Genomic DNA, 144,179 nt, shown 5'->3' with positions numbered 1-144,179 from the left:
CAGTAAATACTAGACACAGTCGCTTTATTAGTAAAACCAAAACTTAATAAACTATGCAATGACCTGACTTTCCCCACGGTGGCATATGTAGGCAATTTTGAGCTCGGTCGTCATAAAAGAAAAATTCAGAAGCAACTAGCAAAAACCCCAGAGACAATAAAGCAGGATAGAATCGATGAGATCAAACCACAAGGCCCAATACAAGAACTAACCAGCGTCAACCCCACACTGGGGCAGAACAAGACCCTACACTGGGGTAGAATTTTTGAGTGAACCTAAACAATTCCTGTATGATGAGAAGTAGCAGGGGCCGCTCAAGGCAAACCCAAAACTGAGACAGAATTTTGAGAAAGATCTTAAGATTCTTCCATGAAGTTCAGAAATCAGCAGTCATACCTCCCGGGGGATCCGAAATACAGCGCTCAAAGTCACATGTCATGACAAAAAGATTTTTTAAAAATAATGATAATATATATAAAATAATGCGCTTCACAAATTTTTACTATAGATTTTCAGAAAAATGTATATGCACACATTAGTAGAAGTATGTTCTAAAAACCATCGCTCAAAATACCGAGCCCAAGAGGGTTCGGAAGAACGTCAAGAGGAGCCACTAGACGGGAGGACAACAATGCTAATCGGCCTTTTAGGAAACTCACAATTTTTCTGTGGATGCAGGTTTAACAGGTGAACAAAAGAACTATAAAGACCAAGTCCAGGAAGAACAACTTGTTTGACCGACAGGTCCATAACAAGGATACGAGAAAGGATACATCCGACAAAGAAGGGTAAAAATGAACGAGTCTAAAGGCCATATCCGACCAAAAGGGTCGCACAAAAGCGAAAGACAAGGCATATCTAACTGAAAGGGTCAGAACGACAAAAAAAAATAAAAAATGAAAGAGGCATATCTGACCACAAGGGTTAACAGCCAACACAGCGAACGGAAAAAAGATTATCCAGTCTAAAGGGCCATATCTGTCATTTCCTTTATTTACTTTTCTGCTGTCGAGAGGGCTATTGCACGTTTACTTTTCTGTTGCCGAGAGGGTCATTGCACGTTTACTTTTCTGCTGCCGAGATGGCCATTGCACGCTTACTGTTCTGCTGTTGAGAGGGCCATTGCACATTTACTTTCCTGCTGCCGAGAGGGCTATTCATACATACTGCCGAGAGGGCCATTCATTCATACATGTTACCGAGAGGGCCATTCATACATACTACCGAGAGAGCCATTGCACGTTTACTTTCCAGCTACTGAGAGGGCCATTCATACATACTGCTGAGAGGGCCATTCATTCATACATACTGCTGAGAGGGCCATTGCACTACTGCCGAGAGGGCCATTGCACGTTTAATTTTCTACTGTCGAGAGGGCCATTCATACATACTGCAGAGAGGGTCATTCATTCATACTGCCAAGAGGGCCATTCATTCATACATACTGCCTAGAGGGCCATTCATTCATACATGTTTATTTTCCTGCTGCCGAAAGGGCCATTCATACAAATATCATAAAGATATCAGCAATATTGCTAAATTTCAAAAGCAGGTGCACAACCTCCCAGAGAGAGCTAATCTGCTAAATAAAATCCAGATGAATTGCGGAGCAAACATGGAACTTTTTCTTATGCAACCGGACAAGCTAGGGTGCCCATGAGAGTAAAGCTCTCTGGACAGGTCTTGGAGGCCGTCCAATCTCAGACTCAGTCACAATCTGTCTATTTTACAAAAAAAAAAAAAAAAACCGCGACCACTCAGATATGCACCGGTAAATACCGAAGGTATTCCTATAAAAAGCGGGGTGCTCTTCCCCAACAAGTCAAACTACATGCGGCGTAATTCCCAGAGAACAGAGATATGTAGGCAGACTCAAAACTCAAGAGTCGGCCGCACTCTAACCCCCGTCCAGGGAAACCCCGATCACAACTCTGAGAGTCTCAGGATTTTCCTGCTCAGTAACTTAAAGTCTTTAATGAAGTCGAACTACAGGTGGCCTGAATTCTCGTGCACCCCGAGATATGTAGAAAACCCGAAAGCTTGGCTCCAGCCACACATGTGCGAATTACTTGAAATTTAAGGGCAAGATAAGTCGGGTTCGTCAAAAATTAGGGTTAGTCAAATTTCATTGCTCAGGGATGGTCCCGCCATCCCCGAACACCGAAAGGGAAATTGTTGACACCTAATTTTTGGCCTCCCGTAATTTATTTTAAGTGGTCGGAGTCCTTGGACAATAAATAATATTAGTTGTGCACCCTAAAAGGTCTAGGTAATTTTAATGAAATTATTTGGGATAATATTTCACCCTGTTAAATTGATAAAGAAATCTCCACGGTATTTTTAAATTTTTGTGGAAATTGATGATATTCAAGGAATATTTTTATTGAAATTAATCAAAGGGCAAAAAATCGTTTTTGGATAATTACTTGCTTAATTAATTAAACAAAGAAAAATTAGATTAATAGGTAATTTTATTCCATTTTATTGTCCAAGGCACTTTGAGTAATTAAAAGAATCGAATGTTTTACCCTTTAAATCTTGATTCTCTGTGCGTTTACGTAGTTGATTAATTTTTCTTTTATCTGGTTAATTAATTCGAAACCAGTATCTGCAAAATTATTTTTTTTATTTATGAGTCATGTTTTAAATTAATTAAGTCCTAATAGACTAATAATTAGTTTTATCTTTTCTTATTTATTATTTCATTTTTCCCTGACCCTCTGTACATATATATATATATATATATATATATATATATATATATATATATATATATATATATATATATACAAACCATGTATATGCCAATATACATGGCGCGTGTATATATATGATAAAAAAGGACCAGGCCCAGTGTTTGAAAGGACCAGGCCCTGTCCAATATGAACTAGGACCCGGTCCACTAAGCGAATTAAAAGGGAGGGAGTATATACTCCTCTCCTCCGTCCATTTCCAAGACCCTAGGGGTTTGTTAGCAAAGAAATAAGAGGGGAGGCGGCTAGGGGTAAAACCCTAGCGTCGCCCCCTGTTCCACCACCTACCCCGCCCCTTTTTGCAGTCCTATATGTAGCGTGAGGAGAGAAGGCGAAGCCCTTAATGCTTCATCCTTCTCTCCACAAAATCAGGCCAAACAGGCCCTTGAAGGTACAATCCCCCCTCCTCCTCTTTTATATTTTTCTGTCATTATTATTAGTATTGAGGCTTGTAGACCGTTGATTTCATTTTTGTACCTTGAATCTGGCCGTATGTTGGATTTGTGAGTGAGACTTGCATAAATTTGCAAGTCCCACATCGTTGGTTGCAATTCTAAGAGACATTCTGGGGTTTCTATAAATAGAAACCCTTATTTGTTCGAGAAACGGTGTGGGAAATGAAAAAAGGCTGAAAATGTCTATTTTTAAGTCTTAAGAGTTCCATAAGTCAAAAATTTTAGTTTTAAACCTAAGGGTTTCAGTTTTCTAGTTCTAAAATTTGTCTTTTATTTGTTTGTGTGGTGTTTTGGTGGCCTGAGTTTGGCATTGGAGCACAAAAGCCTCCAAGTCCATTGCTTGACCCTGGTTACACTGACAAAAGGTAAATACGTTTTAGTTTATTGCTTTATATTTAGATTTATGTTATGTTTAGTTAATAAGATTATGTTGGTTTTATGATGAAGTTTAAGTTAGTATTTTAGTTTATTGCTTTTATTGTTAGACTCTGTTTATGTTATGTTCAGTTAGTGAGATTATGTGTGGTTTTATCATAAAGTTAGTTTATGGCTTTTATACTTAGATTCTGTTTGTGTTATGCTTAGGTAGTATGATTATGTGGTTTATGATAGGATTCAAGTTAGTGTTTTAGCTTACTACCTTTATATCTAGATTGTGTCTACATTATACTCTGTCAAGGTGATTATATGTGGTTTAGGATAGAGGTTTGAGTTAATGTGCTGGGTAATTATCTTTCCTATCAGTTGTTGTCTATGCTATGCTTGGTTAATATGATTGTTTGTGGTTGAGGACAAAAGTTTCAAACCTGATGTGCTTGTTGTGATTCCTTTTTTTTTAGAGTCTTTCTGCATTATGCTTATTTGAGGTGCTCCGTGTGTGGTTGGAATGTAGTCTTAAGCTGGTAGATTGGTTTGACTCAGTCTTTTATTTAAGATATTTGGTCATATCTTGTGACTAGTTGTTTCTTTTTACATATAATCTAGACTATAGCATTAAGCTGATGAACTTGCTTGACATGGACTTCCATTTAGCTTTCCTGTTTGTACCATTGTTTTCTTAGTTGTGACTAAGGGTCTTTAAGCATGGTTTAGAACTATAGTTTGAATTGAGGAGTTTGTTGATATGAATTTTCCTCTTGACTTTCTGCTCTGTCATGTTTGTCTAAACACCACTAAGTGCTTATGTGAGGCTCTGGGATGTGGTTTAAGTTAAATATATTTGCTTGATGTGTGTTATAAGTTCTGTGTTTTAAATTAGGGTCAAAGTAGGTCTATTAAGGTCATAAGTGGTTTGGTCTTATGTGTCCCGTGTGATAGGCTTGGTTTAGTGGGGGGGGGGGGGGGGGGGGGGTTAGTGTTACACCTTGGAAATTTCATGTCGTCGTGTAGTAAATGAACCAATGCGAGCATAAGGGTAACAGGAAGTTCTTAAGACTATAAGACGGATATTTAGTAGTCTTAGAATGCATACGTTAAGATTTCGAAGTTATATGAATTGATGAAATAAGGATTAATAAGGACAAATGGAATATAAGTGGGGTTTAGGAAAGATTTCGTAAATTATTGCGTTAAGGGCTGTTTGGCAAGGCCTTGAGGAAGAGTTATAGGGATGATTAGATTGTTAATGAAGTATTAAACAACTGTCAAGAAGGTTCCATAAGGATTGGAGATCAAACGAGTCGACGAGAACGAGACTCAGAGAGCTGGGCATTATACGGCTAAACATACTGGTCTGTATATTTGGTGCAAGAGGAGAATTCCCACTCAAGGCTTATTCTTCCATTATCTAAGGTGAGTTTTATGATCATTCCATGTTGTTTAGGGTGTTGAAAAGTTAAAACACTTGGATTGTAGAAGGACATAGAAAATGGGTCATGAATGTGGAGTAGTATCATTGTTGAATAGTAGTTGGGGTGAATTATAAATATTGATATGTTGTGATAATAAGTACGCTATAAATGACATGTAGAACATGGGGTAAGTATTATATGTGAGAAAACGCGATAGTGAACTATAACCACAATTTTGGAGAAATTGAAGTGAAATTGTGAAATGCGGATAATGTAGATGAATGATGATTGTTGCCTATTATATTGTGAATATTGTTATGGATGTTTGGGAGTTGATATATGATATGGAGAAAGTAGTAGAAACAAAGGAAATGCTGCCTAATTTTCCCTAGAAATAGTAACACGTTCTTGTAATCGATTAACTAATGTTGATGCGAATCCTCTTGAAGGTAGAAACGCGAGCATCGAAGGAGAACGATCAAGCAATAAAACTGTTAAACGAAAGAGGTATGTAAGGCTAGTCCCTTCTTTCTATGGCATGACTCCTATGACATGAATCTTCTAAATTTCCCATAATCTTCCTAAACAAAGGAACTATGAGTCCATGATTGTAATGAGCTATATATGTATGAGGTAAAGAAAAGAGATACGACGAGCAAGATAATGATGACGATGAGTTAAGTATAAAAAATCCTAGAGTAAAGGAAGAGGTCCATGAAGCTAATGATTCTAAGTATGGTTTCATTGATGTTTTTTCTTGTCTACACTCACCTTAAAATGTTAGTTCCTTCAAGGTGAGATACGATGTTGATGATTACTCCATAATATAATCAGGGGTTCACGACCTTATGTCACCCCGACATAGCCACAGTTGCCTTCAAGTTCCAATGTATGTTTTGATGATAAATGTATAACGATGCTAAGTCATGATATGTCTATGAGATACACAATAATGTAAGTTTATGATATACCTATGCAATGTATGAAAATGTTAAGTTTCTGATTGATCATATGACGATACGATTCCATCGCGCCTAGTTGGCCGGGCATGTCACTGCTAAAGCGGGCTGCATACGATTTCACCGTGCCTAAATGGCCCGGCATGTCACCCTATGGCGGGCTGCTATGTTTACACCGAGCCTAGAGGGTCGAGCATGATCACCACTAGTGGGCGGCATATGATGGTTACTCGGACGTGAGTTAACGATAATGATTATAATGCGATGATATATGCGCTATGATGATACATGTACTATGATTATATAAAAATATGATATATGTATGAAACGTATTCACCCATAAAACTCACGCAGGTTATATCTTCCTCGTATGATTTATGATCCCTCTATTATGGTCATTTCATTCATGTCTTACATACTCAGTACAATGTTCGACTGACGTCCGTTTTCTTTGGACGCTGTGTTCATGCCCACAAGTAGACAGGGAGGTGATCCAGACTCGTAGGAGCTGTCAGCTGACTTGAGAGCACTCCCTTGTTCTGGAGGTGCTATTTTGTTTATTCTTTTGTGTGTGTGTGTGTGTGTATATATATATATATATGTGTGTGTGTGTGTGTGTGTATTTTGGGCACGACAGGGTCTTGTCCCGTCCATATGTTTAGTACTCTAGTAGAGGCTCGTAGATACGCATGTGTGGGTAGTATGGTCTCACGATGTTACTACTATATATGTATTATCATTTTGATAGCTGAAAGGCTTATGTATATAGAAGAAATTATTTTTTCAAATGAAAAATGGTTGTCTTATGATTATGAGTATGATGAATAACAGAACGAGTGGTGCTTGGTGGTTAACCTCGGGTGCCCGTTTTGGCCCCTAGTCGGGTCGTGACATTTAGTTTGAAGTCACAGGCTCCATGAGTGAGTTACTTGCCTTACATTATGGTTATGTCTATTTGAAAATGGATCTTGGTCTGAAGGTCAACTAAAGAAGGAGGCCAAAAGTCCTGTTCAAACTGGGAAGTTGAAGTCTTGTTATGTGTTGGACCTAGTCTAGATATTGGCTGTCCTTTGCAATTATGTGTCAATTGGGAATTTGAAGTCTAGTTATGAAAGTCTTTAGTCTGGTTATTGTTTGTCCTATGTGTCTTATGTGAATGTGTGTTAGTTAGGAAATTGATGTCTAGTTATGAAAGACTTTAATCTTGTTATTCTTTGTCCCATGTGTCTTATGTGATCATGTGTTAGTTTGGAAGTTTTGAAGTTTTGAATTCAGTCTGGTTATTGTGGTCTTACCTGATCATGTACTTATTAGAAAAGTTGAAATAATAATAGGAACTGCACCTAGTCTGATCATTACTTGTCCTCCTTAATCCTATTGTTTATTTTGAAGTTGGAGTGTTGATATGCCTTAGGCCTAGCCTGATCATGCCTGTCCTATCTAGTGATGTTTTGATTCTAAAAAAGCGTGAAAGTGTATTGTGTGTGTGTGTTTTTTTTGTGTGTGTGGAATTCTACTTGTTTTACTTGGTAACGTACTTGGCCTTATGGGTGTTGGTGGTTACAAAGGAATTAAGTGCCTCTATTTGGCCTGATCTCTGCTGCTTCATCTAAGTTATATCTATTTGGTTAAAAACTTGGTATTTTGGGTCACATTAATTTGTATTGAAATAAGGGTCTTTAAAATGATTCTGGGGAGGGGAAGGAATTTAAACTGAATCAAAAGTGTTTCCTTTGGCTTTGCCTTTGTCTGATTGTTTTGCTTTTGATAAGTGTGAAAGTTTTCTGAATCTAGCTCTGAGTAAGACCCGTGGAGTGTTATATTTGTGTGGTGGTTGCGTAAAAAAAAGGGGGGGGGGGGGGTCTTCAACATTGTTAATATGAACTGGTTTCGGGGCAGTTTTTTTAAGATGGTCTATGTTTGCTAAAAATGAGCAAATCACTTAGTCTAACAGGAGGAGCTCATAAAGGATAGGAAAGACGTATTGGGAGAGTGAAAGGTGAGCCTGAGCATGAACTGTAGGTAATGAGCAGTGGAACCCAGGATCCTTTTTGCTGAAAAGAGATTTAGGAGGAGGAGATGGGCAGATGATAACCCCACCCTATCCTGTTTCCCTTTCCTTACCCTGAGACCCCATCCTTTTCTTTTAGAGATTTTTTTCATGACCTTGGGACACACAAAGGCCATACGTGGTTTGGAACAACCTAACCATGGGGAAGATACACCTAGAACCAAATAAGCTACTGTCAATACTTGTCAAGTCTAAGTGTTATGTCATTCGCACCTTACCTTATGAAAATTCCTTTTGTCTGAAAAGTATATAGGTTTTTGAGCCTTATTGTTTAAAATTGGTTGTGTGTAAGGGAAAATGGGGCTGATGGTTGTGTTATATGGCATGAGTCCACCTATAAGAAGACTGAGTGTCCACTGGGTTATTTGCCATTTACTTTTGCTACTGGCTATGTGTCTTTATCCATTTTCCCTGACTTGTTTATCCATAACTGGTGTCTGAGACTTGCCACTTGGTTTATTGATTAAGACTTGCTTACTGTGATGTTTGGATTCCTTGTTTGCCAAAAGCTGTGATCATGTTATTGATCCACTTCTTGCTTCCTCTTCCTCTCATTTTTTGGTTCTTTGAAGAAGCTTTTGGCTAGTTTAAATCTGTTCAAAGACCACCTTTAGGAACCAAAACGGTCTTAAGGCTATCATGACTGAGTGTCCATATGACTTGCCCAATGGGAATCTCTTTTTTCTTTATCAAAGGCCTGCAAAACTTATTTAATTTTTCAATAAGTGATCCTGATTAATGAACCAGCTTAATATGTGCTTGAGTTAATAAAGAGGGGCAAATTTTAGAACTGCCAATTTTAAATGTGTGCTTTAAAAAAATCCTAAGTGCTGTCAGAACTTGTTTCACCTGGAACAAGTGACACTAACATAAGTCATGGTTGTCTGTGAAACCTTCCCAGGCCCTTTTTCCTGTGACTGCTATGCTTGTTTTTGGAGTTGGTTGTGTGTAATCTTCAGCTTAGTTAGGGGAGGGTAAATGCCATCACTTGAATTAGTGTAACCATGTCCTGTTTCCTCTAGGAAGTGGCTTGAACCCTGATAAACAGATAGGTCTGGTTGTCTGAATATGTGTATTTGGAATATTTTTTTTATGAGTCCTAGGCTAAGTGATTATCTGAAAAGAGACAAGCTTGTATTTGCTATAAAACCTCCTGTATTTGTTTTGATATGTCTTAATTGTTCCAGCTTATTCCTTCTGTTACTATGATTATCTTGACAAGTCCATGTCTAGACTGATCATTATCTGTGTTCCCTCTAAAACAGTTGTGTGCTGATTATCTGGTCTCATGTAGATGCTATTATTTGCTATGTTTGATATGAATGTCTGTCTTTAGAGTATGACGCTTGACTGCCATTTGTTTGTGAGCTTGCTTGAAATCTGTTGCCACTTCTAAGTTCTGTACTCTCTTTTCCTTTTGTTTGGATGCTTTGGTTGGGATAAACTATAATAGTTCGGGGTCGTCCAGGCCTTCTCGGTGTTAGCCATGCCTGGGGTTCTTAGAAGGCCCTTGGACCTTGTGCGACATCGGGAATACAAGGCAAGGACTTAGTCCCCATGCCATTGCAAAATCTCTGACCAAAACAAATCCACTCAAGGAGAAATGGGGCAAGTATAGAGCAATATGAGTACTTTTCATGTTTTTATACTATGCATAGTTTTGTTATTTTAGTGATAAGAGCAGTGTTTATAAACTAACCGGGTTTCTTCTTCTTTCCCCCCCTCTCCTCACTCAAATGACCATTTGGGTCCAGTCAAAGCCTATCTATTAGGCCCAATAGGAAATTAATTCAAAATCAAGTCTGCGAAGGCGAAACAAATAGCGAGGTGCGCAGAAGGCCCAACCATGGGTGAAAATGGCTAAACTAGGGGCTTGGGATGCCCCTACTCCAATTCTACTTCATTATCATTTTACATTATTTGTTTAAAGCTTTTGATGTACTGATGATTTGTATCGAACACATATTATAGTGGAAAATGTTATGGTTAGAATTAGCCGTCTTAGGACAACGGTGCTTATACCGTTTAGATGACTTTAGGTCCCTAACGAATTTTTTCAAAACCCCGAGCAAATTCAACAATTTTTTTTAGACTAAGTGTAACAAAATGAGATTTTTTATAAACTCCTTTTGATATAAGTTTGATGTTTTTAAACTCCAAATGGTTAAAAAACGGCTATTGGAGATAAAAGGCAAATGTTTAAGTGTAGTAACTCCTGTTATAAACTCCTCTTTAAACAAACTCGCTTTTCTTAAGTTTTTACAAAAGAGACCCTTTTTTGAAACACATTTTGGGCCTCAGCCTACGGATAATCTCTAATAAAAAAGGGAAAATTTGTATATTATAAAATTCCATAAAAATAGACCAATTCCGTACTGGAACCTTTTAAAACAGACAGGGACCAGATTTGATAACAGAAATATGTTACCACTCATTTATTCATGAAAATCAAAACAGATACCAAGCCTTTTTATATATGCCTACAAATTATGGGCTAAGAGAAAGGCCAAAAATGAGTATATACAGCCAAGATATACTCCGTTGAAACATATAAAAACGCCTTTTTCATAACATAAAAACCAAATTGTAATATAAAGTTTCGGATAAGGGTAAACGTACGAAAACGGATTGACATGAGCTAAAGTATGAGTATAACATAAACTTAATTCTGTTAAAAAACCAAAACCTCTCTTTTTCCTTCATTTATGAAACAAAAATATATTCCTTGTGTATAAAAGGAGACTATTTATACATGGATATTGTAAATCCAAAAACTACGATACCCTGTATATAACGGGAATATATTCAAATTCTTTTTCCAAAAATTGATATGCAATTTACAAAATGACAGTTTCTGTTTGTGAGAATAAACACAAAATAGACAGTTCAGGCAAATACTCATACTTTGGAATTCGAAAGTCAACTGTATAGTATGGATCCTTAATACTGGGGTGCATAACACCTTCCCTAGGGGATCATCAAAACCCTTACCTAGATCTCTGGATTACGAAGGTTTTTTCACGGTATTTGAATAAACCTTTCAGAATCGATTTTCCTAATTTCCTAAAAATTAGGTGGCGACTCTTTTAAAATAAAGTTCGAAAGAGAACCAACAAGTTCGTAGCCTTTTATACCTTAATTTCAGCGTAAAAAGTGAACCATTACAAGTGTGAGTTCTGGTTGGAGTCTATGGCATTCTTGGGCCATGTTGTGTCTAAGGATGGGATTATGGTTGACCCATAGAAGATTGAGGTTGTGAGGGGTTGGGCGAGGCCCACTACTGTTACTGAGATTCGTAGTTTTGTCGGTTTGGCCGACTATTACCGTCGCTTTGTGAAAGGTTTTGCTGCTATTGCTTCATCTTTGACCAGGTTGACTCAGAAGGACGTTCCCTTCCAGTGGTTAGATAATTGTGAGGAGAGATTTCAAAAGCTCAAGCTTCTTTTGACTATAGCCCCGATCTTAGCATTACCTGTGGAGGGTAAGGACTTTCGCGGTTTATTGTGATGCCTCTCGTGTGGGGTTGAGTGTTGTGTTGATGCAGAAGGGTAGAGTGATAGCTTATGCTTCTCGTCAGTTGAAGATTCATGAGAAGAATTACCCTACCCATGATTTGGAGTTGTTGGCCGTGGTCTTCACTTTGAAGATTTGGAGGTATTACTTGTACGATATCCATTGTGAGGTTTTCACCAATCACCATAGTCTTCAGCATGTGTTTACCCAGAGAGATCTTATGTTAGACCCCGTATCATCGAAGAAGCACTTTTCAAATTTGAAACATAAGTACGTTGAGTTATAGTTAAGTAAAACCACTTTGAAATATAAGGAGCAAGTATTATGAAGTATATTTAATGAGTGAAAGATGTATATAAGGTATACCGGAAGGTTTTATAAGGAAATGAGCGGAAGAAATGGAGTGGCACGACTTTGGAGAAAGGATGGGTAAAGTTTCGTGTGAAAATTTTGGTCCAACTTGAGGGAAGAATATCTCTTAGCATATGAAGTGTTTTGAAGTGAAACAAAATCCTAAAATGAAGTTCGTCGAGTCTAGTTTCCAACTCAATAAACCGCTTATCGATAGGACATCGGAGTAGAGAATTATGGATGTTACAAGTTTGTCTGACAGAGCAAAATGCGGCTACAGTAACTGCTACAGTACCGACTTGCTACAGTAACTACTGCAGTGACCCCCGACTTTTGAACCTTATAAAAGGGTAAAACCCCATATTTTTCACCCAAAATCAGATTTCAAAGCTCAGCAACATAAAGGGAAATTATGTCATAAAAAGTTGAGGGTTTGAGTGATTTTCAAGTGGCGGAGTATTAATTGAAGCTCGGATAACGCATAGATGTGATTCTAGTATGGTTTTGCGGTGGATTCAAGGTAGATATTGAAGATATCAGTGTTTTAACAAAAAATAAGGTATGAATCTTTCTGTATTAATATTACTTTTGGTTTATTTACGAAGATAGAGTGATTAAATGGTTGTATAATAAAGTTGTTGGTTGAGAAATTGGACAAACATCGTGTGGGATGTTTTATGCAATATTTTGGTATTGATAATGATGTTGTTGATGTTGGTGCTGTTGTAGTTGTTGTTTTGTTGGTATTGTGATTTCTGGCTAGGGATATAAACAGGGGAGATGCTGCCTGAATTTCGGCAAATTTTAAGAGGATTTAATTTGAAGGCTAAGACAAGCATATGATAATGAGCCTAACAATAGTATGAATGATATTATGTAGATTGCAAGATAGAAAGTAAGTTGGAAAAGTCGAGAAGTAAGCTTCCAGGTATGTTAAGGCTACTTCCTTTCTTACTAAACGCGTGATTCTTTTCCCTATGAACGCCTACATGGATTCCATAAAGTCCTTATTTCTAAAAAGCTCGAAGTTCATGATTCTCAAAGTTCTTGTGATGCTAAAGATAGATGTTTCTGTGATGGTAATAATGATGATGATTCCATTTCTTAAGATTCCTACTATTGAGACCTCTTTGACTATTCGCACAAAGATGTGCTATTCACGAAGATTATTCTTGGGTTACCATAACCCTAGTGTAGTACTCCTCTCTAGTTAAAAGCTAGTATAAGAATAGTTGAGTTACATAAGATGATTGAATGTCAGGAGGTATAATTAGTGTATATGTTGTTTATAGGCTATTATGTTGCCTTCGAGTTATTGTTATATGCATACGCCTGGCCTACGGGTCATGGAGTTATTGCCTGGCCTACGGGTGATGGAGTTGTTGCCTGGCCTACGAGTCATGGAGTTATTACGTGACCGACGGGTAACGGAGTTGCGCATACCTGACCTACGGGTCATGGAGTTGATTATACCTGACCTACGGGTCATGGAGTTGATTATACCTGACCTACGGGTCATGGAGTTGATTATACCAGACCTACGGGTTATGGAGTTGATTATACCTGACCTACGAGTCATGGAGTTGATTATACCTGACCTACAGGTCATGGAGTTGATTATGCCAGACCTACGGGTCATGGAGTTGATTATACTTGACCTACGGGTCGTGGAGTTGCTTATACCTGACCTACGGGTCATGGAGTTGATTATACCTGGCCTATGAGTCACGACGTTTTATTTATGGAGTTACGTTATCTATGCCTGACCTTCTCGTCATGAAGTTATATCTATAGAGTGATGTTATCTTGCCTCATATGAGAGGCAACCCAGGTAGAGCACCTCCAGATGCTTTCATGAAATATCCAGAGTATAGTTTGTTATTTCATTTCAGTTGTTATCTTACTTTACATATTCAGTACATTATTCGTATTGACGTCCCTTTGTCTGGGGGCGCTACGTTCATGCCCGCAGGTTCAGGTAGTCGGACAGACGATTCAGCTCAGTAGGCCTTCCACTCAGTGCACTCCACTTGGTCCGGAGCTGCAGTCCCTTTGGTGGTATGCTATTTTGACATGTATATATGGGTGTGACAGGGCCTTGTCCTGTCCTTTCTGCAGCTCATGTTCCCTAGTGGTCTGTAGACAGTTTTATGTAGTTGGGATATTATGTAGCCATGTTGGCTCTCAATTTCGTTGTTTAGCTTACATAGCAGCCTCGTCCGCTTGCTCAGTTGCTTATATATGTTTTAGGTGTATGTGTTCCTGGTTCAGACGAGATAGACAACATTTGTTTATATATATCAAGATTACGGCCTCGCCGGCTGGTTGATATTATCGGTGTACAGGTAGGCCTTAGCAGAGTTTAAGATTTAGAGTGGTTCGCTCGGGGCCTGGTTTGGCACCGAGTGCCGGTCACACCGCTCCAAATTTAGGGCGTGACATCTTAATTCCAGGCAGCGCCGATGGATGGAGCTTCTGAAGGATTATAACATCTCTATTCTGTACCACCCTAGGAAGGCCAATGTGGGGGCTGATGCCTTGAGTCGCAAGCCAGTGAGTATGGGGAGTTTAGCTCAATTGATTGTTTCCGAGCGTCCGTTGGCCATGGAGGTTCAGATTCTGGACAACAGTTTCGTTCGCCTTAATATTTCATCCCCAAGCAGGATTTTAGCTTGTGTAGAGACGAGGTCGTCTTTATTGGATTTGGTCAGGACTCATCAGTTTGAGGATACTCAGTTGAGCAAGATTCCAGATAGAGTTTTTAGGGGTGAGGCCAAGGAGGACGTGATTGATTCTGAGGGATTTTGAGGATTAGAGGACGCGTGTGCATTCCTTGTATTAGTGATTGATTCAGTTGATCTTGTCTAAAGCTCATAGTTCTGTCTATTCTATTAATCCGGGGGCGACTAATATGTACTGTGATTTGAGACAACACTATTTGTGGCATCGGATGAAGAGAGATATAGTTGATTTTGTGGCTAAGTGTGGAAATTGTTAGCAGGTAAAGTATGAGGACCAGCGACCTGGTGGGGTGCTTCAGAGGATGCCCATTCCCGAGTGGAAGTAGGAGAGGATTACCATGGATTTAGTCACAGGTCTTCTGAAGACCTTGGTTAATTTTGACTCTATTAGGGTGATAGTTGATCGGTTGACTAAGTCCGCTCACTTTGTGCCGGTTCAGGTTTCTATACCGTAGAGAAGTTAGCCAAGTTGTACATTCGTTATATTATGAGATTGCATGGGGTTCCTATTTCTGTTGTATCTGATCGGGGTACTATTTTCATTTCCCGATTTTGAAGGGCGTTTTATGAGGAATTGGGTACTCGATTGGATCTTAGTACAACTTTTCATCCCCAGACCGATAGCCAGTCCGAGCGGACCATTCAGGTGCTGGAGGATATGTTGAGAGCGTGTGTTATTGACGTTGGTGGTCATTGGGATCAGCACTTACCGTTGGTAGAGTTTGCGTATAATAACAGTTATCATTCGAGTATTGGCGTGGCGCCTTTTGAGGATTTATATGGTAGGAGATGTAGATCTCCGGTTGGTTGGTTTGATAGATTTGAGGCTCGACCTTGGAGTACGGATCTATTGAGAGAGTCCTTTGATAGAGTGAGAGTTATTCAGGCCAAGCTTTTGGCAGCTCAGAGTCGGCAAAAGATGTATGCGGACCGGAAGGTCCGAGATTTGGAGTTTGCTATTGGTGACCAGGTTCTATTGAAGGTTTCACCCGTGAAAGGTGTTATGAGTTTTTGTAAGAGGGGCAAGTTGAGCCCCAGGTATATTGGTCCATTTGAGATTGTTGACCAATTGGGTGATGTAGCTTATGAGTTGGCATTGCCGCCAGGCTTGGCAGGAGTTCATACGATTTTTTATGTTTCAATGCTGAAGAAATACCATGCCGATGATAACTACATTGTTCGTTGGAATTTTATATTGCTTGATGAGAATTTGACTTATGAGGAGGAGCCTATTGCGATCCTAGATAGGCAAGTTCGAAAGTTGGAGTCAAAAGAGATTGCTTCTATGAAGGTGCAATGGAAGCACTGCCCTGTTGAGAAGGCTACTTGGGAGACTGAGTCCGACATGCGTAGCCGATATCCCCAGTTGTTGACTGATTTAGGTATTTCCCGATTCTTTTCTTTTCTTCGCTTGAGGACGAGTGATGGTTCAATTGGTATCTGATGTAATGACTTTTTGATAATTTTTCCCCTTCCCGAGATTGATTAGCTCACTTTTGACTCGACTGGACCCGTTGACACACTTCCCGAGGTGTCTAGATCGGATTTGGGTAACTTTTGTGAAATAGGGGGTTTAAGCGAAAAAGAGTTGACCTGAAGTTGACTTTTGCGTAACCGGACTTTTTTTTGAAAATTTGTTGATTCCGAGAGGTCTGGATGGTAATTTAGAACTTGTGTGTATCTGGTTCGGTTCCCAATGCACCCGGATGCATTTTAGGACTTGGGTGGGAAATTGGAAATTAGGTATCGGGGTTTGACTCGGTCAACGAGACCTTCGTTGGGAATTCTGAGGCCACGAGCGCATTCGTAGCATATTTTTGTGTGAGTCTGTGCATGTGGTTTTCGAGCAGATGGCCTCGGGAGTGGTTCAGGATTTGTTTTTGGCCATAGAAAATTTGGTGGGATTCTGGTACCTAGTACCCGCATTGGCGGCACCAGTGCCATCCCGGTGGCACCGCTGTTGCGGTGTGTTGGCTGCTATGTTTTGGCCCAGACCGCTGGGACGGTCTATTGAACGCTGTTGTGGCGCCACCGTTGCAGCCCCGTCACCGCCACTGTGGTAACGAGCCTGTTATTTCATTAAGTGTGTTTTAAATAAGCCCTTTGTCTATCATTTGATATCATTTCGAAAAGTGAGCTCTTGGGGACTGTTTTAGAAGATTATTAGAGAAAGCTCTTGGTGGTAAGTTTTGCTAATCCCTTTACTAATTTCTTGTTCCTAATCATCATAGATTCCTTCTTCCTTAGAAATTCCTTAGTAATGGATGATGAAAGTGGGTTTGATGAATGTTCCATCTAGGCTTATTAATGATGAAATTGATGGGGTTTATGCTAGATTTGATGAATCTAAGTTTGTTAATCATATATCTTCCATTATTAGAGTTGAATTTTTGAATCAAGGAGTTAGGGTTTTGTCACGCCCCGAACCATGGCCTGGGCGTAACACAGGACTCGGTGCCTGTCTACATGTAACCGAGCGAATCAACTGGTTGGCTGGATCAACATATGGTATACTGATATCTAAGTGTGATAAATACATGCTAATGGAGTGAGAATAACTGACTGAAATATATCTGTGCGGAAGAGATACTAAAAGTCAGCAATATTGAATAAGTAGTAGCCAAAAGGGCTAACTCAATAATCCAACAAAATACTGAAAGATCTGACTGACTGTAATCTATGAAGCCTCTACTGAATAAGGAAATATTGACTGACTACTGGGACAAGGCCCCCGGCATATCTTAAAACTGAAATACTATTTGCTAATTGACTGAATATAAAGATAAAGCTAGGGCCTTGGAGAACTGAGGCTCACCACTGACTAGCTGAATCTGAAAGCCTCCTAGCGAGCAGCGTCTGCACCCTGTATATCGGTATCTGCATCATGAGAAATGGGACGTAAGTACACTTGAATTGTATTGATATGTAAAGCAACTGAATGAAAAAATAAGCTGAACTGAAACTGAACTGAAATGTTGATAACTGGACTGAAAAAGAAATGTAAAGATATGGATACTCCCTCTCCTGAATAATGAATAACCTGTTACTGTCTGTGACCTTAGGTCTAATAATAATAATATGCATGAAAAGGCTATGGCCTGATGCCTAAGTATACATAATCTTTGACCTTAGGTCCATTTCTGTGGGCTTGATGCCCTAATACAGGTATTCAATAACAAGCACTGAGACTGAGATATAACTGATAACATGATACTGATTACTAATTATGAAGATAAAACTGGTAACTATCCATAATAATTCTAAGTATTCATACTGAGACTCATGAGATGCAATTCACAAGTCTATATTGATTACGTACTAAGTTCATGATATTCAAATTAATCACCATGAACGAATTCAGAAACTATAAGCATAGAAGGTAACAGTTCTACAACTATTTAAGAAACAAGGGCTAAACTGTATTCTGAGTCAATTTACTGATAAGTATGAAGAATGAGACGTAGCGAGAATCATGAACATTCCCTAACGTAGAGAGTTAGCCTCACATACCTTATTTGCATCACAATCCTCAATCCAAAATTCTGAATTCTGAGAAGAACCCAAAAGCTTGTGTCTTAAACCTTATCTGTGGGTTTTCATGAAAAACCTAAGTTAAGAACAATGAATTATATCTTAGATTATCTAAATACATGATATAATTTGATTGGAATGGGTAGAACTTGCTTACCTTTGAGTTCTTGGGGTTGGAGAGGAGAAATAAGTCGTGCTAGGGTTTTAGGAACTTGTAAAAATAAAATTAGAACCGAAACTATGCATTTATTGTTTCTGGTGCTGGCTGAGAAATACGGACCAAAATACGATCTGTATTCTGAATTACGGTCCATAAACCTGGACGGTAATTAAGCATGTTCAACAGGACAGAAGCACTGTAGCACCTCCTTCCCAAATACGACCATCAAATACGGGCCGTATTTCAAAATACGGTTCGTATTTAACTATGAAATTTCCTGAGCCAATTTTCAGAATGCACAGTGATTTAGATGCCAAAATATGATTTGAAATAAAGGCCGTATACTGAAATACGGTCCATATTCTGGGGTGTAAGCCCCAATCTGACAATTGAAAAGAAATTTCCAATTCCAATATTTTTATCTGGTTTTGTAAGTCTAGAATCATGGTCAAAGATTAAGTTAAAGGTCTGAGGTGTTATAATATCTCCCCTTTGGGATCATTCGTCCTCGAATGATAGATTTTGGTTAAAAGTGACTACTGAAACATGTGCACCCTGACTAGCATAAGCACATGCAAACTGAACTGAAAGGTGTTGAACCGAATTATCTGCTGAATTGAATAACTACTAAGCTGACTGTCTAACTGGCTGAATACTGAGAACGTGGAAACTATCGAAGGATAAATCTGAGAGGAGAAAGTACGTTTCCTTCACCAGTTTCTATTGACTCTTCAAAGAGATAGGGGTATCTGAACTTCATATCTTCTTCGGCTTCCCATGTAGCCGCTTTGACTTTCTGACTTCTCTACAAAACCTTTACTGATGCTACTTCTTTAGTTCTCAATTTGTGAACCTAACGATCAAGGATTGCAATTGGGACTTCGTCATAAGTCAAACCATCCTTAACCGTAATGCTATCAGTTGGGACAACCAACGACGGGTCTCTCATACACTTTCTCAACATGGACACATGAATCACTAGGTGCACAGAAATCAAATCCTGTGGCAATTCAAGCTCATAAGCCACTTGACCAACCCTTCTCAGGATTCTATATGGTCCAATATATCTGGGACTAAGCTTCTCTTTCTTCCCAAATCTCATAACACCCTTCATAGGTGAAACTTTTAGGAAAACCCAATCATTAACTTCAAATTCTAGATCTCTCCGCCTCACATCTGTGCATCTGGCGACTCTGAGCCTTTTTCAAACGCTCTTGAATTAACTTGACCTTCTCCATGGCATGATAGACCAAATCTGGTACTATCAATTCTGCTTCACCGACTTCGAACTAACTAATTGGTAATCTACACCTTCATCCATATAGAGCTTCAAATGGTGCCATTCCAATGCTAGTATGATAACTGTTATTATAAGCAAACTCAATAAAGGGTAGGTGATTCATCCCAATTGCCTTTGAAATCAAGGACACAAGCTCTCAACATGTCCTAAAGGGTCTGAGTGGTACGCTTTGCCTGACCATCTGTATGAGGATGAAGAGTTGTGCTGAGATTAACCTTGGTACCTAATCCTTTCTAAAAGGTTCTCCAGAAATTTGCTGTAAACTGGGCACCTCGATCTGAAATGATGGACAACGGGGTCCCATGAAGTCGGACAATTTCTCGAATATACAACTTAGCATAGTCCTTTGCTGAATCTGTCGTCTTAAATGGCAAAAAGTGTGTTGTCTTAGTAAGCCGGTCAACGATCACCCAAATAGAATCATACCTCCTGGTTGAACGAGGTAGACCTGATACAAAGTCCATATTGATTATTTCCCATTTCCAGACAAGAATGTCTATATTCTGTGCCAAACCACCAGGCCTTTGGCTTTTGGCTTTCACTTGCTGGCAATTCAGATACTTCGCAACAAAATCTGCTACATTCTTCTTCATGTCATTCCACCTATAAATCTCCTTAAGATCATGATACATCTTCGTGGAACCTAGGTGAATAGAATACCTGGAATGATGAGATTCTGACATAATCCTCTCTCTGAGCCCATCAACATCTGGAACGCATAATCTGCCTTGGTATCTCAGGGTACCGTCATCTCCCCCTTGTTCAAAAGCTGTCGTTTTATTCTTGTGAATCCCCTCCTTCAGCTGCAACAGGTAGGGATCACGAAACTGCTTCTCTTTCACTTCAACGACTAGGGAGGATTGAGATCTATCTTGAACATCAACACCACCATTCTCGAAGTCCAAAAGTCCAACCCCATGACTAGCCAAATGGTTAACTTCCTTGGTTATAATTCTCTTATCTGCATCAACATGGGCTAAACTTCCCATAGAACGCTGACTGAGAGCATCGGCTGCAACCTTCGCTTTCCCTGGATGATAGAGAATATCTACATCATAGTCCTTAAGCAATTCGAGCCATCTTCTCTATTTAAGATTCAACTCTCTTTACCTGAAGATATACTACATACTTTTATGATCGGTGAAGATATCAACATACACTCCATACAAATAGTGACAATATATCTTAGTGACAATATATCTTCAGTGTAAAGACTACTGCAGCCAATTCTAGATCATGAGTCAAATAATTTTTTGATGAACTTTAAGCTGTCTAGATGCGTAAGCTACAACCTTACCATGCTGCATTAAAAAACAACTGAGACCAACTCCTGAAGCATCATAATAGACTACGAACTCTTCGATTCCCTCTGGTAGCGTCAAAACTGGAGCAGAAGTTAACCTTTTCTTCAAGTCTTTGAAACTCTGCTCGCATGCATCGGACTACTGAAGCTTAACCTTTTTCTAAGTCAACTTAGTAAACGGAGCTGAGATTGAGGAAAACCCCTCTACAAAATGCCTGTAGTAGCTTTCCAGACCCAAAAAACTTCTGATATCTGGTGCTGATGTGGGTCGTGTCAATTTTCTGAGAATCGTCTTTAATACCCTCTCCTAAAATTACATGGCCTAAGAATGCCATTGACGTTAGCCGAAACGCACACTTTGAGAATTTTGCATAATGTTCGCGATCCTTGAGTGTTTGCAATACTATTCTGACGTGTTCTGCATGTCAGCCTCACTACGGGAGTACACTAGAATATCATCAATAAATACACTGACAAACAAGTCAAGATACAACTTGAAAACCTTGTTCATAAGATCCATGAAAGTTGTTGGTGCATTCGTTAACCTAAAGTACATGACAAGAAACTCAAAATGATCATAACGGGTTCTGAAAGCGATTTTCGGGATATCAACTTCCTTAACCTTTAACTGATAGTAGCCTGATCTGAGGTCAATCTTGGAATAACACTGAGCACCCTGAAGTTGATCAAATAAATTGTCTATTCTGGGAAGAGGATACTTATTCTTAATGTTGACTTTGTTCAACTGGCGATAGTCTATGCATATACGTAAGGACTTGGCCCTTTTTGCGAACTCTCTGTCTTATTATTTATTTCTCGCCTCTGCTACTTTCATATCATCTTCATTCTCATTCACGAAAGTGAACATCTTAGTGATGGTCATGTCTTTGTTCTGAGCCGCTATCTTTGCAGGACCGTAAAGCTCTGGACTAAGTCCCAACACAAAGGCCCGGACTCGGGCTCTCATGTCTTTGACCATGTGAGGAGCATACCTAGCCAGTGATGAGAACTTGACATAATATTCGGTCACACTTATGCCATCCAATCTCAAGAGCTCAAATTCCCAGGCTTTAGCCTCTCTAGCTTCCTCTGACAGAAAATAGTCAGTGAAGGCGGTCTCGAACTCCTCCCAAGTAGCATGAGAAGCATCCTCACCACGGGATATCTCACATGATTCATAAAATAAGTGAGCCACATCCTTGAGTTGGAAGGTACCAAACTCCACTGCTTCCCTGTCTGTAGCTTGCATGATCCTGGAAATTTTCTGCAACTCATCAATAAAATTCTGAGGGTCTGCATATGGGTCTGTTCCTGTGAAATCCTTGGGCTTCATGCGCAAATAATCTTGAGTCCTAGAGTTGGACCCTGATGACCCCTGACGCTGAGCTTGAGCAGCCACCAACTGAGTGAGCAACTGAATAGCTCCGCCAACATCCGTCTCGGAAGAGCGGGGAGTCTGAGCTGGCTCTTGAGGAGGTGTAGTTTGGGGCACGGATCTTGGAGGTTTCCCTTGAGCTAGGAGGTCTGAATCTTGAGCCCTAGTGCATGTCCCTCGAGCCTGTGAATCTGTAGTTTGATCGGCTTCAGTGAAAGCCTCCTGACTAGTAGCTGCAGTCCTTTTGGTGAACTTTCTCTTTGCAAGCATTTTTCTGAAATAGGTAATTTGGCGAAGTTAGAAAACTTTCCTGAGGTACTGTTCTAATTGTCGGTCTAGAGTATAAAAGAAGTGAAACAATCCTACATGTCTTGGTGGCCAACTATTTACGTGTGTGGCGCGCACACACGCATAAATGAGACCCCACTAGATAAGACTTCATAGAATCCCTACGACTCTTGGACCTAGGCTCGGATACAAGATTTGTCACGTCCCGAACTATGGTCTGGGCGTAACATGGCACTTGATGCCTGTTTGCATGTGACCGAACGAACCAACTAGCTGACTGGATCAACATGTGGTATACTGATATTTAAGTATGATAAACACATGCTAATCGCGTGAGAATAACTGACTGAAATATATCTGTGCGGAAGAAATACTAAAAGTCTGCAATACTGAATAAGTAGTAGCCAAAAGGGCTAACTCAATAATCCAACAAAATACTAAAATATCTGACTGACTGTAATCTATGAAGCCTCCACTGAATAAGGAAATACTGACTGACTACTGGGACAAGGCCTCCGACATACCTTAATACTGAAAAACTATATGCTAATTGACTAAATATAAAGATAAAGGTAGGGCCTCGGAGAACTGAGGCTCACCATTAACTAGCTGAATCTAAAAAACTCCTAGCGAGCTGCGTCTACACCCTATATATCGGTATCTGCATCATGAGATGTAGGCCCCGAACAAATGCGAAGTCAGTACACTGGAATTGTATTGGTATGTAAAATAACTGAATAAAATAATAAGCTGAACTGAAACGGAACTAAAATGCTGATAACTAGACTGAAATAGAGAAGTAAAGATATGGTACTCCCTGTCCTGAATAATGAATAACCTGTTACTGTCTGTGACCTTAGGTCTAATAATAATACTATGCATGCAAAAGCTGTGGTCTGATGCCTAAGTATACATAATCTATGACCTTAGGTCCATATCTATAGGCCTGATACCCTAATACAGGTATTTAATAACAAGCACTAAGACTGAGATATAACTGATAACATGATACTGATTACTAATTATGAAGATAAAACTGGTAACTGTTCATAATAATTCTAAGTATTCGTACCGAGGCTTATGAGATACAATTCATAAGTCTATATTGATTACGTACTGAGTTCATGATATTCAAATTAATCACCCTGAACTAATTCGGAAACTATAAGCATAAAAGATAACAGTTCTACAACTATTCAAGAAACAAGGGTTAAACTGTATTCTGGGTCACTTTACTGATAAGTATGAAGAATGAGGCGTAGGGAGAATCATGAACATTCCCTAACGTAGATAATTAGCCTCACATACCTTATTTGCTTTATAATCCTCAATCCAAAAGTCTGAATTCTGAAAAGAACCCAAAAGCCTGTGTCTCAAACTTTATCTGTGGGTTTTCATGAAACCCTAGGTTAAGAATAATGAATTCTATCTTAGATTATCTAAATACAGGATAGAATTTGATTGGAATGGGTAAAACTTGCTTACTTTAGAGTTCTTAGGGTTGGAGAGGAGAAATAAGTCGTTCCAGGGTTTTAGGAACTTGTAAAAATAAAATTAGAACCGAAACTAGGTATTTATAGTTTCTGGTGCGTGCTGAGAAATACGGACCAAAATACGGTCTGAATTCTGAATTACGGTCCGTAAACCTAAACCGTAATTAAGCATGTTCAATAGGATAGAAACACTGTAGCACCTCCTTCCCAAATACAACCATCAAATATTGGCCATATTTCAGAATACGATACGTATTTAACTATAAAATATCCTGAGCCAATTTTCAGAATGCATAGTGATTTATATGCCAAAATATGATTTGAAATATGGGTCGTATACTGAAATATGATCCGTATTCTGGGGCGTAAACACCCATCTAACAACTGAAAAGAAATTTCCAATTCCAACATTCTGTATCTGATTTTCTAAATCTTGAATCATGGTCAAAGATTTAGTTAAAGGTCTGAGGTGTTACAGGTTTATACCCTTAATTGGGAGGTTTTTCTTGAAATAAACAATTAGGTGAATCCATGAGTTAAATTGCAATTAATGGTTGGATTATGATCTCCTAGTACTTAATTTGATATTTTGCTTCTGAATTTCCTGTTTTGACCTTGTGGGCCCCATTTCCCTAATTTCTAGGATTGGATTGAGCTAAATTGAATAGTAGCAATATTAGTGTCGTTCTTCATGATTTCTAATCTAGATTTCGATTATGCTTAGACTACTTTGGTTCTGAGGCTCAGCGGAAAGGCAAGGCAAATGAGTGAGTTGCTGGTGTTTGCGGTTCGGAAAGGCAAGGCAAATGAGTGAGTTGCTGGTGTTTGCGGTTCGGAAAGGCAAGGCAAATGAGTGTGTTGTTGGTGTTTGCGGTTCGTCCATCCATGTAGGTTATGGCTTACCCTTGGTGAGACTTCATGTAGTAAAGCATATATTTGGATGATATTGTCGGAAATAGCATGTGAACCTTCGGGTATGAAGTTAGGATCGATATATTGTCTTAGGTTAGGCCCGGTTGTATGTTTTGGCTAGCCATCCCGTTGTGTTGTGATTTGATTGTTCTATTGTGTTGGCTTGATGCCACGTGTTGTTAGTAGATATTGGAATATGTTGTTTAATCTTGATTGTAATATTGTTTGGCGTACCCACTGTTGGTACTTGTGACTCTGATATATTGTTGGCGTACCCACTGTTGGTACTCGTGATTCAGATATATTGTTGGCGTACCCGTTGTTGGTACTTGTGATATTGAGCATGATTATTGATGTTGATACATGCATTGCACGCACTCTCATTCTTCATGATATATGGTTGAGACACCGGTGATACTTGATGAAACATTGTTGTCACGCCCCGAAATCATGGCCTGGGCGTAACACGACACTCGGTGCCATACTGCATGTGACCGAGCTAATGACATGGCTTGCTGAATCATCATGAGTCATACATGAGCGGAAATATAATATGAATGTGATGATATTTTATAAAACATGAGAATCATAACATTAATAAAATATTGATTTAAAACATGAATGCGGAAATATCGTAAATTGAGCCAAAGATGGCTAAACAACTTGCATGTCTGACATAACTAAACTGGCTAGTCTATGAAACTTCTAATCATGACTCTTAACTGGAAAACGTACTTGCTGGGACAAGGCCCGTAGCATACCTCTAAATGCATAACTAATAAAATAAAGATAACTGACTAAACATCCCGAGTGAGATAGGGCTCACCAGTAAGCTGATATGAGCGAATCCTACTGAGCAGATGTGGCGTCCTGTAAATCCGTACCTGCATCGTGAAATGTAGGCCCCCGGATAATAAAAGAGGACGTCAGCAGATTGACTGTACTGGTATGTAAAGCAACTGAATGAAATAACATGGGACATGGAAATAACATAATAGAGACTGAACTAAAAACATGATCATGAACATGAGTACATATACATATATAGCATGTGTAAAGTATCGTGAGTAGGGAGAGCAGTAAATATAACCGACAACATGGTCTGGTAGTTGCTTCCTACCAGCAGAACACTCATACCTTGCCAGGGACATGAGATTTAATAATATTATGAAAGGATCCAGTCATTATCAGAGTTGATCCTAAGCATGGGTGGAACGATCCTCATCCTACGGTGGCTACATAGTTTCAGGTTGTTTGAAGCCTTCTCAGCAATTAATACATTCAGGTTGTTTGAAGCCTTCTCGGCAATTAATACAACTCCTAAAACATGAACATGGAAAATAAATGGCACTTGCTGCCCATGGCTTTTCATGAATCAGAACTTGCATGTACATGGATATCATTAGCATTATTCTTGCATGAACTTATAAAACATATATAGCTTTTCTTGAAGATATCGTAATAGTTCATAAACTTGCATGTAAGAACCCATTGAATGTAAAGTATGGGTTTTCATGGATTACGGATAGATTCTCAATAATCATAATGATGTATCAAGAGCACAAAGAAGAATTTATAACAATTTAATACATAATGTAACATGGGGCATGGACCTAGGGTTATCATGAACATGGTTAAAAATCCTAGTTTTCGTAAAGCTTCATAACTTATGGAAGAAGAAGCGTGGGGAAGAACAATGATGTTCCCACACATAGATAGCAACCATACATACCTGGTAATGCTCCAAGCTTGAAATAAAAAACTGAATTTGGAAGAAGAATTCTAATCCTTGGTTTTGGATTCCTTTAGGTGAGTTTTCTTGAAAACCCTATGTTAAGAACATGAAATTCCTACTTAAAATTCATGGGTAATTGATGGAATTCACTTAGGATGGTCTTAAGGAGCTTACTTTGATGCTTGGAGAAGTTGAAAGGAGAGAACTTTTGTGTTAGGTCTTGAGAGGAATGTGACTTATGAAATAAAAACTGAATTCCCGTCTTTTAATTGTTGCAGTCGCGGCACTATTACGGACCGTGTTACGGTCTGTAACACAGGACCGTAATGCGTGTCAAAATTCCAGAGAGGGTCTAAGTTCGAGGTTGGGTTATAGACATGAGATACAAATCATATCTCGTGTTACAGTCCGTAATGATGAACCGTCCTTTGGTTTAAGTTATGAGACGAAGATATTTTTGAAGCCTTACCCATTACGGTATGAACGACGGGCTGTAACACATGTTACAGTCCGTCCCTTCAAGTGTAACGCTGAGTTTTCTGAACTGAAACATATTTTTCATTCCAACACTCTCCTTCTTGGGTTTCTAACCTCCTGAGTCATGAATATGGTTTAGTACGAATTTACGAGGTGTTACAATATCTCCCCCTTGGGTTCATTCATCCTTGAATGATGGGTCATGGTTAAGATTTGGACTGGACATGGCTTAAATACATGAACATGAAGGAAACATGACATGAAACATGGGACATGAAATGACGTGATTACATAGAAACATGAATACTAATGTATGAGACATGAGTTGTAGAAGCATGAACATGAAACGTGAGAAGTGAACGTGTATGGAAACACAATATGACTAGAAAAGGTATTTACCTGGAATGTTTTTGACTTGATCTTTGAACAAATGAGGGTATCTTGATTTCATATCCTCTTCTGCTTCCTGTGTAGCGTCTTCAACGTTCTGACTCCTCCACAAGACTTTCACTGAGGCTACTTCCTTAGTTCTCAACCTGCGAACCTGAAGATCAAGAATGGCCTCCTATAAGTAAGGCCATCATTTAGTGTTATGGTGTTAGCAGGAATACCCAATGACGGGTCACCCACATACTTTCTCAACATGGACACATGAAATACAGGGTGAACAACAGCCAATTCTTGGGGCAACTCAAGTTCATAAGCTACTTGATCGACTTTTCGCAGAATGCTGTAAGGTCCAATATATCTGGGACCAAGCTTTCCTTTCTTCCCAAATCTCATAACACCCTTCATGGGTGATACTTTAAGGAATACCCAATCATTAACTTTAAATTCTAAGTCTTTTCGCCTCACGTCTGTGTAAGACTTCTGGCGACTCTGAGCCGTTTTCAAATGCTCTTGAATCAACTTGAGTTTCTCCATAGCCTGATGAACCAAACCCGGCCCTAACGACTCTGCTTCACCAACTTCAAACCAACCAATCGGTGTCCTACACCTTCGCCCCATACAGAGCTTCAAACGGTGTCATCTCAATGCTAGCATGATAACTTTTATTATAAGAAAACTCAATAAGGGGTAAGTGATCATCCCAATTACCTTTGAAATCTAGGACATATGCTCTCAACATGTCCTCTAGAGTTTGAATAGTATGCTCTGCCTGGCCATTTGTCTGTTGATGAAAAGCTGTGCTGAGGTTCACCTTGGTACCCAATCCTTTCTGAAAGGATTTCCAGAAGTTCGCTGTGAACTGAGCACCACGATCTGAAATAATAGACACTCGGGTCCCATGCAATCTGACAATTTCATTAACGTACTGTGAAGCATTTTTCGTGGGTGGGGTTAGCGCTTGGAAAAAAGGTACTTCAAAATCGTTGGTGCACTTTCGGAATATGTTTTAAAAGAGTCTCCACCTAATTTTTAGAAAATTTAGGAAAACCAGTTTTGAAGGGTTTATTCATTCACCGTGAAAAATCCTTCTTAATCCAAAGTTCTAGGTAAGGATTTTGGTGATCCCCTAAGGAAGATGTTAAGTACCCTAGTATTAAGGATCCGTAATATAAGGCTGACCTTCGAATTCCAATGTGTGGGTATTTGCATAAACTGTTTATTTAGTGTAAATTCCCGTAAAATCTGTCCTTTTATTTGCATATCAAGTTCTCTTCTTTTGTTTTTTTGTTTTTAAATTTGAATGTAGTTCCCTTATATATGGGATATTTTTAGGTTGAATCTATCATATACCAACAAATATGTTTCCTCTGATATATGAGGATAAATGATCTTTTGCAAAGAGGGAAAATGTTTTATGATGAAGTATATATGTTTTTAGTTCATGCCTTAATCCACACTTGGTTCGGGTTAAACGTATACGTACGCTAAGAACTCCTTACCTATTACTTCTATTAAAGGACATTTTAGTATGTTTGAAAGAGATTATTTTGATTCGGCATTGGGCTGCAAAACAGGTTGAATTTGTGAAGGACAACAACCAACTATATATTTTGGATTTGAGAAGTTTTAAAATCATATAAGTTTATGCCTATGTAAAGGGAAACGTATAATGAAAGTGTTAATGGACTCTGGCCCAAAACTTATCTCTGTTGGTCTTCAAACGAGGCTGAAGACCAACTTTGAAATTTAAATATGGTTTTGTAGCAATTTAATGGGCCGCGGCCCAAAACTCGATTTTTTTGTTGGTTAGAATTTATCAAAAATTATGCCTGTTTTTTTTAAAGCAAGGCATAATATACATTTTGATTTGATCTTGAGTTCACTATGATACCAAAACCTTTGTTATTGTTCTTTACAAAACTGGTTTTATTATGAAAAAATGAACCGTGTCCCTTTTAATGCTAAGTGAGGACTTTGACAAACAATTCTGATAAAAATCGCTTAGGTGCTAACATCTACTCGATTTTCTACATCCAATTTATTTTTTGTTGGAAAACATCTGTTTTTCTTTATTTAGAAATTCTCTTTGAAAGTAAGAAAAAAAAAAGGGTTTTGGAAATTCGCAAAAAAGGGGCCAAAAGTTCAACTAAACGGCTTAAGTATTGTTTGCCTAATACGTCTAGTTCCAACCATTTGGTTTCCAATAATGTTGTGAGTTTTTCAAATACAAATATGAAGATAAACAAATCATATAACAGGAATGAAACAAACTTGGGGTGTACCAAGCCCCTTAACCATTTTCACCCATGGTTGGGCCTTCATGGATATATATTAGCTTCCCTTTTCTTGTACTTGGCAGAATTTGAAAGAATTGTCCTATTGGGCCTTAGGCCCAATATGGAGGCTATATCTTCGGCGCAAGTGGCCATGCGAAGCGTAAAAGAGGGAGGGGGGGGGGGGGGGGGGGAAGAAAAGGAAATTGATTAGACTAAATCCAATAAAAATTCACATAATATACATGGAAGATATAAGCATATAATAATAATATTGAGATAGCAGTAGCCAAGCTATTCTAGCATGATGTTTTTTCCTCATAGTGCATTTTAGTGATGTGTGGGCTAAGTATTTTAGAGTGATGTTAGGGTGGTTGCCACCCTCCTTGTTCCCAGTGTCGCAAAAGATTCAAGGGGTTTCATCGAACTCCAAACATGGTTGGCACTGGGGGAAGGTTTGATCAACCCCAAATGGTCCTCAACATTACCACAATCAAGCACAAGTGCATAGTTAGGATCCAATATCATTGAATAGTTTTAGCCTTCATCCCAGGATAGAGTGCAAACATAACTCTTAGGAAAAATAAACTACTTTACTCTACATTCATTACTACCACTGAATAACACCAAGGAAACAAGAGCATATTCATCACACTGTGTATCGCTTTTAGGCTAAGAGTGGTTTATGCCAAGTAAAGTTATCAGTTTTTTCATAAAATTGTATAGTCATAGCAAGTTTCAATACGAAATTCAGTTACAAACACACACTTCCCATGTATAGAAAACCAAACAGACCGCGCTTCGCAAGAGGTAAACTTTTTACTCAAGTAGTAGATGGCATGTTCCTTTTTTGCCCTCTTCATCATGTTAGGCGAGCATACATCTAAATGCTTTCTCCGATAATGACAGATACAGTAACAGAGGGCTCCCTGGCCTGGGTGGTACCAAGACGGGAGGATTTGGAAGGTATCTTTTGATCCTATTGAATGCCTCTTGGCACTCTTCTGTCCAATTTCTGGGAGCGTCCTTCTTGAGCAACTTGAGGATGGGCTCTATAATAACAGTTGACTGGGCTATGAACCGTCCAATGTAGTTTAACCTTCGTAAGAAGCTCATGACCTCCTTCTTGGTTTTGGGAGGCGGTAGTGTTACACCTCGGAAAATTTCCCGTTGATGCATAGTGAATAGACTAGCGGAGGACACGAATTATGTGATATTTCAATAAGTAAAAAATAACATTTGATGACCCTAATTGAGATTTCAAAGACATTCGAGGTAAGAGAAGAAAGTATGCCAAGGAAGGCAAGGTATATGTTAAGTATTGGAAGAGATTTACGAGTAACAAGTTAATGATGACTTAATGATGTTTTGGAGAAGAGTTATAGTGTCCCTTAGATTTTTAATGAGGTGCTAAACAAGTGTTAAGAAGGTTCCATAAGGATTGGAGATCAACGAGTCGACGAGATCGAGTTCGGAGAAACTGGCCGTAACGGCCCAACATACTGGCCGTATGTGATGCCGTATATTCAGCCCAGATTGCCAGCCTCACTGGACAAAATCTACGGCCAGACATACGGTCTTTCCATGTTGTTAGAGGTATTGAGAGGTTGCAAGACTTGGATTGTAGAAGGAGATAGAAAATGGGTCATGAATGTGAGAATAGTGATATTTTTGAGTAGTAGCTTGGATTGAGTCATGATTCTTGATATGTTGTGATTGTGATTATGTTATAAATGACATTAAGAACATGGGATATACATTGTATATGAGTGAACGTAATAGTGTGCTATGACCATGGATATGGATGATTTGAAATGAATTGGGAAATATGGATAATGTAGGTGAATAAAGACTATTATTATGATGTTGTGAAGGTTAATATTGATGTTTGGGAGTTTCTATATGATATGGAGGAAGTTGTATAAATAAAGGAGATGCTGCCCAATTTTCTCTACCTTTTGTTAAGTAGGCTAAGCTATCGATTTTCTAATGTTAGTATAACTGTAATGAAGGTAGAAACGTGAGCATTGAAGGAGAACGTTCAAGCGATAGAATAGTCGAACAAAAAGTTATGTAAGGCTAACCCTTCTTTCGATAAGGCATGGTTATTTGGCCATATATCTATTCTTTTATGAGCCTATGATGTCCTCTAAACGATTCTATCTCTAAAGCTACTAAAGCTCACGATTCTCGTTGTGTTACGATTCTATGAAATTCCTTATATGATGAGTGATCCTCTAAGGATAGATGTAATAAAACGATGATAGTAATGATGCCAAAGATGCTTATGAGCTCTTATGTATATATGTTTATGCATGACTATTATGTAACCCCGAGCTTATATGGACGGGTATGATGTATTGCGCGTGCACAACTGCAGTTTGGTACGGACAACCTTGAGCCTTGGTAGGGCCAGGTATGTATTATCACCGAGCCTTGTCATGGCCGGGTATGTGAAACACTGATCCTTCATGGTGGGGGTATGCTATGAATATGAATATGTAAATGAGTACGAATACGAATACGGATACAGATATGGATGTATGTACACAATCACGCATTTGAAATGGAAGGTCCTTATGAAAAGCAATTAAGTGTTTATGACGATGGTTCTTCTACCTCCCATCTTATGCTATTTCTTATGATTTTTATTATGCTTCTATAATGATGTTGATCATGCTTTACATACTCAATACATTCTTCGTACTGACGTCCTTTTGTTTGTGGACGCTGCGTCATGCCCGCAGGTGGCCAGGGAGACAGGCTTGATCCATAGTTTTATTACTCAGGGACTACGTAGCGGAGCTCCATTTCATTCGGAGCTACAACTTTTGGTATCTATTCTTTTGTGTACATACTTATGGGCATGGCGGGGTCCTGTCCCGCCTATATGATAGTACATACTTTCCTTAGAGGCTCGTAGACATGTGTATATGGTTAGATGTATTTGGCCTTGTCGGCTTATATTTTGGATATCATTTTGTTAGCCTCGTCGGCTTATGTACATTGTTGTGGGAATAGTTGTTGATGGTGATATAAATGTATTGTTGCCCAATGGAAATAGTATGATTAATGGATAGAAGCATGATTTAGCTATATGGGTCACCTAGATGTAAATGTGAATGTATGATAAGAGGTGCCCGGGTGGGTTAGCACCGGGTACCTTCTTTCTTCATAAGATCGTGCGATAGAGATATGATATAAGAACTTCCCTTTCCTTAACTGTGTATTGTGTATTTCAGAGATGCCTGTGAAGAGAAAGGCTACGGCAGCCAAAAAGGGCAAGACAGTGGCAGAAAAGCGGGCTGAAAGAGCACTGCCAATGGTTGTAGGGGAAAGTGAATCCCATAATATGGCTCAATCTCGGTCCTCTCATTTAGTGCCTATTTCTGAGGAGCATGAGAGAGCCTCTGCCCCAGCTCCAGCGCCTTCAGTTCCTCCACTAGATGCTTCAGGCCAAGACTCAGCGATAAGGTACAGGGCAGGGTGATAGGGCTGTTAGTGCAAGGGCCCGTGATTTTATTAGCTTGAATTCTCCGGAATTCATTGGATCAAAGCCGGATGAGGACCCTCAGAATTTTATTACTGGAATGTTGAGGACACTTCGGTTGATACATGCTTCGGACACCGAATCGGTAGGGTTAGCATCCTATAGATTGAGGGATGTTGCGGTTCATTGGTACACGGTATGGGTGGATTCACGGGGAGCCAATACGCCTCCCCCGGTATGGAAAGAATTTGTAGATTCCTTCCTCCGACATTACCTGCTTCTAGAGGTTCGGCGAGCTAGAGCCTATAAGTTCTTGAATTTGAGGCAAGGAAGTATGAGTGCTTTAGAGTATAGTCTCCGATTCAATTCTTTGGCTAGGTATGCTTCAGCCATGGTAGCAGATATGGGTGACCGAGTGCACCAATTTGTGAACGATCTAGGGCCACATTTGATGGATAGGTGCTTGACTGCGTCCCTTCAGGACAATATGGATATTTCATGCATTCAAGCCCATGTTCATAATTTAGAAGAAAGCCAATAACAACAAAGAAGTGAGCGTAAGCATGATAGAGGGTATAACAGGAGGGATAGATATTTGGGTCCAATGAGTGAGTTTAGAGGCAGACACAGACAACAGTTTTCTAGGCATTCAGGCCATTCTATGACTAGTGCGCCTCCACGGTTTACAGGCCAGAGATTTGATAGATCTACTCATTCCGGGCCTAGTCAGAGCTTTTCGATATCTCAGTTCAGGAGTGGTTCGGGTCAGGCGAGGCCACTCGTACCATGATGCTCCCAGTATGGGAAGTTACATTGGGGCCAGTGCCGATTAGGTTCAAAGGTTTTCTATGCATGTGGTCGACCAGGCCATATTATGCGTGATTGCCCTTGAGTTGGTGGTAGAGTTAGGACCCAGCCTTCAGGGTCGGTAGCCGGATCCTCATCATCTATACGCCCTATGGGGCCAGGGTCACATGCGCCAGTCCGCCATGGTAGAGGAAGAGGGAGAGTCCCCAGTTCTAGCGGTCCTTAGCACTGTATTTATGCTTTGGCTAGACGCCAAGATCTTGAGTCTTCTCCTGATATTGTCACAGGTATATTATCAGTATTTTCCCATGATGTATATGCTTTGATAGATCCGGGCTCCACATTGTCGTATGTTACTCCATATATTACGGGTCGGTTTAGAGTCAAACTGGAGTCGATCAAACCTTTTGAGGTGTCTACACCCGTTGGTGAATCGGTAATAGCTAGCCGAGTATATTGAAATTGCATAGTTGTGATTTGTGACCATCGTACTATGGTTGACTTGCATGTGTTAAAAATGATAGATTTTGATGTTATCATGGGTATGGATTGTTGGCTTCTTACTATGCCAATGTTGATTGTAGAATGAAAATGGTTCGTTTCCAGTTTCTGGGAGAACCAGTTTTAGAGTGGAAAGGGAATACTACGTCACCAAAAGGTAGGTTTATTTCCTATCTAAAGGCAAGGAAAATGATCACAAAAGGTTGCATTTATCATCTAGTTCGGGTTCAAGATGTAGAAGCTGAACCCCCAACTCTTCAGTCAGTTCCCATTGTGAATGCGTTTCCGGATGTATTCCCGGAAGAGCTTCCAGGCCTTCCTCCGGAAAGAGAGATTGATTTTGCCATTGATGTGTTGCCGGACACCAAGCCTATTTCTATTTCACCTTATAGAATGGCTCCTACAGAGTTGAAAGAGTTGAAGGAGCAATTGAAGGACTTGCTTGAGAAAGGCTTTATTAGGCCTAGTTCTTCCCCGTGGGGAGCACCCGTGTTGTTTGTCCGAAAAGATGACTCCTTGAGAATGTGCATTGACTATCGACAATAGAATAAGGTGACAATTAAGAATAAATATCCTCTTCCGAGGATTGATGACTTATTTGACCAATTACAAGGCGCCAAATAGTTTTCAAAGATAGATTTGAGATCCGGGTATCATCAAGTGAGAGTTAGGGAGAAAGATATCCCTAAGACAACTTTCAGAACAAGATATGGCCATTTTGAGTTCCGGGTAATGTCATTTGGACTAACTAATGCACTGGCAGTATTTATGGATTTGAACAACGATGTGTTCAGGCCCTTCCCAGATTTATTTGTGATTGTATTCATCGACGATATCTTGGTGTATTCTAGATCCGAGGCAGAGCATGCGGATCATTTGCGTACTGTCCTTAGAGTTCTTCAAACTTGAGAGTTGTTTGCAAAATTTTCTTAGTGTGAGTTTTGGTTGAACTCAGTGACATTTTTGGGGCACATTGTTTCAACCGATGGTATTCGAGTAGATAGCCAAAAGATTGAGGCCGTGAAGACTTGGACAATGCCTACGACTCTTACAGAGGTTCGTAGCTTTCTGGGCTTAGCAGGTTATTACACGAGATTTGTAGAAGGCTTTTTTTCTATTTCTGCGCCACTCACAAAGATGACCCAGAAATCATCAAAGTTTCAATGGACGGATGCTTGTGAACGTAGTTTCCAAGAGCTAAAGGATAAATTAACTTCTGCCCCAGTCCTGACACTTCCAGAAGGATTGGAAGGTTATGCTGTTTATTGTGATACTTCAGGCATTGGGCTAGGGTGTGTATTGATGCAACATGGTAAGGTGATTGAGTATACTTCAAGGCAATTACGAAAACATGAGAAAAATTATCCAACCCATGACCTTGAATTGGCTGCGGTGGTTCATGCATTACAGATGTGGAGACATTATTTGTATGGTGTCCATGTGGATATTTATACAGACCATAAGATCCTTCAGTATATCTTCAAGCAGAAAGAGTTGAATTTACGGCAACGAGGATGGTTGCAATTGCTAAAAGATTATGATGTTGATATCCTATATCACCCCAGGAAGGAGAATGTTGTGGCTGATGCTCTTAGCCGTAGATCTATGGGAAGTTTGTGTGATGTTCGGCCAGAGAAAAGAGAAATGGCTCGTGAGCTCCAACAGTTAGCTAGCCTAGGAGTTCGAGTAGTGGACTCAGGTAGCATGGGAGCTACCATTCAAAATTCAGCAGTCTCGTCACTAGTAGTGGAAGTGAAAGAGCGACAATATGAAGATCCCATGCTAGTTCATTACAGAGATACACTCTCTCAGAAGGATAAGTCATCATTTGAGGTCTGAGGAGATGGATTTCTCTGATGCCGAGGCAGATTATGTGTTCCTGATGTGGCAGGATTACGCCACCAAATATTGAGAGAAGCCAATTGCTCCCGTTATTTTGTCCACCCCGGAGCAATGAAAATGTATCGTGATCTTAAATCTATATATTGGTGGAATGGGATGAAGAAGGATATAGCGAAATTTGTAGCTCAATGTCCCAACTGTTAACAAGTGAAAATCGAGCACCAAAAGCCGGGCGGATTGTTGCAAGCTATCGAAATTCCAACTTGGAAGTGGGAAGTAATTAACATGGACTTCATTACAGGCTTACCCCGTTCTTGACGTAAGTATGATTCTAGGTGATTGTGGATAGACTCACGAAGTCATCTCATTTCTTACCAGTCAGAACTACATATGTGGCAGAAGATTATGCGAAACTTTAAGCTAAAGAGATAGTGCGACTTCACGGTGTTCCAGTATCTATTATCTCTGATAGAGGAACTCAGTTTACAACTCATTTTTGGAAGTCCTTCCAAGAGGTTTTGGGGACTCATATGAGCCTTAGCACGATATTTCATCCGCAGACTAACGGACAAGCTAAACGTACCATTCAGACTCTCGAGGATATGTTACGGGCATATATGATGGATTTTGGAGGTAATTGGGATGATCACTTACCACTTATTGAATTTTCTTATAATAATAGTTATCATTCAAGCATCCAAATGGCACCGTACCAGGCTTTATATGGGCGAAGGTGTAGATCCCCAATTGGGTGGTTCGAAGTGGGAGAGACTAAATTGATAGGGCCAGACTTGGTCCAGCAAGCCATTGAGAAAGTTAAGCTCATACAAGATCGGTTATTAGTAGCACAAAGTTGTCAAAAGTCCTACGCAGATAATCGTCGAAGGGACTTAGAGTTCCAAGTGAAAGATTGGGTATTCTTAAAAGTGTCGCCAATGAAGGGCGTTATGAGATTTGAAAAGAAGGAAAAGCTTAGTCCCCGGTACATTGGGCCTTATGAGATTGTGTGCAAGGTAGGCAAAGTGGCTTACGAATTAGCTCTACCTCCTAATTTGCAGTCAGTTCACCCAGTTTTCCATATTTCGATGCTTCGTAAATGTGTTGGAGATCCTACTAGGATCATGCCAGTGAATGATGTTCACGTGACATAAAAGTTGACTTATGAAGAGGTACCCATTGCCATATTAGATAGGCAGGTATGGAGGCTTAGAAACAAAGAAGTGGTCTCAGTTAAGGTTTTGTGGAGAAACAATAACTGAGAAGAAATGACTTGGGAAGCGGAAGAAAATATGAAATCCAAGTATCCGCACTTATTTCAACCCCCGGAAGAGATCCAAGATGATCCATCAATATCATGAGGTATGTATGTTTTCCTTTTTATGCATTTGGGTCGTGTGTGGCAAAAATATATTGCTAGTATGTTGTGGCCTTTAGGCATTGTTATTATGGGCTGTTGTGACAGGATGGTAGTGCCATATTACAGGGGAAACTCTGGCAAAATTTTGTAGAATCCCCGAGAGCCTAACATTCGAGGACGAATGTTCTTTAGGGGGGAAGAATGTTACACCTCGAAAAATTCCCCGTTGATGCACAGTGAATAGACTAGTGGAGGACACGAAGTATGCGATATTTCAATAAGTAAGAAATATCATTTGATGACCCTAATTGAGATTTCAAAGACATTCGAGGTAAGAGAAGAAAGTCTGCCAAGGAAGGCAAGGTATACGTTAAGGATCGGAGATTTACGAGTAACAAGTTAATGATGACTTAATGATGTTTTGGAGAAGGTTATAGCATCCCTTAGATTGTTAATGAGGTACTAAAAAAGTGTTAAGAAGGTTCCATAAGGATTGAAGATCAACGAGTCGACGAGACCAAGTTCAGAAAAACTGGGCATTATACGGCCCAACATACTGGCCGTATAAAATATACTGGCCGTACGTTAGGCCATATATTTAGACCACATTGCCACCCTCACTGGATCTAGTATATTTTATACGGACCGTATGTTGGTCCGTAGAATCTGGTCGGGACAGATTGACTATTATTAATAGGGGATCAAGTTCATTTCATTTCATTTCCTCTTCACTCCCCTTCTCTCTAGAACTCTCTAGAACATTTCTCCACAGCTCTCCTACAAGAATTCAAGATATATTAATGATCAACTTCATCAAACCAAGAGAATCAGGTGTAAGAAACTCATCAAAGCTCATCAAAGACAAGAAACCCAAGTGGAGGTGGAACTGGGGTTTTGCTCAAAGTGAAGTGTTTCCACCCAAGGTCCATTCCTACACCATCTAAGGTAAGTTTTATGGTCTTTCCATGTTGTTAGAGGTATTGAGAGGTTGCAAGACTTGGATTGTAGAAGGAGATAGAAAATGGGTCATGAATGTGAGAATAGTGATATTTTTGAGTAGTAGCTTGGATTGAGTCATGATTCTTGATATGTTGTGATTATGATTATGTTATAAATGAAATTAATAACATGGGATAGACATTGTATATGAGTGAACGTAATAGTGTGCTATGACCATGGATTTGGATGATTTGAAATGAATTGGGAAATATGGATAATGTAGCTGAATAAAGACTATTATTATAATGTTGTGATGGTTAATATTGATGTTTGGGAGTTACTGTATGATATGGAGGAAGTCGTATAAATAAAGGAGATGCTGCCTAATTTTCTCTAGGTTTAGTCAAGTATTCTAAGCTATTGATTTTCTAATGTTAGTATAACTCTAAAGAAGGTAGAAACGTGAGCATTGAAGGAGAACGTTCAAGCGATAGAATAGTCGAACAAAAAGGTATGTAAGGCTAACCCTTCTTTCGATAAGGCATGGTTCTTTGGCCATATATCTATTCTTTTATGAGCCTATGATGTCCTCCAAACGATTCTATCTCTAAAGCAACTAACGTTCAGGATTCTCGTTGTGTTACGATTCTATGAAATTCCTTATATGATGAGCGATCCTCTAAGGATAGATGTAATAAAACGATGATAGTAATGATTCCAAAGATGATTATGAGTTCTTATGTATATATGTTTATGTATGACTATTATGTAACCCCCAGCTTATATGGCCGGGTATGATATGTATTGCGCGCGCACCACTGCAGTTTCGTACGGACAACCCTGAGCCTTGGTAGGGCCAGGTATGTATAATCACCGAGCCTTGTCATGGCCGGGTATGTTAAACACCGATCCTTCATGGTGGGGTATGTAATGAATATGAATATGTAAATGAGTACGGATAAGAATACGGATACGGATATGGATGTATGTACACAATCACACATTAGAAATGGAAGGTCCTTATGAAAAGCAAGTAAGTGTTTATAACGATGGTTCTTCTACCTCCCATCTTATGCTATTTTTATGTTGTTTATTATGCTTCTATAATTATATTGATCATGCTTTACATACTCAGTACATTCTTCCTACTGACGTCCTTTTGTTTGTGGACTCTGCGTCATTCCCGCAGGTGGCCAGGGAGACGGGCTTGATCCATAGCTTTATTACTCAGGAACTACGTACCAAAGCTCCATTTCATTCGGAGCTACAACTTTTGGTATCTATTCTTTTGTGTACATACTTATGGGCATGGCGGGGTCCTATCCCGCCTATATGATATGACATACTCTCCTTAGAGGCTCGTAGATATGTGTATATGGTTAGATGTATTTGGCCTTGTCGTCTTATATTTTGGATATCATTTTGTTAGCCTCGTCGGCTTATGTACATTGTTGTGGGCATAGTTATTGATGGTGATATAAATGTATTGTTGCCAATGGGAATGGTATGATTGATGGATAGAAGCATGATTTAGCTATGTGGCTCACCTAGATGTAAATGTGAATGTATGATAAGAGGTGTTCGGGTGGGTTAGCACCGGGTATCCGTCATGGCCCTCCGGTTGGGTCGTGACAGGTAGCTCTTGTATTGCTTTAATCTTGGTAAGATCTAGCTCAATGCCTCTGTGGCTGACTATGAAGCCTAGCAGTTTACTTGCGAGCACCCCAAACACGCACTTTGCGGGATTCAATTTTAATTTGCATGCGAAGTCTTTCGAAGAACTTGCGCAAATGCGCGGTATGCTCCGAACGTTCCCTTGATTTTAGGATGACATCATCCACATAAACCTCAATTTCTCGATGCATCATATCATGGAATGGGGTAGTCATGGCTCTCATATATGTGGTGCTGGCGTTTTTGAGACCAAATGGCATCAACCTGTAGTGGTAGACTCCCCAAGGTGTGATAAAAGCCGTTTTTTTATCATTTTCTTCGCTCATGAGTATCTGGTGATACCTGGCGAAACAATTCATGAACGACTGATGCTCATGCTTGGCGCAGTTGTCTTGCAGGATGTGGATGTTTGGAAGTGGGAAGTTGTCTTTTGGACTGGCCCGGTTGAGATCTCAATAGTCCACACAGATTCGAATCTTTTCGTCTTTTTTGGGTACTGGCACTATGTTGGCCAACCAGGTCAGGTAAGATGTCAATTTCACTATTCCAGATTCGATTTGTTTTTCCACTTCATCTTTTATCCTAATGCTCAAGTCAAGTTTAAATGTCCGAGTCTTTTGCTTGACTGGCGCGAAGCCCTCCTTGATAGGCAATATGTGAGCTGCAATCTCTTTGCTCATGCCTGGCATATCTGTGTGTGACCAGGCGAATATTTCTATGTATTCCTTTAATAGGGTCGCGAGCTCTTCTCTTTGTGGTGCTCTCAAGTAGGCGTTGATCCGCTTCTGCTTGACGTTCTTCTTATCATCCAGGTTGATTACCTCAGTCTCATCCATGTTTGGTTTTCTCTTTTCTTCCGGCTCTTCCAATTCTTTTGCCATTCCCTTTGGTATCATTGTTGATTCATCGTATTCCTCATATTCCTGCAGCCCATTTTTGTCGTTCGTTTCACTACACGTCATGATGTTTTCGGTTGTTTTATTATAGTTACTACTAAAAAGGTGAGGCAGAGTAAGGTTAGGTTCATTATTACCTATTATGCATGTTTAGTTAGAAAATTATTATTATTATTATTATTATTATTATTATTATTATTATTATTATTATTATTATTATTCTTATTCTTATTATTATTATTATTATTATTATTATTATTATTATTATTATTATTATCCAATAAAGAAAGTTGTTTCGTGAAAATCGAGGATTTTTATTCTTTCAAAAGCAAATGGCTACAACTATGGTCTTGGTTCGGAACAACATCGGACTATTTCCATCTTTTTCACATTACAAAGTTATTTAGGAAAAAAGTGATCATTCGGGCCTCGGCCGATGTCACCGTTTTTAGCAAAAAGAGTTTTAAGAAAAATCCGTCTCCCTACTGACGAACCAAGAGGGGAGTGGATGTCCAATTGCTCAGGCGCTCTCCTGGCATTAGATCGTGGATGCCTGACGCCTCCTGATATTCTTCAATGACCGCGTAGCATCCGTCTTCCAAAAATAGTGACTCGAGACTCCCATCCGTTTTGTTCTTCGTTCAGCGTCAACACCTTTCTAGGGAACGAATGGTACGAACCCGGGATTGGACGAGGCAAGTTCCTCATTTTGGGCTCTCTTTTCGCGCCCTTGTCAGCTCTTCTTCGTTAGGAGTATACCCTAGGCCGAAGTGGTAGTTTTCCTTTAGGATTAGGGCAGGCTCCGTTATCCCCTCAAGGTTTCTTCCTAGGCCTTTGCCTGTTTCAAAACCATTTTTCAGCATAGTGGAGGCAATCATTCTGTAGATGGCTGGCATGGGCCTACCAGCGTCCTCCTCCGCATGAGTGGCTCCCACATATTCTACCACGTGAAAGTTTGGCCAGTGAGGGCTTCCTTTGATTATAGGAACGATGTAGTTGGGATATCTCTAATTATCCTTTTTCGCTGCCATAACATTTTGCTGTCCCTGCCATTCAAATTTCATGGCTTGGTGCAGAGTTGATGGGATTGCACTGGTGGAGTGTATCCAGGGTCTTCCCAAGAGCATATTGTAGTTGGCAGTGATTTCCATGACCTAGAATTCTATTGTGAAGGATGCGGGTCCAATCTGGATCTGTAGATCTATCTCTCCAAGGGAATCACTGAGAGACCCGTCAAATCCTCTGACGTTCATTCCACTTCGACAAATATTTCTTGCGTCACAATCGAGTTGGGTCAATATGGTGATAGGGAAAATATTGAGGCCTGATCCGTTATCTACCAGCACCCTTTCTACCGCTTTGCCGTGACATTCCACGATGATGTTAAGGGCTCTGTTGTGGGTGATTCCTTCTGCCGGTAGGTCCACTTTGGAGAAGCGGATCTTGTGTTCTCCGATGTTATGGGCTACTAGCCCAGCCAGATCTTCACTGTTCGTATCGGTTGGCACGTGTGCTTTGTTCAATACTCTCATAAGAGCGTGTCTATGTGATGGGGAGCTTGCTAGTAATGATAGCACCGATATCTGTGCGGGTGTTTTTTTCAAGTGTTCAACAATGGAGAAATATTTTGGCTGCATGCGCCGCCAGATATCCTCGGCTTCTCCCTTAGTTATCACTCTATTTTGGGTGTTTTCCTTCCTTACAACATTCTGATCTAACTCCTTGGGTGTGTAACATCTTGTGGAGTGGGTCATATCCTGGTCCATGGCCGCTTGCACAGTGATGGGTTTTTTGGGATCGTTTGGCCGTGCCACCTGAGCCACCATGGATGCTGGAATCAGGACTTTAAATCTTGGTGTCATTTTCGTGGTCTCCGGTGTTAGGACCAGAACCTTGACATTTGGGTGCTCCTGGAGTGTGAGGGAAGCCACTGTGTGCTCCAAAGATTCGACCACTTTGGGGATTAATGCTCTGCAAGCCTCCCAATCCTCATTCCTTTCAATCATGTGGACTCCATTATTTCCGCGATTGGGCAACGGTTTCGTGTTCACATTAGGAGATGCGGTTTCCAAGACAATTTCTCTTTTGTCAATTAGATCTTGAATCTTGTGCTTGAGATTTATACAATTTTCGGTGTTGTGTCCATTCTCGCCTGAATGATAGGCACAGGTTTGATCGGCCTAGTAGAATCTACTTTCTGGCTGTGCTGGTTTTGGCGGAACCTTCCGAATCAGACCCGCGGCCAATAGCCTTTCGAAAGGCTGAGCCCTAGGCTCGAGAATTGTGGTGAACTCTCTTACTGGCCTCCTCTGGAAAGTAGGATGTAAAGCGTTATATGTTGGGGGTGGCGGTTGGTTTTGATAGTTTTGTGGGGGTTGATAGGCTTGTGATGGGTTATTTGGGCGGTAATTCTATTGGGGTGGTGCTTGGTAGGTGGGGCCGGACACACGGACACTAGGCGGAGCCATGTAAGCTAGGACATTAGTGGTGAAGTTAGGCTGTGCGTAGTACATAGGCATTGGATAATTTATGAGGCATGCAGCTATGGAGGTAGACCTTGGTTCTTTTGGGCTTGGATTTAGTGTGTGGGATATACTGGTCACGCCTTCTTTCTTCTTGCGGAAGGTTCCTGTAGTAGCTTGCCCTGATTCCTTATTGAAGACGCTAACTATTTTTCCAAATTTGAGGCCATCTTCCATAGCCTCTCCCATTTTGACCAATTCAGCAAATGGTCTTCCGGCCATGGATAGCATCCTGTCATAGAAATCAGGCTCTTGTGACCTGATGAACACTGAGACTAGTTCTCCTTCACACATCAGAGGTTGCACACGGGCCGCCTCGACCCTCCACCTGCTGGCGAATTCCCTATAGTTTTCTGTTGATTTATGTTTGACCTTTTCCAGGTAATAGCGGTCTGACACTGTTTCGATGTTGAAACGAAACCTTTCAATGAAGTATTCTGTCATGTCTTACCAGACATGCCCTTTCCGTATATCTTGAGTTGCGAACCATTTAACGGCTTCTCCAGTCAGGCTACGATTGAATAGTTGCATGATCAGAGGTTCATTTTTCTTTACTCCCACCAGTTGATCACAGTAGGATCGGAGGTGTGCCTTAGGATTACCCGCTCCATTGAACATTTCAAATTTCAGGATTTTGAATCCCTCGGGTAAGTCCAGATCTGGATGCATGCATAGGTCATCATATCTTAGGCCTGTAACATTTCTTGCAGATCTGTTGGACTTCTCCAGTAATTCTTCCATCGTTTTCTCCATATCTCTTTGCCGCTTGTCCTGGTCGGTTCTCCAGTCTTTTTCCATTTCTTCGTAATGGTCTAGTTCTTTGTTCCCCAGAGAGCACTCACTGGGGATATTGGGAGTGAAGAACGATACCTGGTGGGCGGTGTGGTTGAGCGGGGCAGTGGTGGTTTTCCCAATTGGTGGAGCTAGGGCACGCAATTGGCTTGCCGAACTAACAAAATGGGGAACCTGGTAAGAAGGGACTGAGTGGGTGGTCCTCGAGATTTGAGTGTATTTTGTTGGGGAAGTAGTGTTGTAAGAAGTTCCAACGTGATTTGGGTTGGTGGAGCTTAGTGGAGGTGGGATGGTTCCTGGCGGGTATACGGGGAAATGATCGGCCATTAGCGAGCTCAAGGAAGGGAATGGAGGAGGAGGACTCCTTTCCTCTGTCGAGGTGTCCTTGCCTATTTTCACGGCTTTGCTCCTGGCTACCTTTTCTTGGAGCTCCGTCATAGCAGTCAGTAACATCGCTATCACATCTTCTTGAGATGACACCTCCTGTGGGTCTTAGGTATCTCCTTCGTGGAGAGCGAGTTCAATTCCCTTCTCGGGAGTACAAGTCATTTTCTCTTTGCCTCTGTCTGATAGGGATGCTAACGCGACTTTTGATCTTGTGAAGTATGCCAGCTTTCAATACTACGCTAATCGACCTCATTTTATAAGAAAAAAACAACTCAACGGTAGATAATGTTAGTTACTGGTCATAAGGTACGAAAACAAAATATCACACATAGATATTTAAAGAGCACATAGCATGTAAAGTCACATATTAAGCTTGAACACTTTTGATCCTTCGTCTGAAAGGCTCGGGTGTTTGTGGGATTTTGATGTTTGGGTGGATCTTGGTCCAATGAGATTTTATGGCTGACTTACTATGGCAAACCCTCCCTTGCTATAGAGGTTAATCAAATGGGGGGAATTGTAATTTATACTATGTAGGGGTCGAATCATACGTAGATTGCCTACTTATCCCACCAGAGGAAGTCAAGCCCTATCGTAGTTCGCTTTATAATTGAAGGATGGATATATCTAAAGTATCCTTTGGACTAAACCTAGCTAGAGACATCCCCAGACCAGGCCCAATTAGGGCTTCCTACGTATCCCTCTATAGGGACGTCAAATCGGCACGGTTCCTTACAATATTTATGGGAAGGGGTGTAACCTTTTATATGAAAAAAACAATGGGGACACCTATTATCTAACTAAAAATATAGCTCCGCGAGTCGCTGTCTTTACGAACTCGCTCTCCCTCTTGTCCTCTTTCATTCTTAGTACTGCGGTGGTAAGATGACCAGAATTTCTCTGTACTAATCTTATGTTCCAGTTCGAGCTTGAAGGCGTAACACTCTTCTATGTCATGCTCTATAGCTCCTATATGATACAGACAAAACTTGTTCTTATTAGGCCCTAATGGTGCGGGCTCATAGGCAGGTTCCACAGGTCTAATCTTTCTCAGACTAGCTAGGGTCGATAATATGCGGGCGTATGAATCCTTGAAGATCGTGATGTCATACTACCAGATCTGAGTGGTAATGGGGACTCCCTCTCCAGGGGTGATAGGATCATGGACTAGTAGGGCGTGTGGCCCCCACAGAGTCCCGATGATCCTATGATCAATCAAACTGTAAATTCTTCTTCCTAACCCCAAGCACCCCTTTAGGGTGTGACTAGCCTGGTTGCGGTGGAATGGATATCTCTTGTATGCATACACTAACTCGGGTGGCGGCAACCTAACCCTGGTGCTGCAAGCACTCCTGTGGTGACCATCCTTTTGTACACCTCCTTACAGGTGACAAGTAGAGGGCCACCCTGAATAGGGAGGAATGAGCTTTGAAGGCGATTCCCTACTAGGCAGGTTCAGAGGGGCCTATCCTCCCAAAATTCTCAGATGCCATGGTGGAGGTGGCAGGCACCATTGTGGGTGATAGTGCGTAAAAGTCAGAGCCCTCGTTGGTCGGGGCATAGTAGTTAGGTTCTTCATTTGCCTCATTCTCAAACTTTGTGAACTTAGGGAATATCCCGAATGGTTCTTGCTCCCCCTCAGCTTCTACATCGATGGGATCTAATTCCTTTCCCTCCATATTCTGTGGATCCTCCTCCTCTTCTTCTGGCTCTTCCTTCTCTACCGGTTTAGAGGCTTCCTGTTGAGGCTCTGACTCCTCTTGTAGGTCTGTGACTCTCCCCTCTTCCTCTGGGGGTCCCTTCCCTTAGAGTCATGGGCCTCCTCTCCAAAGGTATATAGTTTAGTACTAATTCCCTTACCTCCTCTGGCACATTCCCAAAGTACTGCTCTTGGGGTATGCCCTCAGGTGCATTCCCAACCATCTCCAGCAGCCGGTCCATCTCTTCAATTTTCCTCCCAATCTCTTGGAGGTACTTCTCCATTTGTAGTACCTTGTCCCTCAGCATTTCCGCTGTTTCTCCTAGAGTTCATGTCTCTTGATCTCCTTGGTTTGCCATGGAAAGTCAACCTTTTAAATGGAGATAAATTTGGGTAAGTTTAAAACTTTGGTTTTCCTTTTGATACGTGGTTTCAGGTCATCGGATCAAACGTATCCAAGCTTTAATATATGATAACACATATAGTCAGTAGACATGCGAAACACGTAGCAATCATTCATGTAATCTTAGCAGATATTTATACTACTCGCATTCCTAAAACCTTTTGAGTTAAGGCTATCCTAATCGATTGAAGCATGAAAGTGCCATTTGTGAGAGTGAACCAGTGCCCCGAAAAATCATCAAATAATAATAATAATAATAATAATAATAATAATAATAGAATATCTTCCCCGAAGGGATTACAAGGATGATGAAGCCGACAAAGGGCTCAATATAAAGTAGTAAATCAACAAGGTTATCCTTCGGCGGCTGATGTCGAGGCCTGGCTAGTTCTGGCTTTCTTCGCCCTCCGAAGGGTGGTCTGAATCCGCAGCCGTGCTTGGTACATCTTCATTCTGACTATTACCGGATCTGTTTCCTCTAGAATCCAGGCTAAGTGTTCGTCTATGTTTTCTAGGCATTCTTTCAGACGATCTTCTGCCTGGGAGTCGTGGGAAGGTGCTGCCTTTGGGATAGGTACCCGAGCCAAGTGTCCTCGCAACCATTCATGGTACCCCGGTCACACCCTGCTTTGAATCTGTCTGGAGCTAAAGTGTCCGGACCCCAACTCACTTGACCGTTCCACTCTCTAAGAATCACCCCGACATTTTTGATCTTTTTCCCCGTGTGCTCGATGATGAATTGTTCAGGATTTCCTACCTGAGGTATTACTTGCCTCCTACCGAATTGCCTCAAAACGCAAGATGGAAAGTAAGGATGGATTCCTCGAACCCCGGCAAGTGGCACAAAAGGACAATTCTTACCCCACACTACTATGATTTCGGATAGGAATTCGGGAAACATCCACTGAATTCGATGGCTCACTCACTTTTGGACACAATTCTAAAATTCGGACAGTGTTCCACGAGACGGTCTATCTTGTTCTGCCAGCTCGAACTTTGAATTTCTTGAGCCATATTGAGGTGTTTGATAATCCACCATTGTAGCAACATATTACACCCTTGGAAATATCGGAAACCATTCCGGCATTTGTCTAGAGCCCTGAAGATATCAGCCAAGACAATGGGGGCCAGGTCTAAATATCTAGTTGCCTCATCTCTAGTTATGCTGTAGAAAAGAAATTGAGCCAAATAGATCACTCGGGTGTCTATGGCCAGGGAATTGTCTTTGGGGAATACTATAGTGCCTAGCAAGGATATGGCGAAAGCCAAAGGTCTAGCAGCTTCCCACTCCTCTCTACCCTTGAACTCTCTTTGATACAAGGCGTATCCCGTGTCATTTCTGAATCTCCGATAAAAATCCCAAAAGGCTACAATGGGTCCTTGCACCCAGGGCGCCTCAGTTATTGCAAGAACTTTCATGATTTGGCCAACTGTGGGCCTTTTCAGAAACAACAAGTGGTGGTCTGGTTTGTGTCGTCTCCTTAGACAGGTTCCATTGGTCTATATGGCATCTCTAATTTCATCTAAGGTTGGAGTCATCTCAATTTCACCGAAGTGGAATAACATTTCCTTATCATCCCAATGTCCGGTTGATACCTCTATTTATTCTGGACGACCTTTCATCGTTATGATAGCCGGTAGGTGACCCAAGATGTAGCTAATTGTTTTCTTGTGAGCATCCCCTAACCATGCCCACCAAACCCTCAACAGATCTGGAGCCTTGACGATTATGTCAAAACAGACGCGACCTTCCATCTACAAAATAAAACACAATTAGGATTCCCCCACCCCCACAGGGTCAATGGTTCATCACATAGGCACTAAACATGCTTCCACATAACATAGAAATGAAACGCAGTGTTCTTCGTGTCATAGACCATCCGGACATGGGGTAGTCTTCCTTAATGAGCTTTAGGTAGGTCTGAGATACTCAAAGCTCGTCTAGGTATGAATGCTCTATTTCAGCAGGGATTTGACTTAGCTTTATCCTAGTTTTACTAGAGTGGGTTCTCACAAAAGATCGGGAACTCGAGCGGACAACTGGGGCTGAACCGTCAGGGCTGTTGGACGACTACGAACCAACCCCGCCTCATAACGGTTCCAAAAGAAGTATTTGTTTTTTTAGTGAAGGTACGACCGCGTGCTCCGTGAAGTCTCTTTTGGAACAAAATATAAAATAAATGCCAGGAGTAGTGGAGTTATGATATGCATGCAATGACTATTGATATTTGCGGGAAAGTAAACACATAAACAGTTAAGGAAAATATACCCACATTATATTAGAACCCTTATGGTTAGAGCCTTTAAGTCCCCAGCAGAGTCACCATCTGTAACGGTTCACATTTTTCGCGGGCGGGGTTAGCGCTCGGAAAAAAGCTACTTCGAAATCGTTGGTGCTCTTTTGGACTTTGTTTTAAAAGAGTCTCCACCTAATTTTTAGGAAATTAGGAAAATCAGTTTGGAAGGGTTTATTCATTCACCGTGAAAAATCCTTCTTAATCCAAAGTTCTGGGTAAGGGTTCTGGTGATCCCCTAGAGAAGGTGTTAGGCACCCTAGTCTTAAGGATCCGTACTATACTGTTGACCTTCGAATTCCAATGTGTGGGTATTGGCATGAACTGTTTATTTAGTGTAAATTCTCGTAACATCTGTCCTTTTATTTGCATATGAAGTTCTCTTCTTTTGGTTTTTTTTAAAAAAATAAATAAATTGAATGTAGTTCCCTTATATATGGGCTATTTTTAGGTTGAATCTATCATATACCAACAAATATGTTTCCTCTTATATATGAGGACAAATGATCTTTTGCAAAGAGGGAAAATGTTTTATGATGAACTAGATATGTTTTTAGTTCATCCCTTAATCCACACTTGGTTCGGGTTAAACGTATAGGCTCGCTAAGAACTCCTTACCTATTACTTCTATTAAAGGACGTTTTAGTATGTTTGAAAGAGATTATTTTGATTCGGCATTGGGTCGCAAAACCGGTTGAATTTGTGAAGGACAACAACCAACTATATATTTTGGATTTGAGAAGTTTTAAAATCTTATAAGTTTATGCCTATGGAAGGGAAAAGGATAATGAAAGTGTTAATGGACTCTGGCCCAAAACTTATCTCTGTTAGTCTTCAAACGAGGCTCATGAACAACTTTGAAATTTAAATTTGGTCTGGTAGCAATTTAGTGGGCCGCGGCCCAAAACTCAATTTTTTTGTTGGTTAGAATTTATCAAAAATCATGCCAGTTTTTTTTTTTTTTTTAAAGCAAGGCATAGTATACATTTTGATTTTATCTTGAGTTCACCATGATACCAAAACCGTTTTTATTGTTCTTTACAAAATTGGTTTTATTATATAAAAAAAAGAACCGTGTCCTATAAAAATTCACATAATATACATGGAAAATACATGCATATAATAATAATATTGAGATAGCAGTAGCCAAGCTATTCTATCATGATATTTTTTCCTCATAGTGCATTTTAGTGATGTCTGGACTGAGTATTTTGTAGTGATATTAGGGTGGTTAACACCCTCCTTGTTCCTAGTGTCGCACAAGATTCAAGGGGTTTCATCGAACCCAGACATAGCTGGCACTGGGGGAAGGTTTGACCAACCCAAAATGGTCCTCAACATTACCCCAATCAAGCACAAGTGCATTGTTAGGATCCAATTATCATTGAACAGTTTTAGCCTTCATCCTAGGATAGAGTGCAAACATAACTCTCAGGAAAAATATACTACTTTACTCTACATTCATTATTGACACTGAATCACACCAAGGAAACAGGAACATATTCATCACACTATGTATTTCTTTTAGGCTAACAGTGGTTTATGCCAAGTAAAGTAAATCAGTTTTTTCATAAAATTGTACAGTCATAGCAAGTTTCAATACGAAATTCAGTAACAAACACACACTGCACATGTTGAAGTCTAGTCCTACTATGTAAGAAAACTATTGTGCTTGCAGTCTAGCCGTCTTGCTTGCTATTTCTCCGCCCTTTATCACACCCATGGTATTAGAGCCAGTCCATCTTTTCTAGAGAGAGGAGCAGTTTAGTACAAATATGTCTGAGTCGTTACTATCTGCGGCCAACCCTTGTAAGTCCTTAGCAAAAATAAATATGTCTCCCACTCTATATGAAACCCTTTCTTCTAAATATGACTACCTTTATGAAGTCGATATCCTACCAGATGGAAACAAAGTGTCTCCCACTGACCTGCCCCTCATAAACGCATATTCTAGTTTTGCTAAAAATACATGTTACCCGTGGTCACAAATCCATTCACTTGTCCAACCAAAGCCCAAAGGAGCTAAAGAATATGTTGGTGCCTCAAAACTTGGCCAGCACCCTATTCTGGCAACTTAAGAGGAATAATTCATCAGTCTGCAGGTTCCAGATGATTTTCCTAGACAGTGGAAAAATCATGGTTTCACTTATATCCATTTTTGTGCTGTTAGAATTGCATTAACATATCATGGAAGAAAAGGCCAACAAGTTATGGCTCGCCTTGCCCTTCTTGATACCAGATATAATGAGTACCAACATGCGAATTTGGATACCATAAAAGTCACTCTAAATGCTAGGACAGTTTTTGTCACTATATTCCCAAATTTTAACATGTCCCTATATGATCCATATCTAACGGAGGATTTAAAAATCCAAGTCCAAATTCAAGGTTCTCTACAAGATAAAGATACTATTCAAGCTACTTTACATTACCAAATAACTTGGCGAGTTCAGAATCATGCTATGGATCTCTCCCTTCCAGGTGGAGAAAATGCTTTGCTCTTAAAAGTAGATGCCACCAACGGAACTACCATGTGCACCCAAATCCCAAAACAGCTCTCAAGGGAAGAATTTATCAAAGTCCTTCCGGATACATGGGTCACGAATTATGAAAAGCTGAGAGAACCTGTTGAACCTCTCCAATCCTCTGAACCCACTTTTTCCAAAAAAAACCCGATAAAACAGTTGCCATAAGCTTTGACCACTCTCACCTTAAAAAACCCAACCAAATAACTTTTTTTTTCCAGATGTACCAACCCACTTATAGCCAAGCACACCAAGATGACCCTGAAACATTCTCTAACTATCTCCCAAGTATCATGAGTGAACATGATTGGATAAACCAGTTCGATAATGAAGGTCATGATGTATGGTGGTTCAAATGTCCTTTCACGGGACACTGCCCATGGGATATCCAATGTGACTATCAAGAATGTCTTGACGATGAAATTGAATGGGATGAACATTATACAAGAAGAGCCAGATCAAAGAAAAAAGGGAGAAACTCTGAAAGAGAGTTCCGAACAAAGTATGAATGAGGAGATTCATCTATCGGTTCACTGAGCTGCCCAGGAAAATATGAATACCTTGTTTCATACAAACCTCAAAACTAGCCACCACTCCCTAACCAAAATTTATATCACAAACCTTCAAACCTAAATAACCCAAAGCCAAAAATTCTCATGATGAACCCCTCAAGCTCCAGTCACATCCCTGAATTTCCTTTACAACAACCTTTTGAAAAAGACGGTGCAAGCCATGCCCCAAAAATTCCAAAGAAAAATGTTGTGCTACCCACTGGAGGAAAGCCACCAACAAGTGAAGTAGAAGCAACAATCAATTGGCAATCCAAAAATGCTATTTGCCAAAACAAAGTGTTAACTAATATAGGCACTTCCTTCAGAAATGATGCTCACACACAAAACAAGATAATGAGCAAGGTGGAGACAATTGAGAAAAAAGTGAAACAAGCATCTTCTAAACATGCTGGACTGATCAAAGCCCTGGAATTGCGAATGAGAAACATGCAGTATGAGATTTGTCCACCAGGCACTTCCCTTTTCCACTTCTTTAACCAATAACAAAAGGAAATGGCCGACATTCAAGAACAAATACAACAATTGAGATATGGTCACCTTGAACCACAAAAAACACAAAGCTGCCCATCAAAACCCACTTTTTTCCCCAAGTCCTCACAAACATACTCACCACCAAAGCTTGAACACTCTTTCACTATGTTCCCATCCACAAAACGAGACCCCATGTCTTTTACCCAAAAACAAAATGATGGACCTGAGTTTGACATTACAAAAATGGTCTAGAAAGGAAAGACTATTACAGCCCAAAAATAGTCCAAACGAAAGAAAGAACTCGGGGAAAGCTCAAAAGAACCCGAGCTGGAGAACTCGATGAGCTCAGCTCAAAAAATTCCTAACCTCTACATGGCCCAACCAACAAATAATATAGAGGAGAATGATAACTTAGGATCCAATGACCAAGATTCATGTGATACTGATCCTACGAAAGAAAGCGTTGAGACAAGCGAGGATTCCTCAGTTGACTCTTCAGAAGAAGATGACCCACCATTATTCATGAATCAACCCAGAGAACCAGAAATCTCTAAAGTTGATGATGATCGTGACGGGATGACAGATAAGCCAATTCCAAAAAAGTGGCCAAAACCAACAATCGCAAAATTCGTTGGGACTAGATTCCATACTTTCAGTCTGGATGATATCAAAGTATCAAAATGGCCCAAAAGGATCCAAGATTTCTTCACTTCGCTGATGACAAAAAATCTTGTAGAACGGGAAAAGTACATGATCCTGTCAGAATTCACTTCAAGGTTCTCCGGAATTCTCAGAGACTGGTGGAATTCACTTGGGATACAAGACAAAAATATGTTCCTTACATCCCAATACTTTGCTTTCAACATCAGAATAATCCAGGAAGTATTTCGTAGAGATACCGGCCAAAGGCAAGAAAAACTGAGGAGACAGTTCTTCGAAATGAAATCTCTTCAAATGGCCAAGGCCTTCAGGAGAAAGATCTCAGTTTAGGAGGCGCACAAAATATTTCAGGAGAAGGAGCCCAAGCAAGTTCCGAAAAAATGACAGATGTTTCATCTGCAACAAGATTGGGCATTATGCAAAAAATTGTCCACAATCTAGAAGGTCGATCAAGCTTCTTACTGAAATAGAGGACTATACTGGTATCCATCTGGGTGAAGATGACGATTTTGAATCTGTTCTCTCATTAGAGGACCACGGAGAAGACCCTTTTTTCCATGGATGTGTATGAAGAATATGAAGATGAATATTACCAGATTTCAGAACCAGAGGGAGAGGCTCAGGAAGATATCAACAGCATCATGGTAATCCCGCAAGTCCAGCTTAAAGTCTATCCATCCAAATGGGATAAACCAATTCAGGTTATTACTTTCATGGACACTGGAGCGGCATGTTCACTGATGAATTCTACTATCCTTCTTGAGGATCAATGGATTCCATATTTCAAATATTTCAACACTGCTGCGACTGGAGTCCTAACCACCACAGTCATCACAAAGCATCCAATCACAATTGAATTCTTCCCAGGGTTGAAGTTTTGAACTAAGCTGATTGGATCAGATGTCCCAGGGAAAAATCTCATTGTTGGATTTGATATCTACAGGCAACTTAAAGATCAACTCCAGATCAAATCCCATGGAATAACATTTAAGAAACAATTCAAGCCATATACAGCTGTTTTACGATTATTCCAAATAACTGATGCTGAACAGATCAAAGAGATAGAAAAGCAGTTGGTAGAGCAGTCATGTGCGGAATCTCACAAGGAGTTTATGGGAAAATGCAAAAAGCCTTTATGGCTAAATGAAGAGTTTTTCATTAAACTCCCTTCAAGAAGAATGAAAGCATTAATCCAACGAAGGCAAGTCACTCCGGCATGAATCCAGATCATCTTCAGCTTGCCTAAAGGGAATGCGAAAAGCTCTTGGAGTTTGGACTTATTGAGCCCTCTATGTCAATAAACGGGCGGAACAAACAAGAGGTAAACTCATATTTGTCATAAACTCTCAACCTCTTAACTATTTCCTCTAAGATGATAAATTCCCTATCCCAAATAAACTCACCCTTTTTTCACACTTAGCCAAAGCTACATACTTTTCCAATTTTGACCTTAAATCGAGGTTTTGGAAATTGGGAATACACCCAAAAGATAGTCCAAAAATAGGGTTTTATATACCCGATCATCACTTTCAATGGAAAGTCATTCCATTTGGGTTGAAAACGGCACCCTCCCTGGTCCAAAAAGCCATTATAAAATTATTTCAACCCATCCTCCATACATCACTAGTTTACATTGATGACATATTACTCTTTAGTGATAGTATGGAAGAATACCTCACTTTGCTCCAACAATTCCATGACCTGGTGAAGAAAATGGAATCATGCTCTCCTAGAAAAAGATGATTCTTACTGAAAAGGAAATTTATTTTCTAGGGATGCATTTTGTTCGTGGAGCATATAGCCCAGGGCCACATATTTGTCAAGAGCTGCTCAAATTCCCAGACACCAATTTTACAACGAAGCAGCTCCAACAGTTTTTAGGTGTGATTAATTATGTTAGAGATTTTATCCCTAATGTCTCTACATACATTTCTCCACTTACAACAATGCTCAAGAAGAATGCCCAATGTTGGGGAAAGGAACAGGATGAAGCAGTTTAGAGAATAAAAGAAATTTCAAAAGAAGTCAAAGCCCTCTATATTCCATCAAACCGAAAAAAGATATTGCAGACATATGCCAGCAACGAATATTGGAGTGCGGTACTTTTTCAAGAAAAAGATGGCAAGCGAAAAATATGCGGATATGCCAGTGGAAAGTTCAAGGATGCTGAACATCACTATCATTCCACATTCAAAGAATTTCTTACCGTAAAGAATGGGATTAAAAAGTTTAATTTCTTTTTAATTCACACAGAATTTCTTATCGAGATGGATATGAAGGCTTTCCGGAAGATGATCCAGATAAATCCAAAGATTATCCCAAATCCGCAGATTCTCAGATGGGCACAATGGTTCTCCCCTTACAAATTCCAAGTAAAGCACCTCAAAGGGAAGGATAATATTCTAGCGGAGTTCCTATCCAGGCCAGATGAGTTTTCAAAGATATTTCAACCCAAGCTACAGAAAGGCTAACTAGCCAAATTTTCATGCTTGCAAGCTCACCAGGAGCTACTTCATCCAGAAAAGCAGATCATCCGCCAGAACTATTCAGCAAGTTTGTGGACCCGTTTGATCCATCCATCCTTACAGAAAGAAGGACTTTCTATGAGCTCCTAGTTTTTAGAAAATATGGAGGAACCATCCTTAAGCCATTCAAAGTCAATCCAGAATACCCGTTTTGTTATATATTCATAGCAATGCACAATGATTTTCCACAGGAGCTATTATGGTTTTTCTGGTACTTATGTCACCAGTATTATATTTTCATGGAATTCAAGTGCGACATGTTCCGACATTTTGACAGAATTAGACCTGCTCTCAGAAAGTTTCTGCAACGGTTCATACCACGAAGATATTGGGTTCAATGTTTCCGAGACTTCTACGCAGTGAAAGTGTTCATGGTACATCGATCGATAAAGATTATTGATGGGAAGGTCTATGCTCAGCCAGACATTTCACTATGGTGGGAATTCCCCGTCCCTATCTTGTCCTTAGAAGATGAATACAGCGAAGCACAGAGAATTATTTTCCAGCAAAATAGGTGTATCCCAAAGGAGATATGGCCGAAAGACTGGGCTCGTTGGAATTACACTGATGACCATCCCCATTGGGAAAGAGTTCGAGAAGCTGCCAAGGAGTACCGAGTGCCGTATGAAATAATCAGAGATAAAGTCACTCAGGCTATCACAAAGGTAAGGTTGAATTTTCCATCTCAAGATTCAACAAAAATAGATCCAGCGATGACAGGGCCATCCAACAGGAAATGCTACTACACAAGGTCGCGAAAAAGAAGTCTGGAAAACAAAGAAAATTTCAAGAAAAAACATGGACCAGAATGGTGGATAGAGGAAGGATACACAACTCCGCTGTCGACGCCATCAAGCACCGCTCCATCGTATGCTTACTGACGTGCTTATAAGGAAGACAAAAGCGGACCCCATGGTCACATGTTTGCACATAGTTATCATGCTTTGGATGATGTTCCCCTTGTTTTATTAGGCATGTCTTACTAGGCTTGTTTTATTAGGCTTGTTTATTAGACTTGTTTTATTAGGCCCTTCACATGTCTAGCTGGGCCCGTGTGCCATGTAAGATATGTCTTGTAGTAGCCTCCAACTCCTATAAATAAGAGGCTATGTAATAGTTAGAAATCATCAAACAATCTCCCTGTAAATTTTCTGATATCCATAAAATGAGTGCTTTCTAAATTTCTCTTGTTCTTCTCTTTGAAAGGCATGGAAAGGTTGATCCTAAGTTACTATAGGGTTAGGAAATATTGAGCAAGTTAGCTTGCTACAAGTACAATAGTTTTCCGAAGCTTTGACAGTATGTCTGTAGTAGTGTGAAAGTTTTTCTGAGTTGAGTAGCTTGGCTAGGAAGCCAGCCCATTTTGTAGGAAAAAATTTCATATCTATGATCTTTGACACTGTCCGACTAACTTGACAAGCCATCCTTCGGGTTGTTGAAGTCAGGTTTGTGGAAAGCTATTACACCTTGGAAAATTCCCCGTTAATGTACAGTGAATAGGCTAGCGAGGGACACGAGGTATACGATGATTTGGGTAAGTAAGAAATAGCATTTGATGGTCCTAATCGAGATTCAAAGACATGTGACAAAAAGGGAGAAGTTTGGCAAAGAAAGTAAAGGATATGTTATGTGTCGGGTAAGAATTATGAGTGAAGAGTTAATGATGGCATAAGGATGTCTTAGAGAAGGGTGATAACGTCCCTTAGATTGGTATTGAGGTGTTAAATAAGTGTTAAAAAGGTTTCATAAGGATTGGAGATCAAATGAGTCGACGAGAACGAAAACAGAACAACTGGCACTGTACAGCCAAACATACGGACCGTATAAATTATAATGGCCGTATGTGAGGACGTATAATTAGCCAAGAGGGACACCACTCTCTGGACCAAACATACAGACACACATACGGTCCGTATAAAATGTACGGACCGTATGTTGGTCCGTATAAGTTGGTCGGGACAGCTTTTAATTTAATATAAGGGACCCTTTCTCATTTCATTTCATTTTATCTCCGCTCTCTACACTTCAAGAAACCTCTAGAATATTCTCCATCATTCATCCATAAGAATTCAAGGGAGAACCAAGATTTACAACACCAAATTCATGAAAACAAGTGTATGAAACCCAGCCAAAGTTCATCTACACCAAGAAAACCCAAGGTGAGAGAAATAGGGTTTTGGTGCTAGAAGAGTATTTCCATTCAAGGCTTGTTCATACATAATATAAGGTAAGTTTCATGACCATACCATGTTGTTTAAGGTATTGGAAGACTAAGACACTTGAATTGTAGAAAGACATAGAAAATGGGTCATAAATGAGTGAATAGTGTCATTGTCGAATAATGGTTGGGATGAATGATGAATGTTGGTATGTTGTGATCGTGAATACGTTATAAATGACATTTAGACCATGGAATAGGTAATATATGTGAGAAAACGCGATAGGGAGTCATAACCATAATTGTGGAGAAATTGAAGGGAAATGGTGAATTGTGGTAAATGTAGATAAATGATGATTGTCGTGTGCGATATTGTGAATGTTGATATGAACGTTTGGGAGTTGATACAGAACATGAGAAAAGTAGTATAAACAAAGGAAGTGCTGCCCAATTTTCTCTAGCGTTAGTAAGTCCGTTCTTATAATTGTTAGTTAATGTCGATACGAATTCTCTTGAAGGTAGAACGTGCGCATTAAAGGAGAACAAACAAGCGATAGATTAGTTAAACGACAAAGGTATGTAAGGCTTATCCCTTCCTTCAAAGGAATGAATCTTCCAAGTTTTTCCATGATCCTCCTATATGATGGAGCTTATGAGTTAGTAAATATACCAAACTACATTCGAGCATGATAATGATGATGATGAGTTAAAGTATAGAGATTCGAGAGTTCATGATATGATGATCCGATAACGTTAATGATGTCATTATTGTTAACACTCACCTTATACACTATTTCCTTCAAGGTGAGGCAGAATACTCATAAATGTTCATAATATAATCGGGGGTTCACGACCTTACGTCACCCCGACATAGCCATGATTTCCTTCAAAATCTAATGTGTGCTCCTAATGATAAATGTGAAATGATACTAAGTCATGATATGTCTATAAGATGATCAATAATGATAGCCTATAACATGCCTATGTTATGTATGAAAATGTCAAGCTATAATAAGATTATGATATGTTCATGAGATGTGTAAAAATGATGAATTCATGAATGATTATATAATGGTACGATTCCACCTTGCCAAGATGGCCGGGCATGTCACCACTAAGGCGGGCTGCTATGTTTACACCGACCCTAGAGGGTCGGGCATGATCACCACTAGTGGGCGGCATATGATGGTTACCCGGACGCGGGTTAACAATGAGGATTATGATGTGATGATATAGGTGATGTGATGACATATGTACCATGGTTATGTAAAATATGATATATGTACGAAATGTATTTGCCTATGAGACTTATGCTGGTTATATCTTTCTCTTATGGCTCATGGTCCTTCTATTATATTTATTTCATTCCCATCTTACATTCTCAGTACAATGTTCGTACTGACGTCCGTTTTCCTTGGACGATGTGTTCATGTCCACAGGTAGACAGAGAGGCGAGCTTGATCCAGACTCGTAGGAGCTGCTAGCTGATTGAGAGCACTCCTTTGTTCCGGAGGTGTTGGATTATTCTTTTGTGTATATTTGTATATTTTGGGCACGACGGGGTCCTGTCCCGTCTATATGTCTAGCACTCTAGTAGAGGCTCGTAGATACGCAGTGTGGGTTATGTGGTCTCACGAGGTTGCTACTATGTATATATATTATTTTGATGGCCAAAGGGCTTAAGTATATAAAAGTATTTATGTTTTCAAATGAAAGATGATTTTCTTATAATTTGGGTATGAATTTGATAAAGGAACGTTGAGTGAGTATAATGAGTAATAGAACGAGCGGTGCTCGGTGGTTACCCCGGGTACCCGTCGCGGCCCTTAGCTGGGTCTTGACACAAGCCGTCCTTTGGGATATTGAAGCCCAATCCTACTATGTAAGAAAACTATTGTGCTTGCAGTCTAGCCGTCTTGCTTACCATTTCCCCGCCCTCTATCACACCCAGTCACAGTTTACAAAGGCCAAGTATAGACTGAGCAGACATATACAATAATAAAAAAAAGAGGGACTAACTTAAGTCAAGCTTAAAACACATGAATCATGGCAGATAGGTAGGTGAATTCTAGGTCCCAGTTGGACCTAACAGGTGAGGACATCAAGCAAGAGTATGCAAGCTACACATAGTACATAAAGGGTATGCATAGAATCATTTATGTCTCTTTGTGTGGGATTCACTTTAAAAAGAAACTACATGATCTTTAACAACCTTTAATAACTGTATTACAGTTTCAATCTCTTGCTCATTCAAGTCTCCTATTTCCTTTGTATTCCAAATCAGCCATGTACAGATGTTCCTAGGTTCATTAATAAGCCTTTACTAGACCACTTATTAATGCATGTCTGATTATAGCTCAATCCTTTAGGTCCTAGCAGTAGATCTATATGATTTAGAAAGGTGTATTCAGTCATCATGCACCACCATGGGCTTAGGAAAGTGCCATGGTGCCTTTTATATAAAGGGAGGGTGTGGTGAATCCAACAATGCCATAATCACCCCCCTTTCTAGATCCCCTCTCAGGGCACCCTTTGAAAAGACTCTTCCTAGCCATGTGGTTTTAGCTTTCCTTCAATCCTTTCTAATCATAAAGAATATCTGCTACCAGGAATTTTACTTACAGCCAAGTGTTTTAACAAGTGCAAATGCATGGACATATAAATGGATAGGATCATTTAGGCTAGGATTATGACCACTTCAATACTAGAACCTAGCAAAATCCATGAAGAGTCACAACACAAGTCAAGATGTCATCAACAAGCTCTTTAAGCCACTTCACAGAACTACTCTAGATCAGCCTAGGAATTCAACAGATTGTGTCATATCACAGACCTCATCTGGGCAGACCATAGAAAGGGTGTATGAGGCAGTCAAGGAGATAAGGACAACCAAAATATCTAGACAGAGCATTAAAGATCAAGTCCAAACACAAATTATTCAAGTAGTGGACAGTAGGCCATTTCCATTTATCTTAAGCTGGTTATATTCCAACAGAACTCATGCAAGAAATTTCATGTTTTAACAACATAGGCTAAATATGCAACTTTATCTTGAATATGGGATAATTACTTTCTTTTAAAAGAAACATTCAGAGCCTCTAAATAGAGCACAAAGGGAACTTCAAACAACAATTTGCCAAATGGCCATGAACCAACATTCATTTTTAGTAAAAATCCTCCATTTACCAGAACAAGATCAAACCCTTGAGCTTTTAACCACAACAGGATTCACAGAAGAGAAATATAAAAGGAAGAGGGGAGATGGACATTAACTAGCAAATGAAACCAATCCCTGAAACTGTCATACAGGTGCAAAGAATCAAATGGCATTTCATACACATGTCACATAGCAAACATCTTAGACGTCTATTCCAATTATGAAGGGACTAATCACTTAGCTAAGGATTGATTTAAACCCCTTGCCAACGTAGTCTTTAGACAGAGTTCTCCTCAACATCACATGGTTCAAGCTGGTCTAGGAAGTTTCACCCTCCCCTTCCCTTCCTTAGTCATGTTTTAGTAGGCTGAATTAGCATAGCAAGGTCACCTTATCAAACTAATTGTTCATTATTAGCCTAAACTCTTCTTCCCTCCAACAGTCTTATGTCAATACCTTTCTAAACTTACTCTCATTATAGTTGTATCCCTGATTTGCCTATTTAAACCTCTAACCTAGTGATGATTAGTTATTGAGACTGAGTCCACTCAGTAAACCCCTAACTTTGCACTTATATTGTGAACAACAAACTGGGTATTTTCATTAGTCAGGTCTGATCTAGAGGCCATAATTAAATAAAACTCCAAACACATCAACCTCCCATCAAGAGAAAAGAAAAGGCATGTATTAAGCTGTTAAGCTTGTTTTAACTTAACTTGCTTTCACAAATGAAACAATAAGCCAGACTGATTCTTAGAAAAAAAAAAAGCTGGGTGGTTCCTTATTTAGTAAAAAAAAAAAATGAATGCTTGATCTGTCTGTGCCTCTAATCCTTTTCCATCATATTTACCAAGGTCAATACAGTTATTGCACATTTACATAGTTTAACCAGCTAGCTGAAAATACGAACAAATCACATAGAAGATCAACTTAAGGCATTTGTACAACAAGGTAGCATCAACCATGGATGACATAACACATTTGCATACACACTCTCTAAGGCACAATTGTAAAAGGGTTTTTACACAAGCATGGTAAGATAGGAGTAGAGCAGTCTTACTTTGAAAGGAAATATCACAAATCAACTGGTGACAGTCCAAGACATGTTCAACAATGCAAATCAAGAGGTCCTTAAACATAATAAGAAAAGCACTTAAGTCATGAATTCCTTTTGGAGATAGGTATTATCACATCATGATGCAAGTAATACAGTGATGATCCCACAAACATGTCATAATGACTTTCTAACACTAAGCAGTATTCACCAAATAGTCATACAACCCAAATTGATATTCTAAGCAGCCTTACAACAACCTAGGTATTCTCTGATTAAACTAAGACCCTCTTGTTTCGATATATATATATATATATATATATTAATGGTGCACTGTTGATTTTGATAAAAAATTCAAGGTCACAAAAACTATTTCCAGATTCCAACCTTAAACATCTTTGCAAAGGATTAGCACTAATCTAGGACATCCAACTTAAACCAAATAATGATATACTAGATTAGGCACATAAATAAGGCATCATGTTTTTAAAGAGTTCATTCTAAAGCTTACCAAACAGTGCTTAAATCAAGAATCATACTATAATGCCATCAACCAAGCACATTTTAACAACACAGACTAGCTACTAACTTATAAAAATGACAAAAATATAAAAGGGGCTGGGTATTACCTCTTTTCGATGCGGCCTTTGTCAAGAATTGTCACGACCCATTTCAGCCTAGGTCATGCGGGCACCTACCTTTCCCACCTCCATAGGTGAACCCTTAAATCAACATTCACAATAATAGAAAATAGCGGAAGAAGGTAAAATAACGTAAATCTCACAATATAATATAATGTTAACAAGTGTGGAAGTAAATGAAATTCACCCAGTATCTGGTCTGGTCATACAAGAGCATCTAAATCCGAATACTAAAGGTCTGAATAATAATACATAAGTAGTCTCAAATCATGTCTCTGAATGGAAAGCAAGACATAAGTAATAGAAGAGTCTTCGAGGTCAGCGGACACCATGCTTACCCTGGAAAACTCAAGTGGAAGCTAAAGAGTCGATCAGCGACGAGTCAGAGAAGTAGATCCAACCTAATACTCTACATTCATAAAAGAATGCAGCAAGTGCAGGTTAATACAAATAACAGTACTGGTAGGCATCATCGACCGACCAAGCATAGATAACACAATTCATAAAATAAGTAGATAGCAAGGAATCCAACAAGTATAAGATAATAAGATCACAACCAAGTATTTGTCATCGCCTACGTAAAGCCTTTAAACCTAAGTACGCCAAGTCCAAAATATGTATATATCCAATTCAATCATCAATTAATCAATCACCACAAATTGCAATCAAGACAATGCAATGCAATAATGGAATGGATGAGATGTAACGCCATTGAAATGAGGTGTACACATGTACTCCGGATGGAAATATCGACGTCTCGGTAGCACAACCCAGTATGACTCGCGAAGTCTAAGTGCCACCCCTCTCGAATATTTACCCAATAGACAGACGGGACCCTGGCTAATTGCTCACAGGGGGAGTCTCACCGGCACCACTCTAGGGGACCCGCGGAGCCCATGCACTAATAACCATTCTCGAATAATATCAAAATCGGTCATGCAACAATGATGTCGGTATAGATCATTGGTAATTGACCTTCTCACAATCACTCAAGTAAAAGTGTCGCTCAATCAACGATACCGGATAATTACCGGCTATCGGCCATGCATCATGAATATGAGGGAATGTATGCAATGCACATATCAACGATTCCAGAATTGAACCTCGGACATCGGCCTTCTCACAATCACTCAAGTAAAAGAGTTTATCAGACATCAATTTCATACAATCAACGATTCTGCAATGGATCTTCGGACATTGGCCTTTTACAATCACTCAAATAAGGATTCTATCAAATATCAGTTTCGTTCATCAACGATACCGGATCATCACCAGGTATCGGCCATGTGTCATGAATGTGTGAGAATGCAATGCATACATCAAGTATCAAAAATCAAGTTCAATATCACAGATACCACGAAGGTGTCACGACCCGTCTAGGGGGCCGCGATGAGCGGCCGGTGCTAGCCCACCCAAGCACCCCTTGGCTTACTCTTATGCTTACATCTAGGTGAGACACATAATTAGACGCTTAATTTTATTAATTCATCATACTAGTCCCATTGGACAACAATGCCTTTACATTATCATTGGCATCTATGCCACACCAATGTACATGAGCCGACAAGGCTATCAAAATGATATACAAAATATAGGCCGACAAGGCCAGACATATCTAACCATATACACGTGTCTACGAGCCTCTAAGGAGAGTTTAGCATATCACATGAGCGGGATAGGACCCCACTATGCCCATAATTATGTACACAAAAGAATAAGTACCCAAAAGTTATGGCTCCGAATGAAATGGAGCTCTGCTCTGTAGTCCCTGAGAGTGTAGCTATGGGTCAATCCTGTCTCCCTGTGCACCTACGGGCATGACGCAGCGTCCACAAACAAAAGGACGTCAGTACGAATAATGTACTGAGTATGTAAAGCATGATCAATATCAATATAGAAACATAGTAAGAAACATAAGAAATAACATAAGATGGGAGATAATAATATCATCGTCACGGGAACTTACTTGCCTTTCATAGGGACTTTCCATTTCTAGCACATAATTGTGTACATACATCCGTATCCGTATCTGTACGCACCTTCGTATTCCTTTACATTTCGTATCCATAATCGTGTTCGTATACATGTCCTTATTCATATTTGTATTCATGCTCATATCTATATCATATACATAATCATATCATACACATATCGTTTGTATAACGTACCCGACCTCGAAGGTTCGGTGTTTCACGTACCCGACCCTAGCTAGGCTCGGTGATCATACATACCTGGCCAACCAAGGCTCAGTGTTACACATACCTGGCCCTACCAAGGCTCAGTGTTACACATACCTGGCCCTACCAAGGCTCAGTGTTGTCCATACCCAACTGCAGTGGTGTGCGCGCTTTACATAAACATACATACATATACATCTACATATATTCTACCCGGCCATACAGGCTCGGGGTTTTCATAATAGCCATACATAGGCACACATACATATAAGCTCGTAAGCATCCTTACTATTATCATCACTGTCATCATCGTTATCGTTATCATCATCGCTATTACCATTTTAGTCGTCATCAATATCATTATCGCTATTATCGTTATTCGTCACATCTATCTTTATAGGCTTACTCGTCATACGAGAAACTTAGTACAATCGTAGCATATCAAGAATCGTGAGCTTAATAGCTCGAAAGATCGAAGCATTCGTGAGACATCATAGACTTATGGAAGATTTAGGTAATTGGCCAAAGGACCATGCCTTATGAAAGAAGGGTTAGCCTTATTTACCTTTTCCGTTCAACTAGTCTACACTTGCGCGTTCTCCTCCAATGCTAGCGTTTCTACCTTCATTAAAGTCATACTATCATTAGAATCGATAGCTAGCATATATGACTAAAGCTAGAGAAAATCGGACAGCATCTCTTTTATTTATACGACATTCCTCCATAGCGTATATCAACTCCCAAACGTTAATAGTACATTCACAATGCCATCGTAATGGTCATTATTGACCCATATTTCTCAAAATGGCACTATTCCACATTCATGACCCATTTTTCCATACCTTTCTACAATCCAAGTATTTCCACTCTTAAATACCATAAACAACATAGAAATATCATAAATCTTACCTTAGATGTTGTAGGAACAAGCCTTGGTTGATGATACTCCACTTGAGCAAAAACCCTAGTTTACCTCCATTGGGATTTCTTGACTTGACTTGATTCACTTAGTTTATGTTGTTGATCATTAATAATCCTTGAATTCTTGTGGAATAAATGTAGAGAGATGTTTTAGAGAGAAGGGGTGAAGTGTGGAAATGAAATAATGAACTTGGTACCCTTTTTAACAACCCAAAATCTGATCTGAAATGAACAGTCGTCAAAAGTGCACAGTGGTCGTAAACCCAGTTTACGGGCCGTATTCCAGTTTATGGTCTGTCTTCTGTGGGCGTATTTAAGCATAACAGAACCAAAAAGTCAGGCTGAGACATGGTGATTTACGAACACAGTTTACGGGCCGTATTTCAGTTTACGGTTCGTATTTCAAGTCATCTTTAACCATTCAAGCATTTGACAGAAAGTTGAAGTTTTGGAAGTTGAAATACGACATGGCAGTTTACGGGCCGTATACCACTTTACGGTCCATATTTCATTTTATGTTCAACTGACCAAAGTGCAAATCTGCAACTTTCCACATTCTCAAAACCTATAGTTAATCATTATAGAGCATAACCTATCTCTTATTGAAATTGCCTTAGGAATCTTACTTAGGGTCGTCAAACGTCGTTCCCTTCTTATTAAAACATCGTATACGCTATGTCCTTTGTTATCCTATCCACTGTATGTTCGCGGGGAAATTTTTCAAGGTGTAATAGAAGGGGTATGCCAACAATGTATCATATCACAATACCAATAATGGTATGCCAACAATATATCAATATAACTAGTACCAGCAACAGGTACGTCAACAAGGTATCATATGTGAATACCAACAACGGTATACTAATCATATCACAGTCATGGCAGTAACACAGATTCTGATAGCTACTACTACTCGTGGGGACAAACCATCAAAATAGGACAATAAACACATATAACAGGGTGGCTAGTCCTAACACACAACAAGGCCCAACCTAAGGCAATATCCAACCCAACTTCATACCCAAAGGTTTGCATGCAGTCTCCGACATTATATTCTAAATATGTGATTCGCTATGTATAGTCTCACTAGAGGTAAGCCATAACCTACCTGGATTGACGAATCGCAACACCAACAAGTCACTCTATCGCCTTGCCCTTCCTCTGAAGCTCAGAACCAAAGTAGTCTAAGCATAATCAAATTATAAATTAGAAAACATGGAGAATAATACTAATATTGCTCTGATATCGATCGGGTCCATTTTAACCCTAGAAATTGGGGCAACGGGCTCACAAGGGCGAAACGGGAAATTCGCGGGTAAAATACCAAATTGAATCCTAGGTAATCATAACCCAATAATTAATTGTTGATTTAACTCAAGAATTTTCCCAAATCTGATTTCAAGTAAAAACCCCCAAATTGGGCATGAACCTTAATTCTCCAAATCAGAAATTCAATGTTAAAAGTGGAAGATATGGGCTTACTAAGCTTAGATTCATCACATTTTAACATTAACATCTTCAATTTATCAAGTATAATCTTAGGGAAAAGTCTCCCAAAATGCTCCTTCAAATTCCATTTCTAAGGGATTGAAAAGGGTAGGGCTAAATCTAAGATGATTGTGATTAAAGAGGAGTAAAGGATTAGAAAAAGTTTTACCTCCAAGAATTCCTTCAATTTGTGTCCAAGAACAGCTTTCCCAAGCTCCAATATCGAGATGTGAAATAATGAGGGTCTAAGACTCATTTAATGAATTTAACTGCCTGTCACCCGCTACAGTGGTACTGTGACCGCTTTAGCGAATGGCTCGTATTGCTTCAGTGGTAGGTCCACCGCCTAGTGGTGCCGCCGTTGCGGTGCTGGTGCCACCAAAGTGGGCACCAGACACCAGAAACTTAGCCCAATATTTTCCTCCGATCCGATTTTTTAACTAGCTCCTGAGACCATCTGCTCTTATACCAGATACCTAATCCCACATAAAAACACACTATGAACGCACCTGTGGCCTCGGAATTTCCAACGGAGGTTTCATTGACCTAGTCAACCACCAATGCCTTAATTCTCATTTCCTATCCAACGTCCCGAAATGCATCCGAATGCATTAGGAATCGAACCAAACACACACACAAGTTCGAAACGGTTATCCGGACCTCTCAAAATTGACGAAATTCTAAAAAAGGTTTGTTTGCCCAAAAGTCAACCTCGGGTCAACCATTTTTCACTCCAAGTCTATATTTTTCTCAAAGTTGCTCGAATCCAGTCTAGACATCTCGAGAAATGTGTCAACGGTCCTCTCGGGGTCAAAAGGGAGCTAATCAATGCTCGGGAGCGGGCAAAAGTGCCAAAAGAACTATAACGACCAAACGGTTTGTTACAAGAATGGATTCGCAAGCTCCTTGTGCTTCCACCCTAAACTCAACCACAGCAAAGAAGAAAAAATAAATAAATTTTCGACTGAAGGACTCAAACCAGACGAAGAGGTTTTCTTTTTGAGTCTAAAATTATACTTTGCTTACATTTCAAGCTTTTAACTTAAAATTCTAGCTTTTCGATTTTTTCCAACTCTGAAAAAAAACTTTTGTTATGTTGAAGGTTGGGAAGGCTGTGAAAAAACCTAATAATACCGATGTGGGATGAATCAACTTTGTTCAAATTATCTTTCCAAATAAAAATCTACGGTTGAAATTGATCAGATTTAAGAACACATGGCCAGATCTGAGTATTGTTCTACTCGATCTAGGTCGTTTGTACTCAGCCAATGAAAGTAGAAAAAAATACAACAATATAATATCGAAAATAAAGAACAATTGCAGAAATCGTGTACTAGATTCAAGAATTAAAAGAAAAATTGAAAGTGAAAACGACTTATACCGCGATTGGAGTGATTTTGAGTAAGAAATCGTTGAATCATTAATTGTTGTATCCATTTGGATGCACAAAAAGTTGTTGAGGTCTGAGACCTCTGAACGTTTGCCTTTTTTGGGCGATGAGAGAGAAGAGAGAGCAGAGGTGGCGCTAGGGTTAAGCTGGAAGAGGAAAGAGAGAAGGGGAGGGGGTATTTGGCTTTTCTGAAAATGATAAGGGAAAGGGGTAATTACCCCCTTATTAGTTTACTTGGGTCGGGTCAGCCCCTATTGGGCTTGGACTCGGTCCAACCGTTCTTGAGGAATAAAATGGGCCTCTTTTTTGTGTATACACATATATCTCATATATATGTTGCGTATACTTGGTGTATATGCTGAATATATTAGCTATTTATAAATAAAATAAATAAAAAAAAGAAATACCATTGAAGAAAATTTAAATCACTGGGAAAATTATATTGCTACGTATTTTTATAACAATAAAAGAAAAAATAATTTTGAAAGCCAGTTAAGTTGTTAATGGACCTGAGACCTGGCCCAACGTATTTATGTTAATTTTTTAAACTAAATACCAACAAACTGATTTCTTAAAAACATAGGCTAATTTATTTAAATGAAGAAATAATTAAATTAATTGTAACCGAGGCAAAAGGAAAATCAAAAGGAAAAATACATATCTGATAAGGGGTTTAGTTTTTGGAAATAATAATTAATTAGTTAACTAACTAGCCTAATCAAATCATTAAAGGGCGATTACACTTATTTATATTTATTATTTTTTTCTTTGTAAAATCAGGAGTAGTAGAGAAAACGGTGAATAATTAATTACTTAAACTATATTTTAAATTATCCAAATTCAAGAGGTGAAATATAAAAACTGTTTTAAAAATAAATTTAAACGATTAAACAAGAATTCCTCTTCTTTCACTTTTTCCTCTTTCAAAATAATTCAACCAAATATCTCAAAAATTATTTATTATTTTCTAAATAAATCATGATGCACAAAAAAAAAACCTTTTTTTACTGGTTTAAAAGGAAGAAATATTGATTTGGGCATTTCGTAAAAATCATTTAAGGCTATTAGAAATATTCAGCTTATTCACTTATTGTTACACCTCGGAAATTTTCAATCTCGTACAGTGAATAGACTAATGAAGAATACGAGTATACGATGTTTTAATCAGAAGGGAATGACATTTGATGACGCTAAGTAAGATTTCAAAGGCAATGGGAATAAGAGGTTGGTTATGAGCCCAACGACTATTTATAGGTTCTGAAAATGTGAAAAGTTGCAGATTTGCACTTTGGTCTCGTCGATGAAATACGGACTGTAAAGCAGTATACGGCCCGTAAACTGCCTTTTCGTCTTTCAACATTCCAAAACTTCAACTTTCTGCCAAATACTTGAATGGTTAAATACGACTTGAAATACAGACCGAAAACTGAAATACGGCCCGTAAACTTAGTTTGTAAATGACCATGTCCTCAGCCTACCTTTCTGGTTCTGTTATGCTTAAATACGTGTCACGACCTGACTCGGGGCCGCGACGAGCACCCGGTGCTAGCCCACCCGAGCACCCTCTTAGCCTACTCTTATACTTACATCTAGGTGAGCCACATAATTATACATACATTTCCATTCATTCATCAACTAGTCCCAATTGGACAACAGTACATTTATATCACCATAGGCATCTATGCCACATCAATGTACATGGGCCAACGTGGCCGACAAAATGATATACAAAACATAGGCCGACAAGGCCTGACATGTCTAACCATATACACATGACTACGAGCCTCTAGGAAGAGTATAACATATCACATGAGCGGGACAGGACCCCGCTATGCCCATAATTATATACACAAAAGAATAAGTACCCAAAAGATATGGCTCCGGAGGAAATGGAGCTCTCTATGAAATCTCCGAATAGGCAGCTATGGGTCAAGTCCGTCTCCCTGAGCACCTGCGGGCATGACGCAGCCTCCACAAACAAAAGGACGTCATTACGAAGAATGTACTGAGTATGTAAAGCATGATGAACATCGATATACAAGCATAATGAACCACATATGAAATAGCATAGGAGGGGAGACAATAATATCATCGTCATAGCACTTACTGGCCTTTCGTAGGACTTTCCATTTTTCATACGTATTAGTACACCTACGTCTTCATTCGTATTCCATAATAGTACTCGTACCCTACTTGTGCTCATATTCGTATACATGTCCTTATTCGTATTCTTATACCTAGTCTTATCACATTCATATTCATATTATATACATAGTCATTTCATATACATAGCATTTACAAAGCATACCCGACCTCATAGGATCGGTGTTTCATACATACTTGGCCAACCAAGGCTCAAGGTTACTCATACCTGGCCCTACTAAGGCTTCAGGGTTATCCGTACCATCTGCAGATGTGTGCGCGCGTTTCTTATTCGTATACATACTTTATACATATTCATATACATATATCCTACCCGGCGTTATAAGCTCGGGGTGTCATTATAGCCCTTCATAGGCACATGTGAATATAATAGCCCGTAGGCACCTTTAGCATCATTATTATTATCATCGTCATCACTATCATCATCGTTTTCGCTACATCTCTATCTTATGCTTACTCGTCAAATGGGGTGCGTAGTACATTTGTAGCACATATCGAGGATCGTGAGCTTATGAGCTCGGACTGTCAATCACTTGAATACAACATACTCATATAGAGGATTTAAGAGTTTGGCCAAGGTACCATGCCTTATGAAAAAAGGGTTAGCCTTACATACCTCCTCGTCGAACTATTCTACACTTGCGCGTACTCCTTCGATGCTCAAGTTTCTACCTTCATTAATATAATAACAATAGCCATTAGTCATTCACATTACCCACATTCCTCATTTCACCCTTCATTGACCATTTTAGTATATACTTCTACCATCCAAGTATTTCAACTCCCCAATATGTTAACCCATGTATAAATATCATGAATCTTACCTTAGATGATGTAGGGACAAGCTTTGGTTGATAATACTTCACTTTGAGCAAAACCCTAGTTTTTCTCCATTTGCATTTCTTGAGTTGAATGGTATTTAATGGCTTGCTTACACTTGATTCACTTGTTTATGTTGTTAGTGACTTATAATCCTTGAAAACTTATGAAATAAATGTAGAGAGATGATTCTAGAGAGAAGTGGTGTAATGTAGAAATGAAATAAAACAAGTCTTGGTCCTCATATTTAATGAATTAAAAATCTGTGCTGAGGTGTACAGTGGTCGTCCATGGAGGTTTACGGTCCGTATTTCAGTTTACGGACCGTCCCTCGTGGTCGTCTTTAACCCTAAGCAGAACCAGAAACTTTGGCTGCATGCATGGTGATTTACGACCATGGTTTACGGGCCGTAAATCACTTTACGGTCCGTCCTCCTGGTCGTATTTTACCACTTCTCAACTGGGCAGAAAGTTGAAACCTTGCATGGCAATTTACGACTGCCAGTTTACGGACCGTATTCCATTTTACGGTCCGTATTTTGCACTTTACGACCACTGGGCAGTTTTGCCAACTTTCAACTTTTCACATTTCTCGACTTTTCATTCTAATCATTCTCGTCCATATACGCCCATTGCTCATGAAACATTATACACTCGCACTCCTCGCACACATCACTAGTTCGTTTACTTGCGTACCAACGGGAAATTTTCCGAGGCGTAACATTATTCCCCCCTTAGGAACATTCGTCCTCGAATGTTAAAGTCTCGGGGAATTCTACAAAATTTCGCCAGAGTTCCCCTTATAATATGGCGCTACCATCCTGCCACAACAACCCATAATATCGATGCCACACAGGGCCACAACGTAACAACATAAAAATTTTGGCCACACATGACCCAAAAGCATAAGAGGAAATATACGTACCTTATGATCTTGACGTCTCATCTTGGGCTTCTTCCACGGGCTGAAATAAATGTGGGTATTAAAATCGCATACTCTCTTCTGCTTCCCATGTCATCTCCTCTCGATTGCTATTCCTCCAGAGAACTTTAATTGAGGCCACTTCCTTGTTTCTAAGCCTCCGTACTTGCCTGTCTAATATGGCAATGGGTACCTCTTCATAAGTCAATTTCTCTGTCACTTGCACATCATTTTCTGGGACGATCCTAGTGGGATCTCCAACACATTTTCGAAGCATCGAGACATGAAATACTGGATGGACTGACTCCAATTCCAGAGGTAGATCTAACTCATAGGCCACTTTGCCTATTTTGCGCACAATCTCATATGGTCCAATATACCGGGGACTGAGCTTCCCCTTTTTGCCAAATCTCATAACGCCTTTCATTGGTGACACTTTCAAGAATACCCAATCCTTAACTTGGAACTCTAAGTTCCTTCGACGATTATCCGCATAGGACTCCTGGCGACTTTGAGCTGCTAACAACCGATCTTGTACGAGCTTGACTTTCTCTATAGCTTGCTGGACCAAATCTGGGCCTATCAACTTGGCCTCTCCAGTTTCAAACCACCCAATCGGGGATCTACACTTTCGCCCATATAAAGCCTCATACGGTGCCATTTGAATGCTAGAATGATAACTGTTATTGTAAGCAAACTCAATGAGTGCCAAATGGTCATCCCAATTTCCTCCAAGGTCTATCATACATGCTCGTAACATATCCTCGAGAGTCTGAATAGTGCGTTCAGCTTGCCCATCGGTCTGTGGGTGAAATGTCGTGCTTAGGCGCACTTGGGTCCCTAGACCCTCTTGGAACGATCTCCAAAACTTAGCTGTAGACTGGGTCCCTCTATCGGAGATAATAGATACTGGAACGCCATGGAGTTTCACTATCTCTTTAAGATAAAGCTTCGCATAATCTTCTGCCGCATAGGTCGTCCTGACCGGTAAGAAATGAGCTGACTTTGTGAGTCTACCCACAATCACCCATATGGAATCATACTTACGTCGAGAACGGGATAACCCTGTAATGAAATCCATATTAATCACTTCCCACTTCCAAGTTGGGATTTCTATAGCTTCCAATAATCCACCCGGCTTTTGGTGTTCAATCTTCACTTGTTGGCAATTAGGACACTGAGCTATGAATTCTGCTATATCTTTCTTCATTCCATTCCACCAGTATATAGACTTAAGATCATGATACATTTTCGTCGCTCCGGGGTGCTCGGAGTAACGGGAACAATGAGCTTCCCTCAATATTTGGTGACGTAGGCCTACCACATCGGGAACACATAACCTGCCTCGACATCGGAGAACTCCGTCTCCCGAAATATCAAATGATGACTCCTCTTTCTGAGGGAGTGTATCTCTGTACTGCATTAGCATGGGATCCTCATATTGTCGCTCTTTTACTTCCGCTACTAGCGATGAAACTGCTGAATTCTGAATAGTAGCTCCGCTGCTACCTGAGTCCACTACTCGAACTCCTAGGCTAGCTAACTGTTGAAGCTCACGGGCCATCTCTTTCTTTTCTGGTCGTACATCACTTAGACTTCCCATGGATCTGCGGCTAAGAGCGTCAGCCACAACGTTAGCCTTTCCGGGGTGATACAAGATATCAACGTCATAATCCTTTAGCAACTCCAACCATCGTCGTTGCCACAAATTCAATTCTTTCTACCTGAAGATATACTGAAGGCTCTTATGATCTGTATAAACATCCACATGGACACCATATAAATAATGTCACCATATCTTTAATGCATGGACCACTGCGGCTAATTCTAAATCATGGGTCGGGTAATTCTGTTCATGTTTCCGCAATTGCCTAGAAGCGTACGCAATCACCTTACCGTGTTGCATCAGTACACAACCTAGCCCGACGCCTGAAGCATCACAATAAACAACATACCCTTCCAATCCCTCTGGAAGTGTCAAGACTGGGGCAGAAGTCAATCTATCTTTCAACTCTTGGAAGCTACGCTCGCAGGCATCTGTCCATTGAAACTTAGCTGACTTCTGAGTCAACTTTGTGAGCGGTGCAGAAATAGAAGAGAAACCCTCAACAAATCTTCTGTAATAACCTGCTAAGCCCCAAAATCTACGAACCTCCGTAGGAGTCGTAGGCCTTGGCCAAGTCTTCACGGCCTCAATCTTTTGGCTATCCACCTGAATACCATCAGCTGCAACAATATGGCCCAGAAATGATACTGAGTTCAACCAAAACTCACACTTGGAGAATTTTGCAAACAACTCTCGAGCTCGCAGAACTCCAAGGATATACGCAGATGCTCCGCATGATCTGCCTCGGATCTAGAATACACCAGGATATCGTCGATGAATACAATCACGAATAGATCCAGAAAAGGTCTGAATACATTATTCATTAAATCCATAAACGCTGCCGGTGCATTAGTTAACCCAAACGACATTACTCGGAACTCGAAATGGCCATATCTTGTTCTGAAAGCTGTCTTAGGGATATCTTTCTCCCTAACTCTTACTTGGTGGTACCCGGACCTCAAATCAATCTTTGAAAACCATTTGGCACCTTGCAATTGATCAAATAAGTCATCGATCCTCGGAAGAGGATACTTGTTTTTAATCGTCACTTTATTCAATTACCGATAATCAATGCACATTCTCAAGGAGCCATCTTTCTTTCGGACGAACAATACGGGTGCTCCCCACGGGGATGAAGTAGGCCTAATGAAGCCTTTATCAAGCAAGTCCCTCAATTGCTCCTTCAACCCTTTCAATTCCGCGGGTGCCATTCTATATGGAGGAATAGATATAGGTGTGGTGTCTGGCAACACATCAATGGTAAAATCAATTTCCCGTTCGGGAGGAAGGCCTGGAAGCTCTTCCGGGAACACATTCGGAAATTCGTTCACCACTGGAACTGACTGCAAAGTCGGCGACTCAGCTTCTACATCGTGAACTCGTACTAGATGATAAATGCACCCTTTTGTGATCATCTTCCTTGCCTTTAGATAGGAAATAAACCTACCTTTTGGTGATGCCGCATTCCCTTTCCATTCTAAGACTGGTTCTCCCGGAAACTGGAAACGAACCATCTTCATTCGGCAATCAGCATTGGCATAACAAGAAGCCAACCAATCCATGCCCATAATAACATCAAAATCTACCATTTCTAGCTCATGCAAATCAATCATAGTACGACGATCACAAATCACAATCACACAATTCCTATATACTCGGCTAGCTATTACCGATTCACCCACGAGTGTAGACACCTCAAAAGGTTTGATAGACTCCGGCTCAATTATAAATCGACCCGCAATATATGGAGTAACATATGATAATGTGGAGCCCGGATCAATCAAAGCATATACATCATGAGAGAATACCGATAATATACATGTGACCACATCAGGAGAAGACTCAAGATCTTGGCGTCCAGCCAAAGCATAAATACGGTGCTGAGGACCGCTAGTACTGGGAGCTCTGCCTCTACCTCTACCATGGCCGACTGGCGCATGTGAACCTGGCCCTGTAGGGCACACAGATGCCAAAAATCCGGCTACCGACCCTGATGGTTGGGTCCTACCTCTACCATGTACTGAGGGGCAATCACGCATAATATGGCCTGGTCGACCACATGAATAGCAACCATCTGAACCCAATCGGCATTGACCCCAATACGACTTCCCACACTAGGAACATCGTGGTATCAGTGGCCTTGACTGGCCTGAATCACCTCTAAACTGGGACCCCGAATAACTCTGACCTGGCCCGGGATGAGTAGATCTATCAAGGCTCTGGCCTGAAAACCGTGGAGGTGCACTGGTCATAGAATAGCCCGAATGTCTAGGGAACTGTTGCTTGTGTCCGCCTCTGGACTCATTTATTGGGCCCGAAGATCTAGCCCTCTTGCTATGACCCCTATCCTGCTCGCGCTCACTTCTCCGCTGCTGTAGGTTTTCTTCTAAGTTCTGAGCATGCGCCTGAATACGTGCAATATCCATACCGTCCTAAAGGGACGCAGTCAACCATTTATCCATCAAGTGTGGCCCTAGGCCCTTTACGAATCAGTGTACCCTGTCGCTCATATATGCCACCATGGCCGAAGCATACCTAGCCAAGGAGTTAAAGCGGAGGCTATACTCTAGGGCACTCATACTACCTTGCCTCAAATTTAAGAATTTATCGGCCCTTGCTCGCCGAACTTCTGGAGGCATATAGTGACGGAGAAAAGCATCAACAAACTCTTGCCATACCGAGGGAGGTGCATTTGCTCCCCGTGAAACCATCCATACCGTATACCACTGAATCGAGACATCTCTCAATCTATATGACGCTAACTCCACTGACTCGGTGTCCGAAGCATGTATCAACCGGAGCGTCCTTAGCATACCATCAATAAAGTCCTGGGGATCCTCCTCCGGCCTTGACCCAAAGAATTCCGGAGGGTTCAAAGTAATGAAATCACGGGCCCTTGCACTAACAGCCCTATCACCATACCCTGAACTTTGCCTCTGAGCCTGGGCCGCAACCAACTGGGTCAACAAATTAATGGGCTCTTTCACATCTTGGCCGGAAGCATTCGGTGGAGGAGCTGGAGGTGCTGGAGCTGGGGCTGAGGCTCCCTCACGCTCCTCAGTTATAGGCACTGTCTGGGAGGACTGAGATTGAGCCGCACTCTGGGACTCACTTTCCTCTACCACCGGTGGCAGTCCTTTCTTAGCCCGCTTCTCTGCCACCGTTTTGCCCTTTTGGGCTGCCATAGCCTTTCCCTTTTTAGGCATCTCTGAAATACACAACACACGATTTAGGAGCAAGAATTTCCTACATCATAGCTCTACCGCACTATTCTTATGAAGAAAGAAAGTCACTTATTCCTAATATGTCCGCAGCTTCTTGTTTATAAGTGTGGCGCGCAACACACCCATAACCAAGACTCTACTAGACACGGCTCGTAGATACACCCTAGGACTGAACTGCTTTGATACCACTTTTGTCACGACCCGACTCGGGGCCGCGACGAGCACCCGGTGCTAGCCCACCCGAGCACCCTCTTAGCCTACTCTTATACTTACATCTAGGTGATCCATATAATTATACATACATTTCCATTCATTCATCAACTAGTCCCAATTGGACAACAGTACATTTATATCACCATAGGCATCTATGCCACGTCAATGTACATGGGCCAACGTGGCCGACAAAATGATATACAAAACATAGGCTGACAAGGCCGGACATGTCTAACCATATACACATGACTACGAGCCTCTAGGAAGAGTATAACATATCACATGAGCGGGACAGGACCCCGCTATGCCCATAATTATATACACAAAAGAATAAGTACCCAAACATATGGCTCCGGAGGAAATGGAGCTCTCTATGAAATCTCCGAATAGGCAGCTATGGGTCAAGTCTGTCTCCCTGAGCACCTGCGGGCATGACGCAGCGTCCACAAACAAAAGGACGTCATTACGAAGAATGTACTGAGTATGTAAAGCATGATGAACATCGATATACAAGCATAATGAACCACATATGAAATAGCATAGGAGGGGAGACAATAATATCATCGTCATAGCACTTACTGGCCTTTCGTAGGACTTTCCATTTTTCATACGTATTAGTACACCTACGTCTTCATTCGTATTCCATAATAGTACTCGTACCCTACTTGTGCTCATATTCGTATACATGTCCTTATTCGTATTCTTATACCTAGTCTTATCACATTCATATTCATATTATATACATAGTCATTTCATATACATAGCATTTACAAAGCATACCCGACCTCATAGGATCGGTGTTTCATACATACTTGGCCAACCAAGGCTCAAGGTTACTCATACCTGGCCCTACTAAGGCTTCAGGGTTATCCGTACCATCTGCAGATGTGTGCGCGCGTTTCTTAAACGTATACATACTTTATACATATTCATATACATATATCCTACCCGGCGTTATAAGCTCGGGGTGTCATTATAGCCCTTCATAGGCACATGTGAATATAATAGCCCGTAGGCACCTTTAGCATCATTATTATTATCATCGTCATCACTATCATCGTTTTCGCTACATCTCTATCTTATGCTTACTAGTCAAATGGGGTGCGTAGTACATTTGTAGCACGTATCGAGGATCGTGAGCTTATGAGCTCGGAGTGTCAATCACTTGAATACAACATACTCATATAGAGGATTTAAGAGTTTGGCCAAGGAACCATGCCTTATGAAAGAAGGGTTAGCCTTACATACCTCCTCGTCGAACTATTCAACACTTGCGCGTACTCCTTCGATGCTCAAGTTTCTACCTTCGTTAATTTAATAACAATAGCCATTAGTCATTCACATTACCCACATTCTTCATTTCACCGTCCATTGACCATTTTAGTATATACTTCTACCATCCATGTATATCAACTCCCCAATATGTTAACCAATGTATAAATATCATGAATCTTACCTTAGATGATGTAGGGACAAGCTTTGGTTGATAATACTTCACTTTGAGCAAAACCCTAGTTTTTCTCCATTTGCATTTCTTGAGTTGAACGGTATTTAATGGCTTGCTTACACTTGATTCACTTGTTTATGTTGTTAGTGACTTATAATCCTTGAAAACTTATGAAATAAATGTAGAGAGATGATTCTAGAGAGAAGTGGTGTAATGTAGAAATGAAATAAAACAAGTCTTGGTCCTCATATTTAATGAATTAAAAATCTGTGCTGAGGTGTACAGTGGTCGTCCATGGAGGTTTACGGTCCGTATTTCAGTTTACGGACCGTCCCTCGTGGTCGTCTTTAACCCTAAGCAGAACCAGAAACTTTGGCTGCATGCATGGTGATTTACGACCATGGTTTACGGGCCGTAAATCACTTTACGGTCCGTCCTCCTGGTCGTATTTTACCACTTCTCAACTGGGCAGAAAGTTGAAACCTTGCATGGCAATTTACGACTGCCAGTTTACGGACCGTATTCCATTTTACGGTCCGTATTTTGCACTTTACGACCACTGGGCAGTTTTGCCAACTTTTAACTTTTCACATTTCTCGACTTTTCATTCTAATCATTCTCGTCCATATACGCACATTGCTCATGAAACATTATACACTCGCACTCCTCGCACACATCACTAGTTCGTTTACTTGCGTACCAACGGGAAATTTTCTGAGGCGTAACAATACGCCCATGAAATACGGCCCGTATTCTAGAATTCGGACCGTAAACCGAGTTTACGACCACTGTGCACTTTCAACTACTGTTTATTTCGAATCAGATTTCAAGTTTTAAATAAGATAACCAAGTTCATTTATTTCATTTTCATTTTTCATTCCCCACAACTCAAGACTTCTCTAGAAACTTCCACACATTTCATATACAAGAACTCATGAGAAATTGATGATCAACTTCATCAAATCGACAAAACCAAGTGTGGGAAACCCATTAAAGTTCATCCAAGTTAAGAAATTTCAAGAGAAGTAAACTAGGGTTTTGGTGCAAGAAGAGTAATACCACTCAAGGCTTGTTCCTACAACATCTAAGGTAAGTTTTGTGGCATTTACATGTTATTTAGGGTATGGAAGAGTTGAAACACTTTGATTATAGAAAGATGTAAGAAATGGGTCATGAAGGTGTGAATAGTAGCATTGTTGAGTAAAGGTTTGAATTGAGCCATGATCATTGATAATTTGTGATTATAAAAATGTTATGAATGACATTTAGAACATGGAATAAGTATTATATATGAGATAACGCGATAATGAACCATAACCACAATTGTGGAGAAATTGAAGAGAAATGGTGAATTGTGGTAAATGTATACAAATGATGATGGTTGTTTTCCATATTGTGAATGTTGTTGTGAGCGTTTGGGAGTTGATATAGAATATGGGGAAAGTAGTATAAACAAAGGAAATGCTGCTCAATTTTTCACTAGAAATAGTAGCTCGCTCTTATAGCCGACTAACTAACGTTAATGCGAAATTCTCTCTTGAAGGTAGAAATGTGACATTGAAGGAGAACAAGCGAAAAATAGACTAATTAAATGACAAAGATATGTGAGGCTAGTTCTTTCTTTCTATGGCATGAATCCTATGGTTTGACTTTGCTTTCTTCTTCCTGAATCTCCTACATTCCGGAAAACAAAGAGTCTATGTTCATGACTAGCCATATGAGATAAGTGATATATATTATGAGCCCAATAATGATGATGAATTAAGTCTAAAGATTCTAGAGTTCATGATATAATATCCCTATAAAGTTAATGATGTTGTTTATTTTATACACTCACCTTATATATTATTTCCTTCAAGGTGAGGCAGAATACTTATAAATGATCCATAATGGAATCGAGGGTCCACGACCTTATGTCACCTCGATAAAGTATAGCTATCTCTGAGTTTCTATGCATGCATTATGATGAGTACATGTTGATGATATTACATCGCGCCTATATGGCCGGGAAGCACCGCTAAGGCGGGCGGCTTATAGATGATTACACCGTGTCTATATGGCACGGGAAGCACCACTAGTGGGCGGCATGAGATGGTACCCCGGATGCGGGAGGCCTGGACGCAGGCTAATTATTATCACACCGATCCGGTATGGACGGGCAGCTTATATATTTATACATATATGATATGATGATGATTATGAGTAAGACAGTATGTGTTATTTCTTTTATAAGTGATAGTCATATATAGTTGCTCCTTACTGATGCTTTCTTTATCTCATTGATGTATCTTCATTATTTATGCCTCTCATACTCAGTACAATGTTCATACTGACGTCCGTTTTCTTTGGACGCTGTGTTCATGCCCACAGGTAGACAGGGAGGTGATCTTAATCCAGACTCGTAGGAGCCAGTAGCTGACTGGAGAGCACTCCATTGTTCCGGAGGTGTTACTTGGTTCATTCTTTTGTGTATATACATGTATATGTATTATGGGCACGACGGGGTCTTGTCCCGTCTATATGTCTAGTACTCTAGTAAAGGCTCGTAGATACGCAGTGTGGGTTACATGGTCTCACGAGATTACTACCGTATATATATATATATATATTATTTTGATGGCCGAAAGGTTTATGTATATAAAAGTATTTATGTTTCAAATGAAAGATGATTGTCTTATGATTTAAATATGAATTTGATAAAATAAGGCTTAATGAGCATGATGAGTAGCATAACGAGTGGTGCTCGGTGGTTAGCCCCGGGTACCCGTAACGGCCCCTAGGCGAGTCGTGAAACTTATTGCCTAGTGATCCTGAGTGATTAAAATAACTTACAGGAGATCAAAAATTAGGTGTCAACACATACAACTTGGCGTAATCTTCTGCTAAATATATGGTCTTGACTGGCAAAAAGAGCGCCGACTTAGTGAGTCGGTCAACGATTTCCCATATAGAGTCATGCCTCATAGCTGAACGAGGCAGACCTGATACAAAGTCCATAATGATCATTTCCCATTTCCAGACAAGAATATCAATATTCTGAGCCAAGCCATCAGTCCTCTGGTGTTCGGCTTTCACTTGCTGACAATTTAGACACTTAGCTATAAAATCTACTACATTCTTCTTGATATCATTCCACCAATAAATCTCCTTAATATCATGGTACATCTTAGTGGAACCTGGGTAAATGAAATACCTGGAGTTGTGCGCTTCAGACATGATTCGCTTTCTGAGCCCATCTACATCTGGAACACATAATCTGCCTCGGTACCTCAAGGTACCATCATCTCCCTCTTGTTCAAAAGGCGTCGTATTATGCTTGTGAATCCCCTTCTTTAGCTGCAACAAGTAGGGATCACTAAACTGTTTCTCCTTGACTTCAACGACTAAAGAGGAAAGAGCTCTATTCTGAACAACCACACCACCATTCTCGGAGTCCAAAAGTCGAACTCTAAGACTAGCCAAACGGGGAACTTCCTTAGTCATAACTCTCTTATCTGCATTAACGTGGGCTACACTCCCTATGGAACGCCAACTAAGAGGATCGACTACAACATTTGCTTTCCCTGGATGATAGAGAATATCCACATCATAATTCTTAAGCAATTCGAGCCATCTTCTCTGCCTAAGATTCAGCTCCCTTTGCTTGAAGATATACTGCAGACTTTTATGATTTGTGAAAATATCAATGTGCACTCCATACAAATAATGACGCCATATCTTAAGTGCAAAAACCACAGCTGCCAACTCTAAGTCATGAGTCAGATAATTCTTTTCTTGAGTCTTAAGCTATCAAGACACATAAGCAACAACCCTACCATACTGGATTAAGACACATCCGAGACCAACTCTCGAAGCATCACAATAATCCACGAACCCTTTGGTTCCTTCTGGTAGCGTCAAAACTGGAGCAGAAGTTATTCTCTTCTTCAACTCTTCAAAGTTTCGCTCACAAGCATCTGACCATTGAAACTTACACTTTTCTGAGTCAACTTAGTCAACGGAGCAGAAATAGAATAAAATCCCTCTACGAAACGCCTATAATAGCTTGCCAGACCCAAGAAACTTATTATATCAGAAACTGATGTGGGTCTGGACTACCTCCTTATGGCATCAATCTTCTGAGAATCAATTTTAATACCTTCACCTGAGATAACATGGCCTAAGAACACCACTGACTTAAGCCAAAACTCACACTTTGAGAATTTTGCAAAATGTTCGCAATCTTTAAGAGTTTGCAACACTATTTTGAGATGTTGTGCATGATTACGGGAATATACCAAAATATCATAAATGAAGAAAATGAAGAATAAATCGAGATAAGGCTTGAAGACCCTGTTCATAAGATACATGAAAGTAGCTGGCGCATTTGTCAACCCAAATGACATAACAAGAAATTAAAAATGGCCATAACGGGTTCTGCAAGCGGTCTTCGGAATATCAACTTCCTTAACCTTTAACTGATGGTAGCCTGATCTTAGGTCAATCTTGGAATAACATTGGGCACCCTGAAGTTGGTCAAATAAGTCATCTATTCTGGGAAGAGGGTACTTATTCTTAATGGTAACTTTGTTCAACTGGCAGTAGTCAATACACATCCGTAAGGAACCATCCTTCTTTTTAACAAACAAAACTGGCGCACCCCAAGGTGAAACGCTAGGCCTAATAAACCCCTTATCAAGAAGATCTTTCAACTCTTTTAACTCTGCTGGAACCATTCTGTACGTCGGAATGGATATCGGCTTAGTGCCGGGAAGTAGATCAATTCCAAAGTAAATCTCCCTATCAGTAGGGACTCCTAGAAGATCTTCGGGGAAGACCTCTAGAAACTCATTTACAACTGGGTCGGACTGGAGAGTTGGAGTCTGGGCATCTGAATCCTTAACTTGAACTAAGTGGTAGATATAACCCTTGGAAATCATTTTTCTGGCTTTTAGGTAAGAAAAAAATCTACCCCTGGGTACTACTGAATTACCCTCCCATTCTATGAGTGGCTCATTAGGGAACTCGAATCTCACAAATTTAGTTCTACAACACACCAGTCCATACCCATGATCACATCAAAGTCTAGCATTTCTAATTCTGCTAAGTCAGCTATGGTCCTGCGATGATAAACTAGAACTAGACAACCCCTATAAATACGCCTAGCTATGACTGACTCTCCCATTGGGGTGGACACCTGAAAGGGTTCATGAAATTTTTCTGGTTCAATACCAAACTTCTTAGCAACAAATAGGGTTACATAAGATAAGGTGGATCCTGGGGTCAATAAGGGCATATACATCAAAAGTGAAAAATGTTAGTGTACTTGTGACAACATCTATATGAGCTTCTGTATCCTGAAGACCTTTAAATGCATACAAACGCTTTCGTCCTCCACCTGCGTTTCCAGACTTAGCTGCATTGTGCCCTTGTTGGGCCTGATTATTACGAGGGACTACTGAATTTGTGGATTGTGCCATGTAACCTTCGGTACCCTGTCTAGCTGATGGACAATCTCTCTAAATGTATCCTTTCAGGCCATAACGATAGCACGCATCTGTACCCATACGATACTCACCTAAGTGTCTCTTGCTACACTTGCTGCAAGCTGGAATAGTATAGGCTGACTGGCTCACACTAGCTTGAGAATAAGAACTCGATGGTCTGAAGATCTGCTTCTTGTCATTTCGGAACTTAGGGACTGGGGCACTTGTTGTGGATGGAGCAGGTCCTGCTGACTTGTTCTTAAAGAATTTCCTATTCCCGTTACTGCTGAATTGTACGGTAGACTTAACCTTTTTGTGGAAATCCTTGTCTTTCTCTTTCTGTGGGGATTCCTCCTCCTTTACCCTTGTCTCATTTCCCTGCACGAAAGTAACCATCTTAGAGATAGTCACTCCCCTATTCTGTGTAATAATATTGGCCCCATAACACAAATGGGATCTAGACCACTAACAAACCTCCCCATTCTTGCCCTTATGTCCGGTATCATAAGTGGAGCATGCTTAGCTAGACTAACAAATTACAATTATAGTTCTGAGCTGACCTGCCATTCTGCTTAAGCTTCAGGAATTTCTTAGCCTTAACTTCTTTGACTTCTATTGGCATGAAGTGGTCTAGAATACACTTGCAACCTCATCCCGTGTAGCATTAGATGCATCCTTACCTCGGGATAATTCCCAAGATTCATACCAAGTGTTAGCAATGCTCTGTAGCTGATAAGGTCCAAAAGTAGCTGCTTCGGTTTCCGTAACTGTCAAAATCCTAAAGATTTTTTGAAGAGCATCAATGTAGTCCTGAGGGTCCTCATCTTTCTTTATCCCCATGAAGACTGGGGAATTCATCTTGAGAAAGTCCTTAGTCTTAGAAGACTCTCCATTATTCCATGAACTTGACCCAGATTCCTGACGCTGGGCCTGAGCTGCTACCAGTTATGTGAGCATGATGATAGCACTCCTAACATCCCTATCCAAATCACTAGGAGGTGCAACTGTAGGAGCGGTTGGGGCTGTTGTCTGAGTCAGAACGGTCTCTTCGTGAGCTACATCCGCGGTAGCCCTCTGGCTGGTGGTTGTGGTCCTCCTGGTGTATTTTTTTTCGCAGACATTTTTTGAAAATACGTACCCGCATGAATTAGAAAGGCATCACAAGAGTACTACTCTAACTGCACGATCTAGAGTATGAAAGAAGTGAGACAATCCTAAATGTCTTGGTGGTCAACTGTTTATATGTGTGGAGCCCTCACACATATCAAAGTAACCCCACTGGACACGGTTTCATAAACGTCCTAAGACACTTGAACCTAGGCTCTGATACCAAGCTTTGTCACGCCCCGAACCATGGCCTGGGCGTAACACGGCACTCGGTGCCATAATACATGTGACCGAGTGAACCACATGGCTTGCTGAATCATCATGAGGCATACATGAACGGAAATATAACATTAATGTGATGAGCTTTTATAAAACATGAGAGTCATAACATTAATAAAATACTGATTTAAAACATGAATGCGGAAATATTGTAAATTGAGCCAAAGATGGCTAAACAACTGGCATGTCTAACATAACTAAACTGGCTAGTCTATGAAACTTCTAATCATGAGTCTTAACTGGAAAAGGCACTTGCTGAGACAAGACCCTCAGCATACCTTTAAATGCATAACTGATAAAATAAAGATAACTGACTAAAAATACCGAATGGGATGGGGTTCACCAATAAACTAATACGAGCGAATCCTACTGAGCAGATGTGGCATCCTATAAATCTGTACCTGCATCGTGAAATGCAGGCTCTCGGGCAATAAAAGGGGACATCAACACATTGAATGTACTGGTATGTAAAGCAACTGAATGAAATAACATGGGACATAGAAATAACATAATAGAGACTAAACTGAAAACATGATCATGAACATGAGTACATATACATATATAACATGTGTAAAGTATCGTAAGTAGGGAGAGCAGTAAATATAACCGACAACATGGTCTGGTAGTTGTTTCCTACCAGCAGAACACTCATACCTTGCCAGGGACATGAGATTTAATAATTTTATGAAATGATCCAGTCATTATGAGAGATCGTCCTAAGCATGGGTGGAGCGATACTCATCCAACGGTAGCTACGTAGTTTCAGGTTGTTTGAAACCTTCTCGGCAATTCATGCAACTCCCAAAACATGAACATGGAAAATAAGTGGCAGTTCCTGCCCATGGCTTTTCATGAATTATAACTTGCATGTACATGGATATCATTCGCATTATTCTTGCATGAACTTATAAAACATATATAGCTTTTCTTGAAGATATCATAATAGTTCATAAACTTGCATGTAAGAACCTATAAAATGTAAAGTATGGGTTTTTATGGATTACAGACAGATTCTCAATAATCAGAATGATGTACCAAGAACACAATAGAGAATTTATAACAATTTAATACATAATATAACATGGGGCATGGACCTAGGGTTATCATGAACATGGTTAAAAACCCTAGTTTTCGTAAAGCTTCATACTTTATGGAAGAAGAAGTGTGGGGAAGAACAATGATGTTCCCACTCGTAGATAGCAACCTTACATACTTGGTAATGCTCCAAGCTTGAAATAAAAATCTGAACTTGGAAGAAGAATTCTAATCCTTGGTCTTGGATTCCTTTAGGTGGGTTTTCTTGAAAACCCTATGTTAAGAACATGAAATTCCTACTTAGAATTCACGGGTAATTGATGGAGTTCACTTAGGATGGACTTAAAGAGCTTACGTTGATGCTTGGAGAAGCTGAGAGGAGAGAACCTTCGTGTTAGGGCTTGAGAGGAATGAAACTAATGAAATAAAAACTAAATTTCTGTCTTTTAATTATCGCTGTTGCGGCACTGTTACAGACCATGTTACGGTCCGTAACACTGGACTGTAATGCGTGTAAAAATTACAGAGAGGGTCTAAGTTTGAGGTTGGGTTACGGACACGAGATGCGAATCGTATCTCATGTTACGGTTCGTTAAGATGAACCGTCCTTTGGTCAAAGTTACGAGATGATGATTTTTTTGAAGCCTTTCCCATTACGGTATGAACGACAGGCTATAACACACGTTACAGTCTATCCCTTGAAGCGTAACACTGGCTTTTCTGAACTGAAACATATTTTCGATTCCGACACTCTCCTTCTTAGGTTTCTAATCTCCTAAGTCATGAATATGGTTTAGTACGGTTTTACAAGGTGTTACAATTATGATGATCCTGGCTCGATTTATAAATGAGAGTGATGTGAAATTCTGATATCCAATGTTAGTTCCGAAATCGTGGATTGAGTGAGTGCATGGACTTCGCAGGTCCCCTAGGGTGGTGCCGGTGAGAACCCCCCGTGGGTAAAGATCCGGGATCCCGTCTTTCTGTTGGGAAAAGATTCGGGATGGGTGGCACTTAGACTTCACGAGTCACCTTGGGGCTGTGCTACCGAGATATCGATATTTCCGTTCGAAGTACATGTGTACACAACATTTGTACGGCATTGCATTGCATCCATACATTATTTCATTGCATTTCATGGACGTGTTACTTTGAGATGCTTTGGTGTTGTACTTCTGATGTTTTACTCGGATTTGATATATTGAGACATGACACATTTGGGATTAGATGCTCTACTTAGGCGATGACGCATACTTGGCTTCGGTTATGTTTGATTTATACTTATTGGTTTATCTGCCTATCTTACTTTATTATGTGAATTGTGTTAGCTATGCTTAGTCTGCCGATGATACATACCAGTACCGCTGTATTGTACTGACCTGCACTTGATGCATTCCTTTATGAATGCAGAGTATCAGGTTGGGTCTGCTTCCATCTCACGTGGTTGATCGCCGTTATCAGCATTGTTGCGAGTTTTCAGGGTGAGCACGGACGCTCGCTGCCTTGAAGACTCTTCCTATCTTATGTCTTATTATTCCTCTTCAGAGACATAGACAGTTTTTTGTATTATTACTCTAGACTTGTATATTTTCATTAGATGCTCTTGTATGACTTAGACTAGACCCTGGGGGTATTATTATTATTCCGCACTATTTCTACTATATATATATATAATTATGAGACTTACATATTTATTCTTTCTACTTGTTGACACCTAAATTTTGACCTCCAATAGTTTTGCTAAATTCCTTGGAGTCCGTGGATTACAAATGGAGTAGAATATGTATTTTACAAGTCAAATCAATTTTACAAAAAATTACCCCCGAGTCAGTTTGCCATTACATTTGGCGAAACGCCAGCAAAAGAACAACCGCAGGTCATTTTTAGCATATTTTTCAAGAAAATACAAGAGTAATTATTTATTTTCATTTATGTTTTCTCCAAAAATAGTTAATTACGAGTTATTAGTTTCAAGCATTTACAATCCGTCATCATTTAGTGTTCTACTTCATCAAAGTCGAGGGATTTTAATTAATCAAGTAATAAGCAGCTTATTTTGGGTGAATTAAGTGTCGAAATAGAGTTTAATTATGTTTTGAGGAATATAGCTTGGTTTTAATTAAAATAATTTAAGACAAATGAAAATACTTTTATTTTACATTTGTGGTATTTAAGAGTTTCTTAAAATATTGTATATATACCATATATATACGCATGTATACGCTAATGATATACATTATGTATATGTGGGAAATATACACAAAATTTGGCCTTATTCTAAGAACTGGCTGGGTCCAACCCAAAAGGGACTGACCTAGCCCGCTTCATTGAATCCTCCCTTCCCTTTACTTCACCAAAAAAGAAAGAGAAAAAAAAAAGGAGAACAGTCGCAAACGGGCAGAACCCTACCACTAGGCACAAATGTGCACCTCCAACTGGTTGTCAACGGTAGCATATCCTTTCTCTCTTCAAAATTGCAATGGATTTTAGCTGGCTTCTTATGTAAGTTTTGGGGATTTTGAATTTCAATTTTAAACGAGCATGTTTCATTCGGGTTCTATAAAAAGAAACCCTTTCTCTTCATTTTGAGGGGGATTTTTCAGAGTTCTGAGGCCCAATTTCTGGTCTTGCACCTCAAAAGGGTTTTTACACCTCTTAAGGGCAAGAACATTCAGAAACCCGGCTAAGCCGTTGAGTTTCGAGGGCTAAACCAGTAATATGGGCTTAAGAATAGAAGAGTCTGGTTCGGTTGTCTTGGAGAAGATAGAATCTATTCATTTTATGTATAACTAGCTCACCATATGTTAAAATATAAGAAAAGGGATTTGTTATAGATATTGCTACTTGCTCAAATAACAAGACTTGTTTCTTAAAATTAATATTCAAAATCCTGGGGTCTGTTGGTATTTGACCTATGTGTGCGGCTGATTAAAGGATGAAATGTTGAGGCAAATCAAAATATATTGTGTGTTTAAAGCTAGAGTACCATCAAAATGATTTCCTAAATTTCAATACATGTTTAGTTGAGGTTTTAATTTGTTAAAGGTTTAAAGGTTTCTCATGTTTCAAACTGAACATTGTGTGTGATGTGTTGAATGTTCAGTCCAGTTTTGCTAAGTCCATAGCTTGCACCCGTATCCCTAATTTCCATATGACCATAATATCAATTAATGGGTGTGTGTGGCAATTAGTCTAGCATTAGTTTGTGTTCTCAAGATATTGCTAGTTATCCTCACTTTCCTTTTAATTTTATAAACAAATGTTGGTGTGGATTACTTTGAAGAATGTGGAAGTCAAGGATGGATGTTTGGTCTTAATTCTAGGCAATGTGTTTAACTGCTAGTGTGCTTAAATTCTGCTCCTGTGCTCTTGGGAATTAACTCTGATTCTTAGAGATAACTTAAGGATGCATCAGATTAGAGTGTTGAATGTAAGCTCTTTAGTTGTTTCACGAAAAGTCCCTTTTCTCTTTGGCTTACTTTTCCCTATTTTGCCCAGAGGATGGTCATGTATATGCTGATATGATGTATCTGTCAGAGTTGTGCTTCCTTCTGTCCTGGCTAGTGTATTCTGAAGCAACTAAAATTGGTCTCTCAATGTTGTTTGTTCATTCCTTACAATAACAATGTGTTTCCCTCTAGTTTAAGCATGACTGAACTTGATCACTTGCAGTTTCAATTTAATACATTTTCCACTTGACTTTTGATTCATTAATACTCATTTTCTTGAGTCCCTTCCTTCACTAGTAAACATGATGGAGACTAGCTCTTTCAAAAGTTGTAATCCCTAATGTTTTTGAAGTCCAGTTAAGCTATGAATGTATGCAATATGATAACCTGTTTAACCTTCCTCCTGACAAATGAATGTACCTCCCATTTGTATGTTAATAAGACTCGGACCATAAATCCTCTTCTTTCTTTAAATCTTATGATTAGTTAGATAAAGGTAAAAATTTGGGTTGTATGTTTAGGTTCTCTAAATTAAATCTGTTTGGATGAAATATATGATAGGGTCTCAAAAAGCTAAACTTGAATCTGTCCTTTCGTCTCTTGAGTATGAAGCTTTGACAAAAGGGAACTCATTTGCTTTAAGCCTGACTAACATATCTCCCTAAAATTGGTCTAACTTGACTAAGGTCTTGCTAAAGTAAAGAGGATGGGGGTAACTTATTTTATGTTAACATCTTTTCAAGTTTTTGAAACTCTGGTGACCTGCCTGGGCTTTTCCTCCTTCCAAAATGACTAAAGTATTGCTTAAAACAAGTTTCTGAAGATCCTTAACTATTTTTAGTATTAGCATGTCCCTACTTTCTCTCTGAAAACTAAAAATGAGTCTCAAGGTGTTTAATATTAATGGAATTAATATGTTGAGAATCCTGCTTGATATTTATACAGTTTGTCATTTTAGAAGCATGTTAGGAGAGATTAAAATCTGTTGTAGTGTTGGCTGTGTCTTCAGTTCATTATGTGTTTTCCCAACTTCTGTTTAAGCCTGGAAGAACTAAGTTCATTGTTTAACTTTTTTGCATATTCAACAAGTTGGTGTGCAAACTTCTTGAACATAGTTTCTGATTGAGTTATTGGCTAACAGTAGTTGATTTTGGTTTTTGTCTATATCAAAAGTGCCTATGACTGATTATTTATTTTAGTAGCCACCAGCCTATAATTTGCATTAAGATAAATAAGATGTTTTCCATCTTTCTCTTGACTGCTCTTTGGATGGGTTTAGTATGCTCCCTTTATGATTACTGCCTTCATCTAAAATGATGGCTTTTATTTGAGAAGAGATGGAGTTACACACTTCCACTTTGCTGTGTTTCCTTGAGTTGAAGAAGTAGGAAAAAGATAGTTTTGATATTATGTTACACCTAATTATCTCAAGTTTAAATAGTTGGTAACATAGTTGCTACTAATATGAGTTTCCAAATCTGTTTTTGAATCCTAAACCCTGTCCTACATCTGGATTGAGTCATGTGTGTTGATTGGACTACCCATACATCAGCTTGGTATTATGGCTGTCACGACCCAACCTACGGGTAGTGCGGGCACCTACCAAATTACTAACCTAGAAGGCGAACCTTTACCAACTAAGCCCAACATTTAGAACTATTACAACAACCATCTTTAAAATTACAGAATTAAAGTACAAACTTCGTACAAACTGTTTCAAACATAATAAATCTGAAAGGAAATTTCTCGGGATCTAGTCTAGATAGGTACAAGAGCTCGTATAGTACAGGAAGACAAATGAATGACATAGCCTCTGCCTGGAGTGAGATGAGAGAGGCTGTAGGAGAAGGCCTGATAAATCTATACGTCGAAACTTCAACTAAAACATGCAACATATCTGTCACGACCCGGCTAGGGGCCGTGACGAGTACCCGGGGCTAACCACCGAGCACCACTCGTTCTACTACTCATCATACTCATTAAACTTTCTTTTATCACATTCATACTCAAATTAAAAGAAATTTATTTTTCATTTGAAAACATAAATACTTTTATATACATAAACCTTTCGGCCATCAAAATAATCTATATAAACATAATAGCAACCTTGTGAGACCATATAACCCACACTGCGTATCTACGAGCCTCTATTGGAGTACTAGACATAAGGACGGGACAGGACCCCGTCGTGCCCAAGATATACGTATGTACACAAAAGAATAATCAAAGCACCTCCGGAATAATGGAGTGCTCTCAAATCAGCTAACAGCTCCTACGAATCTGGATCAAGCTCACCTCCCTGTCTACTTGTGGGCATGAACACAACATCCAAATAAACGGACGTCAGTACGAACATTGTGCTGAGTATGAGAGGCATAAGAAATAATAATGATAAGTCAATGAAATAAAGGAAGCATCAATAAGGAACATCTGTATCTAGCCGTCAATTATAAAAAGAAATAACACATGCTGTCTTATGCATAATCATCATCATATCATATATGCATAAATGTATAAGTTGTCCGTCCATATCGGATCGGTGTGATAATCATTAGCCTGCGTCCAGGCCTCCTGCGTCCGGGGTACCATCTCCTGCCGCCTACTAGTGGTGTCTGCCCATGTCATCTGGACATGATGTATACGCTGCCCGCCTTAGCAGTGTCTGCCCGGCCACGTAGGCGCGGTGTGATAACATCATATACATATCATAGACTCATCATATTCTCATCATACTATTACCATAATGCATGACTGGAAACTTAAGACAATTATACTCTATCGGGGTGACAAAAGGTCGTGAACCCCCGATTCCATTATGGAGCATTTATAAATATTATGCCTCACCTTGAAGGAAATAGTATATAAGGTGAGTGTGTGCAATGAACAACATCATTAACTATATAGGAACATCATCTCATAATCTCTAGAATCTTTAGACTTAAACTCGTCATCATCATTATTGGGCTCATAATATATCTCTTAGCTCAAATAGCTATACGTGAACATAGGCTATTAGTCTTCCGGAATGTAGGAGAATCATGAAAAGGAAGGAGAAGTCATGCTATAGTATTCATGCCATAGAAAGAAAGGACTAGCGTCACATACCTTTTACGTTTAACTAATCTATCGCTTGCTCGTTCTCCTTCAATGCCCTCGTTTCTACCTTCAAGAGAATTCGCATCAACATTAGTTAACCGGCTATAAGAACATGTTACTATTTATAGGGAAAATTGGGCAGCACTTCCTTTGTTTCTACTACTTTTCCCACATTCTATATCAACTCCCAAACGTTCATAACAATATTCACAATATCGCAAACAAAAATCATCATTCATCTACATTTTCCACAATTCACCATTTTCCTTCAATTTCTCCACAATTATGGTTATAGGTCACTATCGCGTTTTCTCATATATAATAATTATTACATGGTCTAAATGTCATTCATAACATATTTAGAATCAGAATTCATCAATGATTATGACTCAATCCCAACTACTACTCAACAATGACACTATTCACTCATTTATGACCCATTTTCTATGTCTTTCTACAATCCATGTGTTTTTAACTGTCCACACCCTAAAAAATTAAGAATGATCATAAAAATCACCTTGGATGATGGATGAACAACACTTGAGTGAAGCTTCTTTTCTTGCACCAAAACCCTAACTCACTTCCCTTGAGTTTTCTTAGTGTAGATGAACTTTTACTAGGTCTCATACACTTGATTTCATGGATTGGGTGTAGTTGATCATGGTTTTCCCTCAATTTCTTGTGGATGAATAATAGATAGTGTTCTAGAGGTTTCTTGGAGAGAGGAGAGTGGAAATGAAATGAAATAAAATGAGGGAATGGCCCTTATATGATTTTAATTGTTTGTCCCGACCAAGATATACGGACCAACATACGGTCCGTACATTTTATATGGGCCGTATGCGTGGTCGTATGTTTGGTCCAGTAGGTGATACCCCTCTTGGCTAATTATACGGCCTAACATACGGCCAGTATGTTGGGCCGTATAATGCCCAGCTGTACCAATTTCGTTCTCGTTGACTCGTTTGATCTCCGATCCTTATGGAACCTTCTTGACACTTGTTTAATACCTCAATACCAATCTAAGGGACATTATCACTCATCTCTAAGGCATCATTACTCCATCGTTAACTTGTCGCTCATAATTCTTACCCGACACGCAGCATATCTTTTGCTTTCCTTGGCAACCTTCTCCCATTACATCAAATGTCTATGAATCTCCATTAGGATTATCACATGCTATTTCTCACTTATCAAATATCGTACATGTCATCCTCTTCGCTAGTCTATTCACTGTATGTTAACGAGGAATTTTCCAAGGTGTAACATTCTCCCCCCCCCCCCCCCCCCTTTTGGAAAATTCATCCTAGAATGTTAAACACTCGGGAATTCTACGAAAATTTCGCCAGAGTTTCCCCTGTAATATGACACTACCAACCTGTCACAACAACTCATAATAACATTGCCTCATAGGGCCATAACACAATGAAACTATAAATTGGCCACACACAACCCAAAGCATGAAAAGTAAACATACATACCTTATATTGTTGGTGTTTCATCTTGAATCTCTCTTGGGGGTTGGAATAAGTGCGGATATGTGGATTTCATACTCTCTTCCACTTCCCAAGTCATTTCCTCTCGGTTGTTGTTTCGCCATAAGACTTTGACTGAAGCTACTTCCTTATTTCAAAGTCTTCGTACTTGCCTGTCTAAGATGGCAATAGGAACTTCTTCATAAGCTAGCTTCTACGTCACTTGAACATCATCTATCGGCGCAATCCTCATAGGATCTCCAACACACTTGTGGAGCATTGAAACGTGAAAAACTGGGTGGACTGATTCAAGCTCTGAAGGCAAGTCCAATTCGTAGGCTACATGACCCACCTTGCGGATATTTTTATAAGGTCCAATGTATCGAGTACTTAACTTCCCTTTCTTGCCAAACCTCATCACCCCTTTCATTGGCGATACCTTCAAAAATACCCAATCATCAACCTGAAATTCCAAGTCTCGTCGGCGGTTGTCCGCATAAGATTTTTGGCGACTTTGGGCTGTCAACAATCGATCTCGGATCACCTTGACTTTTTCTACCTCTTGCTGAATCAATTTAGGGCCTATTAGCCGTACTTATCCTGTTTCAAACCATCCAATTGGGGACATGCATTTCCTTCCATATAAATCTTCATACGGAGCCATTTGGATACTGGAGTGATAACTATTGTTGTATGCAAACTCGATTAGAGGCAAATAATCATCCCAACTACCACCAAAATCTAGTATACATGCCGGTAGCATATCTTCCAAAGTCTGAATAGTACATTCAGCCTATCCATCAGTCTGCGGATGAAATGTCGTGCTAAACTTCACTTGGATACCTAGAACTTCTTGAAAAGACTTCCAAAACTTAGCTGTGAATTGCGCTCCTCTATCTATGATAATAGACATTGGAATGCCATGGAGTCGCACAATCTCCTTGAGATACAACCTCGCATAGTCTTCAGCCGAGTAGGTGGTTCTGACTGGAAGAAAATGAGCTGCTTTCGTTAATCTGTCCACAATCACCCATATAGAATCATACTTGCCTCGGGAACGAGGTAACCCCAAAATAAAATCCATGTTGATCACTTCCCATTTCCAAGTAGGGATTTCCATTGCTTGCAATAATCCTCCTGGCTTTTGATGTTCGATCTTCACTTGCTGGCAATTTGGACATTGGGCTACAAATTCTGCTATGTCTCTCTTCATGCCATCCCACCAATATATCAACTTGAGATCGTGATACATATTTGTTGCACCTAGGTGAATAGAATACCGTGAGTAATGGGCTTCTTCTAGAATTCGACGGTGCAATTCTGCGACATTCGGAACACATAGTCTGCCTTGGTATCTAAGAATTCCATCTATGGAAACTTCAAATAGAGACTTTTCTTTTCCATGAGATGTGTCTCTGTGATGACACAAATAAGGATCTTCATACTGACGCTCTTTCACTTCTATATTCAGAGATGAAACTGTGGGATCATTAATGCCAATCCCTGCACTACCCGAATCAATTACACGTACTCCAAGATTAGCTAGTTGATGGAGCTCATGAACTAATTCTTTCCTTTCCGGAGGAACTTCACATAAACTGCCCATTGATCGGCGGCTAAGCGCATCGGCTACTACATTTGCTTTTCCGGGGTGGTACAAAATATTCACATCGTAATCTTTCAATAATTCTAACCACTGCCTCTGCTGCAGATTTAACTCCTTCTGTGATCTATATAGATATCAACATGCACACCATAAAGTAATGTCTCCACATTTTTAATGCATGAATGACTGCATCCAATTCGAGGTCATGAGTTGGATAGTTCTTTTTATGTTTTCGCAGTTGTCTCGAAGCATAAGCAATGACTCTACCGTGTTGCATCAACACACATCCTAACCCAACGCCGGAAGCATCACAGTACACAACATAACCATCTGGCCCTTCTGGAAGTGTTAAGACTGGGGCTGAGGTTAATTTGTCCTTCAACTCTTGGAAACTGAGTTCACAAGCATCATTCCATTAAAATTTGAGTGACTTCTGGGTTAGCCTCGTCAATGGGGCTGAAATAGAGGAAACTCCCTCTACGAACCTTCTATAATACCCTGCCAATCCCAGAAAACTACGGACCTCTGTAGGCATCGTAGGCCTTGGCCAAGTCTTCACAGCTTCAATTTTCTGAGTATCAACTCGAATAGCATCATCTGAAATAACATGGCCCAGAAATGTTACAAAATTCAGCCAAAACTCACACTTTGAAAATTTTGCATATAATTCTCGGGCTCGGAGAATTCCAAGAACAATACGTAAATGATCTGCATGTTCTGATTCTGTGCGAGAGTATACCAGAATATCATCAATAAATACTATCACGAATAAATCCAAGAGTGGCCTAAATACACTATTCATCAAATTCATGAACACTGCCGGAGCATTAGTCAACCCAAACGACATCATCCGAAATTCATAATGGCCAATCTAGTTCTGAAAGCTGTTTTGGGAATATCTTCTTCTCTAATCCTCACTTGATGATAACACGACCTCAAGTCTATTTTAGAAAACCACTTTGCACCCTGTAGTTGATCAAACAAATCGTCAATCCTTGGGAGAGGGTATTTGTTCTTTATCGTCACCTTGTTCAATTGCCTATAATCGATGCACATTCGTAGGGAACCATCTTTCTTTCTCACGAACAAGACTGGTGCTCCCCACGGTGATGAACTGGGTCTAATGAACCCCTTCTCAAGCAAATCTTTCAATTGTGCCTTTAGCTCGTTCAATTCTGCCGGAACCATTCGATACGGAGGAATGGAAATAGGCTTGGTGTCTAGCAACACATCAATGGCGAACTCAATCTCTCTTTCTGGAGGAAGGCCTGGAAGTTCATCTAAAAATACATCCGGAAATTCATTCACCACCGGAACGGATTGAAAAGTTGGTGACTTTGCTTCGGTTTCATGAACTCGGAATAAGTGATAAATATAGCCCTTAGCTATCATCTTTCTTGCCTTAAGGTAGGAAATAAACCTACCTTTTGGAGTTGCTGTATTACCCTTCCATTCAAGCATGGTCTCTCCCGGAAATTAAAATCGAACTATTTTCATTCGGCAATAAACACTAGCATAACATGAGGCCAACCAATCCATACCTATAATCACATCAAAATCTAGTATTTCCAGCTCAATTAAATCAGCTTTGGTCTGGCGATTGCATATCACAAGTACACAATTCTTATACACTTGTCTAGCTATCACGGGATCACTAACCGCTGTAGATACCTCAAAAGGTTTAATTGGCTCGGGTTTCACCCCAATACAACCAACAACATACGGAGTAATATAAGAGAAAGTAGAACCCGGATCTATCAAATGCATATACATCATGGGAGAATATGGACAATATACCTGTAATCACATCCGGGGAGTACTCAAGATCCTGTCGTCCGGCTAAAGCATACACACGGGGCTGAGTGGCACCTGAAGTAGATGCTCCCCTTCTGCCTCTACCTCGACCTACTGAAATCTGGGGAGTCTGCCCTACCAGGCGCACTGAAGAGGAACCAGCCACTGATCCTGTGGGCTGAACCCCAACTCTACCACTCATCGATGGGCAATCTCGCATCACTTGCCCAACCTAGCTGTAGGCATAGCAAGCATCTGAACCCTGGCGACACTGTCCGGAATGTAGTCTACCGCACTGGCTGCACCGCGATATTGGGGATCTCCTCTAACTATAATCTTCCCTGAATTGAGAATCTAAGGCCCTCGAATTTTGACCCTGTCCTGAACAAAAGGAGCGATCAAATCTCCTACCTGTAAATCGTGGAGGTGCACTAGTCACCGACTAGCCTGAGGGTCTAGAATATGTCTGCCTTGATCCCCCTCTATAATCACTGCTTGCCCCCATAGATCTGGCCCTCTTGCTTTGCCTTCTATCAATATCACGATCACCCCTTTGTAGTTGCTGACGTCCTTCTAAGTTCAGGCATGGGCTTGTATTTGGGAAATATCCATCCCGTCTTGCAATGAGCCGTTAAGCAATCTTTAAATAGACGTGGCCCTAAGACACTCACAAAGCGATGCACTCTACCTCCCATATCGGCTACCATAGTTGGAGCATACCTAGCTAACGAATTAAATTGAAGACTATATTCCCGAGCACTCATATTTCCCTGCTTCAGATTTAAGAACCTGTCCGGTCTAGCTCGGCGGACCTCGGGTGGCAAATAGTGATGGATGAAAGCATATACAAATTCTTGCCACACGGGAGGAGGTGCATTTTCTTTCCTTGATGGTAGCTAATTGTTGTACCACAATATCGCCACATCTCGGAGTCTATAAGATGCCAACTCCACAGATTCGGTCTCGGAGGCATGAATAATTCTCAATATTCTCAGCATCTCATCAATAAAACCTTGCGGGTCTTCATTCGGCTTTGACCTGAAAAACTCTGGAGGATTTAAACTCATAAAATCACGGGCTCTAGTACTAGCTGGCCGATCACTTGAACTCACATTCTGCCACTGTGCCTGCGCGGAAGCTAACTGTGTCAATAAATGAATGGCCTCGGTCACTTGTTGACCCAAAGCGACCGGTGGAGGAACTGGAACTGTAGCCCCTCCTTGTTCTTCTACATTGGGAGGGGTGGAGGAAGTATTAGATGGGGCCTCATTATGTGACTTGCCCTCTACTACATTTATTGGCGGCTCTCTTTCTACCCGCCTTATTGTCATAGTCTTTCCCTTCTGGGCGGCTGTAGCTTTTCCCTTTGGCGGCATTTTTGAAATCATAACACACTATTAAGAGGGGAAAATCTTATAACACAGCTCTATCGCACAATCTCTTAAGATGAAAGATGGTCATTTTTCCTAAATGCCTTGTAGCCTCCTATTTATTAGCGTGGCGCGCAACACACCATAAACAAGACTCTATTATACACGGCTCATAGACATTTCCTAGGACTGAACTGCTCTGATACCACTTTTGTCACGACCCTGCTAGGGGCCGTGACGGGTACCCGGGGCTAACCACCGAGCACCACTCGGTATACTACTCATCATACTCATTAAACGTTCTTTTATCAAATACATACTCAAATTATGAGAAATTCATCTTTCATTTGAAAACATAAATACTTTTATATACATAAACCTTTCGGCCATCAAAATAATATATATATATATATATATATATATATATATATATATATATATATATATATATATATATATATATATATATATATATATATATATATATATATATACATAATAGCAACCTTGTGAGACCATATAACCCACACTGCGTATCTACGAGCATCTACTGGAGTACTAGACATAAGGACGGGATAGGACCCCGTCGTGCCCAAGATATACATATGTACACAAAAGAATAATCAAAGCACCTCTGGAACAATGGAGTGCTCTCAAATCAGCTAACAGCTCCTATGAATCTGGATCAAGCTCACCTCCCTGTCTAACTGTGGGCATGAAGAAGCGTCCAAAGAAAACGAACGTCAGTACGAACATTGTACTGAGTATGAGAGGCATAAGAAATAATAATGATAAGTCAATGAAATAAAAGAAGCATCAATAAGGAACATCTGTATCTGGCTGTCAATTAGAAAAAGAAATAACACAGGCTGTCTTACTCATAATCATCATCATATCATATATGCATAAATGTATAAGCTGCCCATCCATATCGGATTGGTGTGATAATCATTTGCCTGCGTCCAGGCCTCCCACGTCCGGGGTACCATCTCATGCCGCCTACTGGTGGTGTCTGCCCATGTCATCTGGACATGGTGTATACGCTGCCCACCTTAGCGGTGTCTGCCGGGCCACGTAGGCGCGGTGAGATAACATCATATACATATCATAGACTCATCATATTCTCATCATACTATTATCATAATGCATGACTGGAAACTTAAGACAATTATACTCTATCGGGGTGACAAAAGGTCGTGACCCCCGATTCCATTATGGAGTATTTATAAATATTCTGCCTCTCCTTGAAGGAAATAGTATATAAGGTGAGTGTGTGCAATGAACAACATCATTAACTATACAGGAACATCATCTCATAATCTCTAGAATCTTTGGACTTAAACTCGTCATCATCATTATTGGGCTCATAATATATCTCTTAGCTCATATAGCTATACATGAACATAGGCTATTAGTCTTCCGGAATATAGGAGAATCATGAAAAGGAAAGAGAAGTCATGCTATAGGAATCATGCCATACAAAGAAAGCACTACTGTCACATACCTTTTACGTTTAACTAATCTATCGATTGCTCGTTCTCCTTCAATGCCCTCGTTTCTACCTTCAAGAGAATTCGCATCAACATTAGTTAACCGGCTATAAGAACATGTTACAATATCGCAAACAACAATCATCATTCATCTACATTTCCCACAATTCACCATTTTCCTTCAATTTCTCCACAATTATGGTTATAGCTCACTATCGCGTTTTCTCATATATAATACTTATTACATGGTCTAAATGTCATTCATAACATATTTAGAATCAGAATTCATCAATGATTATGACTCAATCCCAACTACTACTCAACAATGACACTATTCACTCATTTATGACCCATTTTCTATGTCTTTCTACAATCCATGTGTTTTTAACTTTCCACACCCTAAACAATTAAGAATGATCATAAAAATCACCTTGGATGATAGATGAACAACACTTGGGTGAATCTTCTCTTCTTGCACCAAAACCCTAACTCACTTCCCTTAAGTTTTCTTAGTGTAGATGAACTTTTACTAGGTCTCATACACTTGATTTCATGGATTGGGTGTAGTTGATCATGGTTTTCCCTCAATTTCTTGTGGATGAATAATAGAGAGTGTTCTATAGGTTTCTTGGAGAGAGGAGAGTGGAAATGAAATGAAATAAAATGAGGGAAAAACCCTTTTATGATTTTAATTGCTGTCTCGACCAAGATATACGGACCAACATACGGTCCGTACATTTTATACGGGTCGTATGTTTGGTACAGTAGGTGATTCCCCTCTTGGCTAATTATACGGCCTAACATACGGCCAGTATGTTGGGCCATATAATGCCCAGCTATACCAATTTCGTTCTCATCGACTCGTTTGTTCTCCGATCCTTATGGAACCTTCTTGACACTTGTTTAATACCTCAATACCAATCTAAGGGACATTATCACTCATCTCTAAGGCATCATTATGCCATCGTTAACTTGTCGCTCATAATTCTTACCCGACACGCAACATATCTTTTGCTTTCCTTGACAACCTTATCCCATTACATCAAAGGTCTATGAATCTGCATTAGGATTATCACATGTTATTTCTCACTTATCAAATCATCGTACATGTCGTCCTCTTCGCTAGTCTATTCATTGTACGTTAACGGGGAATTTTCCATGGTGTAACAATATCTACACCCAAAATGGGCGTAGCAAGAGTAGTATCATTACACCACACGTACTGGTAAGCATTATAGGCCGACTAAGATTAGTTCACGCAACACAATATAAAGTCGATAAGATAAACAGATAGGTGAATGAACCTCAAGATTCTCGCTAAGGATTATTACCCCCTCACTAGTAACCTTTTCTCTCTCAACTGCTCGTTTCCTTTCATTCAACCTATTGACTCTCGTTTCCACGCTCATCATATATTAATCCCTTCTCCACCCAGACTCTCAATGAAAACAAAAAGATGAATAAGCAATATCGACGACAGCAGTACACGCAAGTATAATCATGAAAATATGAGATGTAGTGCAATGAAAAATATGATGCAAGGTGTCACGACCCAAATCGGTGGGCCATGACTAGTGCCCGAGTTGGACACTCGTATACGAACCTGTTAGATATAATCAGACTGATGCTAAGAACAATGTGGAAATTTGTAAAAGCATGCTGTAGAATCATAATGCCATATATCATAATGAACCTGTCTCCTGAGGAGCCACAGCTAACCAAAACATAACAAATATGCAAGTCGACAAGGCTGCCACTATACACGGGGACATCCAAGATGAACTACATCGATATAGCTGACCAAACCGTATATACACAATCCACGTATGTCTACAGACCTCTAAGAGTGCAACAAAGTCTACGTCAAAAGGGTCTATACCAAAATAACTCAAGCTCCAGAACAATGGAGCTCTCCAAGCGACTGGGCAGAAGTCCTAAGCCGGAGCATCACCAAACTGAGTGTCTGTACCTGCAAGCATGAAACGCAGCCCCCGAAGAAAGGGGGTCAGTACGGAAAATGTACTGAGCATGTAAAGCATGAAGTACAATAAATAAGATCATGACTGAGCAAAAAGTTGACAGGAGACGAGTATGATAATCAAAGATACCAATGCATATGTGCCTTATAAGGTGAGTCATGCATACATATATAATATACCGTACCCGACCCTCTAGTGAGGGACTCGGTGAAATAATCATATATATACTGTACCCGGCCCTCTAGTGAGGGACTCGGTGAAATCACCATATACATACCGTACTCGGCCCTCCAGTGAGGGACTCGGTGAAGTCATCATATATATATATACCGTACCCGGCCCTCTAGTGAGGGACTCGGTAAAATCATCATATACATACCGTACCCATCCCTCTAGTGAGGGACTCAGTGAAATGAGGCCATAACAATGTGTATGAATAGAGTATTAGGAGCAATCATGTACAAACTGAATCATCGTTTGAGACTTGATAGAATAATTAGAATGAACCAACACTTGAGAATCAAAGACAACTGTCATGTCAAGTACCAATGAGAAATAGAGTTCATTGGAGTCATGTATGTACGTCGTTCGCTCACTTTATGTAATTCATGCCAAAAAGAAAGAAGGGATAACTTTACATACACTTTGGAGCCTTTAAAAGTAGAGTCATCATCAATGACTAAAATTGAGAAAATCTAGAAGTAGCTCCACATTCTCATATTCGCTTTGAAATCATAAACTTGAGTTCTTAAAAAACGAAATCAACATTATCGTTGTCACCATCATAAAATCATTCTTATCCTCCACATCATGAGGAGCTTTAAGAACCATGGACTTTTAGTTTTTTGAAAACAAGAAGGTTACGGAAACATTTATGAAATCATACCATAAGAATCATGCCTTTGAAACAAAGGGACGAGCCTTATCATACCTGTTCAGCCTCCCATTATCTACACTTATTCATCCGAGCTCGCAATTCTACATTTAAGAGGATTCATACAATCGTTAGACTCATCGTAGTATATTTGTGCTAAGCTCTCAAGTCAAACTATTTTATATCCAGCTGAAAATCGGGCAGCATTTCCCCTGTTTATATGCCTAGCCCGGAATCTCAATTCAGCAACCAACAACTACAACAACAATACCAACAACAATAACATCATTTCCAACACCAATATGTACCATAAAACAGTAGCACGCGTTTCTGCTCTGTCAGCTGAACTTGTAACGTCCATAATTCTCTACTCCGAAGTCCAATCGACGAGCGGTTTGTTGCGTTGGAAACTAGACTCGACAAAATTCATTTTAGGATTTTGTTTCACCTTTTGTTTCACCTTAAAACACTTCATATGGTAAGATATATTCGTCCACCAAGTTTAACCAAAAATTTCACACAAAACATTACCCATCCTTTTTCCAAAGTCGTACTACTCAATTTCTGCCACTCATTTCCTTATAAAACCTTATGGTATACCTTATATACATCCTTCCTCATTAAATATACTTAATAATGCTTGCTCCTTATATTCCAAAGTGGTTTTACTTAACCATAACTCAACGTACTTATGTTTCAAATTTGATAAGTGCTTCTTCGAAGATACGGGGTGTAACATCCTTCCCCCCTTAAAAACATTCATCCTCGAATGTTGTAGTGAGCTGATCCTTAATATCTTCATTGAATTTTTGTTCGATTACCATATACTTATACTATAATTTGGTCAGTCTTGTCCTGCTCTTTCTTTGCTCCTTATCAAATTCATTTGTGAGTCGTACAGTCTTCAATCCTCATGTATACAAGTTAGCTAGTATTCCATTCTGATTCTGTCTTCCTTCCTGTGGTTTAACTAGCCACGCCACGGTTACTCGCCGTCCTACGAGCGTCCTTCCTCTTCGTTCCTCATTTCTTTGTTAACGGATAATTCCCTTGCTCGAATATAGCATTTTATTCTTTCTCTTGTTGTCTCCTCCGATGCTATCTTGGCTATCCATACTTGTACTTGTTGAGCTTAGATACGTGCTAGATTATCCCTTCATAATTCATCAGCCAAGCTTTCCGATTCATCATAGATTTTCTTATACTAATGTCCCGTTGCTTGTTCAACGTTACTCTGCTACTGACAAACCCTTACTCTTAACGGTTACGTTTCTTCAACCATCCATCTTAATTCCTTTCCATTATAGGTTATAACCATGTCCTTAATACGATTTCTTAAATACGTACATTCCTAATGTTCCATTACCATCTCTATTATTCCTCGTAGCAGGATTATATATTGCGATGAACCAATAATCATAGTTCGAACTGGTCTATAGCTCACAATATCTTCGAGTTCTTGTCAAACTCTCCCTTTACTCCCTTTGCCTCAAATCTTGCAATATAACTTATAATTATAAGGTTAGGGCAATTCTCACTTTACCACAGCTTCTTTCCAATATCGGTATGGTATACTTACCCTTGACTTCCTTATTCCAGTGATCACTTAGTTAGCTGTCATTCCTTGTGGGCTTTTCGGTGTGTCCATTCCCATCTGTGGGGCATAACCTTACGCTGATGGTTCATATAATTCTATAATACATACCCTTATGCTTAGTATGGTTAGTGACCCGTGATATACTTTCTAATTTCTATTGATGCTGCTTCCTTTCTATCTGCACCCACATCATTCTTCCTCTCTTTAGAGATCGCCACACCGCTTATCGTTACTCCCTTTGTTAAGATTCTTATATTTTTCCTTTAATATCAAGATTTTCTTTCGTTGTAACCCAAAGTGTCCTTTGTACTCATCATCCATTTCATCATTCTCTTTGTAGTTAGCTTGTAGAGCTTTCTTACTCTCTTTGTTACTCTTTATGAATTGGCTGCTGCACTTTAAGAGCCTTAATGCATTTTGACTGGTAGTTGAAGTGTTGTACTTTGAATGACAAGACTGCTGCTATCCAGTAGTTATTGCTCACTGCTGACTGAAAGGGTTCAGCTGTTGGCCACACCCATTGCTAAGAGTTTTCCTAAGCTTGGAAAATCATTTATTTTGAGCCAACTTGTTGCTGTTACATTCAAAAAATGGAAAAGAAAATGTCTACTGCTCTCTTCTTGAAACTTTCCATGAGTGCCAACTTGTTGTTGTCACTATGCTGCATTATTCAGCTAGGTTACTGTTGCTCTTTGAGGCAAGTAACTGCTGTAGTTGAGGCACATTTTGTGCTTTACTATGAGGAGAACTGTTGGTGTGTTTTGGGCCATCTAATGTTGTATTTTGGCTGAAATGTGGTTGCCTTCTAGAGGAAGCTTCTACTGCTGTTGAGTTTTAAAGAGTTACTGCCAATATTGTAGTTTGAAATGCAGCAACTACTGCATTTTTGTTTGTTGGTTCTCTGTGTTGCTGCATTTTGCTAGTGTGTTTTGCTGAAGTTTGCAGTGTTGTTACTTCATTTAAACTGCTTCATTTTGTTGGAACAATACTACACTTGAGTTCACAGTTGAGAATTAGATGTTTACTGCATTTCATAGGTTATATGTTGATAAGCAGCCTGTTATGTTTAGTTTGCTGTTGTTTTCTTGCTACATTGGGCTGCCATTTCCACAACAAGTATTTCATGTCTTTAGTGAACTAGTTGTTGCGTCTTTGAAGTCCAAAGAATGATACTGATGTTGTTTTCAAGCTACTGCATGTTGGAACAGATCACTGTTACATTTGGCCAAGGCAGTGGTGGTGTTTGAGGAACATATGCTACACTTGAAGGAAAAGTTTTGATGCTATATGATGGTTGATTTGAGATCTTCAAGTTTAAAGTGAACAGATGCTATATTTGATCAAACAGCTGTTGCTATGTGTTCTGTTAAAGAAACAGATGCCACACTTTGATGAAATATCATTGGTTTGAATAGACACTACACTTGGGCATATGAAGAGTTGTTTAACTTGAGGCCACATGTCAAAAAGAACAGATGTCTATACATGATTTTCATTTACTGATTTGAATAGATACTTAACTTGACGATGCCTAGTCCGGAAAGGTTTTATCCCTCGGTAGGCAATGATGATCTCACAGGGTTTTCACGAGTTAGCAACCAACCTGCGCTTGGTGAGGCAACTAGAATGACCCTTAGTTCGCAGCCGCGACATGATTTGGTTTCCTTTGGCATATTCGGAACCGTGAATCTGAGCCTTCGTAATCAAAGCTCCCATAGTTTGGTACGAGACCGGGGGATAATATATTCATAAACGTCACCCCATGGGGTGGCGTATCCTTTTTTACTAACCCTTTTTATTTCATTTCATGCGAGGTACATTTAACTAATAAAGGTCCACAAGATGAGATTCAACAAAGACGAAATGAAGTAAGGTCAATAGATAGCTCGGATGAAGGATTAGAAGGACATAGAAGAGTGAGGACAAGACTGCTGAAGGATTTGAGCCCGATGCCATAAAAAGCTAAACTTTCTTTCCTATCCTTTAGTATAAGTTTTACATTATTTTACTATATGAATATCCGAAATATATTTGTATAGATATTGAAACCCTTACAGGTTAGAACCTAGTATTTGGGTAGAGGACGTTTCGAAATTGTATTCAAATGATAAAAGAGTGGTATTCCACTTGATTAAAATAAATAAAAGTGAAAGTATATTTTCTCTATTTTCTCTTGCAAAAACTTGATTATTTTTTAATACTTCTTTCAAAGTGTGTTTTTAATTTGAGAAATCTTAGAAATAAAGTAAAAGAAACATTGGGGCTAGACCCAACTTAATGAATTCAAATAAAAATGGAATTTTGTTTAAAGCTTGAGTTTGGGAAAATAATTCTGAGGATACAGTTGGTTGAAGAGATGAAGAATGTGGATAATGTATGAATTAATAAAAGATTGTACATATATATACATATATTTTCTTACAAACACTTATCCTTATAAGTAAAGGAACTATCATTTTTATCCCGGATATTTTAAATCTGAACTTAAGATATCCTTATTTAAAGGGAAATTCTTTAATTCTTTTAAAACCAAAATGATATTCCATTATAGTATTTTTATATGGGAAACTAAACAAAACATAAGCAATTTATACATAATCACACATTGAAGCTCGAAGGTCAACCATATTCTACGGATCCTTAATACTGGGGTGCCTAACACCTTCCCCAGGAGATCACTAGAACCCTTACCTAGAACTCTGAATTATGAAGGTTTCTTCACTGCATTTGAATAAATCCTTTAAAACAGGTTTTCTAATTTCCTAAAAATTACATGGCGACTCTTTTTCAAAACAAGTCCGAAAGAGCGTCAACGAGTTCGTGGTAGCCTTCTTGCGCCCTAAACCCGCGCGAAAAAGCGAAACATTGCACCGCTTGCTTGATTTAATTATTCATGTCTTTATTTATCGTTAGTTCAAGGGTTCGCTTACCGTGGTGGGAAAGGTAAGTGCCCGCACGGCTTAGCCGAAATAGGTCGTGACAGGTGCCTCTGGATTTGATGTTCCTGATGCATGAATTAATGAAAATGCACAACGAAGGAGGTAAGAGATCAGTTCAGAAAATGCATTGGTGGGTACTGTTTGTAGTCCTTGAGTTTATTGGCCTAGTGGTAGTTACATGACATCGACATTTTGAAACATGAAATATTGGTAATATAGTGGTCAGTGGGATGTTCATAAGGCGAGCAAGAGATATGTCACCTCGTCAAACAGAACATGTACATTATATTTGCATAAACGGTCACATTGGAATAGCACCTAGTAAGATTGATTAGAACATTTATATGCAGGGGAATTTTGGTACAACAAGCAACATTGAGCAGGCATTACTGAGACAATTTTTATTTCTGATCCTGGTGGTGTAGACATTTCACAGGAAGCCACTAAAAATGAGTGAATTGGACTAATAGATAATGAGCTTCTGGGCAATCCCTCTTTCGAGTAAACTGAAAGGGGTCCAGCTTGTAAAGATCTTCAAGTAGGTTGCTTGATTATTTCATTGCTCAACAACCTTAAGGACAAGGTTGATTTCAAGGGGGAAGAATTGTCATGAACCCAAATATAATTGGGGTACATGGGACGCACGTGAGTTTTAAGTGTCAATTCACTATCATATATACACACATGGGCATAACTGAAGGGTTATGAAAAGTGTGGCTAATTCTTAGGTCTTAACTCTGTCTCTCTTCTCTCTCAATTGTTCTTCTCTTCCACCATCATCTTCTTCTATCTTAATCTTTTAGGATTTCACAGAGGAATTCAAGCTCGTTAATGGAGTTACTTCGAATTAGTTCTCTTTCATTTTACTCTTTCATTGTAGCTGCAGTTGTATTGAATTCTACAAGTAATAAAATTTTCATATTTTCCCTAATTCTTCGATTTCGATTCAAGAATATTTCATTAATTTATTGGAGTTTTACTTATAAAAGTTCAAACTCAAGTATATTATGCAAGAGTTTTGTTTGTAGGGAGTTTCAAATTCCCTAGCACAGTACCAACCATAATTTTAATTGTGAAGGTTCAGACTACAGGAAAAATTGATGAAGTTTGAAATTTTGTTATTCTTTTAGTTAATTTATTGCTATACTAAGTTGTAATTTACTCTAGAAAAGGAAGCTCTCAAGAATCCAACTTCCTCCAAGGTCCCTCTATCATTCAAGATAAGTTCTAATGATGATTTTCAGTTAATTTCAATTCCACGGCACCTTGTTAACATGGGTAAACCCTTCAAATTCATAGATAATCGATTGAGACTTTGTTTTGGATGAAAGAACCCTAGAATCCGAATTCAAGAGAATTGAACGTCAAAATGGTAACCCTTCATCCTTTAATTGATTATAGCTTTGTATTGATGATTATAGACTATAAGTTCATGGGATATGAGTTGATGGGTTTGATAGAAAAGCATGAACAATTATAGGTTTGGGTTGTTGACTAAAAGTGTTGTTTATCTTATGGGTGATGAAGAATGATATTAGTTGTAGCATTATGAGATTGTAGAATTATCTAAAAGCAGGAGGATGGATTGTTCGGTGTAGAAACATAATTGACGAGAGTTTGTGGAGCTTCACCACCAAGTTTTGATAAAATGCTTAGATGACCAAAACATGAATATTGTTATAAATATTGATTCCCATTGACATATATTTGAGATTAAAGTCGAAAGGGGTGAAGAACGTTGTAGTACGCTAAAAGGCTTCAGTTAAGGTTATGTAAGGCTAACTCTCTACATGTGGGAATATTAATTATTCTCCCCATGCCACGTTCTTTTACTACTATTATGATTTTCCTCAGAAATAGAGTTAAGCCTTAGTTTCATGGAAAGCTTCTGAACTTGTATTCTCTAAATAATATGATTTCGTAATTCGTTCATGATTGTCATTCCGAATATAGTGAACTCAGTGTGTAATCAGTATAGACTCATGTTTGATATCCCATGGGTCTCAATTATGAAAACTCAGTAAGCTTATGAACTGTAATGCTTTAAACTCCATATTCAGTTCATGAATACGTGTCTCAGCATAGTAATGTCCACTATTCCAGTGTTATGCATTACAATATTATTCTCAGTTCCTTAATATAAATTGTTAAATGATAAACACCTGAATTTGGACCTGAGATCCGCAGCTTTATGTCTAGTCTGAATAATACAAGAGCATCTAAGGAGAATAGTACAATCTGGATTACATAATACATAAAATGTCTATGTCTCTGAAATAAAGGTAAGACATATGATCCGGATGATCACCACGTATCGGCCATGCATCATGAATGTGTGAGAATACGTGCAATGCGTATATGAATCATCAATAATCAAGTTCAATATCACAAGTACCAACAATGGGGTACGCCAACAATGTATCATATTACAATACCAAACGTGGTATGCCAACAATATGTCAATATCACAAGTACGAACAATGGTATGTCAACAATATATCAATATCACAAGTACCAACAGTGGTACGCCAACAACATATTCAAGTATAAATACCAACAACGGATATGTCAATTCTATCTCAATCAAGATGATAACTCAGTTTCCAACATCTACCAACTACTCATGGCATCAACTAGCACAAAGGACAATTAAAGCACACATAACGGGGTGGCTAGTCCGAACATACAACAGGGCCTAACCTAAGCCAATATTCAATCCGACTTCATACCCGAAGGTTCGCATGCTGTCACCGACATTATAATCTAAATATATGCTTCGCGATACGAAATCTCACCAAAGGAAAGCCATAACCTACCGGGACTGCCGAACCGCAATACCAATAACTCACTCATTTGCCTTGCCCTTCCGCTGAACCTCAGAACCAAAGTAGTCTAAGCATAATAGAATTCTATATTAGAAATCATGAAGAATGATACTAATATTGCTATTATTTCAATTAGGTTCGGGAACAAAATCCCAAATTAAGTACTAGGTGATCATATCCCAACCACTAATTATTGATTTAACTCAAGGGTTAGCCTAATTTCCGATTTCAAGCAAAACCCCCAAATTGGGTAAAAACCCTAAGTCTTCAATTCCGAAATTCAATGCTAAAAGTGGAAGATATATGATCAATGAGCTTAGATTAGTCAATATCTAGCATAAACATCACCAATTTATCATTAATAATCCCAGGGATAATGTTCTTCCAAAACCCTCTTTTAACTCCCATCACTATGGGTTTATTAAAGGAAAAGGAGAATCTAACATGATAATGGTTTAAAGGAAGAATGAAGTAATGAGCAAGGTTTACCTCCAAAATTCTCCTCCAAATATCCCTAAGAACAGTTTCTTCAAGCTCAAATATCGAAATGGGAGATAATGAGGGTCTAGGGGCTTTTAACACTTCATCAATATTACTAACAGCCCGTCACCCGCTTTAACGGTACTGGGACCGCCCCAGCGGTCACCTGACCGCTTCAACGGTCAAGCCTAAAATGCTTGGACCGCTTCAGTGGCAGGCATACCGCCCCAGCGTTACTGCTGCTGTGGTGCTGGTGCCGCCAAAGCGGGCACCAAACACCAGAAAACTTCCCAAATTCCGCAATTCGATTCGATTTTCCATGTAGTTCCCGAGGCCATCTGCTCACATGCCATACTGATAGACGCATATAAAAATGTGCTACGAACGCCTCCGTGGCCTCAGAATTCCCAACGGAGGTCTCGTTAACCGAGTCAACCCCCGATGTCTTAATTCTAATTTCCCAACCCAAGTCCTGAAATGCATCCGAGTGCATTGGAACCGAACCAAATACACACACAAGTTCTAAACGGCCATCTAGACCTATAGGAATTGATGAAATTCCGAAAAAAGTTCATTTGCCCAGAAGTCAACTTTGGGTCAACTATTTTTCACTTTAAGCCCATTTTTTTCACAAACGTTGCCCGAATCCGGTCTAGACATCTCGAAAAGTGTTTCAACGGTTCCCTCGGGTCAAAAGTGAGCTAATCAATGCTCGGAAACAGGCAAAAATGCCGAAAAGACTATAACGACCAAACGTGTCGTTACATCAGATACCAATTGAACCGTCGCTCAACCTAGAGCGAAGAAAGAAAGAAAGTCGGGAAATACCTGAATCAATGAACAACTGGGGATATCGACTATGCATGTAGGACTCGGTCTCCCAAGTAGCCTCTTTCACAGGATGGTGCTTTCATTGCACCTTCACAGAAGCAATTTTCTTTGACCTCAACTTCTGAACCTGCCTATCCAAGATCGCGATAGCCTCCTCCTCATAAGTCCAATTCTCATCAAGCAATATAGAATCCCAACGGAAAATGTAGGTATCATCGGAATGCTATTTCTTCAGCATCAAAACATGAAAGACCGGATGAACTCTCGCCAAGCCTGGCGGCAATGCTAACTCATAAGCTAAATCACTGATACAATCCACAATCTCAAACGGGTCAATGTACCTGGGGCTCAACTTGTCCCTCTTACCAAACCTCATTACACCCTTCATGCGTGAAACCTTCAATAGAACCTGGTCACCAATAGAAAACTTCAAATCTCGAACCTTTCAGTCCGCATACATTTGTTGCCGGCTCTGAGCTGCCACAAGTTTGGCCTAAATAACTCTCACTCTATCAAAGGACTCTCTCAATAGATCCATGCTCTAAGGTCGAGCCTCGAGCCCATCAAACTGACCAATTGGAGATCTACATCCCCTACCATATAAGGCCTCAAAAGGCGCCATATCAATACGCGAATGATAACTGTTATTGTACGCAAACTCTACCAAGGGCAAGTGTTGATCCCAATGAACACCGAAATTAATAACACACGCTCTCAACATGTCCTCGCGTACCTGAATGGTCCGCTCAGACTGGTCTGGGATGGAAGGATGTACTAAGATCCAACCGGGTACCCAACTCTTCATGATATGCCCTCCAAAATCGGGAGGTAAAGATAGTACCCCAATCAGATACAACAGAAATAGGAACCCCATGCAATCTCATAATATCCCGAATATACATCTTAGCTAACCTTTTCGCGGTATGAGAAACCTGAATTGGGACAAAGTGAGCGGACTTTGTCAACCGATCCACTATCACCCAAATAAAATCAAAGTTATCAAGGGTCTTCGGAAGACCCGTGAAAAAATCCAAGGTAATCCTCTCCCACTTCCACTCGGGAATGGGCATCCTCTGAAGCACCCTACCAGGCCGTTGGTACTCATATTTTACCTGCGAACAATTTCCACACTTAGCCACAAAGTCAAATGTATCTCTCTTCATTCGACGCCACCAATAGTGATGTCTGAAGTCACGGTACATCTTAGTCACCCCCAGATGAATGGAATAGCGAGAGCTATGAGCCTCGGATAAGATCAACTGAATCAAATCACCAACACGAGAAACGCATACGCGACCTCTAATCCTCAGAATGCCCTCAGAATCAATCACGGCCTCCTTGGCCTCACCTCTCGAAACTCCATTTTGAATCTTGCTCAACTGAGCATCCTCAAACTGATGATCCCTGATCTGATCCAATAAATATGACCTCACCTCTATACAAGCCAAAATCCTGCTCGGGGCTGAAATATCGAGACGGACGAAACTGTTAGCCAGAGTCTGAACCTCCATGGCCAACGGACGCTTGAAAATAATCAATCGAGCTAAACTCCTAATGCTCACTGCCTTGCGACTCAAGGCATCAGCCACCACATTAGCTTTCCCGGGATGATACAGAATAAAGATGTCATAATCCTTCAGAAGCTCCATCCATCGGCGTTGCCTGGAATTAAGATCTCTCTGGGTAAACACATGCTGAAGGCTACGGTAATCAGTAAAAACCTCCAAATGGACACCGTATAAGTAGTGCCTCCAAAGTTTCAAGGCGAAGACTACGGCCAACAACTCTAAATCATGGGTAAGGTAATTCTTCTCATGAACTCTTAACTGACGGGAAGCATAAGCTATCACTCTACCCTCCTGCATCAGCACCGCACCCAAACCCATACGGGAAGCATCACAATAGACAGAGAAATCCTTACCTTCCACAGGTAAGGCTAGGATCAAGGTTGTAATCAAAAGGAGCTTAAGTTTTTTAAAGCTCTTCTCACAATCATCCGTCCACTGGAAGGGAACATCCTTTTGAGTCAATCTAGTGAAGGATTAAGCAATGGCAACAAAACCCTTCACAAAGCGACAATAACAACTCGCCAAACCCACAAAGTTACGACTCTTAGTAACAGTAGTGGGCTTCGCCCAATCTCTCACAGCATCAATCTTCTACAGATCAACTATGATCCCATCCTTAGATGCTACATGGACCAAGAATGCTACAGACGCTAACCAAAACTCACACTTAGAAAATTTAGCAAACAAGCTATGTTTCTTCAACAACCCAAGGACAGTACGGAGATGGCTCTCATGCTCCTCTCTACGCTTGGAATACACCGAGATATCATCAACAAACACAATCACAAAGGAATCGAGGAACGGCCTAAAGATGTCATTCATCAAAGTCATAAATGCAGCCAGAGCATTGGTAAGCCCAAAAGACATCACTAAAAAGTCATAGTAGCCATATCTCATTCGAAATACTGTCTTCAGAATATCCTCCACCCTAATCTTCAACTGGTGATAGCTGGAACGCAAATCAATCTTCGAAAACACCGAAGCACCCTGAAGCTGGTCAAACAGATCATCAATACGAGGTATATGGCAATTGTTCCGAATAGTGACCTTGTTCAACTAGCGGTAATCAATACACATCCTCAAAGTCTCATCTTTCTTATTCACAAATAACACAGAAGCACCCCAAGTGGAGACGCTCGGTCTAATGAACCCTTTATCAATAAATCCTGCAATTGTTCCTTAAGTTTTCTTAACTCGACAGGTGCCGTCCGATATGGTGGGATGGAAATACGATGAGTGCCTGACTCCACGTCAATATAGAAATCAATGTCACGATCGGGTAGCGTACCCAAAAAATTCGACGGGAATACCTCTGCGAACTCGCTCACAGTAGGGATAGACTCAAGGGGTGAAGATGCAACAGTCGTATCACGAACGTGCTCCAAATACGCTAAACACCCCTTATTACTAACTTCTTTTCCCGAAGAAAGGAGATGATCTTCTTCGAAGCGCGACTAGGAGTACCTCTCCACTCAAGCCTAGGAATGCCCAGCATGGCTAAGGTGACTATCTTGGCGTGACAGTCCAAGATCGTATAATAACGAGAAAGCCAGGATATACCCAATATAATATCAAAGTCCACTATATCAAGAATCATCAAATCTACCCAAGTGTCATACCCTATAAAAGTAACCAAACAAGACCGGTAGACTCAATCAACAACTACAGAATCTCAGACCGGAGTAGACACGTGAATAGGTATATCTATGCTATCACAAGGCAAATCCCAACCAACAACATAAAATGCAGATACATATGAATAAGTGGATCCAGGATCAAATAACACAGATGTTGCTCTATGACGGACAGAAATGGCACCTACGATCACAGCATCTGAGGCCTCTGCCTCGGGCCTACCAAGAAATGAGAAATAATAGGCTCCACGATGCCCAGTCTGGGATAACCCTCTCGCACTCTGAGTACCACTTCTAGCTGGCTGGGACTTACCTCTAGAACCATGTGAAGTACCGCGGCCTGACTGAGCATCGCCTCTCTGAGAAGTCCCGCCTCGACCACCGGATGATACATGAGTCCTCGGCGGCTGATGATCCTGCCTAGGTCGGGGACATCTCCTGGAAACATGCCCAACCTCCCCACAAGAGTAACAAGTAAGAGGAGTCGAGTGCTGAAACACGGAAGCTGAAGACCCGGATGAAGCAGCCCTGCCCACCGGTCTAGAGAACAAACTCTCAGGAGCTCTCTGCCTAAGTAACTCACTAGAGAAAGCCGGTAATGTTGAATGCACGGGACTATTGGAATAGGGCTGAGATGGCCTCGAAAACTGACCGGCACCCCTCGAACCAGAACCCCCAAAACTGCCAGTCTGACGTGGCCTCTTGTCATCACCACCAAAAGCATGGGCCTTAGCGCCCTTAACCATAGAAGCATGCTTGATAATGGACTGGAAGAAAGCCCCCATAGAATCTATCTGAAGGCATAGAATCTATCTGAAGGCAAGAAATCTATAGAGAGCCCACTAGTCCTCCAACAAAGCGCCTGATCCTATCGGCTTCAGTAGTGTTGCACCTCCCGTTTTCATTATAGGAAAGACTTGTGGCTCCCTAGTTGAGTATGCCTTGAAATGGAGATTTGTACTCGAGTATTGAGACGCTAAGTATTTTACCCCGTTTATGGAGGTATAAGCCGGTATTCCAGGTATATTACACGATTAAAAGTTGAACGGATTAAACCGACGCAGACTGAGCGAATTCAAGGAAGTCTGCAGACACCAGACATTATCGACGAACCGTCAATCATGCTGACGGACCATCAATATTCACCGCCGCTATGTTCTGAAAATTCTGCTCTGCAGAAGCAGATCGACGAGATACATTGATGGACCGTCGATGTCCGCCGTCAATATGACTCAGCAACTTCTGATCTGCAGAAGCAGGTCAATGGAACAAGTCGACGAACTGTCGACACGTCGACGTGACCGTCCACCCGACCGTCAAACCGCCAATCTAGAAACTTCCCGCCCCAGCTATAAATACACGACCCTAGTCCACAATTTTCAGATTTCACTTTTCTCTCAATCCAGAAAACTCTAGAATACTCTCCATGTCATATCATCACAAATCCAAGAGGTATTAAAGAATAATTATCATAAATTAGTAGAATCAAGGGTGTGGATGCCCACTATGGTTTATGGAAGCCAAGATTTCCTTTGAAATTGAAGTTGGAGTTCCTTCAAGTGAAGAATCTTCATCCAAAGTTTATTCCTACATCATCAAACGTAAGTTTTATGTTCAATTTATGCTATTAAGAGTATTGAGAGGTTAAAAGACTTAGATTATGGAAGGGAGGAGGATATGGAGTGCAAATATGAAAATAGTAATATTCTTGAATTGTGACTTGACTTGAATTATAGTTCTTGACATGTTGTGAGTATGATCTTATTATAAATGATATAAATGATGTTAAAGAAGCATTATATGAAGATGAATATGGTGTTATATTGTAGCTATGGTTATGGATGACTTTGAAATAGAATTATGAGAATTGAATGATGTATAGCTCGGTGAAGTTCATTGATTTCGATATTATGGATGTTGTTGATGATGTTTGGGAGTTGTTATATTATATGGAGAAAGTTGTAGAAACAAAGGAAATGCTGCTCAATTTTCATTAGTTGTTAGTCGCTTTAGCTTAAGCTTAAGTATATTATCGATTATCTAATCTTGGTACGAATCCTCTTGAATGTAGAATCGCCAGCTTCGAAGGAAACCATTTAGTTGATAAAGTTAAGGAGACGAAAAGGTATGTAAGGCTAGTCCCTTCTTTTTCTAAGGCATGATCCTTATAATATGACTTCCTTTATCTTTCCATAACTCTCTTATATTCCGTAAACTATAAGTCTATGATTATTAAGAACTTCTCACGAGACAAAGATAAGAGATGTGTTATGAATATGTCAATGATGATGGCGAATCTAAGTCTAGAGACTCCAAAGCTTGTGATATGATAGTCTTATGAAGCTAATGATCCTTATATGGTTCCTTGATGTCATTCATTGTTATTAGACTCACCTTATAATGCTAGTTCCTTCAAGGTGAGGCATGATGATCATGACTACTCCATAATAGAATCGGGGGCTCTCAACCTTACGTCACCCCGATAAAGTTATAGATTTTACTTGAGTTCTTATGCATGTATTATGATAAGTGTATAATAATGATGATTACACCATGCCTAGATGGCCGGACATGACACCGCTAAGGCGGACGGCTTATTATTATACCGTGTCTAGATGGCCGGACATGACACCGCTAAGGCGGGCGGCCTATGATTACACCGTGCCTATGTGGCCGGACATGACACCACTAGTGGGCGGCATGATATGATTACCCCGGACACGGGCTAATGATGTTATTGATTCAGACAGATTATGTATGTATATGTGATATGTTTGGAAGGTAAAAGTAAGCATATATGATTCTACCTCAAGAGGCAGGCAGCTACAGTTATCTTTTCGTCCTATGCTTTCTATGTTTCCTTATTATGTTATCATATATGCCTTACATACTTAGTACATTGTTCGTACTGAAGTCCTTTTCTTTTTGGATGTTGTGTTCATGTCGACAGATAGACAGAGGTACGGTCCAGATCCCTAGGAGCCGAATCTGCTTGCACAGGAGCACTTACCTACTCCGGAGGTGCAATTTTTGATATATTATTTTGTGTACATATTCGGGCATAACGGGGTCCTGTCCCGTCCTTATGTCTCAGTACTATAGTAGAGGCTCATAGATACATATGCGTGGGTAGTAGTTGCCTCATGGATAATTCATTGTATATTTTTGTATATCATTTTTGCCGCCGTGAGGGCTTATCTATATATATGTATGTGTTGCCTTGGAAATTTTGGACGTTCATGTTGGGTTTGACGATTAGCTTAATGAGTGGTGCTCGGTAGTCAGCTCCGGGTACCCATCATGGCCCTAGTCGATCCGTGACAAAAGTGGTATTAGAGCAGTTTCGTCCTAGGGTGTGTCTACGAGTGCTGCCCAGTAGAGTCTTGTTTATAGGTGTGAAGCGCGCCACACTTATAAACAAGAGGCTGCGGGTCATTTAGGAAACAAATGACCGTCTTTCTTCTTATTAGATCGTGTGATAGAGCTATGTTATAAGATTTCCTTCTTCCTTAATTGTGCGTTATGATTTCAGTTATGCCGGTAAAGAGAAAAGTCACAGCCGCCTAGAAGGGCAAGGCTACGACAGCAAGGCGGATGGAAGGGGAGCTACCAACGAATATAGAAGAAGGTGAATCCCATAATGAGGCTCCATCCCACACCTCCCACACTCATCCTATTCTAGGAGAACGAGAAGGGGTCTCTACTCCAGCTCATATGCCTCCAGTTCCTCCACCGGGTGCTTCGGGTCAACAGATGACCGAGGCCATTCAGGTATTGACTCAGTTGGTTGCCGCTCAGGCTCAACGGAAAAGTGCGGGTCTCGGTGATAAAGCCACGAGTGCAAGAGCCCGTAATTTCATGAGTTTAATTCCGCCATAATGTTTTGGGTCGAAGCCGGATGAAAACCCGTAAGGTTTTATAGATGAGATGTTGAGGACATTGAGGATTATCCATATATCAGATACCGAGTCAGTGGAGCTGGCATCTTATAGATTGCGGGACGTTGCGGTTCTATGGTATAACAATTGGATTTCTTCAAGAGGGAAAATGTGCCTCCCCCGATTTGGCAAGAGTTCGTGAAAGCTTTTATTTGTCATTATTTTCCACCCAAGGTCACTGGCTCGGTATGCTCCGACTATGGTAGTCGATATGGGAGATAGAGTACATAGATTTGTGAGTGGCTTAGGGCCACATTTGTTCAAGTATTGTTTGACGGCTTCGCTACAGGAGGGGATGGACATTTCCCGTATCCAGGGCCATGCCCAGAACTTAGAAGAGCAATAACAGTCGTGCCAAGGTGAGCATAATGTTGATAGAGGGCACAGTAAGTGAGCTAGATCCGTTGGTGCTATTAGCGAGTATAGAGGGGATCGAGGCAGTCATACTCTGGGTATTCAGGCCAGTTGGCGACTAGTGCGCCTTCTTGATTCACGGGCAGAAGATTTAATCACCCTATTTATTCTGGTCCGGGTCAGAGTTCGAAGGTCTTAGGTTCCCAGTTTGGAGGTGATCCTAGCCAGAGGAGACAACCGGTTCCATGATGCAATCAGTGTAGAAAGTTACATTCAGGGCCGTGTTGCCAAGGTTCAGATGTTCGTTATGTTTGCGGACAGACTGGGCACGTGATGCGTGATTGTCTCTCGAGGCACGGTAGAGGTGGGGTTCAGCCTACGGGATCAGCATCAGGTTCTTCTTTGTCCATGTGCCCCGTAGGGCAAACTCCTCATATTTCAGCAAGTCGTGGTAGGGGCAGAGGGGTAGCGTCTAGTTCAGGTGGCCCTCAGTAACCCCGTATTTATGCTCTAGCCGGACTCCAGGATCTTAAGTCCTCCCCAGATGTGGTTACAGGTATATTAACCATATTCTCTCATGATGTTTATGCATTGATTGATCCGGATTCTACATTGTCTTATATCACTCCTTATATTACTGGCCGTATTGGGGTGAAACCCGAGCCAATTAAAAATTTCGAGGTATCCACTCCGGTTGGTGATCCAGTAATAGCTAGAAAAGTATATAAAAATTATGTGGTTGTGGTATGTGATCGCCAGACTACATCTGATTTGATTGAAATAGAAATGTTGGATTTTAAGAAATTCCAAATACAGCTTTCAGAACCAGATATGGTCATTATGAATTTCGGGTGATGTCGTTTGGGCTAACTAACGCCCCGGCAGTGTTTATGAATTTGATGATTAATGTGTTCAGGCCTTTCTTAGATCTATTTGTGATATTGTTCATTGATGACATTCTAGTATATTCTCGAACTGAAGCAGAACATGCGGATCATCTGCGTACTATCCTCGGAACTCTTTAGGCTCGTGAATTGTATGCTAAATTTTCGAAATGGGAATTTTGGCTGAATTCGGTAACTTTTCTGGGCCATATTATTTCAAGTGACGACATTCGAATTGATACTCAAAAGATTAAGGCTGTGAAGACTTGGCCAAGCCCTACAACGCCTACAGAGGTTCGAAGCTTTCTAGGATTAGCAGGTTATTACAGAAGATTTGTGGAAGGATTCTCTTCTATTTCTGCACCATTGACGAAGTTAATTCAGAAATCAGCAAAATTTTAATGGACCGATGCTTGTGAGCGCAGCTTCCAGGAATTAAAAGATATATTGACTTCGGCCCCAGTCCTGACAGTTCCAGAAGGGTCTGAAGGCTATGTTGTTTATTGTGACGCCTCTGGTGTTGGGTTAGGTTGTGCATTGATGCAGCATGGTAGAGTTATTGCCTATGCTTCAAGGCAGTTGCGGAAACATGAGAAGAATTACCCGACCCATGATCTCGAATTGGCTGCAGTTAATCATGCGTTAAAAATATGGAGACATTACTTGTATGGTGTACATGTTGATATTTATACAGATCACAAGAGTCTCCAATATATTTTCAAGCAGAAGGAGTTAAATCTACGATAGAGGCAGTGGTTAGAACTATTAAAAGATTATGATGTGAGTATTTTATATCATCCTGGAAAAGCGAATGCAGTAGCTGATACACTTAGCCGCAAATCAGTGGGAAGTCGATGTGAGGTTCCTCTAGAGAGGAAAGAATTAATCCATGAGCTTTACCAGCTAGCTAGCCTTGGAGTTCGTCTAATTGATTCAGGCGATGCAAGAGTTGGTATTTACAACCCCACTGTTTCATCCTTAGACATGTAGGTGCGAGAGTGCCAATATGAAGATCCCCAGTTGAGTCACTATAGGGATACATTTTCAGAGAAAGATAAGTCACCATTTGAAGTTTCTACAGATGGAGTTCTTAGGTACCGAGACCGGCTATGTGTTCCAGCTATTGCGGGACTACATCATCAGATTCTAGAAGAAGCTCATTACTCACGATATTCCATTCACCCAGGAGCGAAAAAGATGTATCATGACCTTAAGCTAATATATTGGTGGGATGGAACGAAGAAGGACATAGCATAATTTGTAGCTCAATGTCCAAATTACCAATAAGTGAAAATTGAGCATCAAAAATTGGGAGGATTATTGCAAGCTATGGAAGTTCCGACATGGAAATGGGAAGTGATCAACATGGATTTTATTGTAGGTTTGCCTCGTTCCCGGCGTAAGTATGACTCCGTATGGTTGACAGACTCACAAAATCAGCCTATTTTCTTCCAGTCAGAACCACATATTCAGCAGAAGATTATGCAAGATTGTATCTTAAGGAGATAGTTTGACTTCATGGTGTCCCGGGGTCTATTATCATGGATAGGGGAGCGCAATTTGCTACTAAATTCTGGAAGTATTTCCAAGAAGGTTTGGGTACTCAAGTAAGGCTCAGCACAACATTTTATCCACAAACTGATAGACAAGCGGAACACACTATTCAGACCTTAGAAGATATGTTGTGGGCATGTGTATTGGATTTCGGAAGTAATTGGGAGGATCATTTGCCACTTATTGAGTTTGCGTATAACAACAGCTACCATTCCAGCATCCAAATGGCTCCGTATGAAGCTCTGTATGGAAGGAATTGCAGGTCGCCAATTAGATGGTTTGAAGTCGGGGAGACACAATTAATACGTCCAGAATTGATTCAACAAGCGGTGGAAAAGATCATGGTTATCCGAGATCGATTGTTGACAGCCCAAAGTCGTCAGAAATCTTATGCAGACAACCATCGGCGAGACTTAGAATTCTAAGTTGATGATTGGGTATTCCTGAAGGCATCACCGATGAAAGGCGTGATGAGATTTGGCAAGAAGGTAAAATTGAGTCCTCGATATGTCGGACCCTATAAGACTATATGCAAGGTGGGCCATGTGGCTTGTGAATTTGATTTACCTCCAGAGCTTGAATCTGTCCATCCATTTTTTTCATGTGTCAATGCTCCACAAATGTGTTGGAGATCCAGCTAGAATCGTGCAAGTAAATAATGTTCAAGTTACCGAGAAGATGGCTTATGAAGAGGTGCCCATTGCCATACTAGATAGGCAAGTACGGAAGCTTAGAAATAAAGAAGTAGCCTCAGTTACGGTCTTGTGGAGAAACAATAACAGAGAAGAAATGACCTGGGAAGCGGAAGAAGACATGAAGTCCAAATATCCGCATATATTTCCTTCCCCAGAAGAGGTTCAAGATGAGACGCCATTGGCATAAGGTATGAAATGCTTTCTTTTTAATGTTTTTGGTCGTGTGTGGCCATATTTTTCTCGCCATTGTGTTGTAGCCCTATGGGGCAATGTTATTATGGGTTGTTGTGACAGGATGTTAGTGCCACATTACAGGGAAAACTCTGGCAAAAATTTTGTAGAACCCCCGAGAATTTAACATTCGAGGACGAATGTTCTTAAGGGGGGAGAATGTTACACCTCTCGTTTTCATTATAGGAAAAACTTACGGCTCCCTAGTTGAGTATGCCTTGAAATGGAGATTTGTACTCGAGTATTGAGATACTAAGTATTTTACCCAGTGTATGTAGGTACTAGCAGGTATTCTAGGTATATTTCAGGATTTGAAGTTGAACGGATTGAACTGACGCAGGCTGACGGATTCAAGGAAGTCCGCAGACACCAGACATTATGTTACACCTCGGAAAATTTCCCGTCGATGCACAGTGAATATAGTAATGAGGAGTACGAGTATAAGGTATTTCAATAAGTAAGAAATAACATTTGATGACCCTAGTTAGGATTTCAAAGACATTCGGAGTAAGAGGAGGAAGTTTGCCAAGAGAGGGCAAGGCATACGATATGTATCGGAAAGGATTTACGAGTAACAAGTTAATGATGATTTAATAGAGCCTTGGAGAAGAATTATAACATCCCTTAGATTGTTAATGAGGTGATAAACAAGTGTCAAGAAGGTTCCATAAGGATTGGAGATCACATCAAGTGACGAGAACAAGATCAGTGAAAAGATGAGTTATACGGTCGATTATACGGTCTGCATAATGTTATACGGTCCGTATAATGGTCCGCAGAATTGTCACAGTGAAGCCCCTCATTGGTGAGATTATACGGACCGTATAAAATTATACAGCCCATATAATGTGTCGTATAATGGTCACAGAGGCAAGATGTGGATGGGGTGATTTTACGGTCACTTATACAGACTGTATAGAATTATACGGCCCGTATAATGTGCCGTATAATGGTCACAGAATCGAGTGGTTAAAGGGGAGATTTCACGGTCACTTATACGGATCGTATAAATGTCCGTATAATTTCCCGACAGATCAGATTTTCACGATATTAAAAAGGGACAAAGTCATTATATCATTTCATTTTTCATCCAACACTTCAAGAACTCTCTAGAAACCCTCTCCACTCTTCATCTACAAGAACACAAGAGAAATTTATGATCAACTTCATCAAACTAAGTGAATCAAGTGTAAGAAACCCATTAAACTTCATCCAAGGCAAGGAATCCAAGTGAAGGTGAAACTAGGGTTTTGGCTCAAGTGAAGTATTTCCATCCAAAGCTTATTCCTACAACATCTAAAGTACGTTTTATGATCTTTCTATGTTATTTAAGGTATTGAGAAGTTGAAACACTTGGATTGTAGAACGAGATAGAAAATGGGTCATGAATGTGGGAATAGTGTCATTTTTGAGTAATAGCTTGGGTTGAGTAATGATTCTTGATATGTTATGAATATAATCATGTTATAAATGATATTGAGAACATGGGATAGGCATTGTATATGAATGAAAGTAATCGTGTGTTATGACCATGGATATGGATGATTAGAAGTGAATTGAGAAATATGGATAATGTGGATGAATAAAGACTATTGTTATGATATTGTGAATGTATTATTGATGTTTGGGAGTTGATATATGATATAGAGGAAGTCGTATAAATAAAGGAGATGCTGTCCAATGTTCTCTAGTTTTAGTCGTGTATGCTAGCTATCGATTTCTAATGATAGTATAACTCTAATGAAGGTAGAAACGTGAGCATTGAAGGAGAACGTGCAAGTGATAGAATAGTTGAATAGAAAGGTATGTAAGGCTAACCCTTCTTTCATAGGGCATGGTTCTTTGGCCAAATATCTAATCTTCTATAAGTCTATGATGTCCTCCAAATGATGCCATCTTCAAAAGCCACTAAGCTCATGATTCTTGATATATTATGATTGTACTAAATTCCTCATATAACGAATAATCCTATAAGGATAGTGATAATGATGATGACGATAATAGTGATAATGATAATGCTGACGACTATAATAGTGATAAGGATAATGATGACGACAATAATAGTGATGATGACGATGATAATAGCGATGATGCTAACGATGTTTATGGGCTTTTATGTATATGTTCCTAAGAATGGCTATTATGAAACCCCGAGCTTATATGGCCGGGTAGAATATAAGTATATATATATATATATATATATATGATGCGCGCGCACCACTGCAGTTGGGTACGGATAACCCTGAGCCTTGGTAGGGCCAGGTATGTATGATAACCGAGCCTAGCCATGGTCGGGTACGTGAAACACCGAACCTTCGTGGTCGGGTATGCTATGTAAATGCTATGTATATGATATGGATATGTATATGATATAGATATGAGTATGAATACGAATATGATACAAATACGAATAAGAACATGTATATGAATACGACTATGGATACGAAATGTAAATGAGTACGAATATGGATGTATGTACACAATTACGCGTTAGAAATGGAAGTCCCTATGAGAAGCAAGTAAGTGCCTATGACGATGATACTACTATCTCTCATCCTATGCTATTTCTATGTTGTCTATTATGCTTTACATACTCAGTACATTCTTCGTACTGACGTCCTTTTATTTGTGGACAGTGCGTCATGCCCGCAGGTGGCCAGGGAGACAGACTTGATCCATAGCCTTATTACTCAGGGACTACATAGCGGAGCTCCATTTCCTTCGGAGCTAAAGCTTTTGGTACTTATTCTTTTGTGTATATATTTATGGGCATAGCGGGGTCCTGTCCCACCTATATGATATGACATACTCTCCTTAGAGGCTCGTAGACATGTGTATATGGTTAGATGTGTTTGGCCTTGTCGGCCTATATTTTAGATGTTATTTTGTTAGCCTCGTCGGATTATGTACATTGCTATGGGCATTGCTATTAATGGTGATATGTATATATGTATTGTTGCCCAATGGAAATAGTATGATTGATGGATAGAAAGTATGATTTAATATGTGGCTCACCTAGATGTAAATGTAAAGGTATGTTAAGAGGTGCCCGGGTGGGCTAGCACCGGGTGCCCGTCGCGGCCCTACGGTTGGGTCGTGACACATTATCGACGGACCTTCGATCATGCCGACGGACTGTCAATATGCACCGTTGCTATGTTCTGAAAATTCTGATCTGCAAAAGCAGGTCGACGGAACAAGTCGACGAACCGTCGAACCGCGAATCTGGAATCTTCCAGCCCCAGCTATAAATACATGTCCCTAGTCCACAATTTTCAGATTTCACTTTTCTCTCAGTGCTGAAAACTCTAGAATACTCTCCATGTCATATTATCACAAATCTAAGAGGGATTAAAGAATAATCATCATAAATTAGTAGAATCAAGGGTGTGGATGCCCACTAGGGTTTGTGGAAGCAAAGATTTCCTTTGAAATTGAAATTGGAGTTCCTTCAAGTGAAGAATCTTCATCCAAAGTTTATTCCTACATTATCAAAGATAGTTTTTATGTTCAATTCATGTTATTAAGAGTATTGAGAGGTTAAAAGACTTAGATTATGGAAGGGAGGAGGATATGGAGTGAAAATATGAAAATAGTAATATTCTTGAATTGTGACTTGACATGAATTATAGTTCTTGACATGTTGTGAGTATGATCTTGTTATAAATGATATAAATGATGTTAAAGAAGAATTATATGAGGATGAATGTGGTGTTGTATTGTAGCTATGGTTATGGATGACTTTGAAATAGAATTATGAGAATTGAAAGATGTATAGCTCGGTGAAGATCATTGATTTCGATATTATGGATGTTGTTGATGATGTTTGGGAGTTGTTATATTATATGGAGAAAGTTGTAGAAACAAAGGAAATGCTGCCTAATTTTCATTAGCTTTTAGTCGCTTTAGCTTAAGCTTAAGTATATTATCGATTATCTAATCTTGGTACGAATCCTCTTGAATGTAGAATCGCCAGCTTCGAAGGAAACCATTTAGTTGATAAAGTTAAGGAGACGAAAAGGTATGTAAGGCTAGTCCCTTCTTTTTCTAAGGCATGATCCTTATAATATGACTTCCTTTATCTTTCCATAACTCTCTTATATTCCGTAAACTATAAGTCTATGATTATCAAGAGCTTCTCATGAGACAAAGATAAGAGATGTGTTATGAATATGGCAATGATGATGGCGAATCTAAGTCTAGAGACTCCAAAGCTTGTGATATGATAGTCTTATGAAGCTAATGATCCTTATATGGTTCCTTGAGGTCATTCATTGTTGTTAGACTCACCTTATAATGCTAGTACCTTCAAGGTGAGGCATGATGATCATGAGTACTCCATAATGGAATCGAGGGTTCCCGACCTTACGTCACCCCGATAAAGTTGTAGCTTTTACTTGAGTTCTTATGCATGTCTTATGATCGGTGTATAATAATGATGATTATACCGTGCCTAGATGGTCGGACATGACACCACTAAGGCGGGCGTCTTATGATTACACCGTGCCTAGATGGCCGGACATCACATCGCTAAGGCAGGCGGCTTATGATTACACCATGCCTATGTGGCCGGACATGACACCACTAGTGGGCGGCGTGATATGATTACCCTGGACGCGGGCTAATGATGTTATTGATTCAGACAGATTATGTATGTATATGTGATATATTTGGAAGGTAAAAGTAAGCATGCATGATTCCGCCTCAGGAGGCAGGCAACTACAATTATCTTTTCTTCCTATGCTTTCTATGTTTCCTTATTATGTTATCATATATTCCTTACATAATCAGTATATTGTTCGTACTGATGTCCTTTTCTTTTTGGACGCTGTGTTCATGCCGACAGATAGACAGGGGGACGGTCCAGATCCTTAGGAGCCAGATCTGCTTGCACAGGAGCACTTTCCTACTCCGGAGGTGCAGTTTTTGAGATATTATTTTGTGTACATATTCGGGCATGACGGGGTCCTATCCCGTCCTTATGTCTCAGTACTCTATTAGAGGCTCATAGATTCGTATGCGTGGATAGTAGTTGCCTCATGGATACATCATTGTATATTTGTGTATATCATTTTGCCGCCATGAGGTCTTTTGTATATATATATATGTGTGTGTTGCCTTGGAGATTGTGCATGTTTAGGTTGGGTTTGACGATTAGCTTAATGAGTGGTGCTCGGTAGTCAGCTCCAGGTACCCGTCATGGCCCTAGTCGGGTCGTGACAAGTAGGGATCAACAGAGTAGAATAATGGGCCAAATAGAGGAAACGGGTCACATAGGACTCCAAGGACATGCCCCTCTTCTCAAGGTATAGAAACTGCTCCCTACGCGCCTCTCTCAAAGACCGGGGCACATACTTCTTAAGGAAGGCCTGGTAGAACAGAGTCCAAGTCAAAAGAGGTGAACCCTAAGGTCTGCACACTACAAAATACTTCCACCATATCTTCGCGTCACCGCGAAACTGGTAGGACACATAATCAACTCCATGGGTCTCCACTATCCCCACACGATGTAGCAACTCATGTATCAAGAATAAGATCATAGGCATCCTCAGACGAGGTACCAACAAACTTCGGCAGCTCTAACTTCCTGAATCTACCAACCAGCTCCTGATCAGAAGCAGCCATAACAGCACCCTCCATAAGCCTAATCTCATTACCATGAGCGGGTATCACATCAAAGCAAGAAGCCATAGCCACAGCTTGATGTACAACCCTCGCATGTCCCTGCTCAGGGGTCTACGCCTCATCCCCAGTATGTTAACCCCTGCTGGGTGTAGTAACACCGGCTACCGCCTGCTGGGCATTAAGATGAAGCAATACTCGGGCTATAGTATCATGCATGGCCTAATCAGAAGTAACCTCAGGCTGTGTTCGAGCTGGAGCCACATCCTTGGGCTCGGGGGACGAAGATCTCTGTCGACGCTGTCCTACCACCGGAGCTCTACCCCTGGCTGGGGCAGTCCAGCGGCCTCACGCTCTGCCGCACCCTCTAGCTGTCGCTCGCCCTCGGGTGCCAGCCGTAGCTGCAGGCTTTGGCACCTGACCTCGGGTCATAGTAGCTCGAGTCCTCACCATCTGTGAGAGAAGAGATAAGAGTCAGATACTAATATGATCTTTCCAGATACCAATTTGAAATAAGTAGCACGACGGAAAGAAAAAAAGTGAGATCTCCTAAATGTCCCATAGCCTCTCGCAAATAAGTACGGAGCTCATCGTACCGTTCCGCGAGACTCTACTAGACATGCCTTTGTATTAAAGACCGGTTAACCTAGGGCTCTAATACCAACTTGTCACGACCCATTTAGCCTAGGTCGTGCGGGCACTTACCTTCCCACCTCGGTAAGCAAAACCCTCACCCCAAAAATGAACCAATACATAAAATAATGAAAGTTAAGTAGCGGAATGGAACAGATATGTCTCACGATATATATATATATATATATATATATATATATATATATATATATATATATATATATATATATATATATATATATATATATATATATATATATATAGTCTGAATTGTTATATTCCGTATTTTGTACATGCGGATATTTCAAGATAACTACGATAAATTAAAGACAAGGTAATATTCCGGTTTTGTCTTAATGCACAAGTTGATTGTAAGTAATATTAGTGTGGAATATTAAGGAAGGCTAGGGGTAAAAAGGTAAATTCACAAGGTGGTTCATGGTAATATTAAGGAAGGCTAAGGGAAAATTCGAAATTTGGGAAAATAATTTTTCATGAATTGCAAGACAAAATACAAAAGGAAAAAAAAATGGGCTTGAAACAAAAAGGGCCAAGGGTGGCCGTCCAAGTTGGGATGGGCCTTGGCCCATATGGATAAATTGTGCATGTGTATAAAAAAGAGGACCCATTTGTTATTTTCATCTTCAACTTAAGAAGATTCAAGAAATTTGGAGAAGAGAAAGAAAACAAAAGGGCCATTCGGCCAAGAAGCAAGAAAAGTGAAGACTTCAATTTTGATCCAAAAAAATATTTTCTTCTAGCATTCCTACTAATTTGAAGGTCCTCTTTAACGTGGGATAATTGTTGGAGCAAGTAGACCACTCTTTGTGGCAAGTTCATAACCCTAGCCAAGTGAGAAGTTAAGGGAAAAAGGTAAGATTTAATCTTCTTTTATATGTTATGGATGGTTGTGTATGTTGTAGTATGTAGAAATGGATGAAATTCATGAAAATATGGATGTATGTTGTGGCCGTTTATATGTAGTGTGTGGCCGTGTATGTGTTGTATTGTGTAGGGATGATGAATTAATTTTATCTAGTATTTTGGTTGTTGTTGTAATGGAATCTATGATGAAAATGAAAGTTTAATGATTCTAGTTGAAGTTGTAATGGTTGGAGAGTTGTTTTAGAAGCTAATGTGATTTGAACATACTCTCTTGTGTTTATGGAAAATAATGTTGTTAGTGTGAGAATTGTTGGTGTAGTTCATGAATTTGAAAGAAGGAAATGTGTTGTTATTGTTCTTGTTGCATTTGGAAGGTTTCGGGCGGAATGGAGTTTTGGTTGGATTGTTTTGAATATTGTGTGGATTGTTTGAAGTGTTCTTGAATATTGTTTAAATGGTTTCGGATTAGTACTTGAATATGTGAGCGATTATGAATTGAACGTAAATGAAACGCCGTTGAAGTTTGTAGAAAGAAGTTGCTAACGTCGGAATGCGTTTTGAATTCATTGTTGATATTGTTAGAATGACTGTTGGTATTGTTGAGGGTAATTTGGCCGAGTTGAATTCTCGGATTTGTTGTTGATGATTTGGCCGAGTTGGATTCTCGGGGTTAGTTGTATTTACAGGGGAAATGCTGCCGAAATTCTGTAAATAAAGTGTTGGATTAGAATTGAACTCTTAAGTGGTTATGGATAATGTTTGGTATATATTAATATTGTTGTAGATCTTGCGAAGCCAAAGACTTAAGTTCGGATTGACTTAGGAAGCGGGCAAGGTATGTAAGGCTTACCTCTTCTTTCTTTTGGCATGATCCTTAGGAAACGAACATACGACGTATATGTATGATTTCAAAGAAACTCTTATTCTTAGAGCCACTAGGATGGCTACTATTTTTTATTTTCATAAGCTACTTCATATGGCTTTGATACGAATCTATGATATCCAAAGTTCTATTGGATATGTTTCTGAGCTTGCGTACGATTCTTATTTGCCTATGGATATGAGCATACTTAGTATGATTGAGTCTATTGCATGATTGAATAACGAGCCAAGTATAAGAGTTCATGTTCCTAAAATGGTTCTGTAAGTATTAATGTTTCGAACTTTGTATACAGTCTTGGATTGCTTTGGAAACATTCTTAAAGGTTATGTGGTAAAAGTGTTTATAACTTGCTCATACTAAACCCGATTGACTTGAAACGTGTTTACGAACCTCAAGTGTCGGTTTGGGTACTTACCTATCGAGTCTTGATTTGTGTGCATATGGTTTCTCACTACTCTGCTCGTGCATGCCTAAATATGTCATTCACCGAGTCCCGGGCCGGGTATGTTATCGTGCGCACTCCACTGCATTGTTCACCGAGTCCCTCATTAGAGGGCCGGGTACGGTATAAGTATATGATGAGATGATGATATGTTACGGCGGCTAGGAGGGCATATAATGATCTGATTCACCGAGTCCCTCACTAGAGGGCCGGGTACGGTATGTATATATGTATGTGCATGATGATAAGATGGCATGCTGACATGATGATATGACTTTATTCACCGAGTCCCTCACTAGAGGGCCGGGTACGGTATATATATGATATATGATGTGACATGCATGATTTTATTCACCAAGTCCCATAACGGGCCGGGTACGGTATATGTATACACATATTCATGATGACATAATGATATGATCTTATTCACCGAGTCCCATAACGGGCCGGGTACGGTATATGCATACACATATTCATGATGACATAATGATATGATTTTATTCACCAAGTCCCACAACGGGCCGGGTACGGTATGTGGTATTGGTATGTTGATTCTATTTCGTACTGCACAGGTACATCGGTTTCTTTACTATCATACTTGTCTCCTGGAATCTCTATCTCAGTTATGATCTTTCATGCCTTACATACTTAGTACATATTCTGTACTGACCCCCTTTCTTCGGGGGCTGCGTTTCATGCCCGCAGGTACAGACGTACACGTGAGTGATCCGACGGCTTAGGCCATCCATTCTGCTGCTTTGGAGTGCTCCCTTGTTCTGTAGCCTACATTTTGGTAAAACTCTTCCGTTGTATATATGTATGTATATATTCAGGGATACGGCGGGGCCCTGTCCCGTCATATGATTCTGTTGTCTTTGTTAGAGGCCTGTAGACATGTATGTGGGTCGTTATTATTCAGATATGTCTGTGTGATTTGGTGTCTTAAGCGGTCCCCTTTGCTGTGACAGCCTTAACGGCTTGTATGTATGTATGCGTATGTATATGTTTTGGACGATATGTGTTACGACAGCCTTAATGGCCTCTGTATGATATGTTTGTCATATGTGACCGCTTAAGACGACATCTGATCTTCGTATCTGTATAAGTCAGTGTATGCCGAATATGGATAAGCCATTGGTATGCCGAGTTTGGTAAGTGAGTCTGCATGGGTATCCAGCTCGGGCACTAGTCACGGCCCACGGGGTTGGGTCGTGACATGAATAATATAAGAGCATATAAGGAGAATAGTACAATCTGGAATACATAATACATAAAATGTCTATGTCTATGAAATAAAGGTAAGATATATGATTGGAAAGTCTTCAAGGTCAGCGGACGCCATGCTCACCCTGGAAACTCGAGAGAAAGCTAAAGTGTTGATCAGCCACGGGTCACAGAAGTGGATTCGACCTGATACTCTACATTCATAAAAGAATGCAACAAGTGCAGGTCAATACAAACAACAGTACTGGTAGGCATCATCGGCCGACTAAGCATAGTTAACACAATTCAGAAAATAAAGCAGATAAGCAAGGAAGCTAGCAAGTAAAAGACAATGCAATCAATTCCAATTATCCGTCATTACCTACGTAGAGCATCTAATCCCAAATATGTCAAGTCTAAAATATCCAATCCAATATCACAATACTGTTATACCCCATTTTAACCGGGTTGAAGCGGAGTACAACCTATTGGTGATTCCTATTTTCGCTTGTTTTAAAGAGTCGCCACCTAATTGATTTTAAGGTGAATTAGGGCACCTAATTATTAACTAAGGTAGAACTAACTAAACCTCCGTTAATAGTTTGCTTAATCAGTGTGATTCTAGGTAAGGGTTCTATATTATCCTAAAGGGAAGGGGTTAGGCATCCTCTAGGATCCGTTAACTACGGTTGTCCGGCCAAACTTAGGTTAATTAATTGAGGTTCAAAATTTAAGAAAATAGCTTTTGAGAAAAAAAATAACTTATAACTAACAAAGCTTAAAATATTATTATATGAATGATGCACTCTATATGATGAAAATAAGTACTTGATGTTCAGAGCGGTAATCCTAAATGATAGAATCTACCCCCTTCTAATCCTACATGAATCATAGGTTCTACACCTAATTCTAAACAGCACACAATCCAAAACACAGACAAATTAGCAATCATAAAGATGGATGAGAGGAAATGAATGATAAGAAAAAAAATAGATAAAATGTTGCAGGAGATCTCTAACGAGTTTCGCCTGCTCGAGGTGATTTAAGAATCGCGACACGAGATGACTATATGGAGGGATGTGCCGAGTCTCATCTTGAGACTTTGTTTTGATAAAGTCTCGAATTAAGACTCTGTTTGCTCCGATGTGTACATGTAGAAAAAAATGAGAGAAATAACAATTAGCAAATGATCTTCACATAACGTTGTGTTTTGCAAAGAATATATAATAATTAAAACATACGTTCTTCATTTTGAATATATTTGGAATTCAAAACCTCTTCCACATAGCAACTAAGAGTACACACACTATTCTTTGATTGCGAGAATTAACAGATATGGCTATGATGTAGGCATAAACAATTTTCTTTTGGATCTTATTCATCATTTAAGATCCTAATTCTAGCACATTTGAGGTTAGACACAAAGGTTGAGGATAAGAACCAATCAAACTAAACTAAGAAGAACACAACTTTAAGGATTTCTACAAATCTGCCAATGAGTTCTACAAGTAATAACTTCTAAATTTAAGAATTTATTCAAGATCACCCTAATGTTTATAGACTAATCCTTTTGGAATATTTGAACCAGTTTCTAGACTCAGTTAATATCCTACTGACTTTAAGGGGTAGATAAAATTAATTTACCAAGCAAAACACAATCAAACAAATCTATCTATCTCTGAGCTTCCTAAAACAGTTTCAGACTAAGTGTTTCAATAATCAAGATGAACAACAAGTTAAAAATAACCAGCAGCCCAGGTAGACTTTAACTTAGAGGAACTAAAATACTGGGAAATAATGGCAATTTCACAGGAATGAGGGACCACCATAACACGATGGCTTGAATAACTTATATGCTAGTACAGCTTCGAACTTGAGGACAAGCATTCAAAAGCTTCGAACTTGATTCAAATGGGACTAAAACAGAACCAAACAATTGTTTTTGAATATTCATACTAATAAATTAAAAGGAAAACTAATCTTTTCATTTCAAGCGGGGTGGGAAAGAAACTAGCATTTGAACCCATAAAACTCAATCAAACTAATTAGTTTTTTTTTTTTGATAAGGTAACATAGGCCTAGAACTTGAACGATATGTGTAAACGAAAACTGAAATTAATCTAACCTTTACCACATAGTGGCTGAACCAAACAACAACACAAAACGCACTTAATCATAAAAATATGCCGATACAATACATCATTAACTTCATATAACTACAGAAACCGAGCAAAATGCAAACGATAAAAAGAGAGGGGAATTACCTTCTCCGGGCTCAGCGAAGTGAGGTTTCGAGTCTCCGATCTACCTCGAAGACTACCAAGTCCGGGCTGGCGATGCTCGGATTCAAACCGAATAATAAAGGCAAAACAGAAAAGGATTTAATGCTTTAGTCGATATCTAGAGAATTAAAACTAGTATTCAAAAGGGGAATTCGTGCGATTAGGGACTGATGTTTTCAGGAGTATTCAAAGCTGAAGAACTACTTTTCAGGAAGGGTTTTTGCGGCTGCCAACTTGCTATTCTTTCCGTCCCCCTCTTTGATTCAACTCAACGACTCCTTATAGGTTCCTTCCTTTTTTAGGTTTTTTTTTTTGTGAAGAAAATAAGAGAGGAGCGGGGAAAAGAGAAGTGGGGAGACAGACGCGTGGGGAGCAGGAGAAGATGGGGGTGTCAGACGCGTGGGGAGAAGGAGAAGATGGGGGTGTCAGACGTGTAGGGGAGACACGGTGAAGTGGGGCGGAGATGGAGGTGGTGGTGACAGAGGAGTGATGGGTGAAAAGGGTAAAGGGGAACGAGGGGAGGTGCGGCGGAGGAAAAGGAAAAGAAAGGGAAAAACGAAGGGAATGGGTCTGACCCGGTCCATTTGTCGACTGGGTCGATTTTTGGACCGGATATTTAAAGAATGGGCTAGTGAATTAAAACATTGACTGATTTAAAAATTTGGGACAAAAATATGGGCTGGTCAAAAAATATTTATGAGTTGATTGAGCTTTGATTTGGGATCCGATAAATAAAAAATACGGACTGAGTGTAAGGAATAGTTTGGCTTCTAAATTTAAATAAAAACCCATTTTGATTAACGATGTACTGAGTGTGACAAAATATCACCTAATACGAAAATGTGTAATTGTTAAGACCCGGGTAATAAAATTATATGATGTTGCAATAGCCGTGCAATAATATTTTAACAATAAATAAACGTTGTCATTTGAATGTGCGAAATAAATGCGATGTGTATGCGGAAGTTGGTAAGAATGCCAAGATGGTGAAAATTGAGAATTGTAATAATAACAATTATAATAATAATAATAAATAGTAATAATAATAATAATAATAATAATAGTATTAATAATAATAATAATAATAATAATAATAATAATAATAATAATAATAATAATAATAATAATAGTGATAAATGATGATGAGGATAGCTAGTAACTGTAATAGAATAATGCAATGCCGGTATTGATAAGAGGCTAATAATTATAGTAAAACATAATATATATTTTTATTTTCCCAAAAATATTAGAAGCGCAAATAGGTATTTCGGAGGGGAGGCGGGACAAAATTGGGTGTCAACAACTTGTCCCTCTTTGCCTGATAATGATGAAAGAATTTTCGGGCAAAGACGTTGACTTAGTAGCCTATTTTGTCCCGGCTAAAGGATTATGGAGGTCTAAGGGTAAAGAAAATTACGGCCGAACTCTGGTCTCTGAATCGCCTACATATCTCGGGCTGCACGAGAATCAGGCCGCGCGTAGTTCTGGGATGGCTACGACACTTATGACTGGCAAATCATGATTAGTGCGAATCTTTGCAAAACATTGTCCCAGTGTCGAATTATGATGACACTGGGTATTGTGATAGAACTCTGAAAATTGAGTGTGCTGGAACGCGAACGGGATATTTGGAATTGGAGCCGAGTGTTCGAGGTAGATCTTTGACCCTTGTCGAGAAGTCTGCTTATCCTTCCCGACGTATTGCCCCAGTTCGCTGCCGAAGAAATAGCTCCACGTTGCGCTAAAGCTCCTGCGAAACTTTAAACTAGATAAAAAATAGTCAGTAAAAAAAAATATATTGAAATAAAGCGATGCAAGTGCGGTGCAATGCGGCTGCGAGCATATGCAGGGGCATTTGAAAATAATAAAGCAATGCAGATGCGGTGCAATGCGGCTGCGAGCATACGCAGGGGCATTTGAAAATAATAAAGCGATGCAGGTGCAGTGCGATGCCTTATGCAAAAAATTTCAAAGGGCGGTGCGCAGCCCATGCACCATATGAAAGGCGGTGCTCAGCCTTATGCAGAAATTTTCAAAGAGCGGTGCGCAGCCCATGCAACATATAAAAGGCGGTGCTCAGCCTTGTATGGAAATTTCAAAAGGGCGGTGCGCAGCCCATGCAACATATGAAAGGCGGTGCTCAGCCTTATGCAGAAAATTTCAAAGGGCGGTGCGCAGCCCATGCAACATATGAAAGGCGGTGCTCAGCCTTATACAGAAATTTTCAAAGGGCGGTGCACAGCCCATGCGACATATGAAAGGCGGTGCTCAGCCTTATGCAGAAATTTTCAAAGGGCGGTGCGCAGCCTAAAATGTCCAATTAAAGGTGGACAAACCTAAATGGCGTGCTTTTGCGAACAATGATGTTGTGCCTTTGCAGGGCATTTGAAAGTGATAATGTAATGCAGGTGCAGGTGCTTTTGCAGTGCGGGGCATTTGAAAACAGTAGTGCATATGCAGTGCTTTGATTCGCGTTGACTTTGAAGATCTGGCTCTCGACGCTTCATGCTTCCAACTTCGTATGGACTTGTAAACTCCGCCCATTTCCGAGTCTTGGCTAACTGGGACTGTGACACACTGTGAAACAAAGCGAGCGTCCATATACTTTTTGCCTGATGAATCTGTTGGCTGATGACTCTGTTGGCCATATACTTTTCATGTTTCTCGATGTCGCTTGCGATGATGCCCTTAAAAATTGTCCCAGTTTCTGGTATAGGAGGATATTGAGCTTTTGCGGCAATGCCCTTAAAATTTGTCCCAATTTCTGGTATAGGAGGATGTTGAGTTTTTGCGAATGATGAGACCAAGCCTGACATAGGCTGCCTACGTATCCCACTAAGGGAATCAGGTCAAGCGTAGTTCAAAAATACAAAGCAGAATAAAATTGAGATAGAAGACGGTGCTCGATCCTTATGCAAAAGTATCAAGAGGGCGGTGCTCAGCATATGCAACAGATAGAAGGCAGTGCTCATCCTTTTGCAGCAACGTTAAGAGGGCGGTGCTCAGCCCATGCAACATATAAAAAGGCGGCGCTCAGCCTTATGCAGAAATTTCAAAGGGGCGGCGCACAGCCCATGCAACATATAAAAGGCGGTGCTCAGCCTTTTGCAGAAATTCCAAAGGAGCGGTGCATAGCCCATGCAACATATAAAAGGCGGTGCTCAGCCTTTTGCAGAGATTTCAAAGGGGCGGTGCATATCCCATGCGACATATAAAAGGCGGTGCTCAGCCTTATGCAGAACTTTCAAAGGGGCAGTGCACAGCCCATGCAATATATAAAAGGCGGTGCTCAGCCTTATGCAAAAATTTCAAAGGGGCAGTGCACAGCCCATGCAATATATAAAAGGCGGTGCTCAACCTTGTGCAGAAATTTCAAAGGGGCGGTGCACAGCCCATGCAATATATAAAAGGCGGTGCTCAGCCTTATGCAGAAATTTCAAAGGGGCAGTGCACAGCCCATGCAATATATAAAAGGCGGTGCTCAGCCTTGTGCAGAAATTTCAAAGGGGCGGTGCACAGCCCATGCAATATATAAAAGGCGGTGCTCATCCCATGCAACAGATAGAAAGGCGGTCGAGCCCAAAATGTCCTATTAAAGGCGGACTAGCCTAAACTGTCCTATTAAAGGCGGACTAGCCTAAAATGTTCAATTAAAGGCGAACGAGCCTAAAATGTCCTATTAAAGGCGGACGAGCCTATAATGTCCTATTAAAGGCGGACGAGCCTATAATGTCCTATTAAAGGCGGACAATCCTAATAATGTCCTATTAAAGGCGGACGAACCTAAATGCAGTGCTTGATTTATGATTACTAAAATTAGTGCGGAGCGAGGAGCTTTTGCGACGCTTGATTGGTATGCGGTGAGACGAGTTTGACGCAGTGCGTAATTTGCAGCAACGAATATTCATAATGTAGTGCCGGAGATTTGGGGACCTTCTACCCTGCCAAAAATTGCATCTAAAAAGTTCCTGCACTCAAAGAAATTTGTAAGTTTCAAATTTAATCAGTATTAAGTTGACTTTGCCCCTTGATTTATCTGAATCTTGAAATTTCCGACTTCATACTGTGCGATATCTTTCAAGAATAGCTAAAATATGCCCCTGCGTTACTCAAAGAAATTTTGTTAGTGTAAAATAACATGGTTGCCTTGCATTGAACACCAAAGCTTTGGCGTTGAATCTGCATTTCTCGTGGTGATGGCATTGCAACAATCTGGTGACGCTAATATATTGCTCGAGATTTCGATTCATGCTTTTGTCGAATGATGATAGGCTATTTGTAAAGCTGCCCCAGTTTTGCTTCGTGAGGAAAATGGAATTTATCATTATATTAAGACCGCGTCCAAGAATGGACTGCCTACTTATCCCGAAGGAATCAGGTCAAAAGTAGTTCATAAATCAAAGCTTTAGCAAAATTACAAGAAGGAAAGCTGATCATGAGGCAAGTGGATGGAGAATGCTAGTGATGATAGATTTCAATCATTTTACTTAGTTCCACGCTTCCTTTTCAAATGTCTCGGTGCCAATTTTGATGGATCACCGGTAACAATAATTGCATTTGCAACTGGAGGGCCATCATTGTCGCACAATTTATTTTGTTGCACGCTTATCTTATCCTTTTCAATCATGTTCTGGATCTTATGCTTAAGTGCTGGGCAATTTTTTGTGTCATGACCTGGAATATTAGAGTGGTAAGCACAACTCTTGGACCAATCAAAATCTGGCGGTAGGCTTTTAGGGATCCATCCTTTCTTTGGCTTCAGGAGTCCCTTGGCTTTCATTCTCTCAAATATGCTAGTTAATGACTCTCCAAGAGGAGTAAAAGTGCGAAATTTTACGTGCTCTGACTGTCGTAAGCTAGACTGTGCTTGATCAGGTTGATATTGAAAACCTCTTTGATGAAGAGATATATGATCACACGAAACTTGATAGTTCTGTCGTGATTGCGGCTGATATGTAGACCTGACAGCTGAGTCGGTTTCTCTGTTTTTGCCTTGCAAGTTGTTGAATGTCTCAGCTTGAAAAGTTGCTTGTACTGATGAAGTGTCAACAATTCTTCCTGTTCGAACGCCCGCTTCTACTTGCTTTCCAACTTGAATTAGATCGGAAAAGTCACGTAACCGCACACATAACAACTTTTCATAATATATGCCCTTTTGCATTTGGATGAAAGTTGAAATCAATTCATTCTCGGGCAATGGAGGGCGTATTTTTTAAGCTTCCAATCTCCATCGGATGGCATATTCCTAAAACGACTCATGTGGCATTCTTTCTATCTCACACATATCATAAAGATTTGGACTAACCCCGATGTTAAAATTGAATTGTTCTACAAAGTCACGAGCCATGTCCTCCCATGTGTTCCATTTGCGAAAGTCTTGTTCTGTGTACCAATCTAATGCTAACCCTGATAGGATCTGAATGAACAATTTCATTCGTATGGCTTCATCTTGTCCAATTCCCATTAATCTGCTAATATAGTCCTTCAAGTGCGTAACAGGACTTCCTCTGCCATTGAAGGTGTTGAATTTTGGCACTTTGAATCCTGGCGGCAACTCAACATTTGGAAGCATGCACAAGCTTTCATATCTTAAACTTTGGACATTTCTTGCCCGCATCTCTTCTTCGACAATCCTCCTTAAATTGTGAAGCTCTCTATCCGAGTCATCCCAATTGATTGTATTCGTTTCATTTCTCAATCTCTTGTATGGGCATACCACTAGCTGATTTTGGTGGTTTTCTGTGAAGGGTGCTGCAAGTGCAGGCCTTTGGACATTAGGCATCAACGTGACTTGCAAAGCTTCTGGTTTAATAGAGTATCTTGGCGGTATATATGTAGGAGTTGGGTGAGGAGAAATAGTGAAAGAAATGTTTTGGGTTGAGCTGGAAGCTGAACTTGTGTTAGGAAGAAGGCTGAAGGTATTTCCTAAATTGACCAACACGCTTCTTTGTACCACATTCTTCTCGCTATCCTCATTTTGCGCTTGCACCAATCCCACACCGATGTTGAATGATTCAAATCTTGTTGCCATTGTATCTTGTCCTTAACGCAGATTCGCAGCCAACGCAATGTTCAATGCTAGGCAACCTCTAAAGAATTAAAACTAAACAAGTAGAAAATAAATTCAAATAATTCTCTTAGCATCCAGTAATCGCAAGTAAATTCAAGAGCGAGCATATTATAAATAAATTCCAGTAAATCAGTTAGCAAGTAAGCAAGCAAACGACTTACGAAGTTTACAACACAAACATTAATAACACGTCCTAATATGCAGGGACCTCTTTATGCCAGAGATAAGCCTAACGCCACATATTCGAGATTATGATAGAGGGATCCAAGCCATTTAATTGAGACACTTGAGTTTGGAAATGAAAAGGCCAAATTTCATTGAATGAAATAAAAGCGAGTATATTAATGAGACAATAAACCAAAATACATAAAGGTGACATAATGTAAAGACAAATCCCAAGACTTGGCTTTGTTGTGACTTGAAACGATCTTATTCTTCATATTTTCTTTCAGAGAGAAGATGTTATTGCTATACCGTCATTGGGAAGATTGGTGGGAGTTTGAGCTGACAAAAGATTATTCCAATCCACATATTGCGTTGCTCCCTTTGCACCCTGACCTCCGTGCCAAGTTTAATGAAACTGCTGCTTGGGAATATGCAAAAGCATGGCAGGCAAACCTTATGGTTACCACAACTTAATATTTAGCTGGATTGACACAATTGATGGAAATTACCCCTCACCATTGGATGCTCATCTGGTAATGCATATTATTTCATACTAGTCTTGCCAATTTTGTGTTTACAACATTATTTTGAAGCTGCTTTCTTTCATATGGTCCTTTAATTCCTGATTCCTTTGGTTTGCGACTGTAGTCAGCTGTTCTTTGCTGAATTATCTTCTCAAAAATAAATAGAATAATTACTAGGAGCGCATAACATAGAGCTTAACGTATATAGTTACTCAGCTAGTGAAATAATATTGTTGGCACATGAAGTGAATTTGGGTAAATTACACACAGGTCATTCAGCTGCAGATTTCATGTATCGAAAATTTTCTAGATTCCCATAAGGGTATATCCATTTGAATTTTAACTTGATGTTATCATCAATTTCTTCTCACGGAGCTTATTATAAGTATAATATCTGTACGTTTCCTTTAAAATCAAAGTAGCAGCTAATGATCAACATACAACAGCAAGCAACAACAAGCAGTAGCAATAAACAATCAAGATTCAGCTGCTGGATAACAGCAAAAAAAAATGAAATAACAAAAAGCAACTATAGGTAGCCATAAGCAGCAGCTGTTTGGCAAAGAAAATCTAGCAGATGCATATCAATGTAGCACCAGAATCTCAGTCCATATGTTAAAGCAGCAGACAACCCAGTAGCAGTACTAGTTTAACTAAAAATTATGCAGTAAAATAAGCCTAAGGCACAGCAACCCTTGTACGAAGATGTAGCAGCAAAACAACATCAATAAATAGCAAGTAGGAAAAAACGCCAAACTGCGACGATAAAGCTCCTGGGAACTCAAGTTGTCCTTGGAGCAAACAGCCTATGATGCAACATCATCTAGAAGTGTAGCACCTCAAAGGCAGTGGCAACTTTGCCCCAATTATAGTAGACTCATGCCAATACATCAACAAATAGCAGTGGCAATAGTTCTTAGTTTTAAGTGCAGCGACCACTGGATCAAAATACAACAATAGCAAACCAATCATAGCACCAGCCTTAACTGCCGAATGCAGCCAACAGGTAGCCCTAAAAAGGACATCACAAGATAGCAAACAGCCCTCAAAAGACAGTAACAGCTTAAGCCAAAATGAGCGGCTCAGCAGCAATAAAACAGCTCAAACGACAATAGTCCCATATAGCAGTAGGGATATCAGAACATGCAGTAGCACTTTAACTCAAGAGTGCAGCATCTGCCTGCCTGAAAGTGGATCAACACTTTGGCTCAGATGCAACACTTATTTACCTTGGCAATGAATAATGATGCATCAGACTGTATACAACAGCTAGCTCAAATTCAGCCATATGCTACCTAAAGTAAGGCAGCAATGG

General features: G+C 40.0%; 1 protein-coding gene across 1 annotated transcript; it reads right to left on the bottom strand.

The window, feature by feature from the left end:
* Positions 1-85,104: 85,104 nt before the first annotated feature.
* Positions 85,105-117,284, bottom strand: LOC132644160 (uncharacterized). Its single transcript, XM_060360738.1, has 2 exons — positions 116,688-117,284; positions 85,105-85,449 (listed from the first exon to the last, which is right to left on the bottom strand). The coding sequence occupies exons 1-2, from the start codon at positions 117,282-117,284 to the stop codon at positions 85,105-85,107; spliced, it is 942 nt and encodes a 313-aa protein (XP_060216721.1).
* Positions 117,285-144,179: the final 26,895 nt, after the last annotated feature.

This window comes from Lycium barbarum, chromosome 6 (genome assembly GCF_019175385.1).
Source record: "Lycium barbarum isolate Lr01 chromosome 6, ASM1917538v2, whole genome shotgun sequence".
Taxonomy (NCBI): domain Eukaryota; kingdom Viridiplantae; phylum Streptophyta; class Magnoliopsida; order Solanales; family Solanaceae; genus Lycium; species Lycium barbarum.
Note: the sequence above shows the minus strand (reverse complement) of the source record. Positions and strands in the feature narration are given on the sequence as shown.

Bases quoted from the DNA above. Each gene is read 5' to 3' on its own strand.
- LOC132644160 (XM_060360738.1), bottom strand. From the start codon at position 117,284: ATGGGGGCTTTCTTCCAGTCCATTATCAAGCATGCTTCTATGGTTAAG. The intron at 85,450-116,687 runs GTAGGTGCCATT...ACTTTCGTGCAG, and splicing joins AGGCCTCAGATGCTGTGATC to GGAAATGAGACAAGGGTAAA.